This window comes from Lemur catta, chromosome 23, assembly GCF_020740605.2.
Source record: "Lemur catta isolate mLemCat1 chromosome 23, mLemCat1.pri, whole genome shotgun sequence".
NCBI classification, from domain to species: domain Eukaryota; kingdom Metazoa; phylum Chordata; class Mammalia; order Primates; family Lemuridae; genus Lemur; species Lemur catta.
Window position 1 is genome coordinate 28,970,471 of NC_059150.1, and position 144,179 is coordinate 29,114,649.

Sequence of the window (144,179 nt, forward strand, 5' to 3'; positions counted from 1 at the left end):
AGGAGTTTAAAACAAGAAAGAAAACCAAAATGGAAATTTCGGGCGACTCCCGCGACCACTCCCGCACAACTCAACTCTGGCGCCGCGACGACTCCCGCGACGACTCCCGCGACGACTCCCGCGACGACTCCCGCGACGACTCCCGCGACGACTCCCGCACGACCGCAACTCCCGCACGTGGGGCTGGACCGCGCGGTCTGGCGAGTCGTTGCAAACGTCCGTCCGTGGGAACATTTACAACCACCTAAAAACCACCGAGGGAAAAATGATAACAAGTAAAACCCCCAAATACATTTCCAATAAAACCGAGAGACGGAAGACGCAGCGCTCGTGAGCTCCGGCGACGGGCGGTGGCGGAGCTTCCTTGACAGACGGAGACGCTCAGAGGAGCCGGAGGGTCCCGCGGGTACCGAATGCTCGAGGGTTCCCGGGTGAACCAGCCTAGGAGCGATGTCATAAGCAGGAGCCTGATTAAATAGTCCCCCTTCTCTGGGGCGTGTAAAGAAGGTTCTGAAAGTGTTCCTGGCACACGAATAAGCAGAAGACATGATCAGATGATAATGTCAAGAAGTTCACCCAAATGCAGATGGGAATGTGTACAATAAAACTTCTCATTTCAGTGGGAGAAATATTAGCATAAAGTGAGGATGGTTAATGGGTGCAAAAATATGGTTAAATAGTTAGCATGAATAGTATTTGATAGTACAGCAGAGTGACTATAGTCAAGAATAAGTTATGGCATACTTTAAAATAACTAAAATAGTGGAATTGGAATGTTACTAACATAAAGAAATGATGAATGCATGAGGTGATCTGTACCCCAATTATCTTGATTTGATTAATAAACATTGTATGCCTGTATCAAAACATCAATGTACCCTATAAATATATACAACTACTAAATACTCATAATAATTAAAAATAAAAAAAATTTAGAAAACAACAATGGGAAAACTAAATAGCCTTTGGATAAAAAGAAGGAAGGGAGGAATAAAGGAAGGAAGGAAGAAGGGAAGGAGGAAAGAAAAAAAGGGTAAAATTGTATTTATATATTATAATATAGACCAGAAAATAGGTCCAAAGTGATAAGTGATTTTAAATGCAAAATCATATAAATAATAGAAGAAAATTTGAGTGAATTGATTTATTACGTTAGCTTGAAGGAGTCAATTTAAATATAATATCACTATTACTCAAAATCCTGAAAATGTAAATTTTAAAAAAGACAACTATATAAAAATAAATACTTCTACATGAACAAATCATCATAGCAAAGTTGGAAAATAATGACAATCTGGAGAAAAATGCAAAACATTATAAACAATAAAATTACTCTTACTCATATTTAAAATCTTTTAGAAATTAAGGAGGAAAAGATGATATAACAGAAAAAAATTAGCCAAAGATATGAAAACAGATCATAGAATATAAAAGGTCAATGACTTTTAAACATATAAAAAGAAAAATCAAACTCTGACATAATAAGAAAAGTTCAAATAATAACTACTCAGATATACCATTTCTCTTCATTTCTTTCCATTGAAAAAAACCCAAAACTCTCTTGTTTATCTGTGTTGTAACAGACTTTTTTATCTGTTGTACAATCATAAAATGATATAGTAATATCATCTAATATTGTCTCTTACTACATTTCATCTCATGCTGTAGATACTAGATAATATGCTCTTTTTTTCTCCTTTACCAGATATTCAATTCTTCAAAGACAAGAAAATCCTCAAAACACATATTGCTTTTTGATTCTTAAACATAATTTACAGTAACTAGAAGTAAGCTCATGAAATTCCCTCATTCTTCAGTTTTAATGATTTTTTTCCAATTTTTATACCTACAGTTGCTATTTTCTACAGATGTGAACTACTTAGAATGACACTAATTGACACACGTATAAAATCTGTCAAAGCAATTATAATCTAAATCCTTTCATCACCAGACAAGCTTGTTTCTGTGTTAATGGGTCAAGTGGACGAATAAAGGCTAGAATGCAAAATTAGGGGGTAAAAAGAATGAGAAAATGTGTAAGTGCATGAAAGGGGAGAGTTCTCTGCAAAAGCACAAAGAAACACATCTAGCTGGCCAAAAGGGAAAAATATAATGTTGTGGAGTTTAGTACAAAGGCAATGTTTCCTATGAAAAAATCTGAGATCTAATTCTAAATATAATACATCTATAAACCGGTACTCAATCGCTGACTCTGTTTCTTCTGCTTTAAAGAATAAATATTAATCCTAAACTTGAATGGCTGATAGCAATAAAGTTTTATTGGCTCAGGTATAACAAAGTGATTTCCAAATTTCTTTGCCACTAGTTGTATTATTACCTTGTTACTCCAGCTGATATGGAAAATATGTTTTCAAAAAGGAAATGCAAAATATATAAAAATATATTTGTTGAAAAAATTATGAACAATTTTTTTCATTGTATTTACTAAAGTTTTAAAAATTATACTCTGAAGTATTGACTAAACCTGTGAGTAAATCTGGATTTATGACTATTTTAGTACTGAGCAGAATGGCCAGCTCACTGATACAAAGTTACGATGGGTTGCACTTTGGGTAGCATGTGTGTGCTCGTGTATAAAGAAGCAATACCCTGGAATGGCTGTTATTCAGTAATTCAGATACAGTCCTTCAAGGGTTTTGTTTACTTTTTTTGTCTGTGATCTAACCTCTTTTTTCTAAAGTCATACTTTAAAAGTTAAAAGTCGTATTTCTGTTTATATGTGTTTTTGCCTTTGATGTTCAGTATCTTGTTAGACAATTTTTTACTTCTCAGTGGGATTCAGGTAGTGAGCTTTGCCTGGCACCTGCTCCCATCAGTTGCAAAAGCGCCTCACTTTTTCTCTCACGTGTGTCATGCATATGCCACGATCCGGTCCCACTCCCACGCTTCTTCAACACTGGCATGCGCTATGATCAGCCTCAACTTCTGTTCTGAAAAAGTATGTTGGAACAGAAGTACTTGGCCCACAGAGAAGTTTTCCCTGATTTATTCTGACTCCTGATAAATGCGATAACAAATACCACGAAGCATGTCTTCTATCTATATCATGAATTTTGCCAGGCAAATACAAAATATTAAATTGCTAGATATTAAATAAATAAAAAACCCTTCTTTTTCCAGCTTAAAACAAATGAAATATAAAATCTTATTTTAAAAATTACTGTGGAACTCCTTTATCAAATCTTAAATATAACTACATAATAAGATTGGGTATTTAGTAATATTCATCACAGCTTAGCATTTTTTCAATTATTTTATTTTATTTATTTATTTATTTTGAGACAGTCTCCTTCTGTCACCCAGGCTAGAGTGCCATGGCGTCAGCCTAGCTCACAGCAACCTCAAACTCCTGGGCTCAAGCAATCCTGCCTCAGCCTCCTGAGTAGCTGGGACTACCGGTGTGCACCACCACACCCAGCTAACTTTTTGTATTTTCAGTAAAGATGGGGTCTTGCTTTTGCTCAGGTTGAACTTGAACTCCTGACTGCAAGCAATCCTCTGACCTGGGCCTCTCAGAGCACAAGGATTACAGGCCTGAGCCACTGCACCCGGCCCTTTTGTCAATAATTTTAATTTATACATAATTTAATAATTTTAAAGATTCATATTATCTTTATGTCTCTTGCAGTTAAAGAAAAATAAAATTCTAATAAATATTAAGCTTTTGTTAATTGTAAAATGTTCTTCAGGGTAGTCGTAGTTTATATGAGCTTATAGATGCTTAGGACAGCCTGTTTAACAAAATATTATAATTTTTAAAATATGATTTACTTTGGCTTAGACATTGTATCTGTTTTCTTTTCAATGTCTTGATGATTAAATAAATATATTGTTATCAATATGTTTATCTTAAATAAAATTACACATTTCCATAATTACTAACTCTTCAAAAGCAAAAACTGGACATCTTGTGTGAGTTTCTCAGTAAACTGAAAATTTTTCTTTAGCTGGCAATATGGCCATTTTCAAATAGAAATACAGATCAATAGCTATTCAAGGGTTTTAGGGATGGTTGTGATATTTCATGAGTGTGAACAAAAGTGAAGAAGGAAAATAAACTTTTCTGTCTTGGTTGCTTTAACAGTGCCCTAGATTTGGGACACATTCTTATGATGCACCCAGTTTTCTTCCCTGTCTGTCCTTACATACACTTTTAAATGATTTATTGATAGATTTTGTATTTAATTCATAACAAGTCACATGGAAGAAAAACATATTTAGCTGATCTGTCCTGTGACAAAAACTGTTAAAAATCACATGCAGTTAATTTCGAAAATGCTAGAAGAAATGTGAAAGGAAAAGAGAAAAAGTATAAAAAGAAAGCGAAGTGAAGGAAAGGAAAAGGAAAGGGGTAGGAAACCAGGAATGGAAAGTAAAAGGGAAATAAGACTACATTCAAATTGATTAATGGGGTTAGAAAACAACAAAGAACAAATTTGAATTTGTCTAAAAGAAACTTCATGTCCAGCAAAATATGCAAGAATATTCATTTTGAAATTCATCTTAAATATTCTGACAGCAGCTTTTTGTATGCGGTTATTATCCATTTAGTCAATATAAATGCCATGTACAAAGTGGCACAAAACTGATTTTTCTTGTATTCATTTTGTCTGACTAGCTTGAAGAAATAAAGTGCTAGGGACATTAAGTCAGCCATGAATCTTGATGTATCTGCTTAATACATGGGAAAATGCACTCTGAATTAGGAAAGAACATTTGGGATGAAAATACTTTTCTTAAAATTAATAAGTTTATAGATTCAAAGGAGTTTGGGCTTGAAGTAGACATTTTTAATAAAAACAGGCCTTTAATATCAGAATGGAAAGAGTTAGAATCTGAGTCTCTTAGCACTCTATTTCAGAAATTTGCAAACTATGACCCGTGGGTCAAATCTAACCTTCCACCTGTTTTTTTGTTTTCAATAATTTTTTTTGGAATACGCCCTCATGCATATTTACATATTATGTATGATAGCTTTTGTGCTACATCTGCGAGTTTAATAGCCGTGGTAGAAACTGTGTGACCCACAACGCTAAAACAGTTTACTATTTGACCCTGTAAAGAAAAAAATTGTTGACCTCTGTATTTATTTAAAACATACATTATCATTTTAGCTTCAGCTTGAACACAATGTCTTCCAAGATTTTTTTTGCAATTTTGACTGCCAGTCCCGTTGTTTGCAACTATAAATTGCCATTATGATTGCAGATATACCATTCACTGCTTACCGTCAATATTTCTCTCTTTATCTGACAACCACATTGCAAGCACTATAAAGGACAAAGCTATGCTTCTTTGATATTTATTTATAAAGCCCTCATTATAAGTACTATATAATTGAAAGATACTATGAGCTGCACATCACCTGACTTCATAGGAGCAAGTATATGTGATAAATAAGGTTAAGTCATCAATTCACAAAAAAATTTGTATTAGATAAAAGCATCATTTTTAGGTTTCCCACAGGTGCCCCCATGATAGTTTTTGTCATTTGTTACTGTATTTTCATTAACTGAAATCAAAAGACATATTGGCTGTAAGCATTAACTATGTATTATTACTGATAAATTAACCAACTAAAATCTTGGCAACCTCTCCATTAGGGCGATTTATTAGAATTCTCATTCTTGACTAACTGAATCAATGTAAAAAGGTCTTTATTAAAGCAAACATTTAACATCTTGATTTTATAAACTTGAAGGAAAACAATGACATAAATTGTGAAAAGGATAATGTATTATTTTCCAGAAAATAATACATGACAAATAGGAAAATTCCAGCATTTCTTCTAGTATTCCACAAACTTGATGATGAAATATTAAGTAGGACTCATCAATCCAAAAAGTGCACAATCCAGAAGATTATACCATGGTGAAGTTTCATAAAGTGAACCTATCCATGCATCCACCAGCACTCATATGAAAAACCAAGCATTACCACGATCACATCCTAAAATATCGCTAATTTCCCCTTCCAGTCAGTACCTTCGAAGGAAGGACAACCACTACCCTGTTTTCTAAAGAAGTTCTACCACCATCTCTCCAAACAATAGTGAATGTGCATTTCATTTCCTCAACACATTCATCAGGTCTTGGTATGTTCTGTGTTTTTAATTTTAGCCATCATATTGAATTGTAATGAATCTCAATTTGATTTTTACATACATTTTTTTCTAATGACTAGTAATGTACATAAAGGTTTATTGTCATCCCTTTATTTTGCTAATTTTTGTTGGGTTATTTGCCTTTTCTTATTAATAAGTTGAGATTGTATATATTTTAGGCTAAGAGTATTTTATTGAAAAGATATATATTTCAAGTAGCTTTATCCAAACTTTGAACTATGTATTTACTGTCATAAGACATCTTTGATGAGCAGAAATTCTTATTCTTAACATAGTCTAATTTATTATGTTTTACTTATGTTTGTTACTTTTCAAGTCCTGTTTAAAAAATAATTCCTGCTCCAAGATTTTAAAGATATTTTCCTATGTTTTATTTTCTAAAAGATAACTTTTTTCTTTCACCCTTACAAGTGTAACCTATCTGGAATACACTTTTAAGTTTAGTGTGAGGTATGGATCACAATACATTTTTCCATGTGGCTATTTAAATAAACCAGCAACATTTCTTAAAAATACCACTTTTTTCTTCTCACTTCATGGCACTGGCAGATTTGTCACTTGTCAGGTAATCATATGATGTGTGCCTATCTAGTTTCACTTCATTTTCATTTCATGGCCATTTTAAAAACTCTTGTTCTGATGTCTCACTGCCTTATTTACCAAAGGTTTATAATAGGCTTGATATCTGGTAGAAGATCATGTTATGGTGATACTAACAATCGTTACAATGAACATTCTTGCTTCATGTAATTTTATCTTATGCTATTAAGTGAAAGAACAGCTTTATCTTCCTGGTAAACATTATAGCATTAAATTATGACTATCTCAATTGTAATACTTATTGTCTTAAAGTCAGTTTTGGCCTAATTCCCACTCTGATACCAAGATGTAATAGAAAACAACTTCAGCATGAGAAAGTTTTTCGAGTGGAAATGCTTTATTGAAAATAGAGTGCCGTGGTCATGTTATATAACTGGAGCAAGTCTAGGGATAATTACCAACTATCCCAGATCTTTCCACTTACACGTGCCATTTTGTGATGCTGTCTTCAGAACAGTACCTCTGAGGTGTCTGCAGAATCCCAGGTCTGTCTTAGGGGAGCTCATGTGTCCTGTCACACTGCTTGGTACCAAAGTCATTAACACGCCTTTGGATTCCCCTCTGTGAGCAATTGTTTGTCCCTAGACTTGGGGAGAAACGTGCAGGAGGCTCTGCAATGTCTTTTTACTCTTTGCTAGAAAAAGATTAGAAGACCTGGGCACAGCAGGCACACTTCAAATTTATAATAAAAACCTGTTCAATATGTCAAAATTAGTATATATGCATATTTTATTGGATGTTAAAATATTATCCATATTACTTTAAGTCAAGAAGAAAGCACATTAAGATTACATGGAAGAATTTTTCTACATTTTTAAAATTAGATAAACACTGACAATAAAAATATATGTCAATTCCAAGATATCTCACCTTTTTCCTATTCGTCACCAACTTCTATTTCATTTTGCTTGTGAATAAATCTGTGTTGGTCTCATCTCCATGCATGTAACCTGGCTCACTCAGACTGTCTCTCTTCTGTTTCGCCACACTGTGTACGTGCTGGAGATATAAGTTACTCGTACCAACATCTTAAACAATTACACTCAAACACATCGTATTTATTCAAGATAGTTTACTTGCATGAGTTGCTTATTTTGTTTGTCAATGTCTTTCTTCTCCTCCTCTCTGTGGAATTCTCAGTTATACTCTAAGAATCAGAGTGTGCTTCACTCACAGTCCTCACATTTGCTTTCCACGCTGTCTTCCCCAGCACAAAAAAAGAAATTTCAACATAAACCAAGCACCAGTTACCATGGACTCTTAAACTCTTTTGTAAGATTGTGAGAGTGAACCTCACTCTTGTCTTCTATTAGATTTCCTATGAGCATATTATTTAATTTCTCCTTTGCCAGCTGGGTAATGGGGATGATAATAGAACCCACCCCATTAATACATTGTCATGACCAACTGAAGTAGTGATCTTAATAGGTTTATATTACTGCCAGGAACATAAGAAGACCTCAATCACTATTGTTAACAGTATTATGTATCTATTATTTTATTATAAAAGTACTGTTGATTTTCTTGTTTTGCATGTCTGAGATATTGTGAGCTCATTAGGGAGAAGGATTGTGACTTGCTCATGCCTTGTTAGAGAAAGGTCAATCTTCGTGTAGTCTAAACCTAAGGCAATGCCTAGTGCTAAAATTATATTTACTACTCATTAAAATAAATCGAATGCTACCCTATCATATGGCTGTATTAAAGAATGAGATAATGTATGTGGATTGCTTTGCAAAATATAAAGTGCTATACAAACATGCGCTGACGTATAAGTAACCAGAATTTGCCCTTGTACTTTTCCTCTCCGATCTCTTTTTAAAAAGTTATATGTTTTCTTCTTTAGGAAAACCGGATGAGTAAATTCTGTCAAATTTAAGACATATTCTGCAAAACTCTAGAATGAGCTCTCTGGAGAAAATATGCAAAAGCCACCATCTGTTCTCTTGTTTTCACTTTCCATGATTCATGAGTCCAGAGAAAGTTGTTACAGACATAAAGTGTGCATGAAACTGAACAAATTATTTATTATCAGTAAAAAAAAATGGCTAATGCCTCACATTAGCAACATTTAAGATGTTGAAAAAATGTTTCCTGAACTCTAACCTCACCAAATGCTTACTTTCACCTGTGAGATGGTATTTTAATAATACCATAATAAAATCACCTATATATATTAGATGACTTTGAAAAGTATGCTAATAATATATAGATTTAAAAATTACAGATTTAAGATATTTGCATATTACCACTTACAAGGCATTTACTGAACTTTTATGTACCTAGAAAATTATATAAATAGAAATGAATATATTTGAGTTACATCAGGGCAACGCAGCTGCCTAGCACACATGAAATAAATTTTGGTGCCAAATACTTTAATTTATTGTGAAAGTGCTCATAGAAAAAGGGACAGAGATCATACACAGGTGGTATTTTTACCCTTTATTATAGCATGCTCCGGTTTCTTGCTTTTGGCTACCATTGTCTACCAGATGTATGTTCTTATATATTTTTCTTAATTAAAAAAATTTTAACATGATCTACATCTTTTCTTGGTTTCATACCTCAGAAAAATAAGTGTACATATTACTTAAAATCACCATGATAAAAATACTATAAAGTTATAAAAACTAATAAATTAATGAAATATGAAGGAAAATAACTCTCTGATAAATATAGGATACAATTTTTATTACTTTTAAAAAAGAGAAATTTCTAGAACCAAATAAGGACTTTAAAATTTCTGGTTTTAACATATAAATAGTTAGGTGTTTATAATGTAATAGTCAATAAAATATAATTATGGCACTGTATATCAACTTCTCACTGGTAGATGGAACTCATTTTCAACATTTAAGACTTTCTCACCATCTGTATGTACATGATAATGACTCTAAAACGTGGAGGCTCAGTATGCTACTTTTCTTCTGGGATTTATGTCATGACAGAATCATAAAATAATCCTTCCTCTTTCTCCTAAATTATAGAATATCAAGGAATAATTAAAATATGACACAGTTCTTAATTGAGTTTATTTTCTGTTTAGATTAAATCTAGGTGACTTGGTCATTATTTTAATTCTACTTTTTGATTTATATATCTATAGAATAAACAAATAAGAAAACATATAATAAATATAACAAGTGCTAAGTGTATTAGATTTCATAAATGTCCAGAAAAATATTTCTAGCCCACAGGGAGTCAAATTTTATAAGAGATCAAAGCAGCAGGAGATGGAGAGGAGGAATTCCATATAAAAACCTTCAAAGGAATGATTGGAAAGGTAAAGTCAGAGTGTTACTGAGACCTAAAAAAATGAGACCCAAACTGGTAGAATAGAGAAAATATATTATAGAATATGAGAACAATTTTTATCTTAAAGCATAAGCAAAAGTTTTGTAAATGAAGTGATAAAATGGAATGATATATGTGGGCGTTCTGGTGGTGGGGAATACCTGGAAGAAGTTGAGGAATTTGATAAGGTCTAAAAGAGTTGGCATAAATAGGAAAATGGAAGCTGCTAAAATTCCAATGTGTATTCCAACTCCTACACATTCATGCACCTGTGCATGCGCACAAACACACGCACACACACACAAACTTCCCACCTTTCTTCTGTGATCAAAATAAATGAGTAACTAAGTAGAGATAAAAAAGGAGACATTCTTGTGGTTCAGATATGGAGATATTTAACAAGAAGGATAGATGTTTATTTCTATGCAGTAATTGCAATTTTATCAGGTAAACACACACACACGTACACACACTTCCAAACACAATAAAAAGCATAGCTCTCTTTGCACTGGGTATACCACACTGATTTAAAAAGTGCTTAAAGAGCATGAGAAAGAGAGTCAGGAAAACTTACTTCATGGCACAACAAATTTTGCAGAGCCTACAATCCTGTCTCCTTTCCCAGACTCAATTTCTCTTCCCACACTTACCAAGTCCTTCAGATTTAGAAATACCGATGCCTTTCTTCGGAATGAGGTCACATGTCTGCATGGAACTCCATCTAGTGCATCTAATTTATAAGCTGAGTTTACAAGACATCCAAGTTCTTTCAGTCTGTACAGTATCTCTTCCTCGGTTAGGCTTTATCTTTAGTATTTTGGGTTCCACTGGAATCTTGTTCTCGCCATGAGTGTGGAGGCAATTGAGAGTGGATGTTTCCTGAAGCAATCAGCATCCCCTTAATAAAAACTTCCAAGATGAAGCCAGCAGAGACTTTTCAAGTAAGCATCATGCCATCTCCCCACAGGAAGGAGATGATGTGCAAAAAAGTCTTGCGGAATGTACTGAGATTAATTGGAGCCTGCAGAAGTTACTGCTCCTAGTCTCAGAGTTCTATTCTTTCCCAGTCAATACTATAAATTTCATATAAAAGTATATTTCAAATTACATTATAATTTTGTTACCTGCATGATCAAACTTCATTTCTTAATTTTAGATATATATTTTCTGCATATAAATATAAGAGATTTCTTAGAGAATTCACAGAAGCACTGCGGTTTTCTGGCACATACTGAATTTCTATTTTTCTTCATTATGATAGTTTGATGTTATTAACAGTAAGGAATAGTCCTCCAATCCAACAGTCAATGCAGCCTACAGTTTCAACAAAATATGTTGCATAGGCTGTTAATCTCCTGAATCCATATCATCAACAGATACTTATTTTGCCATTGCATGCCATTCATTTCCAGTATCCTAGTTCTATAGAAATTAAAACAGTTATTCTCTGCTACTCTAAACAATGCCAGATTCCTGTTTTTAAAGGTCTATTTCTTAGAACCACTTCCTATTTGGTCTTTTTTTTCTTGATTAATTTTTCAAGAAAATAAAATGTTAAATATTTATTTTTTTAAAAACAAAATATCACACATTTACTTCTCATATATCTTACACCATTGTTGTATTAATGTAGACTTTGCTTTCATTATTCCTCCAGACATATCAAAATGTGGATACTTACGTGGTAACTGTTCTGAGGAGAGGAGTATCTGAGAATATTGTGTAATCCAACGTATTTGAAGACAACCTAATCTAGGTGGTAAAATTCTAAGTTCAAATTTACTTTTGTTAAATACATTAAAATATTGCCCCCCTACACCAATTATTTCTGTTTAGAAGACTGGTAACAATCTGATTCATGTTCTTTGGTAGATAATTCTTTTCTTGGAAGCTTTAGCATTGCAACACATATTTTATTTCCTCCAGTTTTATTCTATATTGTGCTGTTTTTTTATTTATTTGTTTATTTTTCCCTTGTGTTTCTATTTTAGTATTCTATGTGCCTTTTAAATTTGAAGGTTTTTATTTTTCTCTCATTCTGGGTTAACATTCCTATTTCTCTACTATGACTTCTCTTCCAGAGCTCCTGTAACCCCAAATTTTATAACATCTATTGTATTCCTTATCTATAAGATGTTCCTTTATCTTTTCTGTCTTTCTGCATATCTCTTTCTTCCTCCTCTGATGAAATATTTCTATGTGATCTTTCAAGTTAAAGATTTATCCCTTATCTGTAGCCATCCTCCTAATTGTGCCATTCATTGTGTTTATTATTTAAATTATTTTTTCATTTTTTTCCTTTTGAGTATTTACATAAATTTTTGCATCTTTTTGATACACCCAATACAGTTCTTTATAATCTTAAGTAAATATATGCTTATAAAATTAGACCAATTTTATATTTTTGTTTTAGATAACATTTTTATTTTCTATTTTTAAATAGTCGTCTTAAATGTCACACCACCATGGAAATATCAGGCTTGTCTGAAATTGTGGAAGGAGAAACAGTGGCAGGCAAGGGCTTTTGCTCGTGTCACTTCTAGTTTATGTGAAAATGAGAGGTCAAGTGGAAAAAACATCCCTGTTACCTAAAAACAGCCCATAAAACCACTGCTAATTACTTTTTGATGTTTCGCTACCCACAGGGCAACTCCATTGTTAGTGATGGGAGGGGTATTTAATTCATGGTGATCTAAAGAGAAAAGACGAGAAGCCAAGCTAAGGGGAGGCTGGCTTGTCCACAGGGGTAAGTTCTGGTACTGCCTATGGATACATATAGACCAGCTGTCACCACAGGTTTTGAATCACCGCAAGGAGAAAGTGAGGATTATTCCTAGACAACTGGGAGAAACAAGAGGCCATTGTTAAGCACTCTATAATGTTCCATTTAATGCATATACAATTAGATACTTATTTTAATGTTGATATACATTTAAGCTGCTCTGGTTTTTTTCTGAAAGTTGCTTTTATGAACATTCTTATACTTGACTGTTTGTATAAGAGTAATTCCAGGGTATATCCCCTCTGAATACAAAATATGAGACATTGATAAGGGCATCTTCAAACTTACTAGATATTGCCTAAGTGTAGTCCAAAACTATTATATAAAATTGTGCTTTTATATACCAGCAGTGAGAATTTCCTTTGCTTTACATTTCATCATAAATTAATATTGTCAGACTTTTCATTTAAAGTCAATATTATAGGCATGTAATGATATCATAGAATGTTTTTAATTTGAATTTTCCTGATTATCAATCAAATTGATTATCCTCTTACTTGTTTTTCTAACTATTCAAGTTATCTCTTCTGTGATGTTTTTGCCATCCCTAAGTTTGTGTCAACTGGATTATTGATGTTTTAAATTTATGTGTATGTATTTAGTATTTATGTTTGGGACTAACATTTTTTGCTTATATACATTGGAAATATTTTTCATAGTCTTTCCAGGTCAATATTTTTTAAATTTGTTTTCATGACAATATTTTAATTATAATATAGCCATATGTATTGATTGTCCTTTATATACATAATTTTAACTTTTTTTCTGACTTTTCTAGTAAATTCTTCCCTCCACGTAAACTATAACTATATTATCTGACATCTTCTAAAAGTTTTAAAGTAAAGATTTTCAATTGGAACAATGTAGTTCACTTGAATGTACAATTGAGTTGTTTGTTAGGAACCCACTTTTTCCAAAAGCTGCTATTAAATGTCTCTCATGTGTCTATTAATTAATAGGTGTCCTCTATCATCAATTATACTTCCATGTTTACATTAGTTGCTTTTTGTTCTTTTCATTTGCCTTTAGTATTCTCTTTATGATTTTCTATATATCATGATTTTAAACTCTTATTTACCATACTATTACAATAACTCTTTATATCTTCTAGGACAAATGACTCCCCCACCCGTTCTATTTCTTCTTCTCCTATTTGATTGAAATTATGTTTATTGTAGTGATTATTTTAAACAAAATTGACACTGTTGTTCTATTGTTACTGTCCCATTTATCTTCATCAGGTTTTGCTTCAGGGTATTTTTTTTCTGACATCAATATTGCTTCTGAGCTTTTAAAATTAGCATTTCAATATGTTATGCTTTGTTATTTCCCCATTTCCTTTTTCCAGTTTTTGAATTCAGAAATCATGAAAAACTAACCTGGTATACTTTTAATAAGCTTCATCTGTTGGTTAATAAATAGCTTTAAAATAATTGGTTAATAAAGGTTATCTAGAATTCATTTCTTTTTATAATTTTTTATTAACGTTAGTGGAATATATTTATATGAATGAATTGAGAAGCATAGTTAGAAAGCTAACACCTGTAAACTTAGAAATACTTACAAGAACTACAAAATTACCGCTATTATTAAATCTAGAAATCCGTTATAGCATAGTTTGTAATCTCACTTTGCTGTCCTGAGGGGTCCTCTCGTCACAATTTTGTTTGTATTATACCCCTGGTATTTTAAAGTCCTTCATGTTCCTGGCAAAGCATTTATAAACACTGCAGTATCCTCCCTTTCATTAATTCACTCTCTGTTTTTCAGCTCTGTCTTTACTTTCCCTGAGTGTCTATTATTTTACTTCCCGATTCTCTACATAAATGCATTTTTTCATTTTATACCTATATTAATATTCAATTTCACCTATTTTGTTTCATAATTTATTACTCTTTTAAATAAATTTAGACTTTCAGTTATGATTTTGAACATCTTTATCATAATTATTTTAAGCCTTAAAAAGACTATTGTTTCTTTTTTTAATTTCAATAGATTTAGGGGGTACAAGTGTTTTCTGTTACATAAATGAATTGTCTAATGGTGAAGTCAGGGCTTTTAGTGTACTCATCACCAAAAAAGAGTATTCTTTAAAGGTTAATTTTATCAGGAATAAATTAAAGTTTTGGCTGTTAACTGTGTTGAGATGGCTCTTTTAACATTAAATTTATTTTTTTAAGTTTTTATTGAGAGTTCATTTTCAATAAGACGTTTTTAATCTCTCTCCCTCTGTTTAGCATTTTAAAATCATGTATCTCATGAGGAACTATATAGTCTTACGAACTTAAAGAGGAACTTAGTAGCATTTTTTTTTTCCAGATTAGAGTGCAGTGGCATTATCATAGCTCACAGCAACCTCAAACTCTTGGGCTCAAGCGATCCTCCTGCCTCAGCTGCCCAAGTAGCTCAGACTATAGGTACGCGCCACCATGCCCAGATATATATATATTTTTTTTTTGTAGAGAAGGGGTCTTCTCTTGCTCAGGGCGGTCTCAAGCTCCTGACCTTAAACGATCTTCCCACCTCTGCTTCCCAAAGTGCTAGGATTACAGGTGTCAGCCACGGTGCCAGGTGATTAGCCAGCATAGCAGCATTTTCAGACTTTTCATTTAATTTGCCGGTAGAAGTGGATTATTCGCTTCAATCACTGAGTTAATCTCATGTTTCCAAAATTGTAAGGAACAATTTGGGGCCTTTAAGAAGCTGAATAAAAACTCATGAAGTAGACAAATCTCCTGTCTTCGGGGATTTAATTTTGAACCCAATGTGCCTTTTTTATAGTCTTCACGTATATAGTTGTTTTGGGTTTAGAACAAATCGCTACATCAAAGTTTGAAATAACTGTGCCTTATTGACCCAGATGTTTGCACCAAGTTTCAATGATGCTTGAGGGTGAGAAAGAGCAGGCATTTACTAATTATTGGGAAGAAGTTTATTATTTCTTGAGACTATAGTAAAAATTGAGTAGTGGTAAAAAATAATAGATAAGGCAAAACTGTACACTAAGTGTCACTCTATGTCATGTTGACTTCTTCTTTATGATTTTATGCTGATTTGATAATTATGTTAGAAAGTTTAATATTCTCTATGTGAATAACTTCAATAATATGTACTACTTTATATACTAATATTAATATTATACTACATCATTACTTTCATCCTTTTCTTTGAACTATTTCTATTACATCTATTTCATTGCTTTTATCTTACTGGGCAAAGATGCAGCAAGTCACATAAATTGACTTATACAAAATGCCTAATAGAAGTTAAAGAAATAGTGCATCTTTCACTTTAGCCTGTAAGGATGCTGTTGGAGATTCAAATGTTATGAAAAACAAATATTTTTAGGAAGGACATTTAATTAATGAGTGTTCATTTGATAATTGTATTCAATTATTCATGAATTCTGATGTATTTTTAGTAATATGTACTATTTACTTTAAATGCCTTGTCATAAAAATGAGGAAAATAAGTAGATTTGTGACACTTACTTGCGAATTTTCACAGTAAATGGGAATTCATTATTTGGCCTTACTAAATGAAAATTTATCTGTAAATTGATATAATTCTATGGCATTACACACTGTAAATAAACTAAAATTCCTATGTTATCATTTAAAATTGATATTCAAATGTTAGTTGAGTTTTTTTTTTCCTTGTTTTTAAAACCTGGTTATTCCTCACATAACACTGTATACTATAATTGGATTACTCCCATTAGATACCTCAAGTTTAATAAAACATAATTCAATAAAAACTGGATTATGCAATGGCTGTTTCTATGTCCTATTTTACTATGGCATTTAAATGAGTCTGGTAGGAAAATATACTTAATCAAAATGATAGCTTGATGGTACATAAATTCCTGTACTCTTTCACTGCAATGTCAGTTTTGCTGACTTTGCTATTAACATAATTTTTCATTACTTACAATAAAGCTTGGTCTATGTAAAACAGTTACATATTCTGCTGCCCCACTATCTTAAACTAATGTCAGCAATGAAGTCTCCTGAATAGCAACTTTTAACTTTTTTAGGCAAATTAGGAAGAATGGGGATGTATAGCCAACTTATCAAACAGTAAAAAGTAACGTATTCTATTTTGATTGGGCTATGTGATTGAAAAAGAAAAAGTTTTTAAAATTCCATAAAATGGCTATTTTCTACATTATAAAAATATTTCTAATTAAAAGATTAGTCTGAACTTTTTATAAATTTCAGAATAGGGAATCTAAGTAGGATTTCTACTTAAAGGTGGCAGATTAAAATGTTCATTTGGTTCCACTTAACTCCAAACACTAATGTAATGAACATATTTTTAAAAATGCATAATCACATAAGAATAAAAACAAGGGGAGTGAGTAAAAATAATAAAAGTAACAACAACAAAAATAATCCTAGGTTGAAAGCAGAACTAGTGACTCTTACTAGAACATTAACTAGTGACTCTTATTAGCACATTATGTTTTGGAAATGGGAATGATGATTTTCCATGTCTTACATTTCTTTATGAAAATGAGACTTTTTTTCCTAAATGCTCTTTTCCCCATTCCACACTTTTCCCCCCAGAGAGTTGGAGTGGATTACATAATCTCTGAAGTGGATGAAACTAACTGAGCAGCCAGTATCACTAAGCCCAGGCACTGGATCTCTCTCCCTCTCTCTGGATAAGCATCGGGCATGCACTGACCTGGGTCTGCAACACTAGGCAGAATTTTATAAGACCCACATAGGCACTGGAGTCCCCTCACTTGTTTGGAATGTCACACCAAAACATACAGTAACGAGCTTCTGCAGAGTGACACAAGTGATATTTTGTTCTTCTATTCGTGACACTTTTGCCCTATTTCAATTGGTTGAAAACCTGAGTGAGCAACAGAATTGTCATCCTGCTTCATCAATTACTTTGTATTTTATCATAAATACAGATTTAATTGTATTTAAAAAGTTACTGTTACATGTTTTTTTATATTGACTCTTTAATTTCCTTTTATATGTTCCCCTTGTATACAGGAATAATAATGATAATAATCATAGCACTTTTATAGCTTGTTTTATATATACACACACAGACATATATGTATACACACACACACACACACACACACACACAATCCCATTAGGCAGAAGAAACAGAAAGTTTAATGAACCTTTCCTAGATCACAGAGCTACTAAGTGGTAGTGTAGGGATTCAAACTCAAGCAGTCCGATTCCAAAGTTCATACTTTTAAAAATGCTTCTATGTCTCATGTAGACTTTTTTGCTGTTTCTTTTTTAAAATTACATATAATATAAAACAAAATAAAAGTTCTTCTGTTTTTAAAATAAGTGAAAATTGAGTATGTGTTTTCCAATTAGAGATGTTATACTTTGTATTAGAGGTCAACAGTCAGAGATAAATGATTTTCATAATGTAAAGAGATTTCTGAAAGGGTATTTAATATCAAATAATTTATGGAAAGTATTTGTTTTATATTTTAACAGTATTTCATGTACCATAATATCTATCTTTGTACAAATACAAAAAAAATATAGATTTAAACTCAATCAGTAAGTGGCATTAATAAAAATGCAAAATACTCTGAACTACTGTACTACCTATTAATTATAAGTGTGTGTAAGAGAGAAAAAGTGAGAGAATTGTTTTTTAAATTAACAAACCAAAAATTAATTTGTAAACTAAAATTTTGCCTCTGGCCATGATGGAATAAAACTCCCCAACTTAACCTCCACTATAAACTTCCTGAGTGATTAAATAAAACTGATCCACAATAAATCAAAATATATAAATATAATATTATCAACAGAATTCATTAAACTGGAGCATAATGAAACAAGCTTTTAATTACCTAAAAAAATGAATTACGTCCTAAAACTCTATATAAGCTAAAATAGCTTTTAAATATTAGAGTATAAAAAAAAGAACTTTTTAAAACATATAAAGTCAAAAATATTCTACTACCGTTGCAATTTTTTTAAGGAAGCTACTTGAGAATGTATTCTCACAAAGCAGATGGGTAAAATAGGGAAAAGGAAGGCCTGCGACGGTGTGACGGTGTTAACAGGCACCAGACTGAGGAGATTCAAGTTTCTAATTCGACGGCGAATGGAAATCCAGCAACAGCCATGCGGGGTTTGGGAACGTAACCCCCCTACGTGGGAGATGCAAGAAGGATATAGGAGGAACGTATTCATTACGTGAAATAAAAAATTAAATGATGGTGATATGTATGGCAATATATTAAAAATATGTAGTATTGTTTGAGTGTTTAGGAAGGAATTATTAACAGGTACATTGCAAAAAGAAAGGCAAGTATTAACTCAAATTAAAATAAATGAATATTAAGAAGGAAGATTTCTAGTGTAAAACACAGACCAACAGTACAAGTTACAAAATCAAAATACTATCGTACTAATACAGATGAACTAAAAATTATACTGGGAGCTTAGGCAAGAAGAAATACATTAGAAGGGTGCAGAAAAATGGTGAAAGGAATTAAACACAAATTGCCTGACATTCTGAACAGTGTAAAGCAAGAAAGAGCAATGTGAGCATGTTACTTTAAAATATGGGTAATTATAGAAATCAAATGCTGGAAATAATTGAAAATATTTTAACTGTAGAGAGAGATGGGATACTTTTTGTTATTATTCTGTAGTAATATATGACTCTTATTTTATTTTATTTTATTTTGAGATGGAGTCTTGCTCTGTTGCCCTGGCTAGAGTGCAGTGGCACCATCATAGCTCACAGCAACCTCAAACTTCTGGGCTCAAGTGAGCCTCCTCTCTCAGCCTCCCAAGTAGCTGGGACTATAGGAACATGCCACCGTGCTGTATTAATTTTTCTATTTTTAGTGGAGGTAGAGTCTCCTTCTTCCTCGGGCTGGTCTTGAACCCCTAAGCTCAAGCAATCCTCCCACTCAGCCTCCCAGAGTGCTAGGATGACAGGCGTGAGCCACCACGCATGGACAATATTTGACTTTTAAAAAATGAACATATATTGTTTTTATAAAAATTAAAAAAGCTTTGCAAATTTCAAGATAAAAAGTTTCACTTGATATTATAGACTCTAATGTGTTTTAATTTAATATTTAGTAAATAGCTGCTACACTCAAAGCATTGCTTTAAAGTATGTAAAGGAAATAAAATGAAAAATAGATGTAGAAGAAGGAATTGATATGAAATTGATACACTATGATAACATTAGTCTAAATGTGACATTATTGGTCAGTAGTTAAAATATTGTTATGGTTTAAGTAAGAAAAGTTGCAGAAGATATTGGGGGAAAAAAAGAACTTGTACAGTTGTGAAAGAAAAGCAAATCGTGTTTTATGTGTGGGTGGCAGTCAAAATTAAGGTTTGGGGTGTTAATGTGTCTATGAAAGGGCAAGTTACTAAGTATCTAGTGAGAATCTTCTTAAACACACCGTTGGGCTGTTAATATTTACATCTATAATTGAAGAGACACACTACTGCAGCATTAAATAGAAACTTTTTTCTGATTAAAAAATCAGTGTCTGATTTATAATTGATCAATATCTTCTGAAATTAAATGCATAATTCAAAGAGTTTACATAAGTTGTCATAGGATTATTTCTTAAGAATAAACATGTTTGGTTTGACTTAAAGTAATACAAGAATGAATAAAAATATGTATTATTCACAACATGATGAATGAGCTCTGATAACATATCAGCTTTTGCATTATAATTAGAAGGTTACGCTTTAATAGTTTTCATTTACTGTTTGAGCTGAGCACTGAACATCATTGGATTCAGCACAGTAAATGGACTTAACTTAGTGTCAAAAACATTTTCAAGGCCGGGCGTGGTGGCTCATGCCTGTAATCCTAGCACTCTGGGAGGCCAAAATGGACAGATTGTTTGAGCTCAGGAGTTGAAAACCAGCCTGAGCAAGAGCGAGACCCCGTCTCTACTAAAAATATATATAGAAAAAATCAGCCGGGCATGGTGGCGCATTCCTGTAGTCCCAGCGACTTGGGAGGTTGAGGCAGGAGGATTGCTTGAGCCCAGGAGTTTGAGGCTGCTGTGAGCTGGGCTGATGCCATGGCACTCTAGCCTGGGCAACAGTGAGACTTTGTCTCAAAAAAAACCCAAAAACATTTTCATATATATTATAGCTAAAATTTTAAATAATTAAACAAATGTACATACATTATAGGTAGATATTTTTTCGAGAAATATAAACAATACCAGAGGTTGTACACATATATTCAAATCATTGCTATTATACTATTTGATTTAAAGTATTTTGATTTTTTTGCAAAGAAGTGCAAATAACTTTGAAACAAATTTTATTTGCTATGTTATTTCATAAATAGAATTAGGCAAAATCAAAGATTTTAGAGAAAGCAGCAATATCAAAAAAGAAAGTTTGTTGGTAAATTATACATGGAATTGCTAGATGACAGAGAGCTGAAATTATCGTTTAATTTCATGCATTTTATACAGTATTACTAAGTTTCTTAGAATTACTAATTCATAATACAGAGATAGTCTCACAGGAGCCTTCTAATGGTATTGATCTATGTGCAAATAAGTGAAAAATTCTGATTATTTTCATTAGCCTCACAAACTATATATTAAAAGAAAAAGAATCAAGTATTCAGAAAAAATAACTACTCCTTAAGGGAAACTGATTATTGAAAATTGATAGGCTAAGCTTTTGCCCTTTGCTCATTTACTTTGCCAAAAGCTTGGATGTTAATCAAACCAAGTATAAAAGGTGCTTGAAGATCAGCCAGAGAATTTATTAGCTCTTGAATTGAGGCATCAGTCTGCTCAAAGGCTAATTAGACCAATCTGTGATTGTATCAATCCCATAATTACTCAGACTAATTATATTAATCATCCAAAATATGTTCATGAGAAACTGCTAATGTATAACCTTGTGGTTTTGAGATGACCTTAGCTCAATTAGGACACAATATCCATGTAGGATTTACTAAGTGTAGCTTATGATAGAGTAAGATTTTAAAAAAGCGGAAGTATTCATAAGTAGCAGACATAGATTAAATTGGGTTAGATAACATGATTTCAAAATTTTTCAATTATTAGGAGCTTAGGCAAAAGTGACAGTGTTGGACACAGCTTTGTTTGGAGAGACTGAGTGTATAGATTACTACTCGATTATTTCCTCAGGATTCTATGTACATACATTACTGTGTGTTTGTGTGTACACGTGCACCTGAACAATCTATGTACGTGGATAATTATTATCAAAAATATATGTTAAACTTGGATTAATCCAATCAATGTGTTAAAAATATCTACTATAACAAACACATTAATGTCAGATGTTGGCAAACTTTGGGTAACAAACAACCATCCTTTGCACTCTAGGAGCACCCGGCTTTCTTAAGGACAGGAACAGGCAAAAACATAATCATGATAAATATAGAAGGATTTAAGTATCTTATATCTACTTATCTTATTTCTACTTATTTTTACCTTATCAGTAAGGTAATATGTGTTAATATTCAAGGAACACTCTTCACTGGGCTGAAGCTTATAGTCTGCAGGAAGACAGTCGGGAAGGGAAGACCGCAGCCAATTGGAACCCCACGGGCACTAGCTGAAGCTGTTCTGTCACTTGGGCCATTTGAGCCAACAAACCTAATGGTGCTTGAAGTATCATAGAAAGACAGTGTCAGCCGGGCACGGTGGCTCACGCCTGTAATCCTAGCCCTCTGGGAGGCCGAGGCGGGTGGATCGCTGGAGGTCAGGAGTTCGAGACCAGCCTGAGCAAGACCCCGTCTCTACTAAAAATAGAAATAAAAACTATCTGGACAACTAAAAATATATATAGAAAAAAATTAGCCAGGCATGGTGGTGCATGCCTGTAGTCCCAGCTACTCGGGAGGCTGAGGCAGGAGGATCACTTAAGCCCAGGAGTTTGAGGTTGCTGTGAGCTAGGCTGACACCACAGCACTCACTCTAGCCTGGGCAACAAAGTGAGACTCTGTCTCAAAAAAAAAAAAAAAAAAAGAAAAAGAAAAGAAAAACAAGAAAGACAGTGTCATTGCTGGGAGCTTTTGACCAACCCCTATAAGATATATCACATCTCAGACCCTTGGGTTTTGAAGAAAAGCCCAATCATCATATATGGATAAGTAGGCTCTTTTTGAAAGACAGCTTTTGGTTTGTGACTGGGCCTCAGTAGAAATTAAATGCTTAATCATAGATAAAGTTATCATGCAACTTGAGCTTCCCATCATGAAGTGGGGTTTTTCTCACCCATCGAGTCATAAAGCTAGACGTGCATTGAAACACTCTGTTATCAGATGGAAGGGGAGTGTCAGCAGGAACTGAAGGGGAAAAGTAAATTACGTGAGGCAGTGGCCAAACCGTCCATTGTCTTCTCTACTTCAGGCTGAACCCATGGCCCCATGGGAAGGTCCCTATAATGAATTGTCTAAAGAAGGAAAAATTTGAGCTCTGCTTATAGACAATTCCACAGAATATGAAGGCCCTACTCTAAAGTTGACAGCTGCAACACTACACCTCCTTGCTTGGGCACCTCTGAAGGACAGTGGTGAAGGGAAATCATCCATGTGGGCAGAACTTAAATCAGAGCAAATTTTATGTTAATTTTTGCTAGAAGGAAATATGTCCAAATGGCCAAGTTTACATCAATTCATAGGATGTGGCCAGTGGTTTGGCTGAATACTCAGGAACTTGGAAAGCACACATTTAGAATATTGGTGAAAAAAGGGTCTTGGGAAAGGTGTGGATAGGTCTCTTTGAATGGATTCAGAATATGAAGACATTTGTGTTCCAGGACCTGTGTATCACAGGACCATGATGTAAGCAAAGGTAGATTTTAATAATCAAGTGGATAACACATTCTGTGGACACCAGTCAGCATTCCAGTCATTTCTGCCATCGCCTATTGACTCATGAACACGGTGGCAGAGGTGGCAAAGCTGGAAGGTGGGCACAGGCTTAGGAAAGGTGACTTCTACTGCCAAGGCTGCTCTGACAACACCCACTGTTGAAGGTCCAATATTACAGCAGTAGAGAATGTCAACTCATCCTGATACGATACCCGCCCCTGGGGTGATTAAGCAGCTATCTGGTGGCAGGTCGATGACATTGGAACACTCTCATTATAGCATGGACTGCAGTTTGTTTTTACCAGAATACACAATTACTCTGGAAATGGGTTTTGTGCACATTATCAAGACTGTCATTTACAATGTCATGATATCCCACACAGCCTTGCTTCTGAAAAGGAAAGCACTTCACAGCAAATTAAAGGTGACACTGGACCCATGCTCATGGAGTTCATTTAGTCTCACCATGCTCCTCACCATCCTGAAAAATCTAGTTTACTGGAATGGTGAAATGGCCTTTTGAAGTTTCGCTTATGACAACAACTAGGTGGCAACACCTTTTGTGGCTGGGGCAGTATCCTCCAGTATGCTGTAAATTCTCTAAGTTAGCATTCAAATTATGATGCTGCTTCCCCCCTAGCAAAGATCTGCAGATCCAGAATGCAGTGTTGGTAATCAGAGTGGCTCTCCTCACTCTTATTCCCAGTATCCCACTAGCAAAATTTGCTTTCTGTCCGTGTGACTTTAGGCTCTATTGGTTACAGCCTATTCAGGTAGAACTGTAAGAATGAAGGTTTGGTTCACTTCACCAGGTAGAGAACCACAACTAGCTGAGATGAGATGCTTGTTGATGGCAAAGGAAATATGGAATGAGTAATGGAAGAAGCTATAAATAACAACTATGACCACGTGACCCATTGCAGAATGAGGACTACAATAGTTATGAATATTTATTTCATATTTTGATGTAAATGTGTGTATAATTACTTCTGTATGTTTCTATCTGTATATGTGCACTTAACTATGCTTTGTTTCTTCTACAATCCTTTTATCATCTAATAAAAAATGTGTTATTAATGGTTAACTTTGTATTTCAGTATTTGGGTTACAAAGTATTAAAATAAAAGACTGCATCTTTTTATGGGGAAGGTGTTCTGGTATATCACATTGCACGTGGATTAGTTATGCCACGCTTGCCAGAAGTAAGACTTTATTATGGCCATTGTTTGAAGATTAAGCGTGGTTTAAGGAAATGTGTGTGGGTGCCAAATTGCCACAGTGTGGAATGTGACGGCTTTGTGATGAGCCAACTTGGCGAGGCTGAACTGCATCTTGCAGAATTCTCTTTCTGCTGTGTTTTCACAAAGTGTGGGAAATGAGAGATATACTCTTGTGAGAATTGTAGGAGGCTACAAAGCAATCATATACCCACCTCGCAGTGATTCAAACATGCAGTAGTCTAGGTGCTACTGTGAAGGGACTATTCAGTTCTAAATAAAGTCCTTATTTGATTTCACTTTAAATCTTTTACAATTATATCATCCTGGGTGGGCTTGATTTAATTAATCAGAAGGGCATTGAAAGTGAGTTGGCTCTTCCTGTGTTCAGAGACTCCAAACGTCAGCTTACACTTATGAGTTTCCAGTCTAATTATTATTTTTTATTTGTTTACCCTATCCTTCCAGCTTAATAATTATTAATATGATTATTTTTTCCTGTTTTCCTTGCTAACTTCTGCTTATTTAATCCCCACATTGTGTAAACCTATCCCTTGTAAATATATATATAATATTTATTTATGAGAGCTAAATAACAATTATATTTTACTTTATTTTATGTTTCTTTACTATTTAATTATTTTTATGTTTATATATGGAATAGTTTATAAATATATAGAAAAATGTTACAATAGTTATGATAAATGCTACCCTAATATCTAAATTATGTGTTACATATTTCATCAATTTTCTGGAAAATTCATATCTTAACAACTGTTGTCTTCCATAGTTAAGGAAAGGTGATAGAAGAATTAGAAATATTTTATAACTTATGATTATTAGGAGCACCAAATTTGAAGACTGTAACAACTAGATATGAATCCTGGCTCTGCCATTAAATAAGCATATGTACATATATATAAAAATATTTGTAAACTTCAATTTTCTCATCAATAATGAAGGGACAATAATTGCAGTGGAGTACAAGATAGCTATAATATGTCACTGTTCCTCATATAAGAAAGTAAATACATTATCCAAGACTTAACCTTGGGCTGGCCTTGTGACTTGTTTTGTTCAATAGGAGAGTTTGCAAGTGCAATCTATGAAGATGCATGAGAAGGACTTGGACTTTGAGGAAAATTTGCTGCTGTTGGGATGTCGGCCACGGTGACTGCAGGAGAAAAAATTCTATTTAGCCTATTGAAAGATGGGAAATATATGGTCCTTTAATTTCTGTCACTGCAACTAGGAAGTAATCAAATTAAAAAACAGAGCCACTGTGGTATTTGACTTCTTGTGCCTGGTTTATTTCACCTAACATAATGTTCTCCAAGTTCATCTATGTTGTTGCAAATGACAGAATTTTGTTCTTTCATGTGGCTGAATAGTATCCCATTGTGCATACATACTACATTTTCTTTATCCATGCATCTGTGATGGACACTTAGGCTGCAATAAACACAATAGTGCAGATGTCTCTTTTAAATATTGATTTTATTTCCTTTGAATATAGGTGGGATTACCACAACATATGGTAGTTCTATTGCTAATATTTTGAGAAATCTCCATATCCTTTTCCATAATGGTGGCATTAATTTATATTCCCACCAATGGTGTGTAAGTGTCCCCTTTTCACTGTATCCTCACCAACACTTTACCTTTTGCTTTTTGACAGAAGTCATTCTAACAGGTATAAAGTGATATCTCATATGGTCCTGATTTGTATTTCTCTTATGATTAGTAATGTTGAGCATTTTGTCATATATCTGTTGGTCACTTGCATGTTCTTTTTTGATAATTATCTATTCATGTCTTTCACCAATTTTTAAAGATATGGTTGTTTTCTTGCTGTTAAGTAGTTTGAGTTCCTTAAAAATTTTGGATATTAATCCGTTATCAGATGTACAGTTTGCAAATGTGGGATCTAAAGGTGCTGATCCCATAGAAGTAGAAGAGTAGAGTGGTGGTTACCAGAGACGGGGCGGGGTAGGAGGTAGGGAGAATGAAGAGGTGTTGGTGAAAGAGCACGTAATCACAGGCAGAGAGGAGTAATATAAAAATATGTCCAGAACAGGCAAATATAGCATAGGGGGAAAAAGTAGGTAAGTGATTGCCTGGGGCTGGGGTGTGCGGAGAAAAAGATAGGTGGGGATTGAGGAATAGATGGGAAATGACTACTGATGGTTATGGAATTCATTCCTGCTGTGATAAAAATGTTCTAAAGTTGATTGTGATGATGGTTGCACAAATCTGTGAACATACTAAGAACAATTGGATTATACACTTTAAATGAATGAAGTATATATGTGACTTATACCTCGATAAAGCTGTTAAAAATAAAACAGATCCACAGGCCAGCAGCTGACTGCAGACACACGCATGAGCTCAACATGACACATTATTCCCAGATAATCCCAGGCTGAATTGCCACTCCCCAGATTGTGTTCTAAACCAATAGTTGTATTATGTCATTATTTTTAAATTCTTTATTATGCAGGAAATGATAACTGAGAGAAAAATTAAACATCTGCCAAGGATTATTATGAGAATTAATTAACCAGGTATTATATTTGTTATGCTGAGGACACAGTAAATAATGTTGTCTGTTTGATTTTAAAAATAGACACAATCATCTGTCAGCTCTTGTTCTGATCTTCCATTGTCCTTACAGGGACCTCATTAAAATTCTTGAATATTTTATAATAATAAAAACTTACAAATATATATGCATTCAACTTTTAACCTACTTATACATAATTCTGTTGTTCGATTCTCATCTCAACCCTAAATAGTTGATGCCATTATTTTCTTTTATTTATAAAGAAAGTGAAACTTAGGGAGTTTAAGTGTTTTACAGACAACTAGCTACTGTCACAGCCAGTCTTTGAGCTAAGATTGCCTAAGTCTAAGCAAGAGCTCTTTCAGTTCCACTCTGACTGAATAATGAATCACAGCATTTAACTTCTGTAAGAAACAATTCATGCAAATACCATCTTCATAACTTCTTGCTTGTTAAAAATGTCCATGTCATAAAAATCATATTAAGGCTGAAGGCAGCAGCATATTCCAAGGGTGGAAATTGAGACTATATGGAACAATGATAATAAATCATTTTCTTTGCTGGAAGACAAGGATTTTCTGGGTATAATAGCGCTTTGAATAGTAGAATTAATTGTATCAAAACCCAGTCTATGCAACTCAAAAGAAAGTGAAGGGAAGAGCAGAGATGATCATATATAAATGAGGTAGAAAAATTACCATGGGAAGCTGATAACGAATTTAGATTGATTCTGATGACTTTGAATATGTAATATAGGTGACAATTTTTTAACTTCCAGTTTAGCACATAAGGTCATTGGTTTACATGTCTGAGTGTCTATTACTTTATCTACTCTTTGAGAGTGAAGTCCAAGAAGACATTTTTATATTATTTTGCATAATACAACACTACCATAGAGTAGTGACTCAAAAATATATGAGCTGAATGAATTTAATGTTTGATCTATGGTGTTCCACCCTAATCCTAACATACTGTGCCTGGAAACAAACCATTTCAGGGAAAGAGACAATTTGGGATTTTCACATGTATGGAGCTCTAATGATAGAAAGTACAGCAATCCAAGACAATTGTTTAAGTAGCAAACCTTTCTACCATTGCTTTTGAAATCTTGTTACAAAACAATTTTCGATTGTTCTTCACTAGAAAATTGCAATGATAAACACGTGATTTTTCATTTTTCTTTTTTCCTTTCTCATACATTATGATTTTGTCCCCTTAAAATACACACACACACACACACACACACAAATATATATAAAGGTCTACATTCAATGGTATCTGACTAGAGGTGCCTGTTGCAGTTTATAAACTTCCTACTAAAATACAATATGGATGAAAAGAAAGGATAGAAGTTACATTCACCTCTACAGCTACTTTTAATACTAAATATTTTCAGCAATTGAGCACACTTTTGGCAAACTCAAATAATTGATGGCAATAATGAAACGTAATAGGTAGCTTACACATACTTTGCCATGAGAAACAAGTCTAAGTGATTATATAATAATGAAGGCTTCAATATCTGTGAAGTAAAGGTAGGAATGAAGTTAAAAGGAATGATATGAAACAAACTGGAGAATTAAAATGTGTGGATTTTTGCAGTAAATTACTGGACAAATAAAAGATAAAAATATGTGCAGTACAAATAAACCTAGTCATAGAATTAAAATTCTTTCTTATCTTTTAGATTAGAAAAAATAAAAATGATAATTTGTTTATATTTTATGTAAAATGTATATTCAGAAATATATTTAGAAATTAATTGCCTAAATTAACTGTAAAATTAACTAATTATATAGGTTACATATATATCATCCATATATATATTTAATTATAAAAATATATTTGAAATTAAGTGAACATTTAATTATACCGAGTTGGTATTTTGCTGTGTCAGTGAGTCCACATACACATCTGCCTCTGGAACCTTTGTTTCCAGTGTTCATTCAAACAATATTACATTACATTTTCTTTTCAAGTATAGACACACACTTGAAAAGCAAACTTTCCTATGTGAGTGCAATTGTTTATCTCTTTTATGTCTAAGAGACTTATGATGGTTTGAATATGATTTTTTTGATTCACAGTGTGTTTGGCGAGAAGTAACCCCATCATAGGTGGGTGTGCACCTGTACATGAAATTAAGCATTTCATAATCTAACAAGCTCAGATGTAGGAAGTGTAGGCCATGGAGAGAAGGAGAGATTTGGGAAAAGTCAGCTCCAGTGTTTGAGGGTAGCTATTATTCCTTGGGGAGTGTAAAGTGTATAAATTTGCAAAGACAACCTGGAAGACTCATCATCATTATATATAAAAAATTGTCACGGGGTTTTAGAACAATAATTGCAATATCAAATGTCTACTGTAGCCTACTGAATGAATATATTGGCATAAGTATAAGAAAAATCAAGTATCCAAAATACAATGTATATTTTTGTTGAGTTTCTGTGCAAAAAAGTAATATGAGATATTAGAAATTATATTTGACATTCATCTACTCACCAGTGAAATTCAATTTTTATGAATAGGCTATATTTTTTACTGAAGTTTTAGGTTTACAAAAAATCATATAGAAAATACAAAAAGTTCGTATATATGCTCTGACACCCTGTATTCTCCCCTGCAGTTTACCCTATAATTAAAGTACTCCAAGAGTGTGGTATGTTTGTTATAATGATAAACCAATGTTGCTATATTATTATTAACTAAGATCTACACCTATGTTAGGGTTCACTCTTTGTTTAGTACAGTTCTATAGCTTTTCACAAATGCCTAATGTCATGTATCCATCGTTATAGTGTCACACAGCCTAGTTTTGCTACCCTAAGCATCCTGTGTGCTCCATATTTCCCTCTTTCTCTCCCTCCCACCAAACCCTGGCAATCACTGATTTTTTACTATCTCATTCGCTTTTTCCAGAATGTCAAATAGTTAAAAGTATACACCGTGAGGTCTTTGGAGACTATTCTATTTTATATAACAGCATATATTTAAGGTTTCTTTGTGCCTTTTTATAGCTTGACAGCTCATTTCTTTCTATTGCTATATGATAGTCCATTGTATGAATATACCACAGTTTGTTTATCCACTCACCTATTGAAGGACCTCTTAGTTATGCACAATTGTTGGCAATTTGAATAAATCTACTATAAATATTGATGGGCAGGTTTTATTGTTTCCAACTCATTTGGGTAAATAATTAGAAGTACAATTCCTGCACATATGATAAGCCTGTGTTTACCTTTGTAAGAACTTGCCAAACTGTCTTGCAGAGTGGTTGTATCATTCCACATTCCCAAAGCAATGAATGTTAGTTCCTATTGCTCCATATCCTCACCAGTATTTTGGTATTTGCAGTGTTTTGGAGTTTAGCCATTCTAATAGGTGCTCAGTGGTATTCATTAAGGTTTTAATAAAACAGGCATTTTTAGAATTTCACTTTCACTTTAATTTGGACCTAAACCTAATTTGCTTTATTGGGAATGTAGCTATAGTCTAGTAGCTAAGAGTCTGTGTTCTGGAAACAAATTGTCTAGATTCAAATTTCAAATATACCACTTACTCTTTGTGAGGAATAGGGTAACTACTTAACATGTGCTTCAGTAACCTTACAGGTAAAATGGAGACAGTAATATCATCTACCACCCATATTTGTTACAATAATTAAGATAGCACATATGAACAAGAATAATAGTATCTGGCCCACAGTAAACGCTTTAATCCTTTAACTGGGTAATATGGTTTTATTTATTTTTAAATCAAAAGGCAGACATTAGAAATATAGGTAATTCTAAATATTGATAGAATTGTTCTAATAATTTTATTTTTAAAATTAATTTTAGGAAAACTCATTCAGATAATATATGTAATTAATAGTGAACTCTGTTAAAATAATTTTGGAGAGAGTTCCATTGGACTTGGTAGAGGTGGCGGTGGTGAGCAGTGGTCAAATTCTGAAGATTGAGCTAGCAGAATTTTTGTTGGGAAATTAATATGGGAAGTGAAAAAAGAGAGAAGTTAATCATAATTACCAGATGTTTGGCCCTAAAAAATGTTTTGTTTTGTTTTGTTTTGTTTTTGTTTGTTTGTTAGTTTTTTTGTTTTTCTGTAAAGACAACTGCAAAGAATTCAGTTGGGGCAAGGAAAGATCCCATTTGTTGAGTAGGCAGTTGGCTATGGCTCAGGAGTTCCAAGAAGATATATTTTTGGGAACCCCAGTAAATCGGTCTTTAAAGCTTTGAGACTAAAAATGTTGCATTAATTATTTACATAACAAGATGAAATCCCTTTTCATTTGATATTTACTTTGACTGCAATAGTATAAGAGTTTAGGAATACTAGGGGTGTTAATAGTTTCAACTTTTTTGTTATTTAAAGAGAAAAGAAAATAATGTTGTAACAAACACACTCACCAAAAATGAGATTGCCAGAACTTGAGGAAAGTAGAAGTAAAATAAAATATTTTGGGGGTAATAGTTTGTGAATTCTATGTAAGTGAAATTTTGCTAGTTGTGTTTATGTTTGCCCATTAACTTCTGATCCTCTTCCCACATTCTTTGCCCTTGTCAAGTTCATACTGTGAACTACTGGTGTGAATGAGTTTAAGAAGTAATAACTGACGTTGTAAGTCAGAGCATAAACATACAAGGAGGAACTAAGATTCATGGATAGATACATCATTGTATCCTTTATTTTTTTAATTAATTAATTAATTTTTTTTTGAGACAGAGTCTTGCTTTGTTGCCCGGGCTATAGTGAGTGCCATGGCGTCAGCCTAGCTCACAGCAACCTCAAACTCCTGGGCTCAGGCCATCCTCCTGCCTCAGCCTCCCGAGTAGCTGGGACTACAGGCATGCGCCACCATGCCTGGCTAATTTTTTCTATATATATATTTTAGTTGGCTAGATAATTTCTTTCCATTTTTTTTTTTTTATTAGAGACGGGGGTCTCGCTGTTGCTCAGGCTGGTCTCGAACTCCTGAGCTCAAACAATCCACTCACCTCAGCCTCCCAGAGTGCTAGGATTATGGGCGTGAGCCACCGTGCCCAGCCATATATCCTTTAGATTATTTTATCTTTTTCTCAAAGCAATCAATTATATTAAATAATTCATAAATATCAAGGGAACCTTATCAATGTCGCTATCTTAGTTTGCTAAGCCTGCCATAACAAACATATCAGACAGCGTTGTTCAAACAATGGAAATTTGTATTCTCACAGTTCTGATGTCAATCGGGTTAGTTTTTTCTGAGGCCTCTCTCTTTGGCTCAGAGCTGGCTGTCTTCTCTCTGTGTCCGCACCTGGCCTCTTCTCTGTGTGTATGTCCCTTCCCCTGATGGCTTTTTCTCTTTTTACAAAGACATCAGTCCGAATGCATTCGAGTTCACCCATATGACCTCATCTACCCTAATTGCCTTTTGAAGATCCTATTTCCAAATAAAGTCACATTCTAACATACCGAGAATTAGGACTTTCACATATGAATTTGTGGGGGACACAATTAAGTTCATAACAGTCACACAACTATTAAATAATGAAACTGGCATTTACTTAATCTCAGACTCCAAAGTACATGCTCCTACCCTACACCATATAATATATGACATTATATCTAGGCCTGATGCTAGAGATAGGGGTGGTAGAGAGTGCATAGAGAACAGAGAGTATTCAAAGAGGCTGATGTCATGGAGATGTTTGATTTCTGATACTTGAATTATTGCTCACTCTGCTTTGGATTAAATTACTCATATTCCCTCTGTGGATTAAAATACAAATGCTTCTTGCAAAAATCCCCTATAACGGTTCTAGCAAGAATAAAGTATGATAGCACCAGTGTAAAACACTGCAAAATTGATCCTCATGATTAAACTACAGCAATGTTATACTTTTCTTCATTCATAAAGATAACTCTTAAATGTTTAGAACAAGCTTACAAATTTAATATTTAGTAATATTTAACAAATAAATTTAATAATAATAGGATAATTCCTAAAAATTGCAAAATAAGTTTTGGAGCCTCAATATGTTCATTTTTTTTTTCATGCCTCAGTGATTTTGCTTCTTACACTTCTCCAAATGTTGGATTTATCCTTCTGTTTTAACCTTTAAGATAAAGTCCAAAACTGTTCGCACCAAATGGTACATGGTGAAGACTGGCCTAAAAAAGTCTATATGTCAAGAATATTCCTGTATTTATTTGAACAGTGGTTAAATCAAATGAACATACGACTAGAGGCACAATTCTGGTTTGGCTAGCAGATAAGAGTAGGTATTTTGAGAAACATGAGGCCTTTAGTAACTTCCTGATATTTTACAAAGTTAATAATTTCTATCCATACCTGCATCCAATAGCTTTTTCCTTTTTGGGATATGTGAAAAAAATGAACAAAGGTTTAGATGCATATGTAGAAACTGTGACATATACATGTATATTTTTGTATATCTTAAGGTGTATAGATGTATATATCTATCTATATCTCTATATTTTAAAATAGTTTCTTTTATTTAAGATAAGAATTTTAAAACAGAGTTTGTTGTCTTTTGATAATGTAATCTTCTTTATGTAAAAATAAATAGTGTGGCTTGAATAAAAGGATTTTGCACAGCTTTATTACTTGGAAAACTAAGTGACATCCAGGGGCCCATTTGGTAACATAACACTCAATGATGGGCAACTGTATCAATAAAACCTCCTTAAAACAATCATTGTATTATTTTTTTACCTAAACAACAAAGCAGAAAACAAAATGCCAGAATCCTTCCTTTAAAGAAAATAGAAATCTATCAAATAACATCCCTCCATTTTCCTGGGAACTTTAATACTCTCAGTAGTAAGATAAGAAATATTTTCTTTTGGACAAATGCCTAGAAAAACGGATTCTACAAAAAAAACTTCAGGCCACTGTTTTCATTTTTAATGTTTAATATCAGAGCTGTATAGGCTTAATTTCAGAGCCCTGGTTGATTTTTAAAGTTCTCATAATGGTTTTGATTTAAAAGATTAAAAAATTTTTGAAGAAACAAATGTAGTTCATTACCATTGAATTTGGTTTGTTTAATAATATTACCTATACCTACATCTGAGAGATAAAAAATTCAAAACACTATGTGGAAATCCTTTAAATTTTGTTTTAAGAGCATAACTAAAATAGTAGTCATACTTAGGCATACAAATAGGCATGGTATATTTTTAAAGTTTCTAATGTTTAAGTCAAATTTTATAATTAAACTCTAAACATTAGTTTTATATTTCGGGTAATCAATTTTTCATAGCATTTGCTTTTTATATTCTCTTAATTAAAACCTTGTGTTTTTTATTTAAAAATAAATACTTAAAAAAGTTGAAATTTCGTTTCATTCCATTTGATTCCCCTTTCCTCTCAGAGGTGTGTCCTGGGTGATGTATGTTCTTTTAAACCTTTTCCAATGTGTTTCCACAAACAGCTAACTATGAATATGATTTTTATTTTCATAGATATCACCATGCTATTCATATTATTGTTATGCCATTTTTTAATGGCAGTACCATTGATTATATAATGTTTTAGCTTTATGTAAAAGCATAAAACTCTCTGGCATTAAAATTAGGACATTCTGATATTTAAAAATGTGTAGTAAGAAAAAATTAAGGAAAAGGATGCTGGAGATTCGGAGCTCAGGGCCCTGCCCGAGAGTCTAGGTTTAGATGATCTAACACCAGGCCCTGGGAGAACAGCAGCCCTTATGATCAAAATCAGAGATCATGGAAAGAGGGTGAACCCCACAAGTTTTTCTTTTTTAATTTGTTCAAGGAAGGCCAATATTATATGTGGTACATTAATTAGGAAGTGATTTTTTATTTGTTTTTTTTTTTTTTTTTTTTGAGACAGAGTCTCACTTTGTTGCCCAGGCTAGAGTGAGTGCCATGGCGTCAGCCTAGCTCACAGCAACCTCAAACTCCTGGGCTCAAGTGATCCTACTGCCTCAGCCTCCCGAGTAGCTGGGACTACAGACATGCACCACCATGCCCGGCTAATTTTTTTCTATATATATTTTTAGTTGGCCAGATAATTTATTTCTGTTTTTAGTAGAGACGGGGTCTCGCTCAGGCTGGTCTTGAACTCCTGACCTCGAGCGATCCGCCCGCCTCGGCCTCCCAGAGTGCTAGGATTACAGGCGTGAGCCACCGCGCCCGGCCTAGGAAGTGATTTTTTAATGAAGTTGTATGTACTCAGTTCTTATCTTCATCATTGCCAATTGTGCTTATTTTTCTATTGTGTCAAAAACATTAAGGAAACAGTGTCTACAAATAAGCACAAGATGATAAGACATATTCCCCTTCCAGTATGTTATCTCACATTCAAGATCATCATTTTATAATTTCTCCAAGTAAAGATTCACTTGAGCTGATAACTATTACTGGGAGGGAAATTAGTACCAATTTACTTACTACTATAAGAAATTCAAATCATTGTTATTAAAGTAATCAATCTACTTTTCACAAAGTTTTTCTTCAGTTAAATTACCATCACAGACTAGGTTGCAGTGACTTAAAGAGGTAGGTAGAAGGACCTAAATATGCTCGAGGGGACACGAGCTACCTGTGTAGGCCTGAGGTTTATGCCAAGAAGGCAGCAAGTTGAGCAACTATCCTTAGGAATGCAATGATGAATTTCAAATATATTTTTCTATTCTTCATGCTACACAACATTATCCGGTACCATTATCCAATGTGAATATTCTAGTGGGGACATTTCATCTCATGGGTTCTAAAGCACATGAACTATTCTGAGAATATTTAGCAGGATAAAATCCCAAATTATCATTGCAAATAAGCACAATTCTTTTTGTCTGTAATACATTTTTCTCAAATGTATACAATTTGTCTTTCTACAACAAAAAATCCATTTTGTTATGTAACTTGAAGCACAATATCCTAAATTATCAATCTTCCTTTTTAATGTATAAGTTTGGAGTCATACCAAGAACAAGCTACACTTTACCGAGCTCTTTGAAGACATAGGAAGCTTTGAAACTGAGTAAATATCTCTAGAGAAATATTCTGACAAAGCAATAATTAAAAGATCATGCCATTTTTCATGCAGCATTTGTCTTACTTAATAAGAGCTGTGTACCAAAATTAGTTTAAATTACTGATAATTGGAAACATTATATTTAAGGAGGAAATCAGAACTACCTTAATACTAGATTAAGCACAGTGATGTAAATATTTTATCAAAATGACATTCCTTTGATATTGGCATTCAGATTTATTCTCAAAGCTTTTTAACTTTTTCTAAAGATCAAGGGCATAGAGTTTTGCAGTTCTATTTTATTATAACTCGGGGCCAGTTTTTAACTATTATTACTTTAAGAATCATGGCTTATGTCTGAAGGCTGGAATAAGAGCAAATCATAAGCATATCAGATTTTAAATTTAAATGAATGCATGAGGAACATAAGAAGTATAGCAAATCATAAAAATAGTGGCGTATTTATTAAAATACTTCAGCACATTGCTTTGAACAATAAAATATCTAAAATCTTCAGTTATATGAAAGAACAAAATAGAAACCAAAAACTGTTATGTACTTTTTATTGAATTTCCTTGTAAGAGGTCATTTAAATTTCATAATATACAGCTGAAAGACAGCTGACATGCCAGTGGCATTCGTTTTCCTGCTGAAGACTTATGGCAAAATTCCAATCAACCTTAAAAAAATTTCAAGCAATCAATCAGACACAATTGTAAACTTTAAAATACAACTGGACTAAAATCTCAACAATGCCACTTGTTAGCAGTCTCACCGAAGGTAGGCTACTTAATTTCTTTTAATTTGCAGCTTTTAATCTGTAAAACAGGACAACTCATGTTTGCTTTGCAGGACCACTGGGATGAGTGAGTGAGGGGACAGGCTGCTTCATGACGGCTTCTTAGTAAAGTTTACATCATTTCATCCATCTTGGTGCTGGAGATTTTGGAAATTTTTCATCACTGGGTCAAGGTCTTGACGTTTTTTAATGCCTACAAATATACTTTTAGGAGCCCTTACATGAACTATCAAATAATAAGATATCTTACACAGTTCACAAGATTTGTCCAATGTGTTAATTGATTCTGAGATTGGAACAAAAGTATAGTTTCAGTATAGAATCATCTAAGGGAGTGAAAGGGAATTTGTATAACAGGTTTTGATGTTTGTATAATATCCTTTGGCTAACATGGATAACATGAAGACATAGCAGTAGAAATTTATCAAGACAAACACACTGAGAAAAAAGGAAAAAAAAAAAAAAAACGGTCAATAGCATGTTATTGACCTATGTGACAACTTTACATAGAGTAGTAAAAATGCAGTACTGAAAGGAGAAATGAAAATTTATGGTTATAAAAATATTGAAGAAATGATGCCTGAAACCTCTCTCCAAATGTGACGAAAAATGTACCCATTAAGATTTAAGAAGCTCAACAAACTGCTGCACAAGAAAAATAAGAGAAAACTGCAAGAAACAACATAATCAAATAGGCCAAAAGCAGCGTTCAGAGAAAATTATAAAAAAAGAAATGTGGAGAAAACAAGACATTCTATTTACAAACATCCCAAAACAAAAATTACATAAATTTTTGTTGTTGTTGTTGAAAATGCTGAAAATGAGATGGTGGGAAAATTTACAGGGTAGACCATTTTCTGAGACATAAGAGTCTGAAAATCTTACAGGTGTTTATGAAATGCAAATTATGTTCTCCAACCACAATGTAATTATATTAGAAATAGATAAAACCAAATTAATAAAATTCCAACTCTTTGGAAACTAAAAACTGACTTTTCTATACTTGCATAAATTATTCTTATTGTAAATACACTCTTTTAGAAAAATTATAGTAGAATGGGTAAAATTATGCAAAAACAAATATTAATTTTCACATAATGAGTCCCAATGTATTTGACTAGTCATTTTTAAAAAGAATGTCTTCATATTATATCTTGAATCTTTGAAAACTATGCTGTGTAACTTGATTATTTTATTGTGCAAATCCTGAATATTTTTATAGGATGTACACTAAAAGAGAAACATTTGATTGTTATATTATTAATTTATAATATCAATTTGTCTATGAAATTAGAGATTACTTACAATATTATGTTAAGTCTACTTGACAAAATTAGATAACTGAACCCATCAGTTGGCTTCAATCATTTCACAGGTTTGCTAGACACACACACTCACACACACATCTATATCTAAGTTTATTTTCCTATTTTGCTATATAATCATTAATTTGTAAAACATAAAAATAAATTTCTTGGTCATATTAAAAATATAACAATATCAAATTTGACCTTGAAATACGCTTATTTTTTCCAGTGAACAAGTTGCTCATAATTCTCAAATACAGTATTATGATATTCTTATCCATTAGTCTCAAAACATCTCAACCAAGGACATACTTAAAGGGATTTCTAACCTTTCAGTAACATATAGCTTAGGTTATTATTCAAACAGCACCATAAATACACCAGATTAAAATGAAAATCATGTAAGAAAAAACTTAGGACATTCATGTGGCTGTCTCATGAATTTATAATGTGTCAGAATATATGCTAAGGAAATTATTAAAATAAACTACTAGCTCCACTATTCTAATGTATTGAGAATAGTTATCTGAGCAGAAGAGAAAACACTGACCTTGCTAGAGAAATCTATGAGGAGTCATAAATTTAGTACTAAAATATATGTGTCAGAAGAAATTATGCATGATCAAATTTAACCAAACACTCCAAAAAATAAAGCTATCCATGCAAAAATTTAATGCTTATTATAAAATTGTTCAAAATATTTTAAATATATGTACATTTGGGCAATTCAATTAAATGTGAAGTATAATTTTATTGTATCTAAGATACATTCAGTTCTTTATTCAACAAATTATTACTGAGACCTTTTATCTCCAGATATTTTGCTAGGTTCTAGGAAAGAGAGAGAGAAAAGCAACAACATAGTTCTTGAAGTCAAGATACAATTGTGTCCTAAAAAAACAGAAATGTAATAGCATTGATACTCTTTAACAGTCTGTCATGGATCTATGCCAGGAAACTGACTGCACAGGTAAAGGTGTGCCTAAATCTACGTGTAAGAGTCAGGGAAGTTTTTCACGGACGGGGTTCTTTGCATTAGACAGCCAGGCTGACAAAGCAGAAGAAAAGGCATCTGCAAAGGTGTGGAAGTCACTGAAGTAGTTCCGTGCTACTGGAGCAAGATACATACACGTATGTGTGTGTACACAGGCACATGTGTGGAAGATGTGGAAGGAAAAGAAAATAAAAGCTTGTACTGAATTGCTAGGCAAATAAGGGTAACAAAGGGTTTCATGTGCCATGACGATGACCTTAGAAACCATCCTGTGAAAATCTAGGGAGCTGCTGAATAGTGGAGACCACAAGATCAACATGTTCACGTTTGTATTCCAAATGGATAACTTCAGCAGGATGTGAAGGGTGGATTGCAGCGTAACAAGATTTGAATAAAGACAGAGTTAAAAGGAGACTATTGAGGTAGACTGAGAGAAAGGTGCTTAAGCAGGACAGTGGTCTTGACTAACAGAACTCTACCAACCTAAAGTAAGGCACAAATAATAAGTATCGGTAACTGAGTCAGGGGAATAAGAAACAGAAATATCTTCAATAAGTGGCATATTCCTGCCAAAGGTAAATGAACAGTGGGATCATACACTAAGTGTGGGAATTAAAATATCTATACATATACATCTATCTTCAGGACAGCCGCATTTGTGGTGCCAGTAGGGCACACTACTAAAAACGTCCAGGAACAGTTGTATGAATGTACAAACTCAGAAGTTTAAAGAGCATTCTGCAACAGAAATATATGTTTTTGATAGAGATAAATTTAGATTTAGAATACAAATCACACTTAAAACTTTTCTACATGGATGAAATTATCCAAGGAGAGAGTACAGAAGATAGAGAATTGTCCATTAAGGAAATCCAACAGTTAGGAGCTGAGGGAAGAAAGGAGAAACCATAAAACAGTGTGAATACCCAGAAAGTAATATTGGAAAAATCCAGAAAAGAGTAAGAATATGGAGAAAATTAAATAGGAAAGAGATATTTTAAAATGCAGCAGTCAGTAGAATTGTTGAGAAAGAAAATATTTTCTTTCTATCTATGCTAAGACATTTCTTTCTATTATGCTAAGGCATAAATAGAAAGTGAAAAAAATAGTAACTATATGAGGTGATGGGTGTCTTATTAGCTTGATTGTAGTAATCATTTAACAATGTATATAAATATCAAAATATCATGTTGCACATCTTAGATATATGTAATTTTATTTGTCATTATACCTAAAAAGATGCTGTAAAAGTGAAAAGTGAGCAAGTCTCCTTTTTATAAGTAGATTATTAAGTATAAAGTACATTTAAATTAAATCTACCATCCAGAAAATATAAGCTGAAGCTCTAAATCATAGAATTTGTAAGCTTATAAAGTGAACCAATCTTAATTTTAAAATTCCATATATGTACAGAGAAGATTCAACTGGAACTTTATTCTTGATTTAATACTTGATGGAGTCAAGATATTAATAGTCTATGATGTGCACAAAATAGGAAGGCCAACAATATACTGTTTTCTATGTTCTAGACACACAGAGGGTGACAGGTATTTAAAAAAATCAGCCTTTGATTTTCTGAATAACATCTCTTATTGGAAATGAAGATATTTTTACTAAGTTTTTGCTCCTTCCCTGTTCCCCTTAATTTTTGGCATTAATTTTCTATGCTCTCAAATCTACCACATAATTTTTTATTATTATAATTACATAAATAGGGACTATGTAAATTAAGCATTTTTGAAAACCATCAAATGAATTAATAGCTTTGAATTTTTTTAGCAAACCTAAGAATATCCTTTTATGAAATCTAGACGTACCTGGGAAACTTATTTTGTAAAGTTAGGGTTTACTCCACTTCAACTTTGGGTGCATAGAGCAGACCACAGATAGTGATAGATGCAAGAGTCCTGGCAGAAAGAGCCACAAGTAGCTCCTTGCACTTGTCCCTCTACTGGGCAGAAGTTGTTGAGGATAGTTGCCTCTGAGAAAAGTAAAATCTCCACTTTCATAAAGACTGTATTGTTGTCAAGAATGGGACGTGGATGTTGATGTTGTGAAATTCCCAACAAATAGAAACTAGTTTCAGCTGTAGAGGAGTCTGATTCAACCTAGCACACAATGACTCTCAGAACAGTGGTTTTATTTTTCCTCTTAAAAATCACTTCTCTGGTCTAAAGTTCTTGGCATTAAGCTATTACCCCATCTGTTTCTTTTTCTTTTTCTGTCTCTGATAGATTCTGGTCTGTGCCTTCCTTAGATTTTGACTGTTTGTTTGCTTTATAAAAACCTTTTATACACAAGAAGAAAAAGTCTCAACTGCACTTTAAATTTGTAAAAGCCCTATGTCAGGGGTGGTGAACCTTTTCATGTCGGAAGGCCATATTCATTTAGCTGGAATCAAATAAGGCCACATTCAAGAAACTTCAATTAGATATACTTAAAAACATACATTATTTTGTAAAAATCTAACTATTATGTACTTAATAATTTCTAAAAATTGAAAGCGTTTGTCATTTTAAAGTTAACTAACCTTTTAATGAGTTCGTTGTGTTTGCTTTCCATTGGAACACATTTGTGTATTTGGTTGCAGCATGGAGATCCAGATCCGCAGTTTCAGCTGATCCTCTAGACGGATATCAGTCATTTGTGACCTTGAGGGCATCTTGATCGGATTAGGTAGGAGAATATAGATTCGAAGGCGTAAGTGGATGAAAAGCAAGAAAGTATTTTTCAGTCATGTTGTGGAAGGCATGGATATTCTATCGCATTTTCTTTTTTTTTTGTATTTCAACTGGATCTTTCTTAGCATCAAACAATGACTTTAAAATGTCAGCTAGTGAAATCTCAATCAATTCCATCTGTAGATCTTTAGGTGCCTTGGTGATTTCAACTAGGTGAGGCTGAAATGCTAATTTGAGTGAGATGTCATGATTCTCAAAGTTAGTTAAACTTTCTTTGTATTCTCCAATTACCAGGTCTCTAATGGCTGTGTATTCTCCGAATGATTCACATATAGCAACCTGCTTGTCAATGATCTTTCCTAACTGGGGAAAATATTCATCCAAAAATTCTTTTGAAGAGGACAGCTTTTTTTTCGAAATGTTTGGATATTCTTTTGCCACATTATCACATATACACTTAATTTTACCTTGCAAAGAAATATTCAGGTCGTTTTGATTTGACATATCACACAGAAATGCTGCATTCCTATAGAAATCTTCTTTCAATAATTCACATTGCTGATTCTGTTTTTCATAAAATTTAACTACCTGTTCTGACAGAGATAAAATTTTGGCTAACACATGTCCCTGTGATAGCCAAAGCACTTTAAAATGATACGGCAAATTCACACTGAATACGTCATCCTTTATTTTAGCATGTTACTAAATTGATGATGCCATGTTGCATTTGTAGGAATGTAGTTAATAATACTTATAACTTGTTGCAAAGTGTCCTTTACAATAGAAGCTTCAGCACAGATATTTTGCTGATGCAAGGTACAATGAAAAGAAATGAGAGCATCTGGATCTGTTAATACTTTATTTTTTCCTGTGCAATAAACCCTTCATGTTTTGCTGTCATGCAATCTGCAGCTTCTGTACATACACTCACTAAATTTACCAAATTCATTCTAACTTCATGAAATTTATATTAAAAGTTGTTGAAGATGTCTATTCCCTGTGCTCTCTTCCCAAAAGTGCTCAAATCTCGTAACTCTTCACAGCAAAGAAAATCTTCTGTTATGACCTGAACAAAGTATAAAACCTGCAGCAAATCAGCAGTATCAGCTGATTCATCCAAAACACTTGAATAATGTACATTGTCATTTTGAAGAATTGCATGAATTTTTTTTGTTAAATTGAAGGCAAATTCATGCTGCTGATCAGTTACGGTTCTCCCTGAAAGAAGCAGTTGTTTGTACTTTGGAATGTTACTGGGGTCTAAGCATCCTACAACTTTCACGATGCATTCTTTCACAATGTCTACATTACTAAATGGCTTCCTTTTTTGCCCAAGTATATAAGCTATTAATACTTCATAAGTTGCTTCAGTGGCATTATTTACAGGCCTTATTACTGCTTGAAAGAATTTTCTTTGCTTTTGCTTTTCATCTTTTAATGTGTGCAATACAACCTTTCATGCCTCTCCCTGTAATTTAAGATATTTATGGTCCTTATGAGTGTTGTTATACTTACGAACATTGAATTTCTTTAATGTTGGTATTGCAGTATCACAAAGCAAGCAAATCATCTTTTCTTTAGCAGAAAGAAGATAATATTGTAACTCCCAATCCTCATTAAAAAGTCTGCTTTCTTCCTTCGGCGTTCTCTTGGTCTTCGTTGACATGGTGGGCTGTTACGGAGACAGGATTAAAAAACACTGTTGAGCTGTGCAACTATTCACAAATTCCACCTCATACAGAAACTTGGTGAACTATTGATAAAAGCTGGTAACAGACTAGCGTCCTCGCCCCGCATCAGCTCCCCGCGGCAGTGGCGCCAGTTAGAACCAGGTCATGAGTGTCGCAGCCATCAATTCAGCCCTTACGGCTACTGATGTTCTAACTGGGCCAGCCAATCTGAGAAGATTATTTTGTTAAAACTAATTTCATTCTTTAGTATTTTAAAAATGTATTAATAAAAATAATAGGATTTGCTCTGTAAAATTTGGATTCGGTCAAAAAGCCACATCTAAGGACCTCGAAGGCCACACGTGGCCTAAAGGCCGCGTCCCCCAGCCGGGCGGGAAACCGAGCCCATCAGTTCGCAGACCCTCTGGGGACAGTTTCTGGCCTACGCGTGGGCATGCGACCCAAACGACCCACTCACACCGACGAAAGGATTAATTGTCCAAGATTTGAGAAAGGCTTGTTCCCTCTTCCTTTGCCTGCAATAATCATTTGCACGAGTTTAAAAAAGAAGGAATGGAATTATTAATATGAGATGAGGTAGTCACTTTATATGGTCTAGTCAATATTCAGATAATCCCTAATCTTGGACGAGGAGTCCTAGTCGCATATGGACCCTCTATCCTGGGGACGCGGCAGGAAAAGCGCGAGGTCGGTGCTGACTTCGCTGGAACCGAGGAGCTGCGCGTGGGAATGGTGCCGCTGTGACCCGCCACTGTGACACTCCACTGTGACATATCACTGTGACACACTGCTGTGACACGCCACTGTGACATCTGCTGTGACACACTGCTGTGACCTGCCACTGTGACACTCCACTGTGACACACTGCTGGGACCCGCCACTGTGACACTCCGCTGTGACACACTGCTGCGACACTCTGCTGTGACACTCTGCTGTGACACACTGCTGCGACACTCTGCTGTGACACTCTGCTGTGACACACTGCTGTGACCTGCCACTGTGACACTCTGCTGTGACACTCCACTGTGACACAATGCTGTAACACTCCACTGTGACACACTGCTGCGACACTCCGCTGTGACACACTGCTGTAACACACTGCTGTGACACTCCACTGTGACACACAACTGTGACACTCCACTGTGACAAACTGCTGTGACACTATGCTGTGACACTCCGCTGCGACACACTGCTGTGACACTCCGCTGTGACACACTGCTGTGACACTCCACTGTGACACTCTGCTCTAACACACTTGTGACACTCCGCTGTGACACACTGCTGTGACACTCCGCTGTGACACACTGCTGCGACACTCCACTGTGACAAACTGCTGCAACACTCCACTGTGACACACTGCTGTGACACTCCGCTGTGACACACTGCTGTGACACTCCACTGTGACACACCGCTGTGACACTCCGCTGTGACACTCCGCTGTGACACTCCGCTGTGACACACTGCTGTCACACTCTGCTGTGACACACTGCTGTGACACTCTGCTGTGACATATCACTGTGACACACTGCTGTGACAAGCCACTGTGACACTCTGCTGTGACACACTGCTGTGACCCACCACTGTGACACTCTGCTGTGACACACTGCTGCGACCCATACTGTGACACTGTGCTGTGACAGACTGCTGAGACATATCACTGTGAAACACTACTGTGACACGCCACTGTGACACTCTGCTGTAACACACTACTGCGACCCAACACTGTGACACTCTGCTGTGACAGAATGCTGTGACCCACCACGGTGACACTACACTGTGAACACTGCTGTGACATGCCACTGTGACATCTGCTATGACACACTGCTGTGACATGCCACTGTGACACTCTGCTATGACACACTGCTGTGACATACCACTGTGACACTCTGCTGTGACACACTGCTGCGACACTCTGCTGCAACCCGCCACTGTGACACACTGCTGTGAATCACTGCTGTGACCGCCACTGTGACACACTGCTGTGACCCGCCACTGTGACACTCCACTGTGACACACTGCTGTGACACTCCGCTGTGACATATCACTGTGACACACTGATGTGACCCGCAGCTGTGACACACTGCTGCGACATTCTGCTGCAACCCGCCGCTGTGACACACTGCTGTGAGACACTGCTGTAACCCGCCACTGTGACACTGCACTGTGACACAATGCTGTGACCCACGACTGTGACACTCCACTGTGACACACTGCTGTGACCCGCCACTGTGACACTCCACTGTGACACACTGCTGTGACACTCTGCTGTGACATATCACTGTGACACTCTGCTGTGACACACTTCTGCGACCCAGTGCTGTGACACACTGCTGTGACCCGCCACTGTGACACTCCACTGTGACACACTGCTGTGACCCACCACTGTGACACTCCAATGTGACACATTGCTGCGACATTCCGCTGTGACATATCACAGTGACACACTATTGTGACACGCCACTGTGACACTCTGCTGTGACACACTGCTGTCACCCGCCACTGTGACACTCTGCTGTGACACACTTCTGCGACACTCCGCTGTCACATATCACTGTGACACACTGCTGTGACATGCCAGTGTGACACTCTGCTGTGACCTGCCACAGTGACACTCTGCTGTGACACACTACTGTGACCCGCCACTGTGACACTCTGCTGTGACACACTGCTGCGACACTCCGCTGTGACATCTCACTGTGACACACTACTGTGACACTCCACTGTGACACTGTGATGTGACACACTGCTGTCACCTGCCAATGTGACACTCTAATATGACACAATGCTGCGACACTCCACTGTGACATAACACTGTGACACACTGCTGTGACACACTGCTGCAACACTCCGCTGTGACACACTGGTGAGAGACTGTACTGCGACCCGCCACTGTGACACACTGTTTTGACACACTGCTGCGACCCGCCGCTGTGACAAACTGCTGTGACCCACCACTGTTACACTCCACTGTGACACACTGCTGTGACCCGCCACTGTGACACTCCACTGTGACACACTGCTGCGGCACTCCGCTGTGACATTTCACTGTGACACACTGCTGTGACATGCCACTGTGACACTGCTGTGACACAGTGCTGTCACCCGCCACTGTGACACTCTGCTGGAACACACTGCCATGACACACTGCAGTGACACTCTGCTGTGACATATCACTGTGACACACTACTGTGACATGCCACTGTGACACTCTGCTGTGACACACTGCTGTGACCCACCACTGTGACACACTACTGCGACCCAAGACTATTGCCACTCTGCTGTGACAGACTGCTGTAACCCGCCACTGTGACACTACACTGTGAAACACTGCTGTGACATGCCACTGTGACATCTGCTGTGACACACTACTGTGACACACCACTGTGACACTCTGCTGTGACTCACTGCTGTAACACTCTGCTGCGACCCGCCACTGTGACACACTGCTGTGACTCGCCACTGTGACACTGTGCTGTGACACACTGCTGTGACACTCCATTGTGACACTCTGCTGTGACACACTGCTCTCGCCCGCCACTATGACACTCTAATGTGACACACTGCTGCGACACTCCGCTGTGACATATCACTGTGAAACACTGCTGTGACACACTGCTGCAACAGTCTGCTGTGACACAATGGTGCGAGACTGTGCTGCGACCCGCCACTGTGACACACTGCTGTGACACACTGTTGCGACCCGCCGCTGTGACAAACTGCTGTGACCCGCCACTGTTACACTGCACTGTGACACACTGCTGTGACATGCCACTGTGACACTCTGCTGTGACACACTGCTGTGACCGCCACTATGACACTCTGCTGTGAAACACTGCTGCAACACTCCGCTGTGAAATATCACTGTGACACACTGCTGTGACACGCCACTGTGACACTCCACTGTGAAACACAGCTGTGACCCGCCACTGTGACACTCCGCTGTTACACACTGCTGCGACATTCCGCAGTGAAATATCACTGTTACACACTGCTTTGACACGCCACTGTGACACTCTGCTGTGACATACTGATGTGACCCGCCACTGTGACACTTTGCTGTGACACACTGCTTTGACACTCCGCTGTGGCACTCTGCTGTGACACTGCTGTGACACACTGCGGCGACACTCCACTGTGACACTGTGCTGTGACACACTGCTGCAACACTCCACTGTGACACATTGCTGCGACACTCCGCTGTGACACTCCGCTCTGACACACTGCTGTGACACACTGCTGCAACACTCCACTGTGACACATTGCTGCGACACTCCGCTGTGACTCTCCGCTCTGACACACTGCTGCAACACTCCACTGTGACACACTGTTGTGACACTCCACTGTGACACACTGCTGTAACACTCCACTGTGACACACTGCTGCGACACTCCACTGTGACACTGTGCGGTGACACACTGCTGTGACCCGCCACTGTGACACTCTGCTGTGACACACTGCTGCGACACTCCACAGTGAAATATCACTATAGCACACTGCTGTGACACACTGATGTGACCTGCCACTGTGACACTCTGCTCTGACACACTGCTTTGACACTCCGCTGTGGCACTCTGCTGTGACACACTCCTGTGACACGCTGCTGTGACATATCACTGTGACACACTGCTGTGACCCGCCACTGTGACACTCTGCTGTGACACACTGCTGCGACACTCCACAGTGAAATATCACTATGGCACACTGCTGTGACACGCCACTTTGACACTCTGCTGTGACACAGTGCTGTGACCCACCACTGTGACACTCTGCTGTGACACACTGTTGTGACCCGCCACTGTGACACCCTGCTGTGACATACTGCTGCGACACTCCGCTGTGACATATCACTGTGACACACTGCTGCGACACTCCTCTGTGACATATCACTGTGACACACTGCTGTGACATGCAACTGTGACACTGTGCTGTGACACACTGCTGTGACCCGCCACTGTGACACACTGCTGTGACACACTGCTGTGACCCGCCACTGTGACACTCTGCTGTGACACACTGCTGCGACACTCTGCTGTGACATATCACTGTGACACACTGCTGTGACACGCCACTGTTACACTCTGCTGTGACACAGTGCTGTGACCCGCCACTGTAACACTCTGCTGTGACACACTGCTGTGACCCTCCACTGTCACACTCTCTGTGACAAACTGCTGTGACACTCTGCTGTGACATACCACTGTGACACTCAACTGTGACACTCTGCTGTGACACACTGCTGTCACCCGTCACTCTGACACTGTAATGTGACACACTGCTGCGACACTCCACTGTGACATATCACTGTGACACACTGCTGTGACATGCCACTGTGACACTCTGCTGTGACACAGTGCTGCAAAACTCCACTGTGACACAGTGGTGCGAGAATGTGCTGCGACCCGCCACTGTGACACACTGCTGTGACACACTGCTGCGACCCGCCGCTGTGACAAACTTCTGTGACCCGCCACTTTTACACTCCACTGTGACACACTGCTGTGACCTGCCACTGTGACACTCCACTGTGACACACTGCTGCGACACTCCGCTGTGACATATCACTGTGACACACTGCTGTGACACGGCACTGTGACACTGCTGTGACACACTGCTGTCACCCGCCACTGTGACACTCTGCTGAGACACACTGCTGTGATACTCTACTGCGACCTGCCACTGTGACACACTGCTGCGACCCGCCTCTGTGACACACTGCTGTGACCTGCCACTGTGACACTCCACTGTGACACACTGCTGTGACACTCCACTGTGACATATCACTGTGACACTCCGCTGCGACCCGCCGCTATGACACACTGCTGTGACCTGCCACTGTGACACTCCACTGTGACACACTGCTGTGACACACCACTGGTGACACACTGCTGCGACACTCTGCTGCGACCCGCCACTGTGACACAGTCCTGTGACCAGCCACTGTGACACTCCACTGTGAAACACAGCTGTGACCCGCCAATGTGACACTCTGCTGTGACACACTGCTGTGACACTCCGCTGTGACATATCACTGTGACACACTGTTGTGACATGCCACTGTGACACTCTGCTGTGACTTATCACTGTGACAAACTGCTGTGACCCGCCACTGTTACAATCCACTGTGACACAGTGCTGTGACACACTGCTGCGACCCACCGCTGTGACAAACTGCTGTGACCCGCCACTGATACACTCTACTGTGACATACTGCTGTGACACGCCACTGTGACACTCCACTGTGACACACTACTGCGACACTCCGCTGTGACATATGACTGTGACAAACTGCTGTGACACGCCACTGTGACTCTGCTGTGACACACTGCTGTCACCTGCCACTGTGACGCTCTGCTGTGACACACTGCTGTGACACTTTCCTGTGACCTGCCACTGTGACACACTGCTGTGACACACTGCTGCGATCCGCGGCTGTGACACACTGCTGTGACCCGCCACTGTGACACTTCACTGTGACACACTGCTGTGACACTCCGCTATGACATATCCCTTTGAAACTCCGCTGCGACCTGCCGCTATGACACACTGCTTTGACCCGCCACTGTGACACTCCACTGTGACAAACTGCTGTCACACGCCACTGTGACACACTGCTTGGACACTCTGCTGCGACCCTCCGCTGTGACACACTGCTGTGACTCTCTGCTGTGACACACAGCTGCGACACTCTGATGTGACATATCACTGTGACACAGCTCTGTGACACGCCACAGTGCCACTCTGCTGTGACACACTGCTGTGACCCACCACTGTGACACTCTGCTGTGACACACTGCTGCGACACTGTGCTGTGAAATATCACTGTGACACTGCTGTGACACGCCACTGTGACACTCTGCTGTGACACACTGATGTGACTGTCCACTGTGACACTCTGCTGTGACACACTGCTGTGACACTCCACTGGGACATATCACTGTGACACACGACTGTGACACGCCACTGTGGCACACTGCTGTGACACACTGCTGTGACCCGCCACCGTGACACTCTGTTGTTACACACTCTTGCGACACACTGCTGTGACACACTGCTGTGACACGCCACTGTGACACTCCACTGTGACACATTGCTGTGACCCGCCACTGTGACACTCCACTGTGACACACTGCTGCGGCACTCTGCTGTGACATATCACTGTGACACACTGCTGTGACACGCCACTGTGACACTCTGCAGTGACACACTTCTGCAACACTCCGCTGTGAAATATCAGTGTGACACACTGCTGTGACACGCCACTGTGACACTCTGCTGTAACACACTGATGTGACCCACCACTGTGACACTATGCTGTGACACACTGCTGTGACACTCCGCTGTGACACAGTGCTGTCACACACTGCGGAGACACTCCGCTGTGACACACTGCTATGGTCCGCCGCTGTGACACAGTGCTGTGACATGCCACTGTGACACTTCACTGTGACACACTGCTGTGAGCCGCCACTGTGACAATCCACTGTGACACACTGCTGCTACAGTCTGCTGTGACGTATCACTGTGACACACTACTGTGACACGCCATTGTGACACGCTGCTGTGACACACTGCTGTGACCCGCTACTGTGACACTCTGCTGTGACACACTGCTGACACTCTGCTGTGACATGTCACTGTGACACACTGCGGTGACACGCCACTGTGACACTCTGCTGTGACACACTGCTGTGTCCCACCACTGTGACACTCTGCGATGACACACTGCTGTGACCCACCACTGTTAAACTCTGCTGTCACAGACTGGTGTGACCCGCCACTGTGACACTACACTGTGAAACACTGCAGTGACACGCCACTGTGACATCTGCTGTGACACACTCCTGCGACACTCTGCTGCGACCCGCCGCTGTGTAACACTGCTGTGACCCGCCACTGTTACACTCCACTGTGACACACAGCTGCGACACTCCGCTGTGACATATCACTGTGACACACTGCTGTGACCCGCCACTGTGACACTTTCCTGTGACACACTCCTGCGACACTCCACTGTGACATATCACTGTGACACACTGCTGTGACACGCCACTGTGACCATATGCTGTGACACTGCTGTGACCCGCCACTGTGACACTCTGCTGTGACACACTACTGCGACACTCCACTGTGAAATATCACTGTGACACACTGCTGTGACATGCCACTGTGACACTCTGCTGTGACACACTGATGTGACCCGCCACTGTGACACTCTGCTCTGACACACTGCTTTGACACTCCACTCTGACACTTTGCTGTGACACAGTGCTGTGACACACTGCTGCGACACTCCGCTGTAACACTCTGCTGTGACACACTGCTGCAACACTCCACTGTGACACTCTGCTGTGACACACTGCTGTAACCCGCCACTGTGACACTCCACTGTGACACACTGCTGTGACATACCACAGGTGACACACTGCTGTGACACTCTGCTGCCACCCGCCACTGTGACACTCCACTGTGACACACTGCTGTGACACACCACTGGTGACACACTGCTGCGACACTCTGCTGCGACCCGCCACTGTGACACAGTCCTGTGACCCGCCACTGTGACACTCCACTGTGAAACACAGCTGTGACCCGCCACTGTGACACTCCGCTGTGAAACACTGCTGCGACACTCCGCTGTGACATTTCACTGTGACACACTGCTGTGACACGCCACTGTGACACTGCTGTGACACACTGCTGTCACCTGCCACTGTGACACTCTGCTGTGACACACTGCTGTGACACTTTGCTGTGACCTGCCACTGTGACACACTGCTGTGACACACTGCTGCGATCCGCGGCTGTGACACACTGCTATGACCCGCCACTGTGACACTTCACTGTGACACACTGCTGTGACACTCCGCTGTGACGTATCCCTTTGACACTCCGCTGCGACCCGCTGCTATGACACACTGCTTTGACCCGCCACTGTGACACTCCACTGTGACACACTGCTGTTACACGCCAATGTGACACACTGCTGGGACACTCTGCTGCGACCCGCCGCTGTGACACACTGCTGTGACTCTCCACTGTGACACACAGTTGCGACACTCCGATGTGACATATCACTGTGACACAGTGCTGTGACACGCCACTGTGCCACTCTGCTGTGACACACTGCTGTGACCCGCCACTGTGACACTCTGCTGTGACACACTGATGTGACCGGCCACTGTGACACTCTGCTGTGACACACAGCTGCGACACTCCGCAATGACACACTGCTGCGACACTCTGCTGCGACCCGCCACTGTGACACACTGCTGTGACACACTGCTGTGACCCACCACTGTGGCACTCTGCTGTGACACACTGCTGTGACACTCCACTGTGACATATGACTGTGACACACTGCTGTGACACACCACTGTGACACTCTGTTGTGACACACTGCTGTGACACGCCACTGTGACACTCCACTGTGACACACTGCTGTGACCCGCCACTGTGACACTCCACTGTAACACACTGCTGCGACCCTCCGCTGTGACATATCACTGTGACACACTACTGTGACACTCCACTTTGACACTCTGCTGTGACACACTGCTGTAACTCGCCATTTGGACACTCTGCTGTGACACACTGCTGCGACACTCTGCTGCGACCCACCACTGTGACACACTGCTGTGACACACTTCTGCAACCCGCCTCTGTGACACACTGCTGTGACCTGCCACTGTGACACTCCACTGTGACACACTGCTGTAACATGCCACTGGTGACCCACTGCTGCGACACTCTGCTGCGACCCACCACTGTGCCACACTGCTGTGACCTGCCACTGTGACACTCCACTGTGACACACTGCTGTGACCCTCCACTGTGACACTCCACTGTGACACACTGCTGCGGCACTCCGCTGTGACATATCACTGTGACACACTGCTGTGACACACCACTGTGACACTCTGCAGTGACACACTGCTGCAACACTCCACTGTGAAATATCACTGTGACACACTGCTGTGACACGCCACTGTGACACTCTGCTGTAACACACTGATGTGACCCACCACTGTGACACTCTGGTGTGACACACTGCTTTGACACTCCGCTGTGGCACTCTGCTGTGACACAGTGCTGTGACACACTGCGGCGACACTCTGCTGCAACACACTGCTATGGTCCGCCACTGTGACACAGTGCTGTGACATGCCACTGTGACACTCCACTGTGACAAACTGCTGTGAGCTGCCACTGTGACAATCCACTGTGACACACTGCTGCTACAGTCTGCTGTGACATATTACTGTGACACACTACTGTGACACGCCATTGTGACACGCTGCTGTGACACACTGCTGTGACCCGCTACTGTGACACTCTGCTGTGACACACTGCTGACACTCTGCTGTGACATATCACTGTGACACACTGCTGTGACACGCCACTGTGACACTCTGCTGTGACACACTGCTGTGACCCACCACTGTGACACTCAGTGATGACACGCTGCTGTGACCCACCACTGTTAAACTCTGCTGTCACAGACTGGTGTGACCCGCAACTGTGACACTACACTGTGAAACACTGAAGTGACACGCCACTGTGACATCTGCTGTGACACACTGCTGTGACACGCCACTGGGACACTCTGCGGTGACACACTGCTGTGACCCGCCACTGTGACACTCCACTGTGACACACAGCTGCGACACTCCGCTGTGACATATCACTGTGACACACTGCTGTGACACGCCACTGTGACACTCTGCTTTGACACACTGCTGTGACCCGCCACTGTGACACTCTCCTGTGACACACTGCTGCGACATTCCACTGTGACATATCATTGTGACACACTGCTATGACACACCACTGTGACCATATGCTGTGACACTGCTGTGACCCGCCACTGTGACACTCTGCTGTGACACACTGCTGCGACACTCCGCTGTGAAATATCACTGTGACACACTGCTGTGACATGCCACTGTGACACTCTGCTGTGACACACTGATGTGACCCGCCACTGTGACACTCTGCTCTGACACACTGCTTTGACACTCCGCTGTGACATTTTGCTGTGACACACTGCTGTGACACACTGCTGCGACACTCCACTGTGACACTCTGCTGTGACACACTGCTGCAACACTCCACTGTGACACACTGCTGCGACACTCCGCTGTGACACTCCACTGTGACACACTGCTGTGACACTCCACTGTGACACACTGCTGCGACAATCCGCTGTGACACTCTGCTGTGACACACTGATGTGTCACTCCGCTGTGACATTTTGCTGTGACACACTGCTGTGACACACTGCTGCGACACTCTGCTGTGACACTTTGCTGTGACACACTGCTGCAACACTCCGCTGTGACACTCCGCTGCGACACTCCGCTGCGACACTCCGCTGTGACACACTGCTGTGACACTCCGCTGTGACACTCCACTGTGACACACTGCTGTGACACTCCACTGTGACACACTGCTGTGACACTCCACTGTGACACACTGCTGCGACACTCCGCTGTGACACTCCACTGTGACACACTGCTGTGACACTCTACTGTGACACACTGCTGTGACACTCTGCTGCGACATATCACTGTGACACACTGCTGTGACAAGCCGCTGTGACACTCTGATGTGACACACTGATGTGACCCAGCACTGTGACACTCCGCTGTGACACACTGCTGTGACCCACCACTGTGACACTCTGCTGTGACTAACTGCTGTGACCCACCACTGTGACACTCTGCTGTGACTAACTGCTGTGACCCGCCACTGTGACACTCTGCTGTGACACACTGCTGCGACCCACCACTGTGATATCTGCTGTGACACACTGCTGTGACACACTGCTGTGACACACTGCTGTCACCCGCCACTGAGACACTCTGGTGTGACACACTGCTGCGACACTCCGCTGTTACACACTGCTGCGACACTCTGCTGCGACCTGCCACTGTGACACTCTGCTGTGACACACTGCTGTCACCCACCACTGTGACAGTCCGCCGTGACACACTGCTGTGACCCACCACTGTGACACACTGCTGTGACCCACTGCTGTGACATTCCGCTGTGACACTCTGCTGTGACACGCAGCTGTGACTCGCCGGGGCTGGTTTAGCGAGAGCTCCGGGGCTCAAACCTCAGTGGCTTCTCTGTGTCAGCTTTTCTCTCCACTGTCTCTTATGTTCCCTTGCCTTTCATTTGTCTTGTCATCTATAACTGTGCTAGTTTCAGTATTTGTGTAATATTAGTAATTTATCTTCGTGCAAATAGACATTTAGAAAGCATGCTGTACAAAATACAGAGGAAAAAGCAGCAACTTATTTCCTGAATTCATCTTCTTTGATATTATTCTTAATGATAACAGAAATATGTTATTATTTATTCATATTTTTATTGATTATAAATGTCTTGTCAGAAGAAAGAGTATTGTATGCAAAGCTCACTTTTTATGTGTCAGTTGTCAGGATATAGCTTACATTTTAATATTTTACCCACAAAGATAAATAACTATATCTTTCATAAAGTATCAGTTCAAAGACCTTAAACACATTATATATAAAAATATATAAAATATAAGTAAATAAATATATACATACTTTGTTTAAATTCAATGATATAATTATAATTTTAGAAATCTATCCTGATCAAATCATCTGATTTTTATAAAATGTTTTAGGAAATGATGCTTACTATGATATTATTTATAACAGTCATCATTAGAAAGAAATTAAATATAAAATTTAATTTTTATATAAAATAATTATTGAAAGCTTATTTAATCCCAGCTACTATTTGAGGTGCCAGATTACAGCCCCAAACAAAGCAACGTTCCATCTCTCACATATCCATCTCCATCTTAGATTCTAGGGGAGGAAGAGGGACATAGACAATATAAAACAAATCTGTCATATAATGTCAAGTAGTGGTGTTTGCAGACAAAGTAGAATAACTGGGTATTTTAAAATATAATTTATTAAATTTTGATTTTTTCCTATAATAGAAACATAACCATAATAGACTCTACATTTACAAGTGCCAAGTTTGGGAAGAAATATTTTCCAAATAATAAGAGCAACTATATTCGATAGGTGTTTCTGCTTCTTCTCGTTCTTATGCATAACATACACCAGTGTCAATTTCCTTCAAAAATTTCAGAATAATGGAGAAAATCAGCCGCAATGAGGAATATACTGTAATTAGGGGCTACTAGAATTAAATAACCTTTACAGTGTTTTATTGTCAGTCTATCAGGATAAAGATACCAAGACTTTGACAGGTTTAAATGAAGCTAATCAACATATCCTAATTTTGCAACCCAAAATTATTTTAATCTAAAGACTTTATCATTATGTTAAAAAGATTTGAGTGATATATTATAATATTTGTATCCATAATACTTTCATCTAGTGTAAGACTATAGACTATACTTTCATTTGACAGCTAAAGGATTTATTTTAAGACACATATAGCAATTTCTTTTGAGAAGTATGTATTGTATCACTGGTTACCTATAGCTGTTTTTAAATCATTACCTTATATTTCTGTTATAGCTTGAAATGAAACAGGAATATTTAGTGATGTTATATATATTTATTGAATCAATCTTTTAATTTCTTTCATATATTTGCAATATAGCCAAAAAGTTATGAATGAAAAATATATGACTTATTAGGCTGTTTTATATGCCAATAATAAAAAAGGGACAGAGAAAACTATTAATGGAAATATCTTAGAAGATCATTATTATTCACTGAAATCTGAAGTAAGTAGCTTCGCTATGTTAAATGTTACTTTTCCCTAGGTGAATAACAAAGTTTTATTCCCACAAATGTTTCTTTCATTTTTCCACTATATGTAGACATTTTTTTTTCATTTTTTCACATTTTCATTGAAAGAACTCAATATTCCAGGACAAGTGTTTTCATCAAAGTGTAAAAACTTACCTTTGTTTTCTCTTTCCATACAGAGAAATTTTCCTTTTGTGTTAGATCCAAATCCTAGTATTAGTGGCACCTCTACCTCTTTGAACATTTTTCCATCAGGATCAACTATTTATCACATTTAGTCATCATACATTTTCATAATCTAGCCCTCTGTTGTGTTCAAATTTAATGTGAAACTTGACCTTCTCTGCCTTTCATAATGCACATTTAACTCATTTTTAGTTTCTTTCTGTGGAAATTTTCCTGTTATTTTGAGTTTCTTTCAATTTTTGTTGCATAGAAGAGAATGAGTTTATTTGTTCTTTTATTTCATGGCTTCAGTTTGTTTTAGATTTAGATGACCAGAGGAAATTACTTGAGGTCACATTTTTTCCTACATATATCATCATCTTCTACAAAAAAAAAAAAAGTAGAGTATAATTGTTAGGGGTAAAATTTGTGGAATCAGAATGACATTGTCTTTAAAAGGTATTTTAACTCACCCAGATTATTTAAAAAGAAAACGAACAAAAACATTGTGACCATCCATTCCTTATAAAATATTTATAAACAATGTTTTTGTTCAGCTCTCTCAAATGTCTTTCTCTTGATCTTTTTCAATTCCTAGTCCTTAGTTTTCTTTTTCCAAAGAATCAACTCTGACTATTTAGGTAAAAATAAAACTTCTTTTGCCACTAGATTACTACTACTTTTAAAAAAAAAAAAATACAAACCGTTTGTGTCTTTGTTATAACCCATCTTCTATTTTTAGTGATTTATTCTATAAAATTTAGACCCATATCTTAAAATGGCCTTAGGAAATAGGGTTTATACATACATACCAAATATCTAATACTCTTCTAGGATTTTTCGTTGGTGCTCAATTATTATTTATTATGTAATTCAATTCATACTAATATAAGTTCATAAAGGAAAATGATACGTAGGCACATAAAACATCCTTTGTGTCCAAGTCCTTCATGACAGATTTGATATTTCTAACCAAGTTTATTTCATGTTCCATAAACTTGACTAGACTTTTTGTGTATCAACTGTGTTATAAATGTGTTTTATAGATATCACAGATTTGTATGACTCTGAATCTGGCTTTCTTATTTCATAGTTATTTGGCGAATTGTTTTCTTTATTTATAGATTTATATATAATATTAGATACAAAAGAAAACAAAACAAAATCTCAAGTACACTTTGATGAAATGTTTATACAAAGTTCATATATATGTGTGAGTGTGTATGTGTGTGTGTATATATACATATATGTATATATGTTTAGTTTTACCCAATGGTCATTTGGCATATGGTATTAGTAAAAATGTTCTTACAATACATAGCCATGCATGTTAAATTGAACTTGATGTGTGGAGTTTTCCAGTTTAAATTGACAGTGTTAATTATTCAATGCAGAGACAAAGGGATGATTAGAATAGACAGGCATAGCTGTGCAATATTAGTGTCATTATATAGCAGATAGAGTAAGATACACTGTAGACTACTTAATATCATGGGAACATTCATGATTAGCGATAAAGTGCTTGACCTTAATGTTTTGCTAAACACTTATGTCCTTTATCCTTCACTCTTTCTCAGATACTCACAGAAATAACTATTTCCTTATAAAATGTTCTTCCTTTTGCACTTCATGTCTTTGGAAACAAATTAAAGAGAGCAGAATGTACTATAAAGAAAAAACCAGCAGGCAACCCTCTTGAAAACCCAAGCTGCCTGTGGAGATAAAACTGAAAAATCATGCAGCCACCTAATTAAAGTATCTATTCGGAAAATATAGAGCTATTCTAGAAGCATACACTTATTTTAAAGGACTTTGGGGAGATTTTTTTTTTTCCTATAAAATCTACAGTAACTTCAGAAATGTTTCTTACAGTTTAGAGATTAAAAGAGAGTATTAGAAATCACATACAGAAAAGTTTAGTAAAAAAGATATTCGCAGAAGCAAATCATTTTTCTATGATTCTTCTCATTTGTTTGTGTTATTTTTGTTTATTTTGTTTGCTTCTACTTTGTATAAACATTTATTTTTAGAAATGGTAAAGAGATCGGTATTATGAAATTAAATATAGTCTTGGCAAGAACTAATTTAGTCTACTGATTTTTTTTAAAAAGTATGAAAATGGAACCATCATTGCAAAGTTATGGCACAAATATTATGAAGAATCCATTTTATGCATATTAAAATCCAGATATTTTAAATAAATTTCCTAATATTTACTTTCAGTTAATATGATAAAGATAACTGTATTATACAATGAAAGATAGTACTAATTATTTTATTTCTATTTCTGTAATGAGAGAAAAATCTAAAGAGAATATTATAAAATTGACATGTATTTAAAAGCAATTTAGAAATTGAAACATAAATTGCAGTAATGAATATATTGACGATTTGCTTAAAAGTAACTTACCTTGAGCAAGTTGGCTAAGGGCTACAAGCACCAAGGTCAGAGATTATTTGGGTTTTGACTTGTACATTCCCGAATAAGCTATGCTTTTTTTAGAAAAACGGGCAGTGTCACATCACTCGTAGGTACTATTCAATGGCCTGACAACATGGAAATATTCCTGGAGTGCTTTATACAGGATACCCAATCTGCCAAAGACTAATTAAACCCAAATATGTGTGAGTTATTAAAGTTATGACCCAGTACCCTTTTTCCACTAAGTAGTCTGCTGAATCCTTATTGCTCAGGGGCCTTGACATTGGCATTACCATTTTCTTCTTCAATTACTACTGATGTAGCTTCAGTAGAGTGAAAATGAATGTCATGCTACCTTTGAAGCTTTGAAAGTTAATTTGTTTTCAAACTTCAGACTTAAACTCCATGAACCAGAAGTGTCAGAAATAAATACACATTCATATATTCTTGTGGGATGTTTCAGCTCATCAGTGCTGTGCACAGACATATACTCTGACTCCTCAGAAACAACTGACTTCTCAATTTGTTTCTGCATAATGTCAAACAGAGAAACAAATGGAACCTAAATCTTAATAATCTGGAGATTTCCAAATGTCACTTGCTTTGACATTATGAAGAAAATAATGTTGTCTTTCAAAAAAAATTTGGATGGTATGGAAAATAAGACAAATACGTTATTTAACTTATTTTTGTTTATATTTTAGAAGATTTTATCTATATTAAACTATTCATTTATGTAATCTCTTTTATGTAATTATGTGAAGAAAGCCAAGTGTTGGTGAGGATGTGGAGAAAAGGGAACGCTCACACACTGTTGGTGGGAATGCAAATTATGGAAAACAGTATGGAGGTTCCTCAAAACAATATTGGGACTACCCCATGATGTAGCAGTCTCACCACTGGGAAATCATCCAAAGGCAATGGAAGCAGCATGTCGAAGGGATGTCTGTCCCCTTATGTTTATTGCAGCATGACTCACAATAGCCAAGACGTAGACAAGTGTTTATGGTGTTTATGAATGGACTAATGGATAAAGAAAATGTTATATATACACAATGGAATACCATTCCACCCATTACAAATGAAATCCTGCCATTTGCAACAACACAGATGAACCCAGAGAACATTATGTTACGTAATATAAGTCGGGCAAGGAAAGAGAAATAAATGCCTCATGACCTCACTCCTATGTGGAGTCTGAGAGTCGATCTCATAGAAGTAAGGACCGTAACAGCGGCTACCCGAGGAGGGGAACCTTTCCAGAGACCTACTGTCCAGCGGAGTGGCCAGTTAATGACAATATATTGTATTCTAGAAAAATACATAGAGAGTAGATGTTATCTTCTCTCACCACAAAAGTAATAACTATGTGAGGTGATATATTTGTGAATTAGGTAGATTTAATCTTTCCACAACGTATATACACTGTAAAACAACATGTTGTACACGATAACAATATACACCGTTGTTTGTCGGTTTTCACACACGCAGAGCGGCAGGAGGGGCGGCAGGGCGCGGGGACAGGGCGCGGCGGCGGGGGAGGGCGCGGGGACGGCGGCGGGGACAGGGCGCGGGGACGGCGGCGGGAGGGCGCGGGGACGGCGGCGACAGGGCGCGGGGACGGCGGCGACAGGACGCGGCCACGTCGGGCCACAGGCGGGGAGGCCCCTCCGGCCGGGCCGGGACCGCCTCTGCCGGGAAGGCGCCGCTGTGGCTCCTCAGACGGCAAACAAGTCACTCCGGTGACAGGCCAGTGGAATTCGCTGGAGATCTGTCCTCATGATTTTGGGGAAAACTGTGAAGTGACTCTGGAGAGGTGTCTCAACAGAGCTGTCGCACTTCACTACAAAATCACCGAACGGAAGTTGCGCGGGAAGTTTCAGGTCGCCGGTGTCCTGCCCGCCACGTCGAAGACTGGGACTGCGCGCACCGCGGGGCGGCTGTGTGTGCGCCTGCGCGGGCGGGGGGGGGAGAGGGGGGAGAGGAGGGGAGAGGGGGGAGGGGAGGAGAGGGGGGAGGGGAGGAGAGGGGGCGGGGCCGCCTAGCAGAGCGCCGGAACCGGAAGCCAGATTCTCTCTCCTCGCCGCCTCTCTGCAGTGAGCGCTGGCCGCAAAGCCTAGGATCCCGCTCGCTAAGCAGGATATACTATTTAGACGGCCAAAACTGGTTTTCAGATTTCAGGCAGCAAAAGAGAGTTTGGAGCTTAGAGACAGTGCACAATGACTGGCATGTGTAAGACAGTCAAGAAAGAGTTTTCTGCCAGAGCAGAGAAGTTGAGGACGATAAGGGAGGAGTCATGTGAGTATCTAGGGGAGGAACGTTACAGTGAGGCGAAAAAAGTGCAAATTGCCTCACTCATAACAAGCCCCACATATTGGGAAGTAACAAAGAGGCCAATTTGGAACAAGCAAAAAGAAGAATAATGTAGTAAAAGATGAGGTCATTGAGGTAGCAGGGCAGAAATATGGCCAAACAAGGACTATGTCTTTTATTGAAATGGAAAGCAGTGAAATAGTTTTGAACAGAGAATTATTATAATTTGATGTTTATGAGTAAAGTTAACTCTGGATGCTTTGTTGAACATGGAGAATAGAAGGCAACAGTAGAAGAAAGGCGTAAGTTACAAGCCATTGCAGATATCCAATGAAGAGTTACTGGTACAAGGAGCAGTGTTAATGGGAGATTGGTGGCAGTCATCAATATCTTGCCCCCCACACACACACGTACACACACAGCACACATACATACACACACACAGCACACATACTTACACACACACAGCACACATACTTACACACACACAACGCACATACATACACACACACAAGGAAACAAGCAAGCAACCAACAAGCACACAAACAGGTTTAAAGAGATAGGCTTATTGTGTTAAATAAAAGAAAATAAGTGTTAAGGATGATTCTAAATTTTGACTTTATAGCTGGAAGAATAGAGTTGTCATCTCTAACTTTAGAAAGACTGAAGGAAGACTATGAATAAAAATCAGGAGGTTTTTTTTTTTTTTGGATTTCTCATATTTAAGATGTCTTTTTAAAATCCGAATGGATATATCCCATGGAAATTTGCATGTGTTGGTATGGAGTGCACAGGAGAATCACGGAATATAGGTAAATATTTGAGAATCACGGGCATGAGATGATGTTTAAAGCTATTCAAATGAATAAGAACGTATATGATAAGAATATAGCTGGAAGTGTCAGAACTGAAGTCTAACCTTAGAAGCTGGAGAAATCAATAAAAAAAACAAAAGAAACAGACAAAAGTAAAAGGAAAATAAAAACAAAGTGGAAACTAATGAAGAAAATATTGAGATAGAAGCAATGATCAGTTGTGATAAATGATTTTGATAGGTCCAGCTAGATGAGTCTTGATTGACCATTGGTTTTAGCAACATTATATGGTCACAGGTGACCTTCAATAGATTATTTTGGCGGCCATGAGTGGGGACAAGATTGACTCTGAGATAAATTCCAGGAGGAAGAATACATCCGTGATAGTAATTTAGCAACTGTTTTGCAAAGTTATTTTAAGTAGGGAAAGTAAGGGCTTGTGAGGTCAAAAGAGTTTATTTCTTCCCTTCATTTTATTTTTCATAATTTAAGATAAGATGTATCCTTATATGTAGGAGTTCTGATGAAAATGATGGAATAGAGAAAATGCATTATTTGGGAAAGGGGGAAATAGTTATAGTGATATCCTTTTGTAGTCTGAAGGAGGTGGAGTTTTTTACACAAAAGTAGTAACATAAAGGAGTAATATGGGCAGTTTTAAAAAGTTTCTCTTCATTGGCTTTTGGTGGGGCTGCATGTTTGAGGAGAGAGGTATAATAAAAGGAGAATTGTAGTAGAAATCAGTGAATGGTTTAGGGAAATGGTTAGATTGCAGAGCAGTTCTAGAGGGGTACTTAACGTAGGTGTTATTGATATCAACAAAGCTATGCATTTTTGTATATATAAGTGTGTCTCCACTGATGCAGAAGTGGAGTAGAAGAAGAATTGGATTTTTAACAGAGTTGGCTTTTTCCCTAAGTTGTTAAACTATATAGATAAATGGAAAAAGAGTCAAGACCATACAAGGGAAAGATTATACTCACAGACTGTGAAAAATGAACTAGAATAAATAAATAAAATAAGAAAAAGACAACTCAAAGTGGGAGTGAAGGAGAAAAAATTCAATTTGCTTGGGTCAATGAATTGAAGTTCCCAGTGCAATTATTTTTGAAGTAAGAGAAAAAGAAGGAAAATCTGGACATGTAAATGATACTGCCTGAAAGGAAATATATTAGAACTTGCCATCATGGAGAGAATGCAGTTATGGGTAATAATAAGACTTTAGGTATGTCCATGAAAGTTGGCTAAATTATGACCAAAGATATAATCACTGGTGGACAGTAGAGAAAAAACTGAGTTCACATATTCATAGATGTATCATTGTTGATACTGAAATCATCAAAATTATGAAAATGATAAGTTTTGACATCTGGAATTTAATACTTTCAAGTTATGAAATTATTGATTAGGTGCTTTGCATATAATTATGTTTAAAAAGAGTAGTAAAGCTAATGTAATAAATCTTATAGTTTTATGAGACATTTATACTTTAATATATATCTTAAATGATTCATATGTAAACCAAAAGTCTTCTGGTATATCTATTTCTGTAACAATTGCTGAATTCACTCAAATCAATCAGCAGAATATGGGAGGCAAATGTAGTCTCAAGAAGAATCAGTGTAACGTCATAAGCGTAGAAAAGCACAGGTGCACGCACAGAAGAACAATAGAGCCCTTTGATTGTGTTTTTGTGGTGGTTGTTACACCGAGACAGCCTTTCACTTGTTCCAGTTTCTCAGCACAGTGAAGTGACACTAAAACATTGCTGGTGGGGGCACTCCGAAAGCCCTGACTTCAGCATTATAGAGTGTATTCACGGAGCAAAAAACTTTTGCACCCTTCATATTTTGAAATTAATAAAATAAATTTTAAAATGTTGATTGGAAATAAAAACAAAATGGAGGGAGTGACAAGGGTGGAATTCTGGGTCAGAATTTCTGCCTAAAAATGACACTTGGGCTTTCACTTGCTAAATTTCTTTCTTTCAAATTTTATATTAATTCTTTTGTTTTTACAAAATAGGCTTTTATTTACATTTTTGCCATTTAAATGTAGAATCTTAAGTCCAAATACATTTTTTGCCATTGTCTTGAAAACATGATAACAATTATATGATGGCAGAAAAGCTAACCAAAACTGTAACACAAGTTTATATTAAAGTTATTTTTAGAATGTAAATAATAGATTCTAATTTGTATTATTATTACAGTACCTACATTTCCATAATGTTGAATTTAATATAGTAGTTGTTATTCTTCATCAATAATTTAAATAATATTAGCTACCAAACAATGAAATGTGAAAGCATGTGTTTAAATATATTTTGTTTTTTAATCTGAAATAGAAGATGTTGGAGCCGGAGACCCATATTGTCTGGTTGGAATCACCTTTGTCACTTGCTGGTTATGACACCATGGGCAGTTACTTCTCTGTGCTGCAGTTTCTCACATATGAAATGGAAATAATTTGCATCAATCTCGGGGAGATGTTATAAGGAAAAAACTAAGACATAAAAACATTTAGGTTGCTTGTAATAGTAGTAATAATGACAATAATTATTATTTCATTGGTAATAATTCTCACAGCAACAGTGTCAGGTATTTATTTTTCACATTGTAAATACTGTGAAGCCGACAAATAACCTGGTAATCAATTGTGTGTCACTTGGATACTGTTACACTCAGGGGTGTGTGTGTGTGTGTGTGTGTGTGTGTGTGTGATCAGAGAGCTGTGACAGCGTCAAGACTCAAACTCAACAATCCACCAGCCCCCCCACCTTCACATCGCTCCATGTTTGTAACACACTTTCACTCAGATTACAGCTTAGATATGAAAAAGACAATCTTTGTAGTATCTTTAGGAAATTGTAAGAGAATAAGAAAACTCTAGAAAAAAATTAGAAGAAGAATATCCTAAGATACACAAGTTTAGAATCTCAATGTGTGATAGCTGAGGACAGATGGCACATATATGTTAATAAGCCGTAAATACTACAGTGTTATTGAAGTTAGTTGAAGTTCGATTTATAAGCTACGAGGAGAAGATAAGATCTTAAAAAGTAAATTATTGAAAGAAAGGAACCATTACAAAATCAGTATTTTTAACACAGGTATATAGTAACACATGGATTAAAAGGAATTTATAAAATTGTGTTTTAACAGCCTACATTCATATTTAAAAAGAACATTTGGATACAGTGTTTGAAGATCTCAATATATGTCTAAACTAATGATGTATTTTCATATTTAAAAATAAGTGATGTTTACATAAATGAAATTTTTAAAATATGTGAATAAATTAATATAAGTAAACATGAAACATCCTCTGGGAAAATAGTCATTAACTCTACACAACAGAACAATGCGTTCCCACATTCCACTTCTTGAATGGTAAGAAAATTAGCCATACAAATATGTTAGAATCAGAAGTAGAAAATTTGAACATTAGATGCAGGGTAAATCATTCTTTTTTTAACAATAACAACAACAACAAAACTCAACAAGTTCTTTAATGGTATACAGTAACCTACAACATACATAAACAGTAAGAACAGCATTTTGATAAATCTATGAGTATTTCTAATGTGTCACTTGAAAAATAAAAACATCTGGCCGGGCGTGGTGGCTCACGCCTGTAATCCTAGCACTCTGGGAGGCTGAGGCAGGTGGATCGCTCAACGTCAGGAGTTCGAGACCAGCCTCAGCAAGAGCGAGACCCTGTCTCTACTAAAAATAGAAAGAAATTAGCTGGACAACTAAAAATATATAGAAAAAGTTAGCCGGACATGGTGGCACGTGCCTGTAGTCCCAGCCACTCGGGAGGCTGAGGCAGGAGGATCGCTTAAGCCCAGGAGTTTGAGGTTGCTGTGAGCTAGGCTGACGCCTCGGCACTGTAGCCCGGGCAACAGACGAGACTCTGTCTCAAAAATAAATAAATAAATAAATAAATAAATAAATAAATAAATAAATAAATAAAAACATCTAAGTGCAATTTTTGAGGTGCTTTCCCTCCTATCGTGGGCTTCTGAAAAGGATAGCATTTTTTGGCTCAGATGCTAATAGTTTAACAAATCATAATTCTTTCAATTATGACAAAAATAAAAATATTTTGATATTATTTAAATAATTTATGTAATGCAAAAATGATTATGATAAATATAATATTTATACTCTAGTGCATTATTCTTATTTTTACTTTAACATGCAAAGAAATCGACAATATCTTGTTGAAAATTCAGCCTTTGAACTTGACAGGGTTCAGAGCATGCTACCCCAAAATACTGTGCCTTAGCATATTGAATTGATAAATGGTAGGTGCAGGAAGGACTCTGTGACCTTCCCCTGAAGAGGTCATGAGCTCTTCGTGTGAGATGTGCCCTCACTGTACCCAGAGGAAAGGAGCAGCCTTCGCACCAAGGAGAGAGGAATGCCAAGAGGAATCCTAACCAATAGGCTCTGGTGTTTCCCCAGTTGCCTGCTCTTAGTCCCTGCCCCTTTCTCCTATCTCATTTTCCCACAACTTTTCGCTCTTCGAACCTAGTACAATAAGTCCTCACTTAACGTCACTGATGGGTCCTTGGAAATTGTGACTTGAAGAGAAAGGATATGTAAGTAAACCAGTTTTACCATAGGCTAATGGACGTAAACAACACTTAAGCTCCTACTCCATGTTCCTTGTCACAAAAAGAAAAAAAAAATCACCAAACTTCTAAATCAAAACCAAAACATTTCTAAGGTTAAACATTGAAGTAAAGGTGGTGAGCTATACATACATTTAAGAAAGATTAAATAAAAAGAAGTAAAATCATTATTTATCCAATTTTTGGTGAATCAGCAACGGCAGTCGTAGTGATGGTGGATTGAAGCAAGAAGTAAACATTTGCAAAGCAAAAATTGTGAGGAGCTTCTCGTGACATGCAGTTCAAAAACAAGCAAAGACAAATACGGCAGGCTCACTGAGTGCTTCCATACTGCGTCTTTTATTGTCGTGCATCTGTACAATTACTCACATACTGTATGAACTTTTACTTAGCAATAATGTGTGTTCATTCATTTTCAGTTTCTAACCCACTATTCCAGTTGAAGGTTGTGGGTGGCTAGAGCCTATTCCCAGAGCTCAAGGGCGAGGCGGGAACCAGCTCTGGACAGGATGCAAGTCCCCTGCAAGGCGCACTCACACTCGGGCCCAGGCCCGCTCGGACTGGGACCGTGAATACGCACCGAGAAGCCTGACATGCACGTGTTGGGACATGGGAGGAAACCCAGGCAGACGTGGAGGAATGAGCAGACTCCACACGGACAGCAGCCCCTGTAGGGAATTAACTTTTTTTCTCATCAAACTTACAAGAAAATGCTGCTGAATGTAGCATTATTCGAGGATGAGCTGTGTGAAAACACTCAGGTTTAACCATTGCTGTGGGTCTTCCTCTTCCTATGACGTTTCCCGTGTCACATAAAACTTACGTTAAATAATTTTGTACGTTTTTTTCTTACTAATCTGTTTGTTACAGAGCCCGAGCCAAGAACCTACAAAGGTAGAAGAAACAGATTTTTTTCTGCCTCAACAGTTTTTGGCAACAGTGATGAGATGTCATTGACTGGAACACCTTGTTTGCTCTGGAGACTAAAGTTGAAATTAGAGATCTCTGGCAAAGCCAGCCAAAGGCAAAAATTCTCACCAAAGTCAGCCTCCTGGATTTCTGTCTGCAGGATCCGATCGAGTGAGGATGGTGAAAGTGTCTGTGCCTTTTCTTGTTCCAAATTTAGATTAGCAGGTGTAAAACACTTGAAAGAATTAGTTCTTTGAACTGTGGCTCTTTTGAATTTGATTTTGGGTACCCACAATTTAACGATCCTTTCCATTCCAGGAATAGTTGTTGCTTTCTTGTTTGTCTCATTTCATCTCTTTAGAGCTCACCTTTCTAACAGTTTGGTTTCCTCCTGTCAGAGGGAGGGGCTGTCGGGCCTGCACATGCAGGCAGCCGTCCACGGGGTTGGGGCTCTGAGAATGTACGGATGGCGGGACAGAAAAGTGGGCTGCGTCCCATTTGCCACTGATGTCTCACCAACTGTTGCCAGTTCTTAGGGGCTTTTTCCATATCTTTCTTTCTGTATACAGCACATAAGTAACTACGTGGACATAAGTAACTATCTTAGAAAAAGACTCCATCTTACATTTATTATTTTACTTTATTTGTTTATTTATTTATTTATTTATTTATTTATTTTGAGACAGAGTCTCACTCTGTTGCCTGGGGTACGGTGCCGTGGCGTCAGCCTAGCTCACAGCAGCCTCAGACTCCTGGGCTCAAGCGATCCTCCTGCCTCAGCCTCCCAAGTAGCTGGGACTACAGGCATGCGCCACCATGCCCAGATAATTTTTTATATATATATATACATATATATTTTTTTAACTTGTCCAGCTAATTTCTTTCTTTTCTTTTTTTTTTTTGTTTTGTTTTGTTTTAGTAGAGACGGGGGTCTCGCTCTTGTTCAGGCTGGTCTCGAACTCCTGACCTCAAACAATCTGCCCACCTCGGCCTCCCAGAGTGCTAGGATTACAGGCGTGAGCCACCGCACCTGGCCTCCATCGTACATTTTAAAAGGCATCATGTCAACAGGGACCAGATGTTTCCCTAATCGATAGAGACTGCGCCCAGCCAGACAAGGGTGTCACCCTTTACTCTCAGTCCTTACCAGAGGACTCAGAGACTATAAAAAGAGCAGGATTTTGCATGTTTGACATGGCAATCTCCATAGACACGATCTTGCTGTCACTCCTGATCAATACCCAGCATCTGCTGCCACAGGCTCTGCTCAAATCAAGGACTCTTCCCTGCCCAAATCAAGGATACTTCCTTGCAAGACATAGATGACAGTCTAGATTATCCCGGGACATTCTCCTTGTCACATCGTTCTCCTTGGACTGGTTTGTTAACCCCTTTTCCTATTCCTTTTTCTCTTGATGCTAAATATTACTCTATTTGATGTAAATATTTTAATCTATAACATTTATGTATTGATTAAGTATACTACTGTATATGGTTTACAATAGTGACTGACTTGTAGATTGGCTTGAGCCTGTGTGCTTGCAGGTCTAACTACTGTGTACGTGGGTAGTACTAAGGGGAATTGCCTTCTTGAAAATTCCACATAGCTCTTGGCTTATATGATTAAATATCCATCAGTAAAGGTCTAACCTTGTAAAAAGACACAAATGGGTGTGGACCTGGTTATGTCTGACCTTACGTCCAGGACACTTTCTTTCAGCTATTTTTGAGAGGGCTCTGGATCATGAGGGCAGTTTGTTTTGTACCCTCTTTGGATCTGTAGTTATGCCAAGGAAAAAAAAGGCTTATTGATTTTAAGTCATAAAAGGCTTATTGGTTTTGGTTTTGAATCACAATTGGAATAGGTATACCTTTGAAGATTTAGATTTTCACATTAAATACATTTGTATGCTTTTCTTTTGTTAATCTGTCTTTTGTTACACAGGACAGCCAAGACACAGAACACCAAAAAGAAAAGATTTCTTTCCTTCCCTATAAACTTGTGCCAATAAGTCTCATGTTTGGATTTCTACTGGCCCCACTTCTAGTAATACGAAATAGTAATATGAAATACACAAGAGATTATCTAAAAACTAAAACTAGGATTTCAGTTTTGCCAGGTTGGAAAATTCGATAGTGTTGAAGTCCTTCCCATCAAAATATAGCTAAACATCTAAAAAATGCAATGTCTTTTGTTAGTGAACCTTTAAGAGCAGTTAGCATAACCCTGAAGACAAATGATGATATCATTTGTATAATAGGTGAACTTGCTTTTGGGCCAGTGACAAGACTGGGGAGCTGAACCAGAAACTAATGTTTAAATCTCAGAACCTACTTGATAATACTTTTAATAGTTTCACTTTAAGAATGTAACACATTTGTAAAACAGATTTTCCAAATGTTCTTGGATTTGTCACTAAGCTCTTTACTATCGTCTGTCAATAGATGTGTTGTTCCATATGAGAATCGGAACTATTTTCATGATTTTTATCTGCATATTCACAAATAGTTCTCACAAAATACTCAGGTGAGTTTCTAATACTCAATAATAATGTATCCAACTCTCCAAAATTAACATTGACTCTTTTGTGCAAATGACATTACATGTGATTTAGGGCTGTGTAATTAACACATTAATTTATATACAGATAAGCATCTAAATGCCAAAGCCTTTTTATTCAACTCATTCCATCAGACTTTCAAATCAGAAGAGACATATGGCTCAAATGTATATTAAGCACCATAAAATGAGAACTCCATAAAATGAGAAGGATTGGAACTATCAAAACAGTTTAACTCTTTTGAAAAATATATCTTCCACTGTGTATTATTTTGATACTTGAACTGAAGACAAAGTTAAGATATTAATTTCTATTTTGTAGCCAATCAGAATTTTATTTATGCATGATAATGATTTATAAACTAGTTCAGATACAACTATTAAATACAAACATTTTTAATTAGAAAAAGACATATAAATATATATTGATAAATATCATGGAAATAATCACTGTTCTTTCCTCCCTGGTTCCTTTTCTGCTTAGCAGGTGCTGAGTCCATAATTTGCAAGCTCAGCCCCTGCCAGTTTCACAGCCAGTTTTGAATGTGCCTGGCACTAAATTAGGCCTGGGATACATCTGGCCTAAAGGAAGCATCTGGATGTTCACTGGTGTTTTTCCAGCATTGGAGAAAAAAAGATAAGTTTCATTCTGAGCTATTATTGCCTTAAATTTTCAATTTCTGACTACACTATTTCTTAAAATGTCAATAATTTGGACTATGATGAAAGACATAGCAGAAATAAATAAATTACTATGTTTCTCCAATCTGGCAGAAAAAATAGCAGTTGTTCATTCAGTTTACCTTGTGGTTAACTATTCTTAACCCATCCTACACTTTTGGTATTGTTAGAATCATCCAATAAAAGGACATTTTTGCATTTTTAAGTTTTTAAGTTTTTTCGATATATAATTTCACTTATCTGAAAATTGGGAGGTGAGGGAAATGCAAAAAGCAATACAGGACTTAGCTTTAGGTACAATATATTCAATACAATTTAGGTCAGCAAAGATCGAAATATCCAGAAAAATTAGAAAATAACTTAAAATATGAATATTGTAGAATTTAGTCTTAACTTTATTCAACAAGGAGTGTTTGTAAGCAAAACAGAAAATGATCCCTGATGTTGTAGAAACTGTGTTATGATAACGTCCAAAATGGCAGAATGTCTGAAAGAAAGAAAGCATTTGGTCTGTTAGAGACAGTACCAGGATGGTGTTGTCTAATCCCGGCATCGGGACGCAGGTCGCAGCGTTGAGTATGGTGGCCAGCGAGGGCCTTGGTGACAAAATAGCACCTTCTCAAAGCCTCGCAAGAAAGGACAGATAGATGAAGAGCTGCTTAACACTCTGCTCTGAGGCCTTCTAAGGCGCCTCATTGCAGCTGCGCCTGTCAGTCACCCTGCAGTCTTTCACACACATCGGCCCAAGGCAACAGTTCTGTTTTGATTTTTTCTAAACATTTGTGGTATGAATGAGTGATGTAGAGAAAATGATGACTGACTTCACTACATAAGCCTATTTTCCTCTTGTAAAACGTGACGCGTTGCACAGATGGTGGTAAACTATTTTCATTTATCATATCCTTTTGATCTGATTGAGGTTGATGGCTTATTTGGTAGGAGAAACAATCTGACATAACAATTTTGTTTTTCATGAAAAAGTTTTCCCATTTCTTTCAGTAATTTTGATACTTCTCGATTTTTCCCATAAAATTACCAATTTTATATAGGCTTTCCAATCTGCTGGGCTACAGTTATTCAAAATATATTTTGAATGACGTTGGTTTCCTTTGTATTGCTATTAGACATTCTTTTTTTTTTTTTTTTTTTTTGAGACAGAGTCTCACTCTGTTGCCCGGGCTAGAGTGAGTGTCATGGCGTCAGCCTAGCTCACAGCAACCTCAAACTCCTGGGCTTAAGCGATCCTCCTGCCTCAGCCTCCTGAGTAGCTGGGACTACAGGCATGCGCCACCATGCCCGGCTCATTTTTTCTATATATATTTTAGTTGGCCAGATAATTTCTTTCTACTTTTTTTAGTAGAGACGAGGTCTCGCTCTTGCTGAGGCTGGTCTCGAACTCCTGACCTCCAGCGATCCACCCGCCTCGGCCTCCCAGAGTGCTAGGATTACAGGTGTGAGCCACGGCGCCCGGCCTAGACATTCTTTTTATACATTTCTAAGGCTATATATTTTGTATATCCTTTTTCCTTAAGCTTACTTGCCAAATTGGTCCATTTTACTTTTATTTTCTAGAACCAGCTTTTAACTTTGATTTTAAAAATCATATCCCTTTATAGTTTGGTTTTGAATATTATCAATTTATTAGTTAGCATGTTAATTTTCTTTATTTTTTATTTTTCTTCTGAAGCTTGGTACATTGTTTTTCTACTTTTTATATACTAATCAGGTTATAAATTTTTAAGAAGACCATAAATTTCCCAATGACTATGACATCATCAAAATCAAGAAGTTTTGATATATTGTTTTCATTACTTTCATCATAATATTAATATGGAATTTCACTTTATATTTCTTGTAATGCTTTTTATGTTTAATTCTAGTCTATTTTTTCATGATGTTAATAATGCTATAGAATTGAAATATATGTGTGGCAAAATTTGCTATCAATTAATTTTTAAATTGTGGCATAATTAATTTATGATTATGAAAATGCTTTGTATTTTATATGAAAATGTATTTCTGTACATTATATATCTTCCCAAACTTGATGAAGGAAAATTACTATTTTTATAACATGTATCTCATAGCATAAGTACAAAATATAGCTATTACACTGAGTAGCATTATGTGTTCGTTTGTTCATTTTAATTGCAATTATTTTATATTAGAGGTGAAATTTACTCATTTTCACATTTATGACAAATAGGACGCTCCTTAGCATTTAATTCATATTGGATAAAAATAAATATATGAATCAGACTAACGTCCCCTTTTCTTAAAATGTAAAGTTTGTTAATTTACTACTACATATAGACATTGCTTAGGTACCAAGAACATTCTCTCAATTCACTTTCAGCAATATTTTTCTAAATAACTTAAGACAAATTATTCTGTTAATTGGAATTGCTAGACAGTGCCAATAACTTTTCCAAATCTCTGCTTTTCTGTAAAACCTTTTAAGTATTTCTTCTCCACTTCCTGTTTGCAATTATCCAGCTTCAACTTGTATAAGTAAGTTACTGTCATTCATTTATCAAACATGTCCATCTTACTGGGATTGTGCTTTTAGCGGCACCGCTTTGATGTTGGTTCCTGGGCTGTGTTCCAGGACCTCTTTCTGGGGAATATAAATACAGTGGAAGTCAGCTGGTGAGCAGAAAAGGCAATTTCTAAACCAAGCACATATAAAAAAAGGCAATCCTCATCATATCCAGATATATTTTTAAAATAATCCCCTCAAAAGAAAAGGGTAAATTATGGTATATTAAAATTTATAGCAGTATTTCTTCCTCTGTGCTTCACTTTCTTAGAAAATGCCATTTAATTTGTGTTTTCACTAATTTCTTTCTACCTTACTCAGATATAACAAAAGAAAGAAGCTATGTCATTGAAAACAATATTTTTTTTTTGTTGCAGAATATTATGGAGTACAAACATTTTGGTTACATATAATGCCTTTGCCTCACCCAAGCCAGGGCTACATGCGTGCCCTTCCCCCAATACAGTGTGCTCCACATCCATTAGTTAGTTGTGAGTTTACCCCCCCAACCCCCCAAACCCCAAAGAATATTACTACTGTGTGAACACCTTAGTGTTGATCAGTCAGTGCCAGTTTGATGGCGAGTACATGTGGAGCCTATTCCTCCATTCCTGTGATACCTCACTTCGGAGGATGGGCTCAAGCTCTATCCAGGAAAATATAAGGGGTGCTAGATCACCATTGTTTTTTTTATAATTGAGTAGTATTCCATTGTATACAAAGAGCTACAAGTATTTCTGACTTTAATTCTGAACGTCTAATTTCAGTCATGAAAATTTTTACTTTTACCCCACTCACATAAATACCTTATATAAATGCTATTTTACAAAATGTCATTATTATAATTTTTTTCATAGCTGTGTAAAGTTAGAACATTCTCATTCTAAATTCTGCCAAATTTATAATATCTTTATCATATTTAACTTGTTATACTCTCGTAATATGACTTTAAAAAATGAACATGTGAAAAGCACATCTGTCCTGGGAGTGGCTTGAAAATGACTTTTTAAATGTCAATTTCTTCATCACATACAAGATAAAAGATGTTTGTCACTGAACATTTCTCTGAAGATTTCCCATAACATTACCACAGTCAAAGTTTTTGTTAACTCATATGCAGATTTTCACCGTGTGGTCCTATGGAGTTAACACCTACGTAAACTACCATCAACTCTTCCAATTTTCAGTTTCATGATATCAAATAATAAAACTTGCAATTTACTTAAATACTTAACAATATATCTTAAATATTAAAAAAATCATTGTTATTATGACACTGCCAATTTTTTAATGGTTATATATTCCATCTTTATTTTTTATTCTCATAAACACAAGATTTTAAGTATTTTGATTAAATTTTGCATTCCATTGGTGATTCTTTCGGCAACACTTGCCAATAATCATTACATAATTCTTAATTTCCTACAAGTTCACAAAGTACAGAGATATATTTGATTAACAGATTGGCCTCTGTCTCAGCTCCATGTCAAAATCTTTCTCTTGCCAGTATAATGGTGGTTTCTAGAGTCTGGGAGTGGAAGTAGGGAGGACTGGGAAAGGGACATGTTGGTCAAAGGGTGTAGAGTTCCAGTTAGACAGGAGGAATAAGCTTTCGAGATCTATGTCACAGTATGAAAACCGTAGTTAAATAACCATTGTTAATAATAAAGTATTGTATGTATATTTCAAAATTTCTAAAAGAGTAGAAAGTTCTTACCATGAACATAAATTGATGAGGTGGTAGATAAGTTTGTTTGATTTAATCTTTCAACAAGGTATACATACATCAAAACATCCTGTTGTACCTCATAAATATATACAATTATTATTTGCCAATTAAAAATTTAAAAAAAATTTAAAAACCCAGAAAATCTTCTCTTGAAACCTCAGAACCAAAGAGACAGTGTATACAATGGTGGAAAATGGAAACCTATTTATACATATTACTGAAATGTTCCTGTTAAGAATTGTCTCTTCATTTAGGTTTGAGTATTTTTAGATGTGTGTGATGATTATTAGAGACTTGATTTATTTATCTTTTACTGTGTACGTTTATGAATACATGTCATCTTTCTGGGTCTTGTTTTATTTTATATTATACAAATACATGTAGCTTTCTCGGGGGAAAAAGACATAAATGTGAAAACAAAAATAATAGTCAACTGAGGGATGTAACATTCTAAATATATTCCAAAAAACAAAATTAGGGAAAAAAGTAATTGAAAATAAAAAACAAATATAAAATAAATATTCAGTACAAGTTTATCATAAGGTTTTTAACAGTAGTTGTATGTTATTTATCTTTTTAACACATCAATTGTTTTCCTTAATTATACAAAGTCAACAACATATTATTGCATTTTAATGTAATAAAGCCATTTTAATATGAAGTTTATGTATTTGACTTCTTATTGACCTGACTTACATGAGGACAGTAATTTGCCTAAAGTTGAGGAGTAAGATTTTCATTTACTTATTTTCCATTAAATATTCAATAAGAAGTCATGACAAGCAGTTCAGATAGAATTTCACTGTGTTCCTGACATATCTTTTTTCTATTTGCTTTTCTGTCTTAGTACTCTATGGTTCATAAGAATTCTTACCAAAAGGATGTGTCAAGTCATACGACAGTGTCATACTCAATTGTTTTTAAACTTCAAGTACAATAATTCTACAGGTTCCAAACTAATAATTGTTTCCAAGTCGTGAACCCCAGGGAGGTTAATTTTTGTGTAAATTATTCTTTACTAAATTCTCATTAAGTGTGCATGGGCTATACAATATGTACATATTTGTTGTTCAAGTTCTGTATATTTTTCATTTTCCATGCAAATTTAAAATATGCTTCTCATTCCTATAAAATTATGACACCAAGTACTCTAAATTTCATTTATTTGAAAATTGACTTTTGTTTAGAAAAAGCGACATCTTGCCTATGAAATTTTCTAGACAATAGCATCTAAAAAATAAAATTGTGCATAATATTTTTTGTAATAGAAAGAACTAGCAAGTCTGTTAAAGTAAAATGCTATGTACATCTAGGAATTCTGTGAGTACTAATTGATACAAATAAAGGGGACATTCATTATAATAATGATATAATAATGGTAAAGCAAACTCAACTGAAATAGAAGCAATTATTATGATTATTTTTTGACCTTAGATACAGAAAGTTTATTCAATCACATCCTTTAGTTCACTGAATTTTTCATAGTTGGTTGTGGAAAAGTTCATGCTTGGGCTTATTTCCTTATTTATTCACATTTAATACATTCACTACTCTCATCTCCTTACCTGTCAAAAGTTTTTTTTGAAATATATATTTTAAACTTATATTTTTAATTGTTGTTTTATACTTACAAAATATGTACTATTGTTTAGAGTATTTGCATGCTTTAAATTTGTGTAAATAGTGCTGCGTTATGTGTCCCCAACTTCTTCACATAGCCATAGCCAGAAGCTCCTCCAATCTACTATAGTATTCTACATTAAAATATGAAGTAGAGATTAATTTAAAACAAAATGACATAATATCTTTTTCTTTAGATTGTGAATTCCTAGATAAATGGTTCCCAGACTCATGGGCTACTATTGTTATTTTTCATGTATAGCTTTTCCCATACAAAGGAAATGAATATGTACAAAATTAAAGGAAATATACCTTCACAAAATCAGGTATAGGTGAATATTTGTCCAAGGAGTGCCAGAGGATCTTCTGTGATAGTAAACAGAAAAAGCCATATGCAAAGTGGAAGCCATTTTCCACTATAATATATCACTACAGCAAAATATAAGATTTCATGAATAATTTGAAAACATGAAAATCAAAAAGTTTTCAAGTAGAGCATGGACATTTAAGGACTAATTAAATTTTGTGCCAAATTAAATATATTTCAGTTTTATTTTTGTTACCATTATACAATTAAAAGCTATTCAGTAGTGTAAATTTTAATTATAACTCAGTTGGCTAGGATTTGCTAAGAATCATTAAATTTGTATTATGCGTAACTCAGTATCCTCATAAAATCAGCTTGATTTGCATATTAGAGTGAAAGTTGACTTAGGTAATAATTACAAATCACAAATATAATTTTATTTTAAATATTTTAAACTTTTTAAATGAATGAAGCCAAATATGCCTGATGGTAAATAATTTGAGAGAATTGGCTTCAATTTGGTGAAACCTTAAAAATAGACAATATGGTTAATATTATGGTAAAGCAATGCAAAACATTATATTTACCAAAATTAATATTTTCCTCACAATTAGGCAAGCACCCTCTTTTTCATAAAATTAGTTCAGGGTAAAAAGTATTTTTAAAATCTCATAATGGCCTCATGGAATGTATTTAATCAATCCTAATTTATTAACCTTCACAACTGTTTACTTTGTATCTTTTCATGTTTTATCCAGTGTCTTTTTAGACATTGATAAAGAATTCTAAGAATTTGAACATTTCCAAATTTATTTTTTCTCTTCAACTCAATTTATCTATTCTACTCTATATCATACTATGGAATTTTGCCCTATAACAGAGTTTGGATCTAAACAAATGTATACAGGTATTTTTGCCCAATATGATATAACCTTTTTTTGGTAAAGAGATTCATCCACCAACAGCATACTATGGAGATAAGTCCTGCTCTTCAGAGAGCATTGAGTATCTTGTTTTTCCCTTCAGTTTCAATTTGTTTCTGTTTTATTCTCTCAGTTTTATTAAATTTCTTTCAGTTTTGCAAATGTACCTCACTCTTTCTGGTGTGCAAAGACTGCAATTCCTTTTCCTTCTGCCAGGAATGACGGTGACTTAAAGAAAGTATAGGGTACAAAGAGAAACCTGTGATGAAATGTTAAGGAACTCCAACATCTATTGAGTTGTGGAGAAAGAGGAGACACCAATATTCAGTTTTAAACATTGGGCTAATTCTTCCCCCATGTAAAATATATAATTAATCCTATTGCACCTTAAAAAGTTAGCCATTTTTTTAATTTTTAATTTTAAACTGTAAACAATTTTTATTGTAATAGATACCACAATCACTTGTAGATCATCGCTAATTAAAATAAATGATTTTTAGCAATTTAAAAGTGTACTCAAAAGTAATTATTTAAAGTAGCATATTATCAATTAGCAGTTCATTATTAATTTTAATATGAATGTTTAGTGTGTTGATTTGCTTAACCCTAAAACCATTGTTTTTTTTTTAATTTAGGCAAATGCTTTAATAAACCTAGTTGATGACATTAATCTAACCATTCATAGTTATTAAAATGATGAAAGCAGTATTTTCCTAAATATTACTATATTTCATTATTATTAAATTTGTACTAATTAGTCACATTTTGGACTACCATTAAAGCTATGAGATAGCTTTATAGTAACAGAAATTTGCTTACCTTTAATGTTTGACTGATATTGTACAACTTATTGTAAGAGTAAAGTAAAAAATATTCAACACATATTGATTTAATATAACATTGAACTATTTTTAAAATGTCTGGTATGCCAAAACTAGAATTAAAAAGCTATACTTATTTAAGCATTTAATATACTTAATGGTCTTAAAGATTCAAAATCTAAATAAATTATCCTTATTATATCTCAAATGTTATTCAAACTAAATTAGTAATATGTTTCTCACTGTTCCATAAATTAAAAGTCAGAGATATGATTAGATGGCATACAATATTTTGGTTAATGATTTTACTTTTTTATTTACATTTTTTACTATAAAACTGGCATTTATTGTAATTTATTTCGAAAAGTTTATGGTGTAAAAGTGTTTGTTGTTATGTGGATAAATTGTATAAATTGAAGACAGGGCTTTTAGTGTACCCATCACCAAAATGGTATACATTGTACTCAATAAGTAGATATTTTTTCCATAATATTATGAGGCTACAAACATTTTGATTACATGTTTCTGCATTGAATCTGTAGATCACTCTGGGTAGTATAGACATTTTAATAATGTTGATTCTACTGGTTCATGAACAACATATGTTTTTCTTCTGTTTACACCTCTGCAATTTCTTTCCTTAGTGCTTTGCAGGGTAGGCCCTATACAGGTCTTTCATCTCCTTAGTTAAATATAGTCCTACGTATTTTATTTTCTTTGTTGCTACTGTGAAAGATACTGAGTCTTTGATTTGATTCTCTGCTTGACTGTTGGTGTATATGAATGCTACTGATTTGTGTGCACTGATTTTGTAACCTGAAACTTTGCTTATCAATACCTGTAGTCTCTTGACACAGTCTTTGGGGTTTTCTAGATAAAAGATCATATTGTTAGCAAAGACAGAGAGTTTGATCTCGTCTTTCCCCATTTGGATACACTTGATTTCCTTCCCTTTTCTGATTGCTCTGTTTAGGACTTCCATCACTATGTCGAATAGAAGTGGTGATAGTGGACAACCTTGTCTGGTTCCAGTTCTAAGCAGAAATGCTTTCAATTTTTCCCCATTGAGTGTGAGGTTGGCTGTGGGTTTGTCATACATGGCTTTTATAATTTTGAGGGAAATCCCATGTATGCCTGGTAGATTTTTAACCCTTACCTCCCTCCCACCTTCCACCTTCTTAGTTTCCAATGTCCATTACTGCTCTTCATGGCCATATATATCCTTATCATAGCACAATTCACAATGACAAAGATAAGGAATCAACCTAAGTGCCCATCAACTGATGAATGGATAAAGAAAATGTGTAATATATAATATATAACATAGAGTACTTTTCAGCCACAAAGAGGAATGAAACAATGTCTTTTCTAGCAACTTAGATGAAATTGGAGACTGGTATTCTAGGTGAAATATCTCAGGAATGGAAAAGCAGATACCACATGTTCTCCTTTATAAGTGTGAGCTAGGCTATCAATTTTAATTATAATAAATTATAATAATTTAAAAATAGTAATAAATGATATACATAATCTACAAATTAAATATCAGATTATAATTAATTGATTTATATGTATGTGTGTGCAGATATACATATATACACATTGTACACATGAATACATAAACATACACATGGGTGTGTATGTACATATATATGCATGTATATATATACACACAGTGGTAAAGGCACATATAGAAGCATTATTATCAAATAGCATGTACACACATATGTGTGCATATATGAGGACATTCAATATATGTTCATCTGCTAGAGGCAGCTTCTTCAGACTACAGAAAATAACTACTTGTTTTCTATCCTCCCCACCCCCAACCACCACTACCAGTTCTACACATTCACACAATGTCACACATATAATGCTCATCATCTCTACCCTGGATTTCTTTAATAGCCACCTACACTTGCCTCCTCTGCTAGAGTCACCACATAATTTAATACCTAAACCATGACTCTTTTGAGAATGAGAATAGTATTAATAATTACACAATGTATAAAACAAAAGCATTAGCAGAAATCAAGATTTATAAAGAAAAACATTCAGATTGAAAATAAAGAAGATAATATAAAAAATTATTCTTGAGACATGTTATATGAGTAAAAATATAAGATTAAATAAGAGTCCATATTCTGAGAGGCTTGACTACAAGCACCTAAATATCATTTTCTTGTCTTCCATTGCCAACTCCTATTTTCTTGACCCAGACAGCTGCTGAGATCTGTGGAGAAATAGGTATCGATAACATACTTAGCTCATTTGAGATCACATTTGTGGGGCTGAATTAATACACTATCCTCCGGGGCTTAGAAAATCAACAGGAGAATGTCTTTGGAACCTAGAGTATGGAATAAATGGGAACAAGATGCCCTGAGTAGTATCTTACATTTGTCAGATATGTATCTCAAAGGGTGATTTTAATGTCAACTTTGTAAGATTATGTCTGAGCTTTGTGATCCATAAATGCCAGGGAGAGCTGATTGGGGGTCTGGGACTTCAATTCTATTGAAGCAGGAGAGTGTCGGGAGGTGAAAGATCATGATTGTCTCATGTAGATCCCTTTGAAGAGGACTGATAGTTGACCCTTATACCCTAAGTTCACAGGGCAGGGATAATTATGCTTTTCATCACCTGCAGGAATACTGCCAATAGGAATATTTTAATAATAACCAAAACTTCTGAAGTGATCCAAAAAGAGGAGAATCAATTTGAATAATCAGAACACAGTTAATGCATTCACAGGAAAGGTAAGATGAATATCTAGTGGGGGGGGTCTATAAAAATAAGAGTCCTTAAAAAATTTAAGACTTCCTGAAGTTAAAACCATAATTGATGAACTTAAAAACGAGACTAAATATTAAAATAGAAAATAATGTGTTTTTTAGCATTAAAGTGGTGATCTCAAACTAGAACTATAAAAATTACCTTGAATAATAAAAGATAAGAAACTTTGAGGTATTAACAGACAGATGAATTATTCTGAAAGAGACAAATGGTATTAATAGAATAAAGACAAAAATTCATACTAAAAGAGAAAGAAGAAAATGGCTTAGAAGTGACAGTGAAGAGTAAGGAACGCATACACAGAACCAGTGGCAAAATAGGCACATGGGATAAAATAACCTCCACTTAAGAAAGCTGCCGAAAAAGAAAAAGTTGAAAAACACTATCCTCAGGGGAACATCTGATTTCAGTCATAACAGAGATTCCCATAAAACTTGAGAGAACGTTGTTAAGTTATAAGGTATTGTGCCGATGGAGAACCAAAAGTACAATGGGCAGGGCAAATGATTGCTGAGGTGGATGAGGAGATACGATTGGTCTTTTCCATACGTCAGATTTCCACAAATATGGAACAATATTAGAAGAGAGGTGTTCTTGGATTCTTGGGTTCCTTGATGTGACTAATGTTTACAGAAATGTGTGGAATTACATACAGCATTAGCAAATGATACCTTGCTGGTGTTGAGATGGTGGAATGTGCTACGGCACTTCCGCATGCTCTCACACACACTGCAAATACTAGTACACAGATAGATTCCTGGGTTTCGCTGTCACTGTTACATAAGTGGGCACACACACACACACAAACCAGTAGTATTTACACATTTTCTATAATGGTTATATATGTCAACAATAAATATTAATATAATCACCATTATTATTTTACTACTAATAAATTATATTTGTATAGTTCTTTGAATTTGTTTGGGGTTCAACAGTAATGTGACTTATAAAAAGAAAACACTGCATGGTATTTGATTGAGTCATGCATGAATTTCACATATTTACATGTCTAATGTTCAAAATACAAACAGAATAATTTCAAATTCACTTGTAAAATAAACTTATTGAAATTATTTTGATCATATAATGCTCTCCATTATAACTAATACACATTTTAATCTGAGGCATGTTATGTGGACAACATACAAACATGCACGTACTTGTCACCTCTTAGCTTACAGTTTTCCATAGCTGAAATGCAAACTTCATAATTAGTTACAAGTGTTCTTCCAAGTATCTTAAGATTGCATTTCTCTTTAAATATAGTTTCCAGATTTATCATTCATGAAAATTGTTTTAAGCACCTTCCTACTTTCTTGAGCTTTTAGCTATGGACAAAATTTTATCTTGTTAAAAATGATGCTTATATGTTTCTTATTTGGGAATGGCATGACAATTCAATCTCAAATAAATATAGTCGTAAAACTCTCTAAATATTTTATATACCATAACTTTCTATTTACTGATGTAAATAAAAGCAGGAAAAAATACAATCTGTTAAACCTCAGGCTTATGAATATTTTTGTGTCATATCTATGCTGAGTGTGTGCATGTGTGTGCATGTCATTGTGCATGTTACTATGTAAGCCAAGGATTATAGTCAAACATTTCTTTTAGTTACTAAATAATCACATAACTATTACCAGATGTGAAGATTGATAAATATTCATGTATGGTGACTGAAAGAAAGCCCATCTAAATACTAGGATCAGAAATATTTATACAAGTTAAAGTCATATTTTTCAGTGAATAAATGTACATCAAATTCAGCTTAAGTTGACAAATTATTAGGAGCTTATTATAGATAATTACCTTATCTGAATATGTTGTATTTTAATGCTTTGAGTATTGATAACACAGTTTGATATACTCCCTGAATGAAAGGCTCTGGTTTATGGGAAATATTAATATAATTTACACTTTACCCATGGAGATATAGTTTCCTGATGTCCGTATTCCATTGTGATTATCAAATATAGCAAAAATATTTGAAACAAATGGAAATATCACATTTTGTTCCTGCTTTTCCATAAATATTGATGGTACCAAATTGCATTTTATAATCATTAGAGTAAATATTAATAGACAAACTACAGAATGGGAGAAAATAGTTACATGCTATATATTCAACAAAGGGCTGGTAACTGGAATCTATAAAGAACTCAGGCAAATCAGCAAGAAAAAAAATCAAACAACCCTATTAAAAAAGTGGGCAAAGGACATGAACAGAAACTTTTCAAAAGAAGATAGACTAATGGCCAACAAACATATGAAAAAATGCTCAACATCTCTAATCATCAGGGAAATGCAAGTCAAAACCACAATGAGATATCACTTAACTCCAATGAGAATGGTTTTTATCAAAAGGTCCCAAAACAACAAATGTTGGCATGGATGCAGAGAGATGGGAACACCCATACCCTGCTGGTGGGACTGCAAACTAGTACAGTCTCTACAGAAAAAAGTTTACCTCAAAAAACTAAAAGTAGAGTTACCATTTGATTCAGCAATCCCACTACTGGGTATTTATTTACCCAAAGGAAAAAAAGACATTCGATAAAAAGAACACCTGCACTCAAATGTTTACAGCAGCACAATTCACAATTGCAAAGATGGGGAAACAACCTAAGTGCCCTTCAATGCATGAGTGGATTAATAAAATGTGGTATATGTATACCATGGAGTACCACTCAGCCACAAAAAATGGTGAACTATTAATACCTCTTGTATTATCCTTGATGAAGCTGGAGCCCATTCTTCTAAGTTAAGCATCACAAGAGTGGAAAAACAAGCACCACATGTACTCACCATTAAATTGGCACTAACTGATCAACACTTACGTGCACATATGGAAGTAACATTCATAGGGTGTTGGGCAGGTGGGAGGGGGGAGGAGAGGATGGGTAAATTCACACCTAACGGGTGCAGTGAGTGCTATCTGGGGGATGGGAAGGCTTGTGGCTCTGACTTAGTGCAAAGACAATATGTGTAACCAAAGCGTTTCTACCCTCGTAATATTATGAACTTTTACAAAAAAGGTTTTCTTATGGTCTAATATTTCTTACAAGTTAAGTAAATCCTAAAAAATCTCTGCTAAAGTTTAATTTGTATGGCTATTGAAGGCATCTTCTAGAAATGTATGCCACTTGCATTTGCCATTTAATTTAAACTAATATATATGAAGATGTAAAAAATATATCATTCTACTGCAAAATTCCATTAAGCAAAAATTCTAGAAAGTTAAAAAAAAACATGCCAAGAGTATGTTAAAACATAGGAAATGTTAAAAACCAAAATAAAAACCCTCTATGGTGTAAATATCACTTGACTGTGAATTTTATCATTTGACTTTACAGCCATTTACTTCCCTTATTGATTCTTTCTACCAAAATTGTTTGTCATTCCAACACATTCGTTGAAGCTTTGCCAAGTGTCTCAGAATTTCTTCTGTATTCCAACTTCGAGAATGTTTTACTGTTCAAGTCATTAGGCTCATCTAATTCTCTAGTCTCACATTTTCTTGACCTAAATTATGGTGAGTTTTATTTGCATTTCAACCATTTATTCTTTGAAGCATCATGTTACATTGCTATTATTTGATTTCTGTGGGCTCTCATGTTAAATCCTAACAGTTTATTCTCTGGCAATATATATCTTTCATTATTTCCAGTTATCCCATTTTCTGTTTCTTTATATAGCTCTTCTATAAATAGGGTGAAACTACCAATAATTTTTATTTTATCCTAAATTATCCCCTTCTCCTAAGCTATTTTTCTCTTAAGTTTTTAACTTGATAAAAAAATAACTGCAATTTTCTCTCCTATAGAAAGCATTGTCATCATGAATTACCACAAATTAAGTGACTCAAACCATACAAATTTATTATCTCACAGTTCTGTAGATCAGAAATTGAGTTGGGGCCACAAGTTTCTCTGCTATAGGTCCCACAAAGCTGAGATCTTATTAAGAGAGCATGGATTTTCTGTTCTGTTCCACTGGTCTGTGTCCCTGAACTTGTGCCAATACCATGTAGTTTTAAGAACCACAGCCTTGTAGTATAGTTTGAAGTCTGGTAAATTAATACCTCCCATTTTGTTCTTATTGCTAAAAATTGCTTTTGCTAAATGGGGTCTTCTCTGGTTCCACACAAAGGGTAAAACTGTTTTTTCTATATCTGTGAAAAATGATGTTGGTAATTTAATAAGGATCGCATTGAATCTGTAGATCACTTTGGGTAGTACAGATATTTTAACAATGTTGATTCTTCCAGTCCACGAGCATGGTATGGTTTTCCACCTGTTCACATGCTGTGCGATTTCCTTCCTCAGTGTTTCGCAGTTCTCCCTGTAGAGGTCTTTTACCTCCTTAGTTAAGTATATTCCTAGGTATTTTATTTTCTTTGTTGCTATTGTGAAGGGTATTGAGTCCTTAATTTAGTTCTCTGTTTGACTGTTATTGGAATATATGAATGCCTCTGATATGTGTGTATTGATTTTGTATCCTGAGACTTTACTGAATTCATTGATCAATTCCAGGAGTCTGTTGGTTGAATCCTTGAGGTTTTCTAGATATAATATCATATCATCAGCAAAGAGTTAGCGTTTGATCTCTTCTGTCTCTATGTGGACACCCTTGATTCTTCTCTCTTGTCTGATAGCTCTCGCAAGGACTTCCAATACTATGTTGAAAAGTAATGGGGACAGTGGGTAGCCATGTCTGGTTCCAGTTCTAAGTGAGAATGCTTTCAATTTTTCCCCATTCAGTATGATGTTGGCTGTGGGTTTGTCATATATGGCTTGTATCATTTTCAGATAGGCCCCATCTATGCCTATTTTGTTAAGCATTCTTATCATAAAGGGTGTTGAATTTTGTCAAATGCTTTCTGCATCTATGGAGAGGATCATATGGTCTTTATTTTCCTCATATAGCCATCTAATCTTTGACAAAGCAGACAAAAACATACTCTGGGGAAAAGAAACCTTATTCAATAAATGGTGCTGAGAAAACTGGATAGCCACATGTAGAAGACTGAAACAGGACCCACACCTTTCACCTCTCACAAAAATCAAATCATGGTGGATAACAGACTTAAACCTTAGGTGTGAAACTATTAGAATTCTAGAAGAAAATGTGGGAAAGACGCTTACAGACATTGGCCTAAGCACAGAATTTATGAAGACCCCTAAGGCAATCACAGCAACAGCAAAAATAAATAAATACAACCTGATCAAATTAAAAAGCTTCTGCACAGCCAAAGAAACTGTCACAAGAGCAAACAGACAACCTACAGAATGGGAAAAAATTTTCACATGCTGCATATTCAGTAAAGGACTGATAACTAGAATCTATTTAGAACTCAGGAAAATCAGTAAGAAAAAATCAAACAACCCTATCAAAGATAGAAGAATGGCCAACAAACATATGAAAAAATGCTCAACATCTCTAATCATCAGGGAAGTGCAAATCAAAACCACAATTAGATATCACTTAACTCCAGTAAGAATGACCTTTATCAAAAAGTCCCAAAACAATAAATGTTGGCGTGGATGCGGAGAGATAGGAACACTCATACCCTGCTGGTGGGACTGCAAAGTAGTGCAACCTCTGTGGAAAGGAATATGGAGATATCTTAAACAGATACAAGTAGACCTACCATTTGATCCAGCGATCCCATTATTGGGCATCTATCCAAAAGAATAAAAGTCATTCTATAAAAAAGACATCTGCACCCAAATGTTTATAGCAGCACAATTCACAATTGCAAAGATGTGGAAACAACCCAAATGCCCATCAATACATGAGTGGATTAGTAAAATGTGGTATATATGTACCATGGAGTATTACTCAGCTATAAGAAATAATGGGGATATAGAATCTCTTTTGTTCTCCTGGATAGAGTTGGAACTCATTCTACTAAATGAAGTATCCCAAGAATGGAAAAATAAGCACCACATGTACTCACTAGCAAATTGGTTTCCCTGACCATCCCCTAAGAGCACATTTGGGAATAACACCAATTGGGTGTGGGGCAGATGTGCGGGGGAGGGGATGGGTGTGTACCTACATAATGAGTGCAATGTGCACTGTCTGGGGGATGGACACGCTTGAAGCTCTGACTTGGGAGGCGGGTGGTGGAGGGGCAAGGGCAATATACGTAACCTAAACTTATGTACCCCCATAATATGCTGAAATAAAAAAAAAAAAAAAAGGGAGAGAGACAGAGCCTGGGTCAGAATCTGCTTCCGGGCCGTTTGGGTCGTGGGCAAAGAGGAGTTTCCCTGGCTGTCGCCGGCTGTGGGTGGAGGTTATTCTCCGCGTCGCCAGGCTGTGGGCCGTTGGCCCGTGTTCCCCCAGCACCGCAGGCAAAGCCGGCAAGGGCGCTTGGGGCCCTCCCACTTCTCGCAGCCTGCCCCTCCTTTCTGCCTTGTCCACCCCTCTCCTGCTTCTTTTTCTTCCCCATCTTCCTGACTGACTCTACCAGGACCCAGGGGGCAATTGCAGTGTGTACTCCGAGGTTTATTATTAATGCTTCAGGAGAACTAAAATGCAGAACACATGGACCAACACTCAGATTCCATTTTTTACCTGTTTGACTTGAAAAATAATTGTTTGACAATTTATTTCGATAGCTTGATTATGGGAAAACTCATTCTTTTTTATTATTGGGGGGAATAAGAAAGGGAGTCCAAAACTCACATAAAAATCCATTTGGTAGTATCTTGAAAAATGCCTATATGTTTGACTTTTGAGCCAGCAATCCCAATTATAGGATCATTCTAAATGATACACTGGCAAAAATACAAAATGACACATGTCCTCTCTGTAAAAGAAAAAAAAAAAAGACTATGTCAGTCTCTAAGTGTCTAGTTTTCCTTTACACATAGTATCTATCATTAATAAATTTAAAAACACAACAAAATAATAGCAGCAAAACAAGATGTGCAACAAGCAGGCAAACATGACCCATAATCAATATACATAAGTCAATACTAGCTGATCACAAATAATCCATATATTGGACTAGAAAACAAGGACTTTAACTGTTATAAATAATTTAAAATTGGTTAAAGATTAGAGGTAAAGATAAACAAAATGGTTGAAAAGAGGGAAAAATTCAGTAGAGAGAAGGGAATTCTTTTCAGACAAAAACCAAAGTCAATTTTAGTACTAAAAAGTGTAAAAGTTAAATAGACAAAATGAAAAATTGACAAAAGCAAATTATTTAGGCTGAAAGGAAATTATCCAGATGATAGTGAAGACAAGACTCATAGAAAGAGATGACGAGTAAGAGAAATGGCAAATATGTGGGTTAATATAAACATTATTGTGTTTTTGATACATTTAAATAAGTATTGATCTGTAATGCAAACATAAGGATATATTTTGGAGTTTACAAAATATTTTTAAGTAGACTATTAAAGAATGCAAAAGATGGAATGGAATTAAACGGGATTGTGTAGTGTTAAATTTCTTATATTTTATGGAAAGTGGTAAACCAAAATAAAGTTGACTCAAGACCTAGAGGGAGCCTAGTCTTGGGTCACTAACTTCAACTTTGTGAATCATAGAAAACACAAGCCTTAACATTGAGGCAGGTGCTGCCAAGATAGTATTCATAAAAAGCTCATCCAGGTCCATTTGATATATAGAAGTTTCCTTTTGTCTCATTCTTTAAAAACTGATACCTATATTGAATAATAAAGGAAGATTTGTGAAGTGTTATATGGTAGCAAATTGAGAAAGTTTGGACTTTTAAGTTTCATCAGTTTTTCTCATGGTTATGCTAAGATTTTTTAAGAATGCAGATAAAAATCCAAATATATGAATTCTAATTGCAATGTAAATGATAAATATTTATTAGCATCATTTCGTACTAGACAACAAGACGTAGTTTCATCAGTTATTTAGATATATTATCTCATAAATGTTTAAAACAACTCAATGAGATAAAATTTACCTTTAATTTCATTAAATAAAAATTAAACTAAAAAGTAAAAATATTAAGTAATTCATTTACATTCATAGCTGGTAACGGGTAGAGCTGGGTTAGAAATTAGGTTCATCTGACCAGCATCCTTTGCTAAAGTGTCCCCTATGCTGTTTCTTTCCTGTGGGCCAGCACAGTAGCACTTCAGTTTGGGGTGAAGGAGTATAACTGGTACTTTGAGAGTCTCTGTAAGCCATAATAATTATTAATGAAAATATGTTGAAGTTTAGAGTAAAGAACATATACAAGTTATCATTAGGTTGTATGCTACCACAGGAGCTATGAATTAACCCTAGCCACAGGAACATGTTCAGAAAGAAAGGAAACATAGCATGAACAAACACACAGAAGCGTAGTGATGATTCAATCTATAATCCAAAGTATTGGCAAAGTAGAAAGGCTATTGTTCTTTTTTTTCCAGTTGCTCCATAGACTAGCACAGTCCTAGGCACTATTTGGAATTCATATGAAGTATTTCAATTCCAGGGAGTACAGATTCCAAGAACCAGACAAAGCAGAAACCAAAGAATTCAAACACTTGTAATTAGATTTTGTAATCACAGTGACTTGGGTATGAATTCTGGTATAATTCTTATTAACTATTTGACTTTGAGAAAACTGCATAAAATTTGACCCACACTTTTGCACTCATGAAATAGATATAATAGCTCTTAATTCACAGGGATATGGTAAAGCACTCTGTTTTACATAAAAGGTACTTTAACAATATTAACCCCCAGCTTTAGGCTCTGTGCTGGTGTTTTTATCTCCATTCATTCTGGGGCAATTAACATGGGTGCACTTAGACCGTTTAAACATTATGTGCTCAATCCAACACTTTAGCCAACAATTCTATATTGCTCTCCTATTGAGTAAAACTCTACTAAGAGTAGTTATTACCATTTATTTTTTATACAAAGATGATATTCTCTGTGCACCTGAAAAACAGTTTGCTTCTGGCAAACTGCAAATGAAACATCTGCTTGCAAAATACCTATGAGAAGTCTGCAGCGGCTCATATACTGCAGAACATTTTGCCTGGCAGTTTTTTCTTTTCTATTTTTTTTAAGGTATCATGAATTGGGAAAATGTGTCTTGTACAGAAACATAAGGACTTTCCATAGCACAAGTAGGTAGAAAAAAATATGTGGAAACTGATCATTTTAACACCTGTGTTTGTTTAATTCTAGCCAAAGCAAGAAACTGATGTGTGTTTGCGAGATAAAGTAGAAATATTGGTTGAGAGAATATAAATGAAGGTATGCTTCGTTTCAAATCCCAAAAATTTTGCAGCAAGTTTTGAATGATTAAAAAATCCCTCAAGGACACTAAATGAATTGCAGATAGTGCCCCCCTATTAAACATTGCTTTGGTGAATATTTTTTAGATAATTCCCCAAACTTTTAACAGATGAGCTTCTAATCTGTGATACTTAATGAAACACTTATGTGGTTTTCTGTCAAGAGTTAGAAATGTGAATCTATGCAAGAAAGAATGTGATGGGAATAAATAATTTAATTTCTGAACTAGATTTATTTAATGTATTCAAAAGTAGACACAATCACATTATTCTTACTAAAGATTCCTATTCTTATTAATGATTCATTGGAAACTGTGGTAGTTCCCACACAAAGTGTGTGCATTAGAATCAGACACACCTGGCCAAGCTCATTAGATGTTTTCAATTTGACAAGGTTCGTTGCTTTCCCAAGCCTCAATCTCTTCATTGTTCTAAGGGTGGCTGCACTTGCATGATAGTATCTATGTATGTGTATGTACACATGTGTAAGGATAGGAAAATATGTTTTAATATGCATCAATGCATGCATAAGATACTTAATAAGTGACAACCATTACTTTAATGAACTGAAAAAATGTTATTGATATTAAACATGGAGATTCAACTTGGAATGAGAAGAATGTTAAATAGCTTTCTTGAATAATAAACTTAATAACAACTGATTTTCTAGACTCTTTTCTTTCACTTTCAAATATTTTTGCTACTTATCTTTTAATCATTCAAGAAAGCACTCTGTGAAAACTGACATGAGGAATACAAGGTTTTCATAAGACATGTTCTCAAGCAGATTATGTTCTTGCTGAAAAGACAAGAATTGCACTAATCAAACAATCAAATAGCAAGATAATATAATAAAATGTTGAGTTGTTTGAAATAGAAAATGCTGGCAAAATGAGCCAGAGATTGGTGAAATCCACGTGATCCAGAGTAACCAGGGAGGACTACTTTCAGTTAAAACTCAAATATTTGCAATTTATTAGGGTCTTTTACTGGCTTCTGTTTCCTCTTCATTTGCTATTTCTTATAAAAATGCATTTATTTTAAAGATAAGAAATAGATTCTTAGAACATGACATAAATATGTTACTGATCTTGTAATGATTGTGATTACTGATGAAACAACTCAATTAAATAATGTGATCTTATTAGAAAGAGGAAATTTTGACAGCATAATTTTAATCAAAGAGACATTTATGGATCCCAGTAGGTGATACATCCTAATGAAAGGGTTACAGTATATAAGACTATGTCACTTATATAGAATTAAGTCTCTCAGCAGAGTCACTGCGGGTGACTGAGTGAGAACTCCAGCTGTGAAGGGCTGTCCCTGCACTACAGGTCGTTAGCATCCCTGGTACATACTCAACGGTGGCAGCCAGGTGCTCCGCCATCGACACAGCCCAATCCACCCAAGAAGATGCCCATCACCTCCATATCATCCAGAAATATATGAGAAATTTCTCCACATGCATTTTGAGGACAATCTTGAATACACACGCATACACACACAAAAAAAAAAATGTTGGTGATTTTACGTAAAATTATCTTTCAGATTTGTTATTTTCACTCTACATTTTAATCCATCATCTGTGGCCACATTTCCCCCTCTGTAACTCCCAAATATTCTTAAACATTCCAGACAGATTGCAAGGATTCAATCAAAATACCTAATCTGAAATATTGCTGTCTCTTATTGTTAGGCTTATTTATAATACTCCAAGGCAATATTATTTTAATCCTGTATTTTAACATAGACAAACTCATTTAAAGAGTATGGTTCATACACTATTTCTTATTTTCATAAATTACTTTTCCTTTAGCACCTGTGGTAGTATGGTTTTTATTTTGTGACCTCATCATCAGCAAGGTTTTTGTTTATGCTGTGATTTTGATTTTTTTTAATCTCTGAGAGTATTATGTATTCTGGTGTATAGAAGTTTTTTTTCTTTTCTACATACATCTGTTAAATCTGTGAGAAATTTTATCAGGAAATAATGAATTTTTGTGTTAATTTCTCATGTTGAGTACCTTCAATAAGCAAGTAGTACCCTTTAAGACCCTACATTTTGATATTCCCCTTTTAGAATGCTCCGAAGATAACCAGATAATTTGCTTCCTCAAGAAGCTGTCTTAGGATCCTGTCTTTAAAAGTATATTCACCTCAGCTTTGTACCACTTATGGGAATAAGATATAGTTTCCTTTCTCTACCTGAGTTATAAGACTGTTTACAGCCTCAATGACATATAGAATATATCTGATGCCACATTAACCATCGAACATTCAACTCAAACTTAACTCAATTTTTAGTTCACAAAAGCCTATAATTTGTCATAGGTTATGATCATCTTAAAGAAATGTGTCTCAGTGTGATAGAATACAACTCTACATTTTTAGGGGAAGATAACTGCCAAGATTTTCAATATATATTAGTTCTTGACCTCATGTGAAATGTTTTCCTATTATTAACCTTATTGTAGAAATCCCTCTTCTTAGCTGTGTCAATATAATAAAAGTAATAGAGAAGACTTCTACTTCCACTTAGAGTGTTTAGCAATGTTAAAAAAAAAAAAATCCACTCCCTGCTTCAGTCTTCTACATGTGGCTATCCAATTTTCCCAGTGCCATTTATTGAGCAGGGATTTTCCCCAGTGTATATTTTTGTCTGCTTTGTTAAAGACTAGATGGCTATATGAGGATGGTTTTATATCTGGTTTCTTAGTCCTGTTCCATTGGTCTATGTGTCTGTTCTTATGCCAGTACCATGCTGTTTTGGTTAACAAATACCATATGTACTCACTCACCATTAAATTAGTACTAATTGATCAAAATTTATGTGCACATATGTAAGTAACATTCATCGGGTGTCAGGCAGGTGGGAGGGGTGAGGAGGGGATGGGTAAACTCACACCTAATGAGTGCTGTGCCAGCTGTTTGGGGAATGGGCATACTTGTAGCTCTGACTCAGGTGGTACAAAGGCAATTTATGTAACCAAAGCATTTATACTCCCATAATATTCTAAAATTTAAACAAATCTAGCTCTAAAAAAATTATGTTGTCTTCTAATAACCAACCCAAATGCCAATCAACTGATGAATGGATTAAAAAATGTGATATATCCATACAGTGCAATGATATTTGGCAATAAAAATCATGAAGTACTGATAGATGCTACAACATAGCTGAACTCAAAAACATGCAAAGTGAAAGAAGCCAGACACAAAAGAATACTTTCGGTATAATTGTGTTTTTATGAAGTTTTCTGAAAAAGCAATTCAGTAAAGACATAAAGTAGATTAGATGGAGGAAGAAGTGGGAATGGTGAATAACTACAAATGGGCATTATGTTTCTTTTTGAAGTGAGGGAAATATTCTAAAATCATTTGTGGGGATGACTGCACAATTCTATACAAATACTTTATATGAATATCATCACATGTAGTATATGTTATTAAAGCAATTATTTTTAAAGAAAAATAAAAATAACAAAAAAAACTTCACTCACATAAAAGGAAAATAAAGGAAAAATACACATATAAAATATATTCATGCATTTCTGTGTGACTAATTTAAAAAGTAGATTATAATCTGAATTTCAAAACCTCTCATATGAAAGCAAAGAGCCACATCAGCTTCTATTCTGGGGGGAGGGCCTTCTCTGGACACAGGGGCAGAAGCGAGGTCCTGCCACAGGAGAAACTTTGCACAGATGAGAAAGCATATGAGCTTTTTTATGACATGCTAGAGAGATAGGTGGGAATCTGGGAGAGTTCAACAGATACAAATAAATCATTTGTCTTGACAACCCGCCCCTCGCACTTCCACACTCACAACATTGCTAAAAAGCAGTAGTGGAGGAGGAGCTAGAAAGCACCTGTGACCATGGGTTTTGGGCTCTGCTACAGTTTAAGACAAAGGTGAACCATATAAAAACCAGGGGTCCAAACCAGCTCAGCTCAAAACTGACAAATTAAAAGAGCCAAGGTCCTCAAAGGTGGCATCCTGGAAAGTGTAGAACTGGACTAACAACAGATAAGTTTATTTTAATTAAAGTTGGAACATAGCCCCAGCTTAACTCCACTTCAAGTGGAATCAGAGTGATCAGAACCTCAAGCTCGCTGCCAAAGACAGGAAAGGCCCATACCCTCTGTGATAAACAAGAACAAAATAGTCATTATTTTAGTTTTCATTTTATAAAATATATGAAAATTTTAAAAAGTGGTACAAAGAAATAGGAAAATGTGATACATACTCAAAACAAAACATAATCAATAGAAGAAGACATAAGGATGCCTGAGCTATGTCAATCAGAAAGTGAGAACAAATGAATATTTACATATGCTAAGAAAGTAACTGGAGAAGATGGACATAAAAGGTGAAGGAATGAGAAGTTTCAGAAGAAAAATGTAACCTCTAAAAATTTTACTACTAAAAAATAAAACAGCTGAAATCATAAATTTCCTGCCTAGACTTAGAAATACATTAGATATTATAAAAATTAGAAACAATTTAAATAAAGACCAATAGAAATTATGCAATATATACCACAGAAAGAAAAAAATTTAAAAAGCAAAGCATCAGTCACCTATAGGGCACTCTCAAGTGGTATAAAATAAATGGAGTCTAGAATAAGTGCTGAGAGAGAAAAGAAAAAGCTTATTTGAAGATATGATAAAGGAAAACTTTACAAATTCATCTAAAAACAACAGTCCACATATCCAAGTTCAGCTCGTTGAACCAAAAAACATAAAAACTATCAAGAAAAACCTAGAAATATAATAGTCAAACTTCTGAAAACCCACGGAGAAAAAATGTTTACAAAGCCAGAGGAAAAACATACATTTTAAATTCAGAAGCATAATAATAAAATTACCATTGCCTTATCAGCAAAGACAAGCCAAAGGAAAAAGCAGTACATTGGGAGACCAAGGCAGAAGATCACTTGAGGCCAGGAGATTAAGATCACCCTGGGCAACAGAGCAAGATCCCATTTCTGCAAAAAAATAAAAATTAAAAATTAGGTGTCGTGGCTTGTGCCTGTTGTACAAGCTACTAGGGAGCCTGAGGTGGGAGGATTGCTGGAGCTCAGGAGTTTAAGGTTTCGGTGAGCTATGTTCACATCACTGCACACCAGCTTGGGGAACAGAGTGAGACCCTGTCTCAAAAAAAGAAAAAAAAAAAGATAAAAAAAAGAAAAGAAATACACACACACACAATTGCTCATTTTTTGAGGAATCTCCATACTGTTTTCCACAGAATTTTTGTACTGGTTTAAATCCAATGTGCATGATAAAGGAACACTTTTCCAGGAGACTATTTGCAAGTAGGAGTCAGTCCAGAGGATGATGAGGGATTTGTGAATGGACTAGAGAAGCCACTCATTTAATGGAACGTCATACACATTAACAATGACAGGAAAAGGTTTGTATTAGGATATTAAGTGTGAAATGTCTAATTTCCTTAATTACTAACTTTGACAGTGGATATCTCTGATATTTCACTTTGACATTTCTTGTTTTATTTTTGTGAAGATACATTCTCATTCTTTCAAATACACATTTTGGCTTGTAATTATCTTTCAAAAAATTTTTTGCACCTTATATGCTAGATTTATTTATTTATTTTTATTTCAGCGTATTATGGGGGTACAAATGTTTAGGTTACATATATTGCCTTTGCCCCACCCAAGTCAGAGCTTCAAGTATAATCATCCCCCAGCCAGTGTGCACCACACCCATTAGGTGTGAATATATCCTTCCCCTCCACCCCCCTCCCATCTGCCTGACACCCAATGAATGTTACTATTATGTGTGCATTTATCACATTATCATTTAATACCAATTTGATGGTGAGTACATCCAGTGCTTGTTTTTCCATTCTTGTGATACCTCACTTAGTAGAATGGGCTCTAGCTCCATCCAGGATAATACAAGAGGTACTAGATCACCACTGTTTTTGTGGCTGAAAAGAATGCTATGGTATACATATACCACATTTTACTAATCCACTCATGTATTGATGGGCACTTGGGTTGTTTTCACATCTTTGCAATTGTGAATTGTGCTGCTATAAACATTGTAGTGCAGATGTCTTTTTTATTGAATGTCTTTTGTTGTTTTGGGTAGATGCCCAGTAATGGGATTACTGGATCAAATGGTAGTTCTACTCCATATTACTCTCCACAGAAGTTGTACTAGTTTGCAGTCCTACCAGCAGTGTAAGAGTGTTCCTATCTCTCCACATCCACACCAACATTTATTGTTTTGGGACTTTTTGATAAAGGCCATTCTTATTGGAGTTAAGTGATATCTCATTGTGGTTTTGATTTACATTTCTCTGATGATTAGAGATGTTGAGCATTTTTTCATATGTTTCTTGGCCATTAGTCTATCTTCTTTTGAAAAGTTCAACAAGTGGGCAAAGGACATGAACAGAAACTTTTCAAAAATTTTTTAAGAGTAATTTTTGTGAAACCATGGATAAGTTAAAAATTTGTCTTATTTTCGAATATGAGTTCCATCGTGGCACCAATGCAGCTCAGACAGCTGGAAATATCAGTGACATGTATGCGAAGGATGTGACTAACCAATGCACAGTACGTGGTTGGTTTGAGAAGTCCTGTTCTGTTGATTTTAATCTTGAAAATGAGCCACATGTGTGACCTGAGACCAAGGTGGATAATGATGAGCTAAAAGCTGTAGTGGAAATGAATCCATCTTAACCTACGTGTGAATTAGCTTCAAGGTTTGACATTACAATTTCAATGATATTGGGCCATTTGAAACAAATCAGCAAGCTAAAGAAGCTGGATAGATAGGTTCTACATGAATCAAACAAGTGTCAGAATAGAAATTGTCTCAACGCTTGCCTTTCTCTGCTGTCACAACATAAAGACGAACAATTTCTATACTGTATTATTATATGTGATGAAAAATGGATTATTTTCAACAATCCCAAGCATTCCAACACAATGGTTAGACAAAGATGAAGTGCTGAAACACAGTCCAAAACCCAATATTCATCAAAAAATAGCTAATGGTGTTTGTTTGGGGTTTCAGTGCTGGTATTATCCACTACAGCTTCATGAAACCTGGTCAATCTATGACAGAAGATGTCTACTGCAACTGATTGGAAATAACAACGATGCTTGCGATTAAGCAGCTGAGATTGGTCAATAGAGACACGCCAATCCTCTTGCAAGACAATGCTCAACCACATACCATTACTCAGAGCAGGTAATTGGATAAACTAATTATTTTGGAATCTCATCTCTTTAAAGGTCAGAGGCTAGGAGTATTAGAAGTCTATTGGAGGGAGATACATTTATGGGAAGAATATCACAAGTCTAAGCGGAGGAGAATGACATTGACATTGTGGCCTTTATCACTGTTCTCTAATTGCCCAGATATTACACGTACAAAGGAAAATTACGTTTGTCATGGTTTGTTTTGTCAGGATTAAAAGATCAGTATTAAGTATCAACACATATAATCTCAATCAGGGAAAAAAATGGACAGCACTACATATTGTTACCTGAAAGTCTGTGTCAATAAGAACACAGGCTATGATAGGAGAAATAAGGTTATGATTATGTCCAAACACCAGGTGGAAACTATAGTTTTTTTGAAAAGTGGTCTTTAGTCACCACCTCTGGAATTATGTGCACATAGAGTAAGTATATAAAAGGGAAAAGTATACTTTTTGTATGTATGTAAATATATGTAATTTTAACTTAGGAATGGTGTAGCAAACATGTTGAAATCTGTAACTTACTCTATTAACTTTAGTACTAAATAAAAGTCAAATGTCCATTTCAATCAGAATGAGAAAATATTTTAGGAGGCTATTTGAAGCCCTCAATTAATTTCATATATAGGGATACAGATTGGCCAGAAGAAGATGGTTTTAGATAAATCATACATGCATCTATTAACATGTACAAACATGTCCTAATAATTCCTGATAACAGATAAAGGGAATAATTAAGCTTTTAAAAGAATATAAAAAGATCTAGGAAGAGTTAAAGTCATGACTAACATGATTTATAACAAGAATAATTCACACTTTCTATTTGATGGCTGAAATCCTTTGGGTCATTGAAGTATTTATAAGCTTATTTGCTTATACAAAATCTTGTAGAAAATATTCTGAGGACTTTTGTTTTAAGAAAAATTATGAAAATATACCAAGAAATATGAGGCAAAGAGACATTGTCCAAAATCATAGAGTGGACTGGGAACAAAAGTTAACAGCTGAGCTATGAGTTACTCCCTTCTACTTGGGGATTCCAGAGGCAGTAATTGAGCTAGACCAGGCCTCCTTGTAAATAAGCTAATAGCATTTATTATTGGAAATATACTTGGAAGTTCTTATAAATGAATGCATTTTGTAAATAAATGACTTGTCTATCTGGTTCTGTTACTATAAGTATAAAACTCAGAATTTAAGATTTTATGGAATATGACCAACTGGAGCGTGAAAGTTAGTCAAGCAGATGGAGTAAAAGTACTAAAAATTAGCTTTATCTAACAAAATTGTATGCACACATAGTTAAGTGTCTATGTTTCTATTGTGCCAGTGTGGGAGAAATGAACACTTAAAAAGCTGCTTTTGTTGGATTTGCCCTCTCCAGAAAGAAATGCTACAGTCAGTGCTTCTGTAGTGTTTGATTCTTTGAATAATTCCTAAAATTGAAGATGATCTATGATTTATGTGAGTCAATTTTAACAATTCCATCACCTTATGATACTGCAGCAACCCAATTTTAAAATTAAAAATGATAATCAATGTAAATTACCACATTAACAAAACAATGGAGAAAATATATGATCATGTCCACAGATACAGGAAAATCACTGATAAAATTCAATACAGATTCATAATAAAAATATACATAGCAGAAATATTGAAATAGCAATGCATTTTTCTGAATACAATGAGTATATTAAAAAAAACTATAAACAATATCATACTTACTGTTGAAATATAGGATATTTTCCCCTAAGATCAGGATGTCTGATCTCAGCACCTCTACTCAACTACACTCAGCATAAAGTAAGAGAAAACAAAACATAAAGATTGGATAGAATGTTTGTAAGTAGAAAATCCAAAACCACTCAAAATAAAATTACTATAAGGAATAAGTAAATTTGGCAGTATTACAGGATCAAGGTCATTATACAAAATAATTGCATTTCTACATAATGAAAACTAATAATTGTAAAATAAATTAAAATATGAAAAAAATTCCATTTAAATTAACATTAAAACATAAAAATATTTAGAAATAAAATTAATAAAATATTGTTTATATATTCCGATAATTACAAAATATTAGGAGAAATTAAAGCAATGTCATTATCTGTAGAAATAAAGTTTCCATCTTTTAAAAAGTCAGTTCTTAATGAAACTAACCTATAGATTCCACACAATCCTAATCATAATCTTAGCAAAATTTTGTAGACATTTATAGTCTAATCCTAACATTATATGGAAATTCAAAGTACATAGCAGACCAGTAAAAAATCTGGTCTTCGAGACTAAATATAAAGCTTTGTAAATAAAATAGCATGACATTGGCATAAAGAATGACAACCAGATTAACATAAAGAAAACAGATCAGTGGAACAGGATAGATCATAAGAAATAGACCCACACATATGCTAGTTATCTTTATTTGTGGCAAAAGTGTCAAAGAAATAAATGAGTGAAGAAACAAGTTTTCAACAAACGGTGATGGAAAAATTGAAGATTTGTTGAGAAAGACAAATAGACCATGACTTTTATCTCACACAAACACAAAACCTAGCTCAAGAAAGATTGTAGACTCAAATATAAATGTCATAAAGGTATTATAAGAAAAAATGAGAAAATAGTATCATTACCTGAAGACAGGCAAATATGTTTTTAGATCAGGTACAAAAAGTACTATCACAAAACCATACAAAACCAAAACAAACAAATATCCTAAAACCCTGAACATGAATGTTAATACTGGTTTTATACACAATCACCAAACCCTAGAAGCAATCAAGATACCCTACCACAGGTAAATTTATAAGCTGTGATTCATCTATAAAAGGGATTATTATTCATCGATTATTTCAAGCCACAAAAAGACATGGATGAATCTTAGACACAAATTGTTCAGTGAAAGAAATTAGTCTGGAAGCCTATATATGCCATCATTTAAATTATATGGCCTCCTGGAAAAGACAAAACCGTAGAGAGGGTGAAAGTGTCAGTGGTTGCCGGGGGGGGGGGGGGGGGATGAGAGGGAAAAGTTGAATATGTGAAGTATGAGGATATTTTATGGCTGTGAAACCATTTCATGAAAGAATGTAATGGTGAATTAATGACACTGTATTTGTCAAAATCCACAGAACTTCCAGCACCAGCATTAAACCTTAAGGCATGCAAATTTTTAACAATTCATTTATAAAGTTTGGTGTTCACAGGATGGAATGTAGAATGTGCCAATATAATAAAACTGTTATTAGAAGGGGGCAAAGGTACTGGTCTAAATAACTCTGGATATGAATGAAGTCTGTACAATCAAATGCAATGGAAACTGTACAGTAGTGCATAAAGACATTTGCCATCAGGGTGTGAGTTAACAATTCGGAGACTATTATACACATAAACTGGAGTGGAACAATTAAGTAAAGGGATGTCATATGATGGGAACCAGTTTTCTTTTCTTTTCTTTTCTTTTTTTTCTCTGTTGCAGTGTAAGATTACATATAAAAGGAAAGACTAAAATCATTGAGGTGAAAATGAATTAGAGTTGGAAATATCATCAGTATGGACTCACGTTTAGCTTAATATTGACAGAGATGGCAGCATACAAAATTATTTAGGCATATCTGTACATACACTGGTTACTTTAAACATACTTATTTTCCTTTTTCCATCCTCTGACAGTGTCCAGAAGCAATAAATCCCAGTAGCAATGAATACCAGATCTTGGATTTTAATATAGTTTTCCAATGAATGGAACCAGAACTCCTCAGATATATTGCTAATTCGGGAACTGCTTTAGGAAATATCGAGATGAACCTGGATCACCTTTTGATGCTCAGAGGGAAAAAAAAAGGATGTAAAACAACAAGCACCAAACAACCCACAATGATGCGGTATAGCAAAAGGGTGAAGGAGACACTGCACAGAATGACTTCCTTCGCAGAGACAGTATAGCATGGAAATAGAGGACAAGTAACTTTACAGTAGAGAAAATCTAGAAATACTATAAATTGTTCTATAAGAACTTTGCTTTCTCTTACTTTGGCACAGCTAGATTCATGAGTTTAAAAACATTTGTTTCATAAAATTCTCTGAGGTTCACATCCATTACATTAGCAAAACTTTAAATCCCACTGCACATTTTCAGTAACCTAGATAAAATTTATTGGATCTACTATTAAAAAGATATTCGAAAGACACCACCACCAACAAACTCAAAATAAACTAATACAAAATATGCAATGTTAATTTTGGATATCTTTTCCAAAAGTTTCTACTTTATATTCAGTTTCATAGAAGATGGTTTCCTTAGCAACTAACACTTTACTATAAGTTTCTTTACCAAAGCATTACTGAAAAAAATGGTTAAGTTTTATGTGACTGAAAATGTGAGATATTTACCATTCATTAGTCATTATCCATTATTTTTAAGCGTTATTGAAGTGCTTAGAATTTAACACCTGTGGGCACTTAAACCTAGTGTAGTGTATGCTGAAGAACCTTGTCTCCTACAATGGTCACTTTTATGAAGAATGTGCAGGCCTTGCTGAAATTATGAATGGAATTTGTCCTTACTGTCAGTATTCATAGCAAAATGTATTGTCAAGGAAATCAACCTGCTGGGAGAAAGTCTTGAATTATAATCATAAGTAAGGATCCTTAAAAAAAATGAAAATTCTTATGAATATATTTTGACTCCATATTAAAATAAATATTGCTCTACAACTTATTTTAATAGAAATGGAGTTACAAATATATATGGATATATGAATCCATATATATATTTGTTTTATTTATTTTAGCACTGGTTTTTAATATTGGGTGTTTATAGGTATATAAATGTCTTCAGTGTAAATTCCTTATGTATTTCCTTGAATCACTATTACCTTACAAGACATGTATCTACAGAAAACAAATAAGGTTGGATTCATTCCTAAGAAAATATTTTCAAATAAATTTACTGGCTTTGAGTCCTTAACTTAAGGAGAAAAATACATTAACTATCGATGTGGAGTACTTGAAAAAGTATTTTTCTTTTGGAGGGACTTTATTTGTATATATGTAAATGTATGTGTATAACATAAAATGTATGTGTACATATAAAATACGTGTATAAGGCCGGGCGCAGTGCCTCACGCCTGTGATCCCAGCACTCTGGGAGGCCGAGGCGGGTGGATCGTTTGAGCGCAGGAGTTCAAGACCAGCCTGAGCAAGAGCGAGACCCCGTCTCTACTAAAAATAGAAAGAATTTATTTGGACACCTAAAAATATATATGTATAAAAAAATTAGCCAGGTTTGGTGGAACATGCCTGTAATCCCAGCTACTCGGGAGGCTGAGGCAGAAGGATTGCTTGAGCCCAGGAGTTTGAGGTTGCTGTGAGCTAGGCTGACGCCATAGCATTCTAGCCTGGGCAACAGAGTGAGACTCTGTCTCAAAAATAAATAAATACATAAATAAAATACGTAAAAATATACATAAAATATGTGTACATATGTATAATTTCTTCCACTAATTTGCAACTCAGAGTCACCACTATAGAGATCATTAATAACAGAAATGAGGCACTAATTTTATAATAGATTTTTATTATTTTTGGATACATATTTATTAATTCAAAAAATATTTATTGTTTTTTAAAATTATTTATTTACTTATTTTGGAGACAGAGTTCCACTCTGTCACCCTGGATAGAGTGCAATGGTGTCCGTGTAGCTCACTGCAACTTCAAACTCCTGGGCTCTAGCAATCCTCCTGCCTCAGTCTCCCAAGTAGCTGGGACTACAGCAGACATGTGCCACCATGCCCAGCTAATTTTTCTATTTTTTGTAGAGAGAGGCTGGTCTCAAACTCCTGAACTCAAGCGATCCTCCTGCCTCAGCCTCCCAGAGTGCTAGGAATACAGGCATGAGCCACCATGCCCAGCCTGAGTGTTTTATTTTCATTTGGCATTATTCCATGAAATATTAATACAACAATGATAATTATCAACTGTTTGATCATCCTAGTTACTTAGGAAACAAAAGGCTGTAGATAGTTTATAACAAACAAGATAGAAAAAGAATGTAAATATTCACAAGAATAGAGACACAATGCTACAAAAAAGTAGCAAGGAAGAAAAAATTTATCAATAATCCCCAAGTGAGAAGTAATTAAAAATTGATATGAGACAGTTATAATAATAATTTACTATAACAAAGTGATAACTAAAAATACTGTGAATGAAACAACCACATAATATTTTCATGATAGATTAAGAAAAAATTCATGTAAACTAATGGGCCTGATTGTGTGCATGTTTCTGTCAGATCAAGACAATAGAAGCGATGACAAAGATAAAGACTCTGGTTTATATGAACCTCTTGTACACATTTCAAGCTACTCTGGGAAAGAAAAAGCTGAGAAAAGTGACATGAAAATGTTATCCTTCCTTTACTTCTTACATAAAAATGTATTTCATATTAATAAAATATTTAATCATAACCAAAATAAGTAAGGCAATAAATCATTAGAAGTACAATAGATAATAGAAAATATTAAAATTATGTGGTCATGCATTTTCATAAGAGTATCATAAAAATCAGAAGCCATAACATACATGGGTGATTTATTGAACATGTATAATTATAAAATTGCATAAGACAGGATATACTGTTAGTAAAGCTGACAGAAAAACTAATAACTAGAAAGTGATTATAACAATAATGACAAGGGTGTTAGTGTTCCTTTTTATTGAAAAATTTTAAAACAAAAATAATTTCATTAAAATTTGTGCAAAACAAATATTAGAAATTTTTAAATAAAGTGAAAAGAAGAAATGACACCATTATGATTATGAGAAAATATACTTACATTCACTAATTATCACATGACACAAATAAAATATGTCCCTCTATTAGATAAACCAAAATTTAAAATATTGAAAAATGCCAGTACTTTCTGGGCTACTTACCAAACGGGTTCATATGCAATCCTGGTAAGTGTGTAAAATTTATATTTTTTGAGCATCCCAGCATCTCTGGAGGATGAGGGTAATGGCAATAATATTAGTGATAATATTAACAAAATAAAAACAATAACAAAAACAACTATAATTTATTGAAGGCTTATGCACTAAGTGGTTTTCCTAATCCTTTATAAACTCACTTAATACTCTGAAATACTTAAAGAGGTAGACATAATTATAACTTCCATTTCACAGACTAGAATATGAAGACACAAAGTGTTTAAAAATGTTTTCCTAACATCACATAGCTAATAAGTGACAGAAATGAGGTCATAATCCAGGTATCCTGACTCCAAAAGCGAGGTCTCTTAAGCACTGTACTGCACTACACTCAAGGAAGACGAAAGTGAATGAAAAATGAAAAACAAATAGTTCATTCATAAATAGTTACAGACACAGATCTACACTGGAGATATTCGTAGAGTATATTTATCAAAGTTTAAAAAGTGAATATTTCTAGATATTTTAGGCTGAGTTTTTGACAGGAATTTTAATTAGCCCCAAATGTTTAAAATGATGAGATTTCAATGGACAGACTTTTTGCAAAAGTCTAGGCATTGTTAAGAGTTAAAACAGGAATGGGAAGGGGGAACTATTGCATCCCTGTTGCTAAAGAGGTAACAGTAATAAAATGCTTTACTGGAGCCCAGTAAGTATTCGTAATACAAATGGGACGCATGTGCTGAGAGACAGGGCACACAAGTCGGTGCAGAAGAGTCACCTTGGCTTCCTGCTGTTTTGCCCTCCGACATCCACTTTTTGCTTCCGGTTGGCTCAGCTCCCCCAGAAGCCCTCAGCAGGGAAGGGAAGCGGAAGGTGCAGATTGGAGAGGTCGGCCATCTTGGGCAGAGAGCAGGGCGGGTGGGGACAGACTGGGAGTCTGGCAGGCGGGCGCCAGAGGTAGAGGCCGCTTCTCAAAGAGAACATATGCAATATGCAAGTAATTAACAATTTTACCTTCTTTCTTGTTTCTTCTTAAATTCTATTTGACATTTCTTTAAAAAATAATATTTAGCAAAATCCAAAATCCACTGGAGTATAGCTTCAAGGTGAGGAACTCTGTATAAATATACTGTAACTGACCATAGTAAAAATATTAGGTGGCAACTTTGAATGTACTAGTTTCACTGATACAAGATTTTTCTTCATCCCACTTAAAATCATAGGTATCAGGATCTCATCAATTTCCTGCGGTATCTAACGTGACTGATGCGAGCAGGATTGCCACACGGATGTTCTTAAGTTGTAATGTTCTTGGTGTGGTATACATGATTGAAGTGACTTTGTGAAAAAAATCCTTAAATTTATTACAAACATGTGAAGCCATCTTTTTATAAGTTATAATGCTATTTTATTACCTAATGAAGATAATATTTAAAATAAAATGACTTAGTTTTCCTGGGCAAAGAGCAGGGATGATGGAGACTGAAAAGAAGTCTGGCATTAACATTAACGCTACCTTTCTTTCTTTTTCATCTATGTAATATTAGTATCATTTTATATCCATTTAGAATCACAGTCTTCCCTGCTTAAAAGTTTTCATCAAAATATCTTAGAAATGTGAATTGCATCCTTTCTAAGCAATTCTCTTTTAACAGTTATTTTAATTGATTTGGACCATTTTCCCACATGGACTGATTTATCATTATAAAAGTAGCAATCTCTCTGGTTCAATATGCACTTTGAATTATGGCTTATTTTTGGATGTCTTCTCTTACAACCTAGACAAAGAGAAGGTTATTTGACTATAAGATTAATTTATTTGTACAAATTACAGTGGGTAAAATAAAAGGGTTAATCAAAATCATGAGAGACATTTTAATTCAAAATTGGTTATAATAGTAGCATAGAAGCATTCAATCATTTTCCTTAAAAATTTTTGTTACCTTATAATGCACATAACATGGTTTCATGCAGGTAGTGATTTTAGATAAGGGTGTAAAACTTAAATATTCCTGTGGGTTTTGAAAATATCAAAATCATCGCTTTTGAAAATCCCTATGGCATGTCCATGAAGCCCAAAAAACCAGGCTAGATTACAGGAAGCTGAACAGGTCAAAATGCTTAAATTAAAATATAGTAATAATAATTCTTACAAAAGTTAATAATTATAAGAATTACCAGGCATAAAATTTTGAAGCTGTCATTAATAATATTTAAGTATAAAATAAAAAAGGAAGTGACAGGTGGTCAAAGAACAGAGACATTGAAGTTATTTGCATTCATTAGATGTGTGACTTTGGAGAAGGTAGTTAATATGCCTGAGACAGGAATAAAATGCTGGTATGTACTTCACACTTCTTTGCTTATTTAAAAGTTTTTATTGGTTAATTTTGAGAAGATCAGTGTATATAAAAAAATTAGCATAACCTTAGGCTCTTAGAAAGTGGTCAATAAATGTTAACTGTAGTTAGGGTTATTATAATCATATATTTTAATACACAATTTTATTAATGGTCCTAATATGACATACATCTAATGTGGAACAATGCTGCTAAATTCTGTGGAGCTAATGCCAGTGTGTTGCATTTTCTAGTCATAAGTTATAGATTTATTTTTAATAAAATATATCTTTCACTTTGTCTTCCTTGAAGTTGAATCTATGCTATTAATAATATATAATGAATTATATTCTTCCTTCAACAATAGGGAGAATGAAATTCTATTACATATCCTACATTCTTAATATATTACATTTTGTTTTGTGACACAAATGTCCAGTGAAACTTCTAATTATATTTGTGTGTGTGTGTGTGTGTATACACACACACACACACACACACACACATAAATTTAGGAATTTTCTTAGTTCTATTACAAGCTAGAATTTATTTTGCTCTCTGAAAGTACCATTGAGCTTCTTTAACATAAATGTTTTGCATTTGTGAGTCCATGCAGATCAAATTGGCCTGATTTACATTATTGTTACCATATGCATACCCATGTATATGACTTCAAACTTAGCATATATTTTGAATGAAATAGATAACTTATAAGAAGGGAATATTGTAGCAGTCATTTCTTTTGAAAAATAATTCCTACTAGGAAGTATTATAGTGATGGTAAAATGGTCAGTGGTCTCCAGGTGTTTAATCTTGGGGGATGGTTGAATACTTGAAACAAAGGGGGGATTTTTTATAACAGTGAAATGATTTTCAATGATACTGTACTTATGGATACATGACTATGAATTCGTAAATATGCAGGGAACTTTACAGCATAAACCTTAATGTTCACATACAATATCTGTATTCCTGGGTGGAACACAGAAAGTGACAAAACAGTCACTGCATTACAAATGTATGAAATAACCTCTTTGAAGGGAGTGGAGAAAAAAGAGCTCGCCTAAGTATCTTTGGAAATAGTAGAGCCTGTAAATCTAAAGGCAAAAGAAAATGAACATAAGCACTATACTCTACTTAACAAAATTGCTTCCCATGGGATATGGGTTAATAATTCAGATAATGCTTTGCCTGTATTCTGGAATTGAACAAATAGGTATTAATAAATAAGTGGAGGACTATGGGAGCCAGGTTTTTCACTGTTGGAATGAGAACTTACATATAAGCAAAAGGAGGAAGCTAGAATAATGCACATGGTAATAGATGAGTTGGAGACATCATTATTAACTCATCTTCAGCTTGACTTACAGATGTATACACAGAGAAATATAGATGTGTATATATGTACTGGCTAGTATGCACACATGTGTTTCCTTCTCTCTCAGCAAATAGAGCCTAGAAACAATGCTCCATAGTAACAACAAGCAGATTTAGTGCCCAAATCCTGGTTTCTGTTAACTATTCTACAATAAAAGTAACCTTTGCAATTGGAGAAATGGCTGATTTTAGGACTGAGGGAGGAAATATACAGCATGATCCTGCTGCATCTTGTAAAGCCAAATAGTAAGGAATTCTAGAATGAAAACAAAAACAAGAATAAAACAATCAACAATGATGGAGGTATGTCAAAAAGATATGGAGGCAACTTAAAGAGTTTCCAATGGCTAAAACTTGAATAATAAAAGCAACTAATAAAGAAGTATTGAATTATAATCAAAGTATAAAATAAATATCCATGAGTCTATATTTAATGAGTCTACAAAGCATCCAATTAATAAATAAATGAAGGATAAGAGACAAATCTCTTGGGTAGAACAATCTCCAAGAGTTTGCATAACTACTCTGCTGTTAAGAAAATGAAGCATAACTCACCACTCCTTAGCTTTAGGCTGCACAGAGGAACATCCTTACAGGATGCAACACAAAAAAGGCAAAAAAGAAAAACTTTACAGTATAGAAACCCAACAAACATCATCTCATCCAGATGATTAAGGTTAACAGCAACAGTGATAAGTCATGTTGAAATTTTGCCCCCTTGATATGATGTCAATGGTACTTATCACTGTGTTCTTCCGGCCCAAAACACACAACCCAGTCTAAATATGAGAAGAAAGAAAAAACAGGCAAATAATTAACAGACATTCTTAAAATACCTGGCCAGTACTCCTTAAAACTGTCAAGATTAACAAAATCGAGACAAGTTAGAGAAATTGTCACAACCGAGAGGAGTCTAAGAAGACCTAAAAATTAAATACAATGTGGTGTTGTAGATAGGATAATAACAAAGAAAAATGATGTTGGTTAATAAGTCTTTACCAAGGTTGGTTCATTTATTGTAGTAAATGTGTCACTACAATGCTCAGTGTTGATTGAAGGAACTGGGTTAGGGACACACTGAAACTTTCTGTACCATCTTCATAATCTTCTATAAAACTAAACAGTTATAAACAAAATGTATTATTAAAAAACCCAAATTCATAGTGCATGTTATATATGGTTCATGTTATTCATAAACGAACATTTTTATTTGGACTAGGTAATAAAAATTCATTCAATCACTCAAATATTACCAAATTTTTAAGATGAAACTATTATTTTTTATAGGTATAAGAAAGCCCAAGCTCAGAGAGCCTATTTATCTTGATAAAGGTCAATTAGTACTCAGATAATTTATTATTACCCAACTTAAATATTCTTTTTTCTACAACACAGTTCAATGAAAAATAATATCTTAAAATTATTATCCAAAGGCATTGCACATTCCTTTGTCAGCAATACATTATAAGTTCAGTGTTCCCTTAAAAGGGGGAAAACTTATATTAACAGACTTTCAAAATATTTTTAAAAATATTTGAACCATCTATGATAAAGATAATTTTAAAAAATGAGTAATTATTTAAAATATGGGCTACAATCAATAAAAATTTACAATGATTTGCTACATGGCTGGCTTGTGCCTGTCATCTCAGCTACTTGGGAGGCTAAGGTCGGCGGATTGCTTGCAGCTAGGAGCTCAAGACTAGTCTGGGCCATATAAAATAAAATAAATTAGGATAGCACAGTGGCACTTGCCCATAGTTCCTGCTACTCAAGACGCTGAAGCAGGAGGGGAGGATCACTTGAGCCCAGGAGTTCGAGGCAGCAGAGAGTTATAATCACAGCACTGCACTACTGCCTGTGTGAGGTAGTGAGACCCTGTCTCAAAAAAAGAAAAAAAAAAAAAAGATTTGACACACAACAAACACCAGAGATGACCTAGTAGTTGTGGAGTAAATATAGATATCTCCTACATCAATAAAGAAACTTGAGACCAGAATAAAAGAGAAAACTGTTTAATATTTTAATATTATACAACAAGTTATTAAGAAGTTCTTAACGGGCCACAGATATCCTTATTTCCAGTTTTTTCACAATATATCATAGAAACAATGAAAATATGAAAGTATCACTGCCACTTTTACTAAAAACTAGAATTTTAAAATTCATTATACTATTCCATCTGGAAGTGATTTGGCAAGTTTATAAAGTTGTATAAAACCCCGATTTTTCCAATGTCGTGCTGAAGTAAAACAAGAGTTGTTTACACTTAAAACAATTGTGAATATATATGTGTGTATATGCATGTACATACATACACACATGTATGTACATGTACTTATGTAGACAAATATAAATCTTGTGCTATTTTTAAGAAAATGTCAACAAAACATTAATTAGGGCGTTTGTGTGTATTTCTCAAAATATATCATCATTTTCTTCCCAAAGCAATTATGTGGTTGTGCCAATAATTGTTTGAGTCAAGAAGGGACAGTTTTTTACTTTTTTCCATGATAAAATATTTTAGTTGGTAAACATAGGCAATTGCTTTAAAAGTAAACGTATCTTGTTTTGCTCAAGTAATAACACTTTGTTTGCCATAGTAAAACACGTTGTTAATATCTCCAACTTAAAAATGTTGTCAGATTTAAGTGCATACTTTGCCATGCCATGAAAAAAATCACTGTTTTATAGAAGAAAAAGATAGCTATTCTTAGACTGACAATTTGAATCTCTCAAAGTTAGGGAAATATTACTATAAACATCACTAGGATTAGTACCAATTTTAAGCCTCTTGATAAACTGTGTTTTATTTTTTATTTTGTAACCTACATTTCAGAAAATTTAAACACCCATGTAAGTCAATCATGGTTGGATGAAACATTCCATGCTGATAAATGTGAAAGTATATTTTGAATATCTATCCCATGTCTATAGTACAATTATAATGTATACATAAATAAGGAGTCAGTAGTGGCTATTTGGTGATTAATTTTCCCATTAAAATAATTTTAAAACATTTTATTTTATTAAAATTCTGGCATAATTGGGACTACTTCCAGGTAATCATTGAATTAAAGAGGCATATGATATTAAAAGCACATTAATGTTTTCTACTTAATTTTCATCAAGAGTTCTTAGAGTTTACCCCAGGATGTGGCATATTTCATCCCTTCTACAAATTAATTTATTCAGGAATGTTTTCATAGGGGATTTTTTTAAGCTAAATCTTGAAAGCCCATTGAAGCATGCTTAATATCTCTGGCTTTGGAAGTCAGAAGAGCCATCAAACCCCAAATCTAAAATTTGTTAAATATATGAGGACAACCCAGTTTCTTAAAATTATTATTTATTCAGTTGCCAAAGGAATCCTAGCTATGAGGTAGAGACTGTCAGCTGTTCATCAGCCTTATTTCTTCTTTCTGTCAACACAGCTACGCTACTTTTTTGGACACTCTTGCAGTCACACATTGCACTGAACGGAGTTCTAGACAATAGATAGTAAACCACAGATGGACAGAACTTGAAGACTCAATCACTAAAAAACAAAGTCCTAGAAGCAATTCTTGACCCCCTTCTCCTTCTCCAGCTAGATATCGCAGCCCAGGGTGACGCTGAAATCAACTCCAATCACAGTGTGAACGGCAGACTCCCCTTGTGCCCTCGTTTCTGAGTAACTCTGTGGACAGCCACCTGAGGCAGCCTCTTCACACTACCGTTGAATCATGTGGGCCTGTTTACAGGAACAAGAAACACATTTCTATTCTATTTGGATCACTGTTTCTTTGTGGTTGGCTTTGTTATAGCTGTTGGTCTACCCTAAGAACTAAAACCAATATGTCAAGATTATTTTGGGGAATGAATAAGAAAACAAAAATAAAGATTTTAGCACAGTAACTGGAAGCAGATTTCAGTAAATGATTACAGGATTTGATCTAGCACACACAAGACCTTTATGTACATAAAAAAATATCCACCTTTGGACAGAAAAATTGACCATCTAAATGAACAAATTAGTAAAAGTACCCTTTCTCCATTCTGACCTTGCCTTCAGATAAGGCACTTGGTATAGCAAAGAAAGCTAACTTTCTTTCCCCATTATACCTGTATTAGGTGTCTTTTTAAAATTGTTTTAGGAATTTTAAAAGTTTACTGGGGCCAATAAGGCATGTAAATTGTGTTCTGGCAGACAGTAAGATCTGCTTTCTCCTACCAAAGAAAAAGGCATGTTTTATCAAAATTTGACAATTCAGAGTAAAGGGTACTGAGAGTAAGCTTCAGAGAACCAATGTAAACAAAACAACCAAAAAAAAGTGGTATTCGATTTGGGAAGCGGATCTAGAACCAAGGCATAAAAGGGAGATTAAATATTTGTTCCTTGGTTTCAAAATCCATTAGGAATAGAAGCTCTGGCTACTTGTGAACAACACATCATATTACCAAACCCCAATTCCAGAATCTAATTTTACAACAATAGAAGAATAAAAAGAACTCTAAATGCATTATTTGATATATTTCAAAGGGAAGCTTGAAAGTACTCATGTCCTATCTGTTTCAGGTACCATTTCTGATAAAATGATGGATTGTTATAACTCTTTCTACTATTGTAATATATTCAAACAAAACATGATTCACTTTTGCAAAAATTTAGGGATTCCTCACTTTCATTCCCAGTTTTAGTTTGGAATTCCCTTTTTAAAATAAGGATTGTATCTGTAATGAACACAGAACTTCAATTCACACTACCTTTCTATTAATAGCATTCAGTTTGCAGCCTACCTAGTCAATAAGTACTATGATTAACTTGGCAATGTTCCTTCACAGAAAGATATTATTAAATGGCTGAAGAAATTGAAAACTTTGACAAAGTGTTGTGAGTAATTGCTGGAAAAATCCTTATACTGATTTGCAATGGTCTTTTAAAGATGAAAATAGGAATTAACTGATACTAGACTACAAGTTTGCAAGGTAACATTTTCACTATCCTATTTGAGATTATATATATATACATATACACACACACACACACACACACACACACACACACACACACACACACACACTAGAATCAATTACAATACCCAGTAAGGTAACATGCTTTCTTCATCTAAATAACTGTATTCAGTTAAGACATTAAAAATGAAGATGAGATATGTTCTAAAACATTATAGCTACAAGAGACCTTATATTTACTCAAAAAAGATTTATTGAGAATTTTATTTAGGTCTACCTATCATGTAGAGAACCTCCATTCAATTCCATCTTTTCCAGAATGAGATTCCAAACTGCACTTTTTAGGAGAGGGACTGGAGGGACAGGGAGAGTTGGGGTTTGCTATTTAAGTTATGATCACATTATTAGTAGATAAAAGAGAGCTTTATGGTTTTCCACCCATTCCAGTGGAAATAGATCAAGACAGGACATGCATGAAAAATGTGAAACAGGATATGACAGACTGGAATACCTACCCCCACAGTCCCCCTCCCTCTCACTAATACTGACCCCCAGATGAAGCCCATTCCCAGTGTTCATGACCCCTCTACTTTAAGTCACCTGAATGCAGTCTCAAAAAATCAAATTGCATTTAAAAATATTTTCTTTTTATTTTTAATAATATTTTGTTCTATAATATATTTTACATTATCTTCCTGGCCATTGTAATACAAGCAGGACTAGATTATTTTTTAGTTTGCTGAATACATTAAGGATTTCAAATGAACACAAGAATCTGTACATTTAACAAACAGGCCAGATATTTCTGGGGCTGGTGAATCTAGAACCACACTTTGAAAGAAGTTTTTAAAATTCTTTCCTTACACTGAATCTGCTTCTCATTAAGAAGTCTTATGTTCAGTTATAATAAGTAAATGATTTTTTACAATATTTGCTCTTTGTGATAATTTATACATGATACTGGGGATATAATAACAAATCATAATTTCATATCTAAAGGTGACTATCAACAGTCATAGACAACTATACAAATGACAGGTTTGTAATATATGTATAATATAAAACCAAAAATATAATCACAAAATAGGTGAAGTAATTTGGTAGAGGATTAATTTAACTTTACTTGAAATGAAGGAGTGATCAGAGAAAATTTCTCACAGAAAGAGAACCCTGATAGATGATTAGAAAAATAAATCTGCCATGTAAATCATAGAAAAAGAAGATTCAGCCAATAGGAAGAATTTGTGAAGCAAATAGTTACTTGAAATGCTTAGTGTGTTCAGCAAACTAAAAGTAATCTATCCTGCTGTATTATAATGGCCAGGAAGGTAATGTAGAATATAGAACTAAATATTATTAAAAATAAAAAGAAAAGATTTTTAAAATGTAATTTGATTTATTGAGCATGCCCATGAGTCCATTTTTTATAATAAAGAGAACAAAGTGTTTTCATACATTCTCTATTATTCACTGGTGTCAAATACAGCATTCCCACTTACATCATTTTTGTCATAGGTCATCTTCAGCACAGAATTTTTAAGTTATATGTTAGTTTCCATGCCTGTAAAATGAGGGAAAATAATTGTATTTTTACCTCACAGAACTTAGGTGAAGGTTAAGCGGGGGTAAAGAATCATGCAGTGTGCTTGGCATCATGGCCGCCACATAGGGACACTCTCTGATCATCTCTTGTGTTTGGGATTTTTGTATATGTGACTGAAAGCTAATCTTAAGTATATAGATTCATAGAATATTGGAGCTCTGGTAAGAAGATACCACTTACGAATGTATCTGCGAAAGATACAACGTGTACACAACCTTTCAAACACACTCCAGGGTTCCCTAATTGAACTCACTGTCAACATCTGTGCTCTTAGAATTTTTTGGGAACAGCTCTCTGGCTGCCACTATTTGTCAGTTGAAGTTGGCGAAAGATGGAATTTTTTGCTGTCCCGTATTCAGTAAAACTACTTTTTCTCATATATGAGGAGACTAGTAGTAACAATATATCTTAATTACACATATAGAAGAATAGTAATTTCCCTATAATGACAGAAGTAATTTTTTTCTAATTTAAAGGTACAAGAGAAAGCAAAAAAGAAAGGTTATTAAAAGAAAACAGAATCATATTTGTAAACCAGATCTATCTTTTTGGTAATATTTGCATTTAGATTTTGAAGAAGTTTATATTTATTTAAATATAGACAGTGTGTGGTTTTTTTTTTCTTTTTTTTTTTCTTTTTTCTTTTTTTTATTTCAACTCATCATGGGGGTACATAAGTTTAGGTCATATACATTGTCCATGTCCCGCCCATCCCCCAGAGTCAGAGTCCCAAGCGCGTCCGTTCTCATTCTCCAGACAGTGTGCCTGGCCCTCATCATGTAGTCATACCTCCATCCCCTCCCCCCCCACCACCCCGGGTCTGCACCTTCAAGCATGACCATTCCCCAGAGGGTGTGCAACGCACTCGTTAATTGCATAAATATAAAGAACAAATCACTGATAATCAGTGTCCCTTCTGATTCGACTTATTAATAAACCCTGATTAAAAAAACACGAAAAAAACTGCCTTTTATTTGCCAGAAAAATATAATCAGTGTTTTAGATTTTAGTCATTCTAATAGATTGTAGTTCTACCTTATAATTATTTTAATTTGTAATTCCATTAAGACATCTTTTCATATGCTTATTTGCCATCTATGTATATCTTAATTGGTGAGGTGTCTATTCAAATCTTTTTCCCATTTTGTAATTGTTTATTTTCTTATTGTTGAATATTAAGATTTATTTGTATATTTAGAATACAATTACTTTGTCAGATATATATTTTGCAAAGATTTTATCCAAGTCTATCTCTCAGCTCTTCATTCTCTTACCAAAGTCTTTCATAGAGCAGGAATTTGTATTTTTAATGAACTTTAAATTATAGTTTTTCTTTCATGGTGTTTGTGTTTTATTTAAAAAATCATCACCAAAACCATGGGTATCAGTTCTCTCCTTTGGAATTTTATATTTTTACATTTTACATTTAGACCTATGATCTGTTTTGAGATAATTTTTGTAAAAGGTATAAGATATGTGGCTAGATTAATGATTTTGCATGTGAATATCAAGTTGTTTCAGCATGATTTTTGAAAAGACTGTCCTTTTGCCAATGAATTGCCTTTGCTTGTTTGTCAAAGATCAGTTGACTATTGTAGTGTGGATATATTTCTGAGCTGTCTATTCTGTTCCAAAGATCTGTTTATCTAGTCTTTCACCAATACTTGAGTGCCTTAATTACGGTTAAGACTTGTAATTGGGTAGTATCAGTCTTCTGACTTTGTTCTTCTCCTTCGATATTATGTTAGCTATTCTGAGTCTTTTGCCTTTCTACATAAACTTTAGAATCAGTTTGTTAACATACACAAATAACTTTCTGGAATTTTGATTATTAATAAACTGTATTGACTCTATAGGTCAAATTAGGGAGAATTGACATCTTGGAAATAGAGTCATCCTATCCTAGAACATCCATTCATTTAGATCTCCTTTGATTTCTTTCATCAGTGTTTTCTTCATGTAGATATTGTACAAATTTTGTAAAGATTTATAACTAAGCATTTCATTTTGTGGTAATATAATTAACACATTACCATTAACATTTTTGCTAATGTAAATAATATTTTGATTTTATTTTAATTTGAAATACATTCACAGCAACATCCAAACTGTTATTTGAGCAACTGGGTACCATAGACTAGGCAAGTTGACCCATAACTTTGACTATCTAAGCTAGATTAGATGTTTTGGTTATTTTTTCTGCTTGGTGGTCTCTGAACTTCCTGGATCTATAACTTCATGCCTATAATTACAATTAAAAAATATTCAGTCATTTTCACTTCAAATTCTTAAAATTTCTTTCTCTTTATTCTCATTCTGTTATTATAATTACACCAATATTACAACTTATGTAATTGTCCCATAAGTTTTAGATATTTTGTTTCATGTTATTTTTTTATTTGCATTACAGTTTTAGAAGTTTATTTCTTCAAGTTCACTAATTATTTCCTTGGCTGTGCCCTATTTCATGATGAGCCCACCCAAAGCATTCTTTATTTCTGTTACAGTGCTTTTGATTTTCAGCATTTTCTTTTGAATCTTCTCTTAGAGTCCCTATTCCCTGCTTACATTGCCCATCTGTCTTGCATGATGTCATTTTTTACATTAAAACCTTTACTATATTAATCATTGTTGTTTTGAACTCCCTGTTTGATAATTCTCACATCTCTGTCATATCTGAATTTGGTTCTGACGTTTGCTCTGTCTTTTGAAACTGTTTTTTTTTTTTTAATCTTTTAGTATGCCTTGTAATTTTTTGTTGAAATTTATAAATGATATACTGGGTAAAGGGAACTGACATACCTAGGCCTTTCGTGTGAGGTAGTATATGTTATCTGGAGAGGAGTTGGGCTGTTTATATATTTTGCTGTAGCTGTGAGAATTGGAGGCTAAAATTTGCTCTGTTGTCCTTCTTTTTGTCTCTCCTAATGTCTTTGGGTTTCCCTAGAAGATTCTTTTAAAGCATAGCCTGAGTACGTGCATCACCTGCGGTGTCAAGTCTTATGATTATATGTCAGTCTGAGCTATGACTCCCGTAAGTCCTTCTCACCACCCCAGCCTGAGCCCTGGCTCAGATGAGAAAGGAAGGCTGGATGGTGCTACGCTTGGGTATGTCCATCCTCCCAGATCTGTTAGCTTCTGGTAAAAGTCCAGTGTGTTCAGCTCTAGTAAAATAAAATCTTTTGAGGCAGGCATTGTTGAGAAGACAAGAATGTTCTGCTGTTATTTTAAAACAGCTATTTTTCCCTCTCCCTGCAAGAAACATTAGGAGATTTTTCTCAGCTCTTTACTCCGAGAACATGGTAGGGCTCCTGGTGAAACTCACAAAAGTGGATGCATGGTGAATGGGCTAAAACTGGCCCCCTTGAAGTTTTTAACTTTCACACTTGCCCAGACTGAGCCTCCAACAGTATCATCAAACATAGTTTAAGTTTTCTTACCCTGCTACTGGTTCTTGCAGAGGATTTTGTTCCTGGGTTTCTGCTCTGGTAAGCTATAATTTTCTCTATCCAGCTATCTGGTTCTTTAATTTGGGGGGCAGCAATTTGCTCTCCAACCTCAATTTTCTGATGTATCTAAGAAAATTGTTGGTGTTCAGTTTGTTCAGCTGTTTATTGTGATTATGGGAGTGGTGACTTCCAAGCTCCTTAACAAGCTGGCCTGGAAACCAGAATTCTTTTCCTTTTACTTTACACCAAATTAAAATAAAACCTAAAAAGCCAACACAAAAAAAAAATTATTTGGCTCCATATGCACTCAAAAGCCTGTGCTTTTTTTTTTCCTTTTTTTCCCTTATCCTCACTATTTCACTTATCATCCTCTGCCCGTTATCTACTGTGATATTGCCTCAATCCCCAACCTGGAGTTAAATTGCTCTTGCAGGGTCACATTTTCCCAACTACTAAATCCAATAAAAACATTTTTGCTTTTACATTAGTTAGCTTTTTTACAGCATTTTAAAACATGGACTATTTTATTGCACAATTACTCTCTTTATTTCCAAGAGATTATTTGTTTTTCTTCTTCTCTGGCTACTTCTTTTCAATCCCTCTTACCAAGCTTTGACTTTAGTTTCCTTGTCTTTTTAGCTTGTCACAGTCATCAGGGCCTTGTTCTAAGTCTTCTTCTCTTTTTATTTTTTGTATTTCCTATCGATGACATCACACTCTTCTAAAGAAATTCGCCTCGTCCAAACCACAAGCCAGTTTCTCCAGATTTGCCTCTTATCTCAGAATCACATCACCACTCACCCATTTGAATCTGAGATTAATTCATTCTTTTTAAGGGTCACATGAATTTTTTAGTTCCCTAGCATAAATGTGGCAATACACAAAATATACAAAAACACTCTAAAGTACTTTTTGAGTTTCTTATCATTAAATTTACTTAACTACTTAGATCCTCTAAATAATATGTATTCATACAACATATTTCATTTCTTCCCTTATACATATTATGTTATACAGTTATCCTTAATAATTTACCTAAATAATAGCATATGGATATAAGGAGTGGAACAGCATAAAGGTAAAATTTAAAGAAAAGTAATAACAGAAGTATATAATAAAGCTTTTAATATTAAGCCAAATTTGTGTTACAACAACCCACAAGTCATGTACATGTGCTTTATGATATGGCCTTTCTTAGAAGAGAAAAGCCCAATTTTGGCTTCTCAGGCACAATTCAAGTATTAAAATCTAGTTTTTATTATTCTGTAGAGAATAGTCTTTTATAAACCTGAGAGGTGTTTTTGTATAGGATACAAATGAGATCCTAGTATATTAATAGCATGCAATGTCATGCTCTTTCAACAAATTTTTATCAAATCTTTATTGCTTATTTTTTTAAGAAAGTAAGTACTATAATCATTTTCTATAGATTATCTTTTATTTTTTAACAGCTTCAAATAATGGAAGACAGAGTGGCTAAAACAATAACAAAGTCATCAACAAAACAATATATTTCAATTTGAAAATATTTATAAGTGCAAATTATAAAAACAAAGTGATGCTAGATACTGGAGTTAATCTTTCTAAGAAGGCTGATGATACGATCTTCCTTTGTAGCAACACCTTATCTGAATGGTTTTTTTTCACTGCAACTTAAGGAGAATAGAATTTGAAGATCTATGAGTTGTCATTTGCCTCTGAAGAGCTTCTTAATAGTATAGATCTCATAAATCAGATCTTCCATACAGACTATGCCACGTTTTCTCAGAAAGAATGCATGAAGTATTAAAATATTTTGATATTTGGCATTACCTTGAAGACACTTTGGGCAGAGATGCAGTTGGGTTATGGTGGTGAGTGGGAATACAGAAAATTGAAATGTTTCCTACAGTCAGATGCTGAATCCATTTTTAGAAGTTCACTGACAGTAGCATTGAGAATAGTATCAGGAAGAGGCTATTGAAATCAGGATCCCAGGAAGAAGCTATTAAAATCACAGCAGTGCAAATGGAAAAGTTGTGTAGGAATATTTTTAGTGGATACCAATGTGGAGACTTTACAGAATAGAATTTGGAGGAGAAAAGAAAAAAAAGCAAGAGTGATTCACCACCTCTTTCCAGCTGGAAACTTACAGTAAGTTAAGTTAAAGAGAGATACAGGAAAAATTTAGCTGTACCAGATATCCTGAAGTTAAAAACAACTTGATTTTGTAGAACTGAAGGCCAAACTTATAAGAAAAAAATTGCTCAGAAGGTATTTTTTAAAAAAGAATGATTTAGGATTCACAAGACAACAAAAAGCTAAGCATGATCCTGGTGAATATATGTAAATATTCTGAAATGAATTAGATAACTAGAATGGCAAGTTATGAAATCTAGAAACTTCAGTGTACTTGAAGACCCTACACTGATATTTGTCATGCGGACAAGGGTATCTGTGAAGCGAGCTGAAAGGCCCAAAAGTCGCTGCAGCATCCTGGCTTTGCTAAATTTTCAATTGCACTTTGAAAGCTCAACAAAGCTTTAGTTGGTATGCTAAACACTGTAAAATCATAAATTGCATAGAGTTATTCAAACCTGAAGTCACCAAATAAACTGATTTACAAGTGCAGTTAGAGGATATTCAATTAAAAGAAAACTACACTTACAATTATTTTAAGCATGTGACCCAACAGTTTCTCATTGAATCATTAGACAAATTTGACTTATTGTTTTATCTATGCAACTCAGCAATATTTTTTATTGATCTGACACAATTAGTATGCTAATTAATATAGAGTACTGTAACTATGTTGATATTATATTACATTTTTAGCCTAAAATACCGTGAAGTATTCTATAATATTATGGCAGAAATGAATTAGTTAAACATTTTTAATTCACATAGATATTATTGTAGAATAAAAGTAGTTCCAACATTTTCAAAAGATGTTAGTTCCTAAATCATTTAGCTACTAACATTTGTGTATTATGAAAATGCCATCCATATAGCTTCCTATTATATTTTCAATTAAATTTTGATATTATATTACATAATTCTTAAAAATAAAATAATTTAGGCTCTCTGTTTCTAGGAATTAGCTGCTTTACAAACAGATATTTCTCTTCTATAGATTATTTTAAAAGAGTTTTAAATCCATCTTTTACCTTTTTATACCTTTTCAAAAAATAAAAGCCACAACCAACAAAACCGGATAATTTTTTTTAGTTCACTTATGAGGAAAAAATGTCAGACAGTGTGTTTAATTGCATAAATATAAAGAACAAATCACTGATAATCAGAAAGCAGGTATTCTTGAGAATGATAAAATAAACAAGTGAGACTCCTAGGTTAATAAAAATGTCACATGTTGTTAAGTTGATGGCAGTGTAGATAAAAAGTACACACGGTTGATTGCGGTTGATTTCTATTTTAGTCCTAAACTTCATTATTATTTATTAAAGTGTCAAATCAACATGTTTCTTGTTTGCTTTGCATGAGACTCATGAGTTATTGATAATTTTAAAATGCCTCAAAGGACTGGGCCTGTTGCTGAAACATATTATATAGAAATAAACATATATATTAACAAAAAAGTTAAATATTCAGAGAATCTTTGGGGAGCTGACATTATCAACATTTCACATTCATGAACTATAGATATGGGTTTTTTAGAACTAGGTTTGTGGTTCAGTAATTTGTTACCTATAGTGATCCGGACAGGATTTCACAAATTGTTGGAAACTCAGGTCATTCCAGCCTTACACTGTGAATGGCTTAACACTTTGGCTTTTCAAATAAGTAAGGAAAACAATGCTTACCGATCCTTGAATGTATTTCATGGCCTAAAGCAAATGATCTATATTACCGAAACTTAACACTGCTTAAGTGAATATTGGTTCATTTATTTATTAAACAAATTTGAAATTATTAATTGAATTCCTAGAATACATACTGTGGCTAAACTAGGTCACTTGCTCTGCATCAGAGAATTTCAGTGTGGAAACACAATCGTGTGACGCCACGTGTACTGTAACAGAGACACAACTGCAGTTAATGACGAAGAAAAGAGAGCAGCTAAATTTCTAGGAGAATAAAAGGGAATTCTTCCAAAAAGAAAAACATTTATACTGGATATTAAAATATAATTAAACTGTTTATTTTAGAAAATATTTAATATTTTTCTTCTAACTGACTCATTCATATGCTTTTAAAAGTATAAATGGGTTTGTTGATTTCCAATTTTGCTTATTCAAGAAATGATGCTTATTGTAACACAAATGCAGACCACAGAAGTAGATGAAATGCCTCTAAAGCCTGGGATTGACAGGGATGGTGTTGTTCCTGGGGCAGAATCTTCTGGAAAATAGATGAGAGAAGCAGAGGAGCTTTGAGGGCCCTGAAATGCCAGGTGCCAACACGGTGCCAAGAGCCACCCACGGGCATATTGAGTGCAGCTCTTCGGTTTTTGCTCCACCACAGGTCTTCAGTAAAGTCTTATCCACAAGGTGATTATATTTTTCTGGCAAATAAAAGGCAGTTTTTTTGTGTTTTTTTAATCAGGGTTTATTAATAAGTCAAATCAGAAGGGACACAAAGAAAGCCAAGAAATAATAAGCATGGCATTTTTAAAAAAATCTGTGGGAAATTAAAGGCCTCATCCAGATTGTGAAATCAGTAATTTGGAGCAAGTTTATCTAGATATGTGTATCATAAAATTTCTAAATGAGATGTGTTACAAGTTGGTTTATTTTCTCATGTCTTTTGACACAAGGTACTTACATAAAATCATTGCCACTGAAATAAATCAATGATGCACTCCTCTTATGACTTCCAAACCTCTTTGCTCAGTCTAGCAATAGCATAAGAGCATGCGAGTAAATGTTGGAATAGAAAAGTTGTTGTACACAGTGTTGTATGTCCTCATTAGAGGGGACAACCCTGTAAAAAGTAAATCATTTCTTGATATTTCATCGTGGATATAATTTCAAAACCTAGTGTTTTGAAAAATTGAATATATTCTGGAAGGAAAACAAGGTAATGACATAATTAATTCAAAATGGATTATGGAGCACTTAGTATGTGCCAGCCACTCTTCTAGGTGCTAGAGAGGCACTGAAGCTAGCAAAGATTACTAGCAATGCGGAGCTTACATTCTGGTGGGAGAAAACAGAGACTAAAAAGTAAAATTCTTAGGTAAGCAAATTATATAATAAATTAAATTGAGGTAAATGATTTGGATAAAATAAAAATAGAGATCAAGGATGCAAGAGATTCAATTTGTAGAGTTGTATAGAGTAGTCCCCATTGAGGAGGTGACATTTGAACAATAAATAGAAGTAAGAGACACAACCACATGGATATAATATGGAGAATAAACACTTCAGTCTAAGGGTATATTCAGTCTAAGGGCAAAAGTCATGTGGCCACAGAGTGGTTGCAGGAGTCAAGGAATATCAAACAGGCCACATTAGCTGGAGCAGAATAAAAGAAGACAGGGTCAACAAGGAGCCAGATTGTCTATACCTCTCTAATTCATTGTGAAATTGTTGGCTTTTACTCTGAGAAAAATAAGGATCCAATGGAAGAATCTGAATAGAGACTGGTATGATATAAGTTACTCATAGGATCACTTTGGCTAATGTTTTAAGAATAGACTCTGGAGAGAAAGTTAGAAGCATAGAAAATAGTAAAAGTTTTCCGAAATAATCTAGACCAACGTTGATGGTGACTTAGACCATAGTGGTAATTGTGCAGATAATGGAGGTAGTCAGATTCTGGATTTGTTCTGAAGATACAGCCAATGGATTCACTGATGGATTAATGATGATTGTGGGAGAAAAAGAGGAATCAAGCATGAGTGCAAGCATGTGACCTACAAGTATAGAATTGTCATTAATTGAGATGCTGAAGATTGTGAAGATTTGGAGAGATATATGGAGGCAAGTTAAAGAGTTTAATTTGACACATTAAATCTGAAATGTCCACTCTATCTACTCTCTATTCTATTCTACTATATATTCAAGTGAAAACATTAAGTCCAAAATTCTCTGTAGAAATGTGGGCTGAATCTAAATGCAAATTCTTTCAAGTCAAGAAAATGAGATTACCAAGAGTGGAAAGATGAGCACTCATTGTTTTTTTTATTTTTTTACTTTTTCATTGTTAGGTACTGGGTCTTGCAGTTACCCAGGCTGGAGTACAATGGCATGATAATTATCATTGCTCACTGCAGACTTGAACTCCTGCGCTTAAGAGATCCTCCTGCCTCAGCCTCCTGAGTATCTAGGACTACAGTTACGCACCATTATGCTGAGCTAATTTTTTCTTCACTTTTCTAGAGACACAGTCTCACTATGCAGCCCAGGCTGGCCTTGTATTCCTGGCCTCAAGTGATCCTCCCACCTAAGCCTCCTGAGTCCTGGAGATTACAGTTCTGAGCAGACCCATCTGGTGTCTAATGTTAAGAAGTCTTTGAGAAAAAGAAAAGAGAAGTAAGCAAAAAGAAAAAAGCATATGCAGAGCCATAGGGTGCTAGCCGGCTCCCCGAGGGGCTCCCTCCCCTGGTCCATGTGCCCTCTCCAGGTCTCCTTCCCAGGTGTGAACACTGAGTGCTTCCCCCAGATGCAAGAGTGTGGAGCCTGGACCTTGGGGACATTGGGACAGGGTAGACCTTTGCCCATGGGAGCTGCAGCAGCTGGGGCACTGAGCGAGCAAGGGCACCGCCTCCTCCCCCTAGCCAGTGTCTTTCCTGCGGAAAGAGGTGGAAACCACCCATCTAGAGGAAGAACCAAAGGACAGGAAAAGAAAAGGAAAAAAAAAAAAGAGAGAGAGAGAGACTTTCTGCTTGCAAAAAGTGTGAATCCTGCCTGCTAACTGAAAGTCCACAACACAGTGACTTAACTTGCCAAACCGGTCTTAGGTCAAGCTAATCCTCTGGGGGTGGACCCATCAGAAGCAGCCCGCAAATGACATAGAAAAAACTCTAATCAACTCACAACAGACTCCCCCTCTGGACAAAGGAAACAACATACCTAGATTGTTTCACAGCCTAAGAACAGAGTACAAGGCGTGCTGTTAGCCAGATTAAAGCTGTGAGAAAAGATTGAATGATAGATCCAGATGGGAAGGGCTCAGTGGAAAAATATGGGGAGTGCAAAAAACCAAACAGAAACCTTGCCCCCAAAGGGAAATACCAGCTCTCATCCAATTGACACAAACCAGATTCAAAATACCAACATGTTACTGGAAGAATTTCAGTTATGGATTATAAATAAGCTGAATAATATACAAGAAAAAATGGATAACACAAAGAAACCACCAAAAAAATCCAGGATTTGGAAGAAAAATTCACTAAGGAAATTGAAATATTGAAGAAAAACCAAACTGAACTCCTAGAAATGAAGAATTTATTCAGGGAGCTACAAAACACAGTGGAAAGTCTCAAGAACAGGGTAGATCAAACAGAAGAAAGAATCTCAGATATTGAAGATAACTCTTTCCAATTAAATAAGACAGTCACAAAGATACAGCAAAGAAATAAGAAAAAAGATCAGAGTCTACAAGAAATGTGGGATTATGTGAAGAAGCCTAACGTGAGAGTTATCGACATCCCTGAGGGTGAAGAAGACAATAAGCAAGGGCTGGATAAGCTATTTGAAGACATAATAGAGGAAAATTTCCCAGGCCTTGCTAAAACTCTAGATATACAGGTTCAAGAAGCTCAAAGAACCCCTGGTAGATTCATAGCAAATAGGAAAACACCACGCCACATAGTCATCAGACTGACCAAAATATCCACTAAAGAGACCCTTCTTCGAGCTGTAGGGAGAAAGAAACAAGTAACATACAAAAGAAGGCCCATTAGAATTACGCCAGATTTCTCAACTGAAACCTTACAAGCAAGAAGAAGTTGGAGCCCCATTCTCACTCTTCTGAAACAGAATAATGCCCAGCCTAGAATCTTGGACCCAGATAAGCTAAGCTTTCTATATGAAGGAGAAATTAAGACATTCTCAGATAAACAAGGACTGAAGGAATTCACCAAGACAAGACCAGCCCTCCAAGAAGTATTCAAAAGAGAGTTACACACGGATCAGCACAAGAAAGACCCACGAATGTAAAACCACCCAAGAGCTAAAGATCAAATTCCAGCCACCACAATGGCTCAAGAGAGAAAACATAGCAATGAAGATCTACCCAACAAGATGAACAGAAATCTGTTCCACTTATCAGTTCTCTCACTAAATGTCAATGGCCTGAATTCCCCACTCAAGAGACATAGACTGGCCCAATGGATAAAAAAACACAAATCAAGTATCTGCTGCCTTCAGGAAACTCACTTAACCAGCAAAGATGCATTTAGACTGAAAATAAAAGGATGGAAATCGATATTTCAAGCAAACAGTAGCAAAAAGAGAGCTGGTGTGGCAGTTTTGATTTCCAATAACTTAGTTTTTAAACCAACAAAAGTAATAAAAGACAAAGATGGTTACTACATACTGGTGAAAGGCACAATTCAACAAGAAGACATAACCATACTTAATATATATGCACCCAACTTAGGCTCACCCAGATTCATAAAGCAAACCCTACTTGATCTGAACCAAATGATAGACAACAATACTGTAATAGCTGGAGATTTTAACACCCCACTGACAGCACAGGACAGATCCTCCAAACAGAAAATAAGCAAAGAAATAGTAGGCTTAAATAGAATGCTAGAACAAATGAGCCTGACTGACATCTACAGGACATTCTACCTGAAGTCCACTGAATATACATTCTTCTCATCAGCTCACGGGACATTCTCTAAGATTGACCATATCCTAGGACACAAAGCATGTCTTAAAAAATTTAAAAAAATAGAAATCATATCATGCATCTTCTAAGATCACAGTGAAATAAAAGTAATAATGAACCCTAACAAAAACTTTCATACTACTCAAAGTCATGGAAGCTAAACAACCTTCTCCTGAATAACTATTTTGTAAAGGAAGAAATCAAGTCAGAAATCAAAACATTCTTTGAATTAAATGATAAAGGAGACACAACTTATCAAAATCTATGGGACCCAGCTAAAGCAGTCCTGAGAGGAAAATTTATTTCCATAAATGCCTATTTCAAAAAGACAGAAAACTTACAAACAGACAACTGAATGAATAGACTCAAAGAGCTGGAGAAAGAACAGACTGACCCCAAACCCAGCAGAAGGCGAGAAATTATTAAGATCAAATCAGAATTAAATGAAAAGGACAACAAAAATACCATAAGGGAAATTAATAAAACAAAAAGTTGGTTCTTTGAAAAGATAAACAAAATAGACACACCTCTGGCTAGACTAACCAAGAGCAGAAAAGAAAAATCTTTAATAACTTCCATCAGGAACATGAAAGGAGAAATCATGACTGATGCCACAGAGATACACAATATCATCTATGAATTCTACAAAAACCTTTATGTACACAAACTGGAAAATGTGGAGGAAATGGACAATTTCTTAGAAACACATAGCCTTCCCAAGCTCAATCAGGAAGAAATAGAATTCCTGAATAGACCAATATCAAGAATTGAAATTGAAATAGCAATAAAAATCCTTCCCAAAAAGAAAAGCCCTGGTCCAGATGGGTTCACACCCGAATTTTACCACACATACAAAGATGAACTTGTGCCCATCCTACATGAACTATTCTCCAATATCAAGAAGGATGGAATTCTCCTCAACACATTTTACTAAGCCAATATAACATTGATACCAAAACCAGGAAAGGACGCAACAAAAAAAGAAAACTACCGACCAATATCTCTCATGAACATGGATGCAAAAATTCTCAATAAAATCCTAGCAAATCGTATCCAAGTGCTTATTAAAAAAATAATTCATCACAACCAAGTAGGATTCATCCCAGAGATGCAGGGGTGGTTCAACATACGAAAATCTATAAATTTAATTTGCCACATAAATAGAAGCAAAAATAAAGACCATATGACCCTCTCAATAGATGCAGAAAAAGCATTTGACAAAATTCAACACCCTTTTATGATAAGAACGCTTAACAAAATAGGCATAAATGGGACCTACCTAAAAATGATACAAGCCATATATGACAAACTCACAGCCAACATCATACTGAACGGGGAAAAATTGAAAGCATTCCCACTCAGAACTGGAACCAGACAAGGCTGCCCACTGTCCCTATTACTTTTCAACATAGTATTGGAAGTCCTTGCGAGAGCTATCAGGCAAGAGAGCAGAATCAATGGTGTCCAAATAGGGACAGAAGAGATCAAACTCTCACTCTTCGCTGATGATATGATGTTATATCTGGAAAACCCCAAAGACCCAACCAAGAGACTCCTGAAATTAATTAACAAATTCAGTAAAGTCTCAGGTTACAAAATCAATACATACAAATCAGAGGCATTCATATATGCCAATAACATTCAATCGGAGAATCAAATTAAGGAAATACCCTTCAAAATAGCAACAAAGAAAATAAAATATCTAGGAATATATTTAACTAAAGAGGTAAAGGACCTCTATAGAGAGAACTATGAAACACTGAGGAAGGAAATTGCAGAACATGTAAATAGGTGGAAAACCATACCATGTTTGTGGGTTGGAAGAATCAACATTGTTAAAATGTCATACTACCCAAAGTAATCTATAGATTCAATGCCATTCCTATTAAATTACCAACATCATTTTTCACAGATTTAGAAAAAATAATTATACACTTTGTATGGAATCAGAGAAGACCCCGTACAGCAAAAGCAATTTGAAGCAATAAAAACAAAATGGGAGGTATCAATTTGCCAGACTTCAAACTATACTACAAGGCTGTGGTTCTTAAAACTGCCTGGTATTGGCACAAGTGCAGGGACACAGACCAGTGGAACAGAACAGAAAATCCAAATATAAAACCATCCTCATATAGCCATCTAATCTTTGACAAAATAGACAAAACATACTCTGGGGACAAGAATCCCTATTCAATAAATGGTGCTGGGAAAAGTGGATAGCCACATGTAGAAGACTGAAACAGGACCCACAGATTTCACCTCTCACAAAGATCAAATCACGGTGGATAACAGATTTAAACCTTAAATGGGAAACGATTAGAATTCTAGAAGAAAATGTAGGAAAGACTCTTACAGACATTGGTCTAGGCAAAGAATTTATGAAGAAAACCCCTAAGGCAATCACAGCAACAACAAAAATAAATAAATGGGACCTGATTAAATTAAAAAGCTTCTGCACAGCCAAAGAAACAGTCATGAAAATAAACAGACAGCCTACAGAATGGGAAAAAATTTTCGCATACTACACATCAGATAAAAGACTGATAACAAGAATCTATTTAGAATTCAGGAAAATCAGCAAGAAAAAATCAAACAACCCTATCAAAAAGTGGGCAAAGGACATGAATAGAAATTTTTCAAAAGAAGATATAAGAATGGCTAACAAACATATAAAAAAATGCTCAGCATCCCTAATCATCAGGGAAATACAAATCAAAACCACAATGAGATACCACTTAACTCCAGTGAGAATGGCTCTTATCAAATAATCCCAAAACAACACATGTTGGCATGGATGTAGAGAGACAGGAACACTCATACACTGCTGGTGGGACTGCAAACTAGTGCAACCCCTGTGTAAAGCATTATGGAAATACCTTAAACAGATTCAAGTAAACCTACCATTCGATCCAGCAATCCCATTATTGAGAATCTACCCAGAAGAAGAAAAGTCATTCTATAACAAAGATACTTGTACCCGATTGTTTATAGCAGCACAATTCACATTTGCAAAAATGTGGAAACAACCCAAATGCCCATCAATCCATGAATGGATCAGTAAACTGTGGTATATGTATACCATGGAGTATTACTCAGCTATAAGAAATAACGTTGATACGACATCTCTTTGGTTCTCCTGGAGAGAGTTGGAACCCATTATATTAAGTGAAATATCCAAAGAATGGAAAAACAAGTATCACATGTACTCACCAGAAAATTTTTTTCCCTGATCATCACCTAAATGCACATGGGGGAAGGATACCAATTGGATATCAGACTGAGACGGGGGGTGGGGGGAGGGGATGGATGTATGCCTACATGATGAGTGTGTTACGCACTGTCTGGGGAATGGTCATGCTTGAAGGTGCTGACTTGGGCAGGTGGGGGGTGGGGGGAGGGGATGGAGGTATGACTACATGGTGAGTGCCAGGCGCACTGTCTGGAGAATGGACACGCTTGAGGCTCTGACACAGGGAGATGGGCGGGACATGGACAATATATATAACCTGAGCTTTTGTACCCCCATGAAGAGCTGAAATAAAAAAAAATTAATAAAAAGCATAAAGAGAAGTTAGTGCAAACCAAACTTGTTCTTCCAGATTTTCCTACCATCCCCACCATTTCATGTTGCTGCATGAGGGCAGAGGGTGTTAATTAATCTTTCACTTTTTTTTTCCACTAGGATACAGAATGATGGAAGTGAGGAGGAAGGGTGCAAATCAAAAATTATTCCACAAAAGACAAATGAATTTCTAGGTTTCTGGGATGTCTAACATGTTAAATGCTACTTAGTTATGGTTCAAGTAAGATAAAGCCCTTTCATAGCTATACACTGATCATGATGATCACACACCATTATCAGAAGAGCATTTAGAAAAATCTTAATAGAGTATTTCAAAAATATGGAGAAGAAAATTTGGAGACAGAAAAGCTAGGCAACTCTTTAAGAGTTTTACTGAAAAGGGGAGAAAATAAATGAATCAAGAGCTCCAGGGAAATGGGGTCAAAAAAGATACTTTTTTGTAATAACCAAAAATATGAATTGCTTACATACTGACTGATATGATGAAGTAGAGAAGGAAAAAAAATAGTGAAAGAAAAGGAGAGATGTAGCTGAGAAATATCCTTGAATTAGGATAAGACAAAAGTCACCCACAAATAAAGGAGATGGCCAAATATAAAAAATAGGTAAATTTAAGTTATAGTAACAAGATTGCTATAGTTTGAATGTCTCTTCCAAAACTCATGTTAAAATTTAATTTCCATTATACCAGTTTTAAGAAGTGGTAGCTTTAAGAGGTGATCAGGCCTTAGGGACTCTACCCCCATGAGTGGATTAATGTCATTATTATAGGAGTGGGTTCCTTGTAAAAGGAAGATTTTGCTCCTCTACCCCATGCATACTCTCTCTTGCCTTTGCACTTTCTGCCATGAGATGACACAGGAAGAAGGCTCTTTCCAGATGACAGCCCCTCAATCTTGGACTTATTAACATCCAGAAACATGAGAAATAGATTTCCATGGTTTAGATATTAGCCGGCCTACAGTGTATTATTGTAGCATCACAAAATGGACTAAGACAAACAGGAAAGGTAGGCAGGTACTTGCTAAGGTAGTTAAGAAAAATATTTTTATAATTTCTTTAATTCTCTTCTAAAAGTAGGAAGCCAGGTCAGCCAGTTGAGAGTAGTGATTAGGGAGTGAGGGCAAAAATTTTACAAGAGAATAGAAGAGTGTGATAGTCAATTAGGAGACTGGGAGAGTTAATGGATTACAAAAATATATAACATTAATGGTCCTGTTGATATTCAGGGTAACATGTTTCAATAGAAAGCACTCTGAATTTTTTTTTTATTTCTTTTATAGCCACATTTAGCTTCCTGGGTGCAGGTGTTGAGAGGCAGAATTGTTATCTTGTTAAGGAAGCTCAATGATGCAAGCGTGGGGAAGGGAGTAGAGAGTGTATTCCTGAAACTAGTTTTAATGATTGATTATTCTTAGAAAATCTGAGTGGGTTGATACCCTTGCCTCATCTACCAAGATAGAATTTCCTGAAGAACAAACTGCTGTTGTGTGGCTGGCTATCAAGCAAAAATTGGAACTAGTATAGGAGAAAGAAATCAGAAGCATTTGTAAGACATAGAGAAGATAATTTTGAGCAGTGGTTATTATACAACTCCAAAATGTTGCCAAAGAACCAGACGTTAAGAGAAGAGAAATTGAGTGATTGTAATGCCTAGTCCTGCATTAGGAATTATATATTGTCCCAAATCAACAAAATAGGGTAGAATTCCTGTCAGCATTTGAGTGGGTAGGTAATATAGATAGAAGCCAATACATTATTTACCTTAAATTTATTTGAAATCAGGAATAAGAAAGCATACGTATATATGAGGATCATTAAGGAGATATTTCAGTCATCCAAGAGACTTGTGAAAATGCCAAAACCAGGCTCATTTCAAGAGTCCTTGATATAGAACTGTTCCTGCAAAATTATAACAGAGACTGTGTTGGTCCATTTCATGCTGTTTTAACAGAATACCACAGACTGTGTAACTTACAATAAATGGAACTTTATTTGCTTTCAGAGTTCTAGAGGCTGGGAAGTCCAAGAGCATGGCTCTAGCATCTGGCACAGGCCTTTGTGCTGTGTCATCCCATGGCCAATGGCAGAAGAACAAGAGAGGGCAAGCAAGAGAGAAAGGGAGAGAGGAAAGGGGTCACACTCATCTTCTGTCAGGAACCCACTCCAGCAATAACTACCCAATGCCCAGGCTAATGACATTAATTCATTCATGAGGGTGTACATCTTATAATATAATGACCTTTTAAAGCTTCCACCTCTCAAAAATGTTGCATTCAGAATTAAGTTTCCAACACATGAACTTTGGGGGACACATTGAAACCATGGCAGATGTGATTCTCCCATCTTGACCTAATGTCTCCCTTGCCATAATTCTTTCTATTAATAAAGAAAAAAAATAAATGAGAATTAATTTCCTGTGCTCTCCGTGAGTAGCATCACATGGTTGAGGTGATAATGGGAACTGGAAGAGTTGCCATGGTGAGTTGCCATGGTGAGTTAAAAGTAATGTGTGTACTATTGAGTCACCTGAGGATGGAAATAAATAGTCTCTATCCCCCTTTTTAGAATTGTATTTTTTTCCTATAGAAACAGGAGTCACCATGAAAAGAATAGCGTTACTACTTCTCAGTGTCAGGAAGATCACATATATAGATTTCAGAAAAATAAATTAATGGTACTTACTGAGGCTAGAATGTTTTTTGCTACAGCAAGCCATGTATTGGTGATTATAGAGGTGATGGTATTAAGATCAAGAAAAATTAAATAAAGTATATGGCATTACATAGTAAAGGGATGATTCAGGATTCACTTCCACATAACTGAGTTTGCCCTCTTGTGGTTGAACTCTAAAGATGAAAATACTAACCTGGTCTCACAGAAGGTAACGTTTAAACATTGCAGGCATAGCCTGACTCCATACATGTAACAGTTCACTACTGATTCCCCTCCTATGAAATGCATGGGCTTTGGGACGGAATTCTGAGAAGGTGGGGCTCAGACAGCTAAAGATGCTAATGCCCAATCAGTAGGAGTCTGTTTCACATGATGCACCCTATCTGGGAGGATCAAAGAATTATGACCAAGAAATTAAGCTCAGAATTTATTCTGCAAACAAAGCAACATTTAATCATAATATGGCTTTTTGTATTTGACCCTGTACTTTTCCCAGCTACTCGTATATCCCTAAATGATTTTTATGATGTAGAGCAAGCTCTTGCTTATTGCATTAATAACTGAGGCCAAATATTAGTGTTACAGAAGAGGGACTAGAGCATCTCAACTAATGAAAAGCGTGAGGTCAAGTCAGGAGGCAATCCTCAATAGGGAACTTAAGAAGGTTTTCTTCTAAGAATTAGGAAGAGAAAAGACAGCCAGGATGTGTGGACCTCTAAGCTTGAAGTAGCTGGATGATACAGATGAATATGTGTTATATATTTTCTTCCGACTTCTCACTGCTTTTTGCAGAGCACAAGTTGTTAGATCAGGACACTGAGTTTTCTTGCATTGGCTGTGCTTTGCAGTAGCTCCAGTGACAAACACTGGAGTCAGTCAGTAACATTACAGATAATTCTAAACTCCAGGTTGTGAGCCCTCTACCTCTCCTGTCATTCATTCGTTAATTATCAAATACTTCCTTACAAAAGCAAAATATGCTTAAACTATTTCCCGGAGATATGAGGAGTTGTGCTTCCTGACAAAGAGTAGAATCAATCGACCTCAGGAGACCAGGATACAAGGAAATACGTTGGAGAACTCACAAAGATAACGTGGAGGTTGCTGAATTCACCAAGGTGAGAAAGCAAGGCGATTCCGTCTAGATTTACTAATATCCAAAGAAGTAGGAAAAATGAATAAACTTTTGGTTTACTCAAGTGGGCATATTTTTCAAACATCTTGTTTTTCTTCATCCTTCCTTGAAATTTTGGGTACTTTTTGCTCATAATCCATCTAAGTTAAAGTAAAAAATGGGAAAGAGAGAACTTGAGATTCAGGTCAGCCAATTCTGCTATTTCAAATAGCTCCATTAGTAACGTTTTGATTTAGAAGTTTGCTAAATAGTAACTATTACCCCAGTGTACCGAATATTTTTACTGACCTGAAAGTAGAAATGTAGTTGTAAGGTGGCCTGATATACAATTTATTGTATAAAATAGGTCTTAGAATTCATATTTGTGATTATTATTTGCAGTAATTTTGGCTGCAAAAACGTTGTGAAAGCAAATGGCAAGCTTTGTAGGAAGAATTTGTCAGGCGGATTATTATCACGTCGAGCCCACCTTGCGCGGAAAGAGGAGCGCTGGCGCGTCCGGGGTTGTGCACGAGGCCACCGCGAGTGTGACTCGCACAGGGCGCCACAGTGATTTTGTGCTGATCAGAATATCAGGCTGTAAAACTATTTCCATTATAGATATTGCCAAATTTTGGACTCTAAAGCTCTTTAGCAATGAAATATAATTATCTTTTAAGGAACACATATATACTGTGGTTAAGGGAATTCTTTTTAATCAGGCATGCACTGTTAGGAATGGGTACAGATGTTAAGGAACCCACAAAGTTGGGTTTTTTTTATCAGTATTATTCCCCCTTAGTCTCAGTTGCTTGCTGCACAGACAGCCAATTACTGAGACAATGAGGATTGTCAAGGAAGAAGAGAAATTTATTGCTGAGGATGTCAAATGAGAGGTGCGGGAACTGCCTCAAATCACCTCCCTAACTACTGGGGTCAGGGGTTTTTCTAGAGGTAAAATGAATAATGCAGGAAGTGAGTGAGCATCATTACCTGTCTGGGGCAGACTGCAAGGCACACAAGTGCAGTGAGGAATCATACTGGCACATACAATGCATAATCAAAAAATAGCATATAAATCCCTCCCAGGATGCAGATTTCAGTTGTATAACGAGCTAGGTGTAAAAATTAGGCATTCTTTCGGTCTTATGTGATGGGAGGATGTGAAGAATAGGCTGCTCAGCGGGTCCTTGGCCAGGATCTGTGGCGGAGTGTCCCTCAGCCTGCCTCCTCCAGACAAACAGGTGGGGTAAGGTCTGGTGCGTGGCTGCAAGGAGGTTCCCCTGTTCCGAGAAACAACTCAAAAGGGAATGGATCAGGGAAACAGAAAGTTACAGAGCTCTGATCAGCAAGTCCTACTGGCCTGGGAACTTGAAACAACTGCAAAAAGGCATTTTTCTTCCTGCAGCTGGTTACACAGGAGATATGGGAGAGGGCACTGTATAAAAACTAAGCTTTACTCAAAGACTGGTATTGCTGTGATGCATGGTTTCCCTTTTCTTATAATGTTTTAAGACTTAATTCAATATCCTGACTTTCCAAGAAAGAACAAGCAAAGTAAATGAAAATTTGTAACCAGTAACTGTTTATAGTTACTTAGACTAAACTGGCTGTTACCATTTTATTTGTCTCCAATGAACTTCCATCCTGTGGAACAACCAAGTTAATCAGCCTTAATCTACCTAGTAGTATGTTGAAAAATTGGTACAGAGTCTATATTTTTCATTTGGAATTTTCAGCGAAAAACAGCCTCCTTTTCTCCTATCCTTTTTAAAGCCATCCTGTAATTTAAAATGAAATAACCAAATAAAACAATGAGATTGCATACAGAGGATAAAATAAGGCCATCTTTAATATAAAGACCCAGATTCATTCCAATACATAGATGTTATTTTAGGTCCCTAGGAATTCTAGGTAATTTAAAGACAGACATGTGTTCTTTGGACAATTTAAAAAGATACAATTCTATTTACTATTTACAAATACCTGGTTTTTAATTTATATTACATTTAAAATCATATGAACCATATGTATTTTAGAGAAAAAGATAGTGGGGAAACAGTGAAATTGGTTGTATATTATTTAATACTATGCTCAGCATAATTTTATTAATTCAATATTAATTAAATATTACTAAGAAATTATTTTAGCACAGTATAACTGAAGCTATTTTAATATTTTAAAATGTTTTAGAAAACATATTTTTAAAAATTTTGTAATCAGTTAATACAAGAATTTGCAAAACATTAAATGAAGAGTTCCTATGTATTAATACTTAGCTTCCTCCAGTGATATCTTACATAACCCCTAAAAATGTCTAAACAAAATGAATGTATAGTACTATTAACTGAGGTGCAGATTTTATTTGATTTCACGAGTTTTTACATGCATTGTTTTGGTTTGGTTTGGTTTGGTTTTTGATGTATAGTTCTATGCGATTTATCATATGTGTATGTGATACACATATGATATACTCAAATATATGTGCATATTTGAGTAACTGTCAATAAAATCAAGACACTAAATTGTTCTGTCATCACCAAGAAACTACTTCATATCATCCTTAATGGTTATACCTTTTCCCAAACCTAAGTATGAAAACCACCAATCTGTTCTTTGTCCACTAAAGTATTGTTCCTTTGAGAAAACTATATATACATAATCATACATGATGTATGCATTTGGAATTGACTCTTTTTATTCAGTATAATTCTCCAGGAGATCCATCTACTTTTCTGTGGATCTCTTGTTAATTATATTTTATAGCAGAATACTATTCCATTGTATGTATATACCACAGTGTGCTTTTCATTTCATTTATTGAATGACATTTAGATTTTTTCCCCCTAAATTGGGGCTATTACAAGTTAAACTGCTATGAAAAGTCATGTACAGATTTTTGTATGAACATAAGTTTTCATCTCTCTAGGAAAAATACTCAGGAAGGTCTTTGTAGGGTCATATAGCAAGTGTATATTTAACTTAGAAACTGCCAAGCTTGTTTCAAGAATGTGCCATCTCAATTATCTTCAACCATCTTCAAGATATCTAGTTTCTGTGCATTCTCAGAAGCAGTTGGTATTGTCACTAATTTTTATTTCAACCATTCTAAGATGTTTGTAATGATCTCTCATCAGGAATTTCAGTTTGCGTTTCCCCAATGGCTAATAATATTGAAATCTTTTTATGCTCTTTAGACAATTATCTGTTTCAATTCATTTTTTCATTTTCTCATTGGTCTTCTTGTTTACTTACTATTGACTTTGGAGAGTGCTACAGTCTGAATGTGGTACCCCCAAAATTCATATGTTGATGCCCTAGCCCTCAATACCTTAAAATGTGACTCTATTTGGAGAGTGTCTTTAAAGAGATAATTAAATAAAATAATATCATTAAGGCAGCCCTAATCCAATATGACTAGTGTCCTCATAAGAAGAAGAAATTTGGGCACAGATATGTACAAAAGAAGGAAGGTGTGAAGACAGCAAGAAGACAGCCATTAATAAGTCAAGGAGAGATCCCTCAGAAGAAAGCTGTCTTGTCATTAATATCCTTAACACGCATATGCAGAGCAAGAGCTTTTAATTTTGGTGCAATTTGCAATTCTTTAAAAAAATTGATCATACTTTTTTATCATGTATGAAAATGCTTCACCTTGTCCTAGGTATTAAAGATTTTCTCTTATGTTTTTCTAAAGGTTTTTGTTGTGTTTTACATTCAAGTCTATTATGAATTTTGAGTTAATCTTTGAATGAGGTATGAAATTTGGTTGAGTTTCATTTATCTTAGCTTATAAATATCTAATACCACTTGTTGAAAAGTCCATACTTGTTCCATTGACTTGTTTTCTCACATTTGCCTAAAATCAATTGACTGTATTTGTTTGGGTAAATTTCTGGCTACTGTATTCTGTTCTTTGATCCTTGTGTCTCTCTGCCAAACAATACGCTCTCCTATTTACTCTAGCTATAGTGTGTGTCTCAAATTCACATACTATAATTCTTCCAAATGCATTCTTCTTTTTCAAAATGGATTTGGCTACTTTACTTCCTTTGTTTTTCATATAATATATAGATCCAATGTGTCTATACACACAGAGTATTGTTGAGGGGAATTGCTTAAATCTACACATCAATTTGGGGGGAATTGACATCATTACTAGTTTTTATCTTCCAATCCACAAACATGTTATGTGTTTCCATTTATGCAGGTTTTCCAGAATTTCTTTCATAGTACTTTCTCATGTTTCTCACATTCAGATACCAGTGCATATGGTTATTTATACCCACATATTTTATTTTTTGTGGTGAGTAATGACAAATGATACTATTTTTAAATTTGGTTTTCCCAAGTATTAAGAAACATCTTCTATGTGTTGACCATGTATCCTGCAACCTTGCTAAACTTACTTAATTCTAGGATTCTATGATATTTTTGGTAGATTTGTTAGTGTTTTCTATGTGGATAAGAATGCCATCTGCAAATAGAGGCAATTTATATTCTTATACTCCAATCTGTAACACATACTTTAAATTATTTTTTCCTTATTGCTCTGGCAAAGATAGTATGTTGAATGAGTGTTGAATGGAGGGAAAACACTAAGACTTTATCCATTAAGTATAATGAAAACTGGTATTTGTGGCTATTACTTATCAGCTTGAGGATGTTTCCTTCTATTCTTACCTTGCTAAGTGTTTATTATAAATGTTATTGAATTTTATTAAATGTTTTCTTCACTTGAATGAAGTGATCTTTTTGTTTCCGTTAATGTAATAGAATACATTTATTAATTTTCAATTATTGAAATAGGCTTGCATTAAAATAAGAATAAAACTACTTAAGTGTGGCATATTTTTCTTTTTATATAAATGTTGCATTCAGTTTGCTAATATTTTATTGAGGATGTCATGCCTGAGTTCATGAGGAATATTGCTCAATAGTTATTCTGCTTATATTTTTCATTCTCTGTGGCTATTTTTGTCTGGTTTGGTTGTCAGGATAATGCTGGCCTTATAAAATAAATTGGAAAGTGTTCTCACCTCTTCTACTTTTTGAAAGAGATTGTGAATAATTTGTGTATTTCTTCTTAAAATGTCTGGTAGGATATATCTATGAAATCATTCACACCTGCAGATTTTATGTTTGGAAGGTTTTTAACTAGGATTTCAATTCCTTTAATAATTATAGTATTATTCAGATTATCTACTACTTTTTGAGTGAGTTTGTTGTTTTCAACAATCAATCCATTTCATCTAAAATTGCAATGTATATGAGTATATTACATTTCTTTATTAAGTTTTTAATATCTGTGAGGTTGTCGTGATAGTTCTTCCTTTATTCTTATGTGCTCTCTTTTCATTTGTCAGACTTGCTAGAAGTTTATCAATTTTATCTGTTTTCAAAAACACAGCTTTTGTTTGGATTGAATTTTCTCCATTTTTGTTTTTATTTTTATTGACATATACTCTTATCTTTATTATTTCTTTCTTTCTACTTGCTTTAAGTGTTATTTTTCTTTTCTGTTTTTTTTTACTTTCTTAATGAAGGATCTTAGATTATGGATTTGAGACCTCTCTCCCTTTGTAATATAAGCATTCCGTGCTATAAATATTGTCTCAACAGGCTTGAGCTCCATTCAACAGATTTTGACATAATTTATTTTCACTATCAAGTTCTCTCTATATAAATGATATGTAAATATGCATACATAGTTTTCTTAAACATCCTCTTTTATTCATGGGTCATTTAGAAGTATATATGTTTTTTGATTTCTAATAATTTATAGACCTTTATGTTACTGTTAATATTTTGATGTGATTCTAATGTACTCAGTATACTTTGTATAATTTCATTCTTTTAAATTTCTTAACTTTGTTTTACAGATGAAGATATAGCCTATGTCAATCTATGTACACTTGAAAAATATGTCTATTATGACGTTGGTTGAAACATTTTTTTAAAGGTCAGTTAGATTTCATTGATTGATACTGTTGCTTAGTTCTACTATCTCTATTTGCCTTTTGCCTAGTGGTCCTATTAATTTCTGAAAGAAAAGTATCATCATCCCTCATTCTAATTGTCTATCTGCTATTTCTACTTTTAGATCTGCCAGTTTTTCTTTTATGCATTTTGGAACACATTTGCATGTGTGTGTGTATATATATATATATATATATATATAAGACATTTAGCTGTATCTTTTTGCTGAATTGTCCATTTTATCTTTATGCAATGACTTCATTGTCAGTGGTAGTTTACTTTGCTCTGAAGTCTGTTTTCTCAGGTACTAATATAACCATGTTAGCTTTATTTGAATTATTGTTTGCATGTGTTTTAGGAGTTACATGACCACCTTCTAATTCAAGGGTTTTTTTTTTGCTGAAAAATCTCACAAGTATAAAAAGCAAGTTATACTCAAAACTAAAGTTTATTTTATCAAAGGGAAATATAATGCAAGCAAGAGAAGAAAATTCTACATTGGGTACAGTCCAGAAAAATCAGGTGCAGGCTGCTAAATCCTCCCCACCAGTTCACACAGGATGCAGCTGCTATTCTAGCAGTAAAACTACACAGACATGTACGAAATTTCCCTCTTGAGGGAAACCTCAGGACTCTAGGCTTTTATGGAAGGCTGGTCATGTAGGCACATTCTAGCTGCGTGAACAACCATGGTGACTGAAGCTTAGGATTCCAGCTTTGAAACCAGGTGCACCTAATCAATTTGTTATTTTTTTCATTAAAATCATTGTTCCACTATAGATGATGTGCATTACTGTCTACAGATTTTAAGCTTTATCATTTGAATTTTTTTATTTTTATTTATTTCAGCATACTACGGGGGTACAAATGTTTAGGTTACATATATTGCCCTTGTACCCCCCTCACCAGTCAGAGCTTCAAGCGTGTCTATCCTGCAGAGGGTGCGCACCACACTCATTATGTATGTATACACCCATCCCCTCCTGCCCTTCCCACCTGCCCCACACCCAATGAATGTTATTACTATACGTGCACTTAGGTGTTGATCAGTTAAAATCTATAATTTGAACTTAACTTTCAAAATTTTGATTAAAACATATCTAGATGTAGATTTCTTTGGATTTATACTGCTGGGGGTTCACTAAGCTTCTGAATGTGTAGGTTTATGCCTTTCATCAAGGTGGAAAGGTATTAGTCATTATGTTTAAAATATATTTTCAAGCTGATATTGTTATTTCATATTCTTCTGTAACTTTAAAACATAAATTTTAGACCTTGTGTTATGGTCTCATAAATCCTTGATTCTCAGTTTATTTTTCAAAGCTATTTTTCCATTCTGTTTTTTCAGTTTGGCTAATTTCTGTTCAGCTATTTTAAAATCCCTCTGTTTTTTTTTTTTTTTTCTGTCATATTCACTCTACTATTGAGTTCCTCCTATGAGCTTTTTATTTTGGTTATTGTATTTTACATTTTTTTAAATTTCCACTTGATTCTTCTTTATATATTATATTTCCTTCCTAATATTTAAATATTGGAATATGTTTCAAGAGGTTATATTTTATTTCCTATTGGTCCATTTTTCTTATGACTATTTTAAATTCTTTGTCAGACAATTTCAACATCTGTGACATAGTGATATTGTGTGTGGAGTTAGCTATGCTCCCAGCAAAAGTTCAGGTCCCTCAGACAGGGGTTGTCACAAAGGATGAAAAAATAGTAGGAAACAGAAATAAAAATAATCCACAGAAGCAAAAATACAGTTTATAAAGAACAGATTTATGAAGACAAGATAAGGAGGATGCCCGGAGAGTTACACCCCTTTCCCATCAGAGAAGCAGCCTTGACTGAAGTTTTACACAGATATTTATAATGTACAGAGTTTCAGTTGCCAGG